Source organism: Oncorhynchus nerka, linkage group LG2, assembly GCF_034236695.1.
Source record: "Oncorhynchus nerka isolate Pitt River linkage group LG2, Oner_Uvic_2.0, whole genome shotgun sequence".
Classification (NCBI taxonomy): Eukaryota; Metazoa; Chordata; class Actinopteri; order Salmoniformes; family Salmonidae; genus Oncorhynchus; species Oncorhynchus nerka.
The window spans coordinates 64,519,795-64,642,551 of NC_088397.1; the positions used below are offsets into that span (position 1 = coordinate 64,519,795).

Here is a 122,757-nt window from a genome sequence, read left to right on the forward strand (position 1 = left end):
GTGTAGATTGATGCGGAATTAAAAAATAGATCTTAGAATAAGGCTGTAAAGTAACAAAATATGCAAAAAGTCAAGGGGTTTGAATCTTTCCGAATGTACTGTATAGTGTCATATAAATGTGTTTGTTGGCATTGTGTATCTCTGAGTCAGTGGTTGACAGCACAACACGATTCCAACCACAATGGGGGTTATTTCATACAACATATTAATTAAAGCCTAAATGCCACATCACATATCTTGATAAAAAAAAAATACAAAGAATGATGACATGCAGAATTGGCAGTTTCTATGTCGATCTTTATTTTGAATGTCTTATCTTTCGCAAGACCGGTCAGAGTTACAGGTTCAATTGTCAATAGTCAAAATGAAATATACATGTACATCACTAGACATGTCACTGATGCTGAACATTTTGATACATATTTTAATATTAATATATAAGGCCCACTAATCTACTATTGTATTTACAAAATACTTTGCTAACTTGTTTTGAGGGTACTTTTACTTAAATTCCAGTTTAGACCTGGCTATTTGAACTCACTGATTGGAATTAGCTAAATATGTTTTTTTACTGTGTTACATCTGGTGTAAAACAGTAGGCATATCCAAACAGAGTTCTAATTTGAGATACTTAGAACTAGATAAAAACATTATAAATCATGGGGCAAGAGCAATGTTACTGGAAAGGACTTCACTCTGACCATGTTGAGTAAGATGGATCACCTCAAAACATATTCTTTCATAAGTTTATCAATAGGAGTCCTGAGCAGCTTTGGACACTTTCCTCAACACAAACCCATCATAAAGAACCAGAAATAATTCAGAATAACAAAGTACCTATATCAAACAAGTGTTAATTCTGCTGTTCTTCTGACTTCTTATCCTTATTTCCATCTGAAGGACATCATCATCCACATGGTCTCCAGGAGGGACATGTTGCCATCTTTGTTCGATTTGTTGGATGTGTGTTAACTCCCTTTGGAGTAAATTGGGTGCTGTTCCCTAGTGTTTGCATTCATTACTCATCATTTAGGGTGTCAGGAGTTAGGAAGGAAGGGATGGGATAGTCTAGAATTGAAGGGTCTGAAGAGTCTTATGCCATTACAAAGCCTTCTGTTGTGCGTTCTGTTCCTACTGCTCAACTTCAACATGAATCCAAGTGAAGGGATGAGGGGGAAAATAACATCTGTGAGGAAGAAAAACAAAACATTTAAGTGAAAAAATAACCACATATAATCATAAAATAACAATAAGATGCTGAATTTCAAATCAACACCTACCCTTGAAACACTTTAAATCTGAAAGAATTGGATGGGTGTATCCAACATGGTGAAAATGTCACCTTGTCTGTCTGAGGCAAGTCTTATCTGAGCCCTCCAAATCTACTAGAAGTGTCAATGTGTACAGCCTAGGTGTCAATTTGGGTTACAAGAACAGACAAGAGATAACTACTGCACCTTTTTTGTGTTTCTGCTTAGAACAGACCGCAAGATTTTAGGTTCTCTTTGATAATGATGTCTGTCACGGCTCCGAACACAATCTCAACATTCTTTGTGTCCGTGGCGCAGGTCAAGTGAGAGTAGATTTCTTTGACACCCTTCTTCATGTTCAGCTCCTCAAACTGCTTCTTGATGTAGTCGCTGGCATCATCATACGTGTTGGGGCCTAGTGGCAGAGTAAGCAGGCAGCTCATGAAGTGGTTCTCAGTTGTTTTCAATTGTAGGTGATGAAGTTGACAGTATCTATTCTGTTGGCTAGTATCTTACCACTGCATCATATTGCAGTAGAAGATAAAACATTTCCATCATTCCTGTCCTTGGGAAATCATGCGGTTTTACTATGCTGTTTTTACTTGTGGTTACTCTTACCATCGTAGTCGGGGAAGCAGATGCTTAGGTGGACCTTCTTGATCTTCTCCTCGAAAAGATCCTTCTTGTTGAGGAAGAGTACGATGGAGGTGGTGGCGAAGAACCTGTGGTTGCAGATACTGTTGAACAGATGAAGAGACTCATGCATACGGTTCTGTGGAGAAAAGGAAAAAGAGGTTTAGGTTAAGTGGCAACAATCTCACAGTTTCTTTCATCAATCCTCACTCAGGCTAGATGAGTATGCTAACTATACTGAACAAAAATATAAACGCAACATGCAACAATTTCAAAGATGTTACTAAGTTACAGTTCATAAGGAAATCAGTCAATTGAAATAAATGCACTAGGCCCTAATCTATGGATTTCACATGACTGGGAATACAGATGTGCATCTGTTGGTCACAGATACCTTAAAAAAAAGGTAGGGGTGTGAATCAGAGAACCAGTCAGTAACTGGTGTGACCACCATTTGCCTCATGCAGTGCGACACATCTCCTTCGCATAGAGTTGATCAGGTTGTTGATTGTGTTCTGTTGAATGTTGTCCCACTCCTCTTCAATGGCTGTTTGAAGTTGCTGGATATTGGTGGGAACTGGAACACTCTGTCGTACACGTCGATCCAGAACATTCCAAACATGCTCAATGGGTGACGTGTCTGGTGAGTATGCAGGCCACAGAAGAATTGGGACATTTTCAGCTTCCAGAAATTTTGTACAGATCCTCGTGACATGGGGCCGTGTATTATCTTGCTGAAATATGAGGTGGTGGTGGCAGATGAATGGCATGAATGACAATGGGCCTCAGGATCTAGCCATGGGTATCTCTACATTTAAATTGCCATTGATAAAAGGCAATTGTGCTCGTTGTCCGTAGCTTATGCCTTCCTATACCATAACCCCACCGCAAGCATGGGGCACTCTGTTCACAACCTTGACCTCAGCAAACCGCTTGCCCACACGACGTCACACACGTGGTCTGCGGCTGTGAGGCCGGTTAGACGTACTGCCAATTCAATGAAAAGACTTTGAACATTCAATTCTCTGGTAACAGCTCTGACTGAAATTCCTCCAGTCAGAACGCAAATTGCACACTTCCTCAAAACTTAAACTTGAGACATCTGTGGCATTGTGTTGTGTGACAAAACTGCACATTTTCGAGTGGCTTTTTATTGTCCTCAGCACAAGGTGCACCTGTGTAATGAGCATGCTGTTAAATCAGGTTCTTGATATGCCACACCTGTTAGGTGGATTGATTATCTTGGCAAAGGAGAAACGTTTACTAACAGGCGTAAACAAATTTGTGCAAAAACATTTGAGAGAAATAAGCTTTTTGTGAGTATGGAACATTTCTGGGATCTTTTATTTCAGCTCATGAAACATGAGACCAACAATTTACATGTGTTTGTATTTTTGTTTAGTGTATACTCTTAACCACATGTGCCAAACTCATTCCACGGAAGGCTGAGTGTCTACGGGTTTTCGTTCTTGGATGATTAATTAAGGTCACTAATTAGAAAGGAACTCCCCTCACCTGGTTGTCTAGGTCTTAATTGAAAGGAAAAAACAAAAACCTGCAGACACTCGCCCTCCATGGAATTAGTTTTACACACCTGCTCAAACCAAAGAGATTATCTAATTTCCTATTTTGGTCCTTTGGCAAGCACACAAACACAACTCTACATGTCTTCTGTGCTTGAACTGGGGTGATGTTATTAGGTACAGGACAGTGAGGCGATTGAGAAATCATATTGTATAGTCATCTGAGCTATGTCCTTGGGGAGTTTAACATGTGATGGCCTGGTAGGGTTCAATAAACTTGTGACTGAATAATCCATTGTTTACTTGATGTCAGACTGGAGAAAATACATCTGATGCTCTTTCAATCTTACCAAATGGATCACAGTACAAAAAAAAAGAGAAATCCAAGTAAACAGTACAAAAGTACAACATTTGGACTAAAAGGGCCACATAGAGGCGTTCTGTCTCGATATGGAAAATCACAACTGTGACAAACTAGTTGAACTATCAGAGGTCAACTGTAAAGCCAAACCCACCACTTCATCGTCCTCTACAAGCACCATGTCATAAGCACTGAGGGCTCCACAGAAGATGATGCAGGTTACACCCTCAAAACAATGGATCCACTTCTTTCTCTCCGACCGCTGGCCACCCACATCGAACATCCTGTCAGGGGGGATGGGTTAAAAAGGGAGATGTTATATATGACTGTAAAGAGATAATCAACGATTGTGCAAAATCACACCCCAAAGGAAATGGAATGAACATGCAAGGATGTATGGAAGACCACTTTAGGCCCTTTGTGTTCTCCCTTGTTTGGCTAATATTCCCTCACCTGAAGTGCAGCTCTTTGCAGGAGAACTGCTCCTCGATGATACCGGTGGTCTTGACTCGAGAACGCAGCACATCCTGCTCGTTGGGCAGGTAATCAGACTTTGTGATTCTGTCCAATTCTCCAAGATAGCTGTTGAGCAAGATTTCAGTTTAGCATACATTCACACCCCCATATAGAACATAATCATGCTCACCAACAAAGATATGACCTGAACTGTCATGAGAATGATATGACTGTCATAACAAACTATAACAGTTGCTGTGACACTCACTAGCCAGCTGAATCGTTGAGCTGGTACTCAGCTGCTCTCTCGAAGGAGGCCTGGACACCACTGTCACTCCAGAGCCTCTTGATGACATCAGCCAGCTCAGGGGGCATTGAGCCCTCTTCAATGGAGTCTGACAGGTTGGACAGCTTCTGCCCGTCTTCCTGCACCATGAAGTCAACTGGTGAGTTTTACTGCTACTAAAATGAAAATGTAATTCCATTGTACAGTAATTAGCTAAGCTAACAATGTAGTGTTGTTATTTCTATTTGAATAACATGTGCAACTACTGAAACTTCTGCTGGTGTCTCAATGTCTATCCGTGTGTGTCATTGAGGGCCTATTTGGTGGACCAGAAGGGTTAGAGATGCAGGGTGGGACTCACAGATCCCTTTGGTGATCCAAAGTCAATTGTCAGCATCTCCATGCCTCTGATAATGGCCAGAGCAGACTGCAAGATGTTACCATAGATGATTGCCCTGAACTCCAATTGTTCTTCTTTGGTATAACCACCTTGATGGAGAATTCTACCCAACACAAGAGGAAGAATACAGTTAGAATTGTAATTACAGTTTAAAATGCAACTGACATACAATGCATGCTACCAACAACCATTATTGGCCAGAAGAACTAGTACTAGTCATTCTGCAGCAAGTTTTTTAGTGTTTTGTTCAGTAGTCATCAGGGTATGTCAATTGTAGCTGCCACAATTTATTCTATCATGGTCCATTTTGTTTTCCCATATGATTATGAGCCATAAACTTATTGAACACCCAATTCACACCTTTTAGAATGATGGTTGCATGTACATTAGGAGGGAGGAGGAATGACATGCAATGTCAAAGGTGTTTGTTTTGTTATACTCACTTCATCTGCTTGACAATTGTGCTCTTCCCAGACTCACCAGCACCTGGTAAAACAAAATAAGAAGTAGATACACCTGTATGTTACAATGGCTTTCCCATGTACAAACACATCATCCTCATTCACCCTGTAGTTGGTTAAAGGGAACCTGAGGGCCAAAACATGACCTATGCAAAGAGATGTATAATGACAGCACATAGTGAAAGAGGAAGCTCAGCAGTTGCCCATCCCCTCCACTGGTACAGATCCAGTCCTCTGAGACACACAACATGACAAGCATTCAGTGGTGTTGCAGAAGTTACAGTTGTAGTTATTTCACAGCTGTTATATTATGACCTTTTGTTTTGTGTTTAGCTTTGTTTCTGCATGTTGTTGTTGCATTTGTACCATGAGTTTGGCTATAGACACATCTTATGGGATACTTCCCATTGTAACAACATACTTAGCGGGGGGGTAACAGAGCAATCGGAAATGAGCAGTGAAGTTGTATGTCATAATACCAGTAAGCTAATTTCCTTCTGGGCTTATATCAAACAAGACTGTCACCACCAGTGGATTTGTTATCCCACACGCCACCTCAACGGGGTCATCTAGGCTTCCTGACTATTTGGAAATGAGCATATGAAAGGGTTTATGGCTAATGTAATGATGGACATCTGTCCCAATGGTTTAGCAGAGGCCAGTGTCCTTATTAGCTAAGGGCTAAATGGATGGGATTTGAGAAGCCATATCGGCCGATATGTAAAGACGTCACTAGGAAGACGTCAGTCCATGAGGAATCGTGAGTTTGTGTCACTCTAAAACGTTCCTGGGATAGTGTGTCCTTCTCTCCGTTGGTTCTTATCCATGAAGGTAGGCGAGAGGGCTACCTAGATAGGCTGGGGAGGCTGGGGTGACTGGGCTGTCTCCATAATAGACCTATTTCACCATCAATATCTCCATGCATAGGTTTATTTTCCTGAAGGCAGGCCTGATATTCCTGAATAAAGCCTTTCCTCCAAATTTAGGCCTATTTCTTCATGCTCTCCACAAGTAGGTTGTTATCTCTTAAGGTAAATGTGCACCAGTACATTGATACCTGATGCAACCAGAAGATGGCATTGGTTGTGGAGCATTGCATTCTGCAAAGTTCAATTGCTTTTTTACTTTTTAAAGCAAGAGGTGAGTAGTTACTGTTCTTGTACCCCAGATACAGTGCCTTCAGAAAGTATACATATCCATTGACTTATTCCACATTTTGTTGTGTTACAGCCTGAATTAAATTAAATTGATGTTTTTTCTCACCCATCTACACACAATACCCCATAATAACAAAGTGAAAATATGTTGTTAGGAATGTTGGCTAATTTATAGAAAATTAAATAGAGAAATACACTTACAGTTGAAGTCGGAAGTTTACATACACTTAGGTTGGAGTCATTAAAACTAATTTTTCAACCACTCCACAAATTTCTTGTTAACAGACTATAGTTTTGTCAAGTCGGTTAGGACATCTACTTTGTGCATGACACAAGTCATTTTTCCAACAATTGTTTACAGACAGATATTTCACTTATAATTCACTGTATCACAATTCCAGTGGGACAGAAGTTTACATACACTAAGTTGACCATGCCTTTAAACAGCTTGGAAAATTCCAGAAAATTATATCAAATCAAATCAAATGTATTTATATAGACCTTCTTACATCAGCTGATCTCAAAGTGCTGTACAGAAACCCAGCCTAACACCCCAAACAGCAAGCAATGCAGGTGTAAAAGCATGGCTTTAGAAACTTCTGATAGGCTAATTGACATCATTTGAGTCATTTGGAGATGTAGCTGTGGATGTATTTCAAGGCCTACCTTCAAACTCAGTGCCTCTTTGCTTGACATCATGGGAAAATCAAAAGAAATCAGCCAAGACCTCAGAAAATAAATTGTTGACCTCCACAAGTCTGGTTCATCCTTGGGAGCAATTTCCAAACGCCTGAAGGTTCCACGTTCATCTGTACAAACAATAGTATGCAAGTATAAACACCATGGGACCACGCAGACGGCATACCGCTCAGGAAGGAGGCACGTTCTGTCTCCTAGAGATTAACGTACTTTGGTGGGAAAAGTCCAAATCAATCCCAGAACAACAGCAAAGGACCTTGTGAAGATGCTGGAGGAAACTGGTATAAAAGTATCTATATCCACAGTAAAACGAGACCTATAATCGACATAACCTGAATGGCCGCTCAGCAAGGAAGAAGCCACAGCTTCAAAACCGCCATAAAAAAGCCAGACTACGGTTTGCAACTGCAAATTGGGACAAAGATCATACCTTTTGGAGAAATGTCCTCTGGTCTGATGAAATAAAAATAGAACTGTTTGGCCATAATGACCATCGATACGTTTGGAAGGAAAAGGGTGAGGCTTGCAAGCCGAAGAACGTCATCCCAACCGTGAAGCACTGGGGTGGGAGCATCATGTTGTGGGGGTGCTTTGCTATAGCAGGGACTGGTGCACTTCACAAAATAGATGGCATCATTAGGTAGGAAAATTAGGTGGATATATTGAAGCAACATCTCAAGACATCAGTCAGGAAGTTAAAGCTTGGTCGCAAATGGGTCTTCCAAATGGACAATGACCCCAAGCATACTTCCAAAGTTGTGGCAAAATGGCTTAAGGACAACAAAGGCAAGGTATTGGAGTGGCCATCACAAAGCCCTGACCTCAATCCTATAGAACATTTGTGGGCAGAACTGAAAAAGTGTGTGCGAGCAAGGAGGCCTACAAACCTGACTCAGTTGCACCAGCTCTGACAGGAGGAATGGGTCAAAATTCACCCCACTTAATGTGAGAAGCTTGTCGAAGGCTACCTGAAACATTTGATCCAAGTTAAACAATGTAAAGGCAATGCTACCAAATACTAATTGAATGCATTTAAACTTTTGACCCACTGGGAATGTGATGAAAGAAATAAAAACTTAAATAAATAATTCTCTCTACTAATTCTTCTGACATTTCACATTCTTAAAATAAAGTGGTGATCCTAACTGACCTAAGTCAGGAATTGTGAAACTGAGTTTAAATGTTTTTGACTAAGGTGTATGTAAACTTCCGACTTCAACTGTATATGGACACCTGCTCGTCAAAAATCTAATTCCAAAATCATTGTCATTAATATGGGATGGTCCCCCCTTTGCTGCTATAACAACCTCCACTCCTGGGAAGGCTTTCCATTAGATGTTCGTCCATTGCTGTGGGGACTTACTTCCATTCAGCCACAAAAGCATTAGTGAGGTCGGGCACTGATGTTGGGCGATGAGGCCTGGCTCGCAGTCGGTGTTCAAATTCATCCCAAAGGTTTCCGATGGGGTTGAGGTCAGGGCCCTGCGCAGGCCAGTCAAGTTCTTCCACACCGATCTCGACAAACCATTTCTGTATGGACCTCGCTTTGTGCATGGGGGCATTATAATGCTGAAACAGGAAATGGCCTTCCCGAAACTGTTGCCACCACGTTGGAAGCAGAGTATCGTCTAGAATGTCATTGTATGCTGTATCGTTGATTTCTCTTCATTGGAACTAAGGAGTCTAGTCAGAACCATGAAAAACAGCCTCAGACCATTATTGCTTCTCCACCAAACTTTACAGATGGCACTATGCTTTCGGGCAGGTAGCGTTCTTCTGGCATCCACCAAACCCATATTTCTCCGTCGGATTGCCAGGTGGTGACGCGTGATTCATCCCTCCAGAGAACGCGTTTCCACTGCTCCAGAGTCCAATGGCGGCGAGCTTTACACCACTCCAGCCGAGGCTTGGCATTGCACATGGTGATCTTAGGCTCGTGTGCGTGCGGCTGTTAGCCATGGAAACCCATTTCATGAAGCTCCTGACGAACAGTTATTGTGCTGACGTTGCTTCAAGAGGAAGTTTGGAACTCAGTAGTCAGTGTTGCAATCAAGGACAGACAATGTTTACGTGTTAAGCACTTCAGCATTTGGCATTCTTGTTCTGTGAGCTTGTGTGGCCTACCACTTTGTGGCTGAGCCGTTGTTGTTCCTAGACGTTTTCACTTCACAATAACAGCACTTACAGTTGACCAGGGCAGCTCTAGCAGGGCCGAAATTTGACGAACTGACTTATTGGAAAGGTGGCATCCTATGATGGTACCACGTTGAAAGTCACTGAGCTCTTCAGTACGGACCATTCTACTGCCAATGTTTGTCTATGGAGATTGCATGGCTTTGTGCTCGATTTTATGCACCTGTCAGCAACGGGTGTGGCTGAAATAGCCGAATCCACTAATTTGAATGGGTGTCCATATACTTTTGTTGTTCATCTCATTTAAATACGTATTCAGACCCCTGAGTCAATACGTTGGAAACCCCTTTGGCAGCGATTACAGCTGTGAGTCTTCCTGGGTAAGTCTCTAAAGGTTTTGGACACTTGGATTGTACAATATTTGCACATTATTATTTGTTTAATTCTTCAAACTCGATCATGTTGGTTGTTGATTTTATTTATTTTATTTCACCTTTATTTAACCAGGCAAGTCAATTAAGAACACATTTTTATTTACAATGACGGCCTACAATGACAGCCTATTGATCATTGCTAGACAGCCATTTTTAAGTCTTTCCATCGATTTTCAAGCCAATTTAATTGAAAACTGTAAGTAGTCCACTCAGGAACATTCAATGCCTGCTTTCTTTTTTTTCTTTTTTATCTACCAATAGGTGCTCTTTGTAAGGCATTGGTAAACCTCCTTGGTCTTTGTGGTTGAATCTGTGTTTGAAATTCAATGCTCGACTGAGGGATATTACAGATCATTGTGTGTGTGGGGTACAGAGATGAGGTAGTCATTAAAAAGTAATGTTAAACACTATTATTGCATACAGAGTGAGTCCATGCAACTTATTATATGACTTGTTAAGCAATTTTTTTTTATCCTGAACTTATTTAGGCTTGCCATAACAAAGGAGTTGAATACTTATTGACTCAAGACTTTCAGGCTCCTGAGTGGCGCAGCGGTGTAGGCACTGCATCACAGAGCTAAAGGCATCACTACAGACCCTGGTTCGATCCCGGGCTGTATCACAACCGGCCGTGATCAGGAGTCCCATAGGGGGACGCACAATTGGCCCAGTGTCGTCCGGGTTAGGGGTGAATCATTTCTGAAGGTATTGTAAATATCATACACTAAGCTCTGACAGCATTTTGTTGACTATGAAAAAATTGATAGGGATGATGTACCTACATTTCATTCAGAATACAGAACAACTTGGTCTTTAGTAGCCTAATTGTTACTCTGCCAGAGAATTGGCTTTGCTGCGTCTGTGTTGTGTTCTGCAGGAGCAGCAGGAGACACAAGGATTAATGGCTCTTAATTGCTGCTCTTCATCCACAAAGCCTCAACTCATTCTTTGGCTGCAATCCTACCAACTGGATTGTGGGTCATTTCACGTCTTCAGTTTTGCAATGTGTCATTATTTGACCAATTCCTTCAGCTGTCACAGCATCTCATTGGTTTAGTTTAAAATATGGACAATAACTACTACAATATGGTTATTTCGTTTAAAATATGGACAATAACGACTATAATATGGTTATCTTAACCACCAAAACCTCATAACAGCAGGGGAAAGTATGCAATATTTGATGCCTTAAACATGACAATTTCTCTCCTCCCAGTTACTGTTAGTGAGCGGTGTAGACAGGGGTTATGGTTTACAAGATGTTACATCTGCACATTTTATCTTTTTTAAATGAAAGTGTCTCCATTAATGTAAATGAATGTTGATAATATGATGATCTATGGCCCAGATAGTCATTTGTTCCTGTCAATTGATCCTAATAAGCTTTTGTTGCTGCTGGCCCTGATTACTCTGATGGTTGACCCTTCTGAGTTTCTCTGGCAGTCTTCTAATGTTGACCCTATATTGTCTGCAAACTTTTAGTGGATTGGTACCTGTTGTATTTGGCTTTTCATAATTGCTGTATTGATCAGCATCTCTATTTGTCCCTTGTTATTTTCCCTGTCAATTAACTTGTGTCATTGGCCCTTGCTTTTTGCCATGTGTGATAACTACTTAGCATTTGATGATGCATGTTGCAGGCCATGATGTAAACCGGTGCTAGGGGAATTATTACAGGGAGTCTAAGTAGCAGGAAAGGAAGCATAATTGGGTTACCATGATCCTATGGGAAAGGCTGACTAAATCCTGCCCCTGAACCCTCACAAAGCTATTTATACCCAGAGCTCATGACACATCTACCGCTCATTGTTTTACATACTGTATTGAGACGCATGCTGCTGATATGTCAACATTCATAACTGTTGCCACTTCTACAGACAGTCATATAACCCTGTTTTCATAACCTACGAAGACAATATAGGGCTCTTCTAAATCCTCCCAGAGCCAAACATTAACACTAATCTGATTCCCTGCTAGGTAGTGTTCCACATTTTCTACTTTACAGACTTTTCTCAGAGTCTAATATCTATTGAAGTAGCTAATATAGAAATAGACTCACAATTTCCCTTCTAGTAGTTATGAATCAACACGTTCCATTTCAGGGGAACTTAAAAAACAATGCTCAGCTATCAACCTTATGGTTGCTGAGAAACATTGAATGACCCCATACTACAGTAACGACTCTCATACAGATTGTCATTATGAGAGAATTTGTTGTTTCAATCAAGGGAAATGGTATTGCCTTTTATTATGGTGTTTTCTAACACCTCTGACCCCACAAATCCTACGATTTCTCATTTCAGCCTTGAGGTAACAGAAGCAGTCACTCTTGGACTTATCTGATTTAATGTAAGCTACTTTCAGCGTGACATGCTTATCTGTTTACATCCAGGCCGTGTTACAGTGACATGCCAATTCCCATTCACGTTGAATGTGCAAAGGCAGAACACCAATGTAATATATAACAGATTACCGTTAAGCTCTTGTCATATATATATATATAACATATATATAACTGAGGCTAGATATCAGGATCAATGCTAGTGTTCTGATTGAGCCTAATAAGTTTAGCCTGTTTTTCAACGCACCATTTCAGCATTGGCAAGTTTCCACAAATCTGGAAGTGTTAAACAATTGGAAAAGTCCATTCCATTGATCACAATTCTGATCATTTAAGACATTTTTATAGGTTTAGCCTGTTTTTGAATGCACCATTTCAGCATTGGCACGTTTCCATAAATCTAGAAGTGTTAAACAATTGGAAAAGGTCATTACATTGATCAAAATTATATTTTTTAGCTACATTGAATGTTCCAGAAGGACCTTGAGCAACAAGCGCCATCGATCAAGGTACCATATCAAAGTGATGAAGAATTCACAACAACTATGCTAACTTCGCCAGGGAATATTCAGTCTCATATCATTCCAACTGTTATCATCAGTGTAACCTACTAAAGTCCATCTTATCTAATACGTAAGCTCATACAGAGGTTGGGTATGGCTGATGCTTAGGGTCATACAGGTTGGCATGACTGCTCATTGCAAAACCAAATGTATTTTCTTCACATGATGTAAAATTCAACTATTTATGCCTTTCATTGCTGTGCAATTTCCAATACAATGCCCCCTAACAAAAACTGTTTTACTCTCAAATCTCTCAAAGATCAGGGCACATAGTTGCATAATATTCAACCAATATCTTTCTTTCAGTTTTTTTAAGAAGATGATGATATCCTGATTGTTTGCATCAGACACTGCTATGGTCTATGCCTGACAGACCATAAGCCAGTTAAGGGTCTCATTCTACTTTTCTGAAGTTTCAGAAGAGGCCCCACAGGCACAACAGCTCCTTACCAAGCAGCAGAAGCTTGACTGTCTTGGCTTCTTTGTCTGCATCCTCCGCCAGCTGCTTTTCCAGCTCCTTGGACTTTGCGGCTAATGCCTTGTCTTCGACACTTCCTCCAGCTCCCATTTTGAACTTTGGGTCTTTCTCACTCCTTCAAGTCAAGATCCTGTGTGGTACGGAAATGCGGCCGTCCGCTCCCGCCGTCTGAGGGGTGCACTGGGAGACAGGCAAAAAGGAGGGCAGAGGTGGGGGCTGGGAACAAGGGGTCCTGGTGGATGGAGGAAGAGGACTCTGGAGATGTATGCTGGCACGCAGTCGGACAATCACTACTTGGGGACTAAGGGAAGCGGTCTTCTCTCTGGTGTTAGCCCTCCCTTATTCCCCTACGTTAAACCTGACATCTTGAAATCAGGTTGGGATTGGGCAGGGCTTTTTCTGACGTTCCCATGGGAACCATTAGATCCAATTAGGATGAAGTAGAGGGCAAAAGTGAAGGTTAAAAAAAGCAAACGCCATAGGGTTTAGAAAGAGATGGGTGGATTAGAAATAGAGAAGGTCTGTTTTTTTATAGCTCAATGGTCTGGGTGTTCAAAGTTGACTTTCTCTACCTCTTGCACAGTTTAGCTCCCCCAGCCTCTGTCAAGTATGGCTCAAAAAGAGATGGTGTCAGGTGTGATAATGTTCTTGTTCTTCTTGTTCTCATTTAGAATAAACTTAGAACCACAGAAATAAAACAATATGATGTGCTCTGTCCTGTTTATGGTGTAGGGATTTGTAAATACTTTTTAGATTTTTACCAGACTTTAAGTGACAATTGGCTTACAAACCTGAGCCATGAAAATAAACTAATTGTCACGAAGGCATTTCTACAGCATAAGACCTTGGCTTTGTGTCTTTACTGGTGAAGGATGGAGAGTTTAACAAGCATCAGGTATTTACATTTTTTAAAAACCTTTATTTAACTAAGCAAGTCAGTTAAGAACAAATTTGATTTACAATGATGGCCTACCAAAAGGCCTCCTGCGGGTACTGGGGCTGGGATTAAAAATATAAATATAGGACAAACACTCATCACGACAAGAGAGACACCACAACACTACATAAAGAGAGACCTAAAGACAACAACACAGCATGGCAGCAGCACATGACAACACAGCATGGGAGCAACACAACATGACAACAATACGGTAGCAACACAACATGGTAGTAGCACAAAACATGGTACAAACATTATTGGGCACAGACAACAGCACAAAGGCAAGAAGGTATAGACAACAATACATCACACGAAGCAGCCACAACTGTCAGTAAGAGTGTCCATGACTGAGTCTTTGAATGAAGAGATGGAGATAAAACTGTCCAGTTTGAGTGATTTGTTTTTTTTTATAGCTCGTTCCAGTCGCTAGCTGCAGCGAACTGAAAAGAGGAGCGACCCAGGGATGTGTGTACTTTGGGGACCTTTAACAGAATGTGACTGGCAGAACGGGTGTTGTATGTGGAGGATGAGGGCTATTGTAGGTATCTCAGATAGGGGGGAGTGAGGCCTAAGAGGGTTTTATAAATACACATCAACCAGTGGGTCTTGCAACAGGTATACAGAGATGACCAGTTTACACAGTATAGAGTGCAGTGATGTGTCCTATAAGGAGCATTGGTGGCAAATCTGATGGCTGAATGGTAAAGAACATCTAGCCACTGGAGAGTACCCTTAGCTGCCGATCTATAAATTACGTCTCTGTAATCTAGCATGGGTAGAATGGTCATCTGAATCAGGGTTTTGCAGCTGGGGTGAAAGAGGAGGGATTACGATAGAGGAAACCAAGTCTAGATTTAACTTTAGCCTGCAGATTTGATATGTGCTGAGAGAAGGACAGTGTACCGTCTAGCCATACTCCCAAGTACTTGTATGAGGTGACTACCTCAAGCTCTAAACCCTAATCACACTGGTGGGGAGAGGAGCATTCTTCTTACCAAACCACATGACCTTTGTTTTAAAGGTGTTCAGAACAAGTTTAATGGCAGAGAAAGCTTGTTGGACACTAAGAAAGCTTTGTTGTAGCATGTTCAACACAAAATCCGGGGAGGGGCCAGCTGAGTATAAGACTATCAACTGCATATAAATGGATGAGAGCGCTTTCTACTGCCTGAGCTATGTTGTTGATGTAAATTGAGAATAACATGGGTCCTAGAATTGAGCCTTCTGGTACTCCCTTGGTGACAGTTCCTGGCACGGCACGGGTGAGGTATCGGTTGAGAATAGAAGCCTTGTGAGTTCTACCACTTACAAAGAAGCATAAGTCAGTGGGTTACCCCACTGGCCTTTTATACTCAGATGAGGAGAGAGACAATGGGAACAGACAGAGATTGCACACATCTCAGACTACTGTGTCATGGATCAGCACAAAGATTTACTGTAATCAGCAGTTTTCTAATAAAAATCAACTTTTTCCCAGATAAGAATGTTGACAGGGTGCCTTCTGTGCACAGTGCCATCTGTGCTTCCATGTGCCTAATTGAAAATATCAGCTATTTATAGATGCATAACCAAGAACTTTGCATGTAGTGAACTCCAAGGTGGACTACATCTGTATCAAAACAATAGAGACATGAACAGCTAGCTACTGTTTGACCAGGCTTAGTTGTAAACAAAGGAACAAAAAGGCAATTCTAATGTAAAAATGCTTCATGCACCTGATATCGCTTTGAATTATATATGTGAATCAAGGTTATTATGGTTTTGTGTTTTTATTTTATTTTGTATTTATTTCTCCTGTTTTATTAAGACAGTATGCATATTTTCCCTGTTTTTTTGTCTGGCCTCCCATTCAATTGAGTTAAGGAGGAAACCAACACATTTGAAGCCTGAATGGAGGATGATTTATGTACGAACAGGTCGCCGAGGGACAAAAATGTATCACCCGCTGGGCTGACTGCATTGACACCATAGACATGAAAACCAGTAGATAGTGATATCGCTGACATCATCCACATATTCCTATTGAAAATAGGCTTTCTTGGGTAGACCAGGGCTTTTGGTTCCGCTAGGTTGCTACACAGTAGACGACCAGCAGAGCTTGTGACTTCACGCTCCAGACAGACACTGGGGGTCTGGTCGGCATCTAGAGGCAATACGACATCAGGAAGAACTACGCCCTCTAGGGGTCTTGGCACTAATTGGGACATTTCCGGGGACAGCTCTAGCTGGGGACCGGCCACCAAAATCAGGGACTGTCCCCGGATATCGACGTCTGATCACCTTAATCTGAATGTGACTTGGATCTAAAAGGAATTGCTCTAAGACTGGTGCAACAATATTTATTTAAAATTAATAGCGCCGAGACTAGTACATGTAAGAAGAATCAAGTTAGCTCCTTAGCCAATTTCTCCTCCTGTGAGCTAGTGATAGCCAGTGATAGTGATGCACAAGCTAGGCCTATTTGAAACATCGCCATCTCCTGGCAGCTTTTACCCGATAGATTCAGTAGCTTGAAATTCCGCAAAAACCTTGAAAACTCCATTGAAAAACCCATTTGATTTTATGCCCAATTATTCAATTTTTTGGTGAAAAATAAATAAATGAACATACTTCATGATTGTTTTTATACTAGTTAGTTTTGGAATTAAATATACTAGTTTCATGATTGTTTTTATACTAGTTAGTTTTGGAATTAAATATACTAGTTTCAGTATAGTTTAGTTTTTCAAACGGATTTGTTAATTATTTTATTTCAGTTTACTAAATCGTTTTAGTTTAACTTTTAGTTTACTATAATAACCGTGATGTGGACAAACTCAAATGGTGTGGCACTAGTTGTGGTTAGCTAGGTAGTGGGCTCTAACTTTGCTGCATGAAGAAAAAGCAAGATATTGGCCCTTCCACCTTCAGATACTATGAGATTGCCCAACCTGCAAAAAAAGAGAGAAAAAGAGAGAAATTTAGAGAGAGATCTTATCTGACGTCTCATGGCAAGAAGTGGGTTGCAGGGAAATTAGGCCCCCACAAATGCTTCAGAGAGTAAAACAGGCAGCTAATTAGGGCATCCTCCAATTCCGTAGTCCCTTTCTAATTCTGACCCTTCAAGCTTTGACTCTGTCCTTCCTGCTGCATCCTGGGATTGGCCTGGTGCAGCTGATCTGTTGATAAGATTATCCAGAGAACCCTGTTAAATCTTGGGCCACAGTTTAGGCCAGCAGATGGCCACTAACTGTGAGAGGGGTGTTGGTTATGAGGTGTAGTGCAGTGTTGGTTGTACAGTAGCAGGGAACAAGGGTAATGATACTAGTTCACCTCTCTTTCAGAATAGTTCCACCCTCTCTGCTCACCTGAGTGACAAGTCAGCCGGTCAGACCTTTGAGTAAGAAGTAAGAGGGTGATTGGATAAATGCACATCCAACTGCCCCTAAGACACTGTTCATTATTAACTACTTTAGTTCATCTGAGGGTGACTGAGGTGGACGCTCTGGACGTTTGAATATGTTGATTCATCTCATCCAACAATCACCAAAAAACAAAAAAAGTTTGTGAATTTGCACATGCACTTACACATGATGAAGGCGCAACAGCTCCTCTTCAACCTCAGGAGGCCGAAGAAATTTGTCTTGGCACCTAAAACCCTCCCACTTTTACAGATGCACAATTGAGAGCATCCTGTTGGGCTGTATCACCGCCTGCTACGGCAACTGCACAGCCAACAACCTTAAGGCTCTCCAGAGGGGGGTGCGGTCTGACCAATGCATCACCCGGAGCAAACTACCTGCCCTCCAGGACACCTACAGCAGCCGATGTCACAGGAAGGCCAAAAAGATCATCAAGGACGACAACAACCACCCGAGCCATTGCCTGTTCACCCCGCTATCATCCAGAAGGCGAGGTCAGAAAAGGTGCATCAAAGCTGGGACCGAGAGACTAAAAAACAGCTATCTCAATGCCATCAGACTGTTAAATAGCCATCGCTAGCACATTAGAGGATGCTGCCTATATACATAGACTTGAAATCCCTGGCCATGTCAATAAATGGAACACTAGTCACTTTAATCATGTTTACATATTTTGCATTACTCATCTCATATGTATATACTGTATTCTATTCTATTGTATCTTAGTCTATGCCGCTCTGACATTGCTCGTCCATATATTTATATAGTCTTAATTACATTATTTTACTTAGATTTGTGTGTATTGGGTATATGTTGTGAAATTGTTAGATATTACTTGTTAGATAATACTGCACTGTCAGAGCTAGAAACACATGCATTTCGCTACACCCGCAATAACATCTGCTAAATAAGTGTATGTTACCAATAACTTTGATTTGATTATATTGACCAGATACTCTAGTGCCTGCTCTGCAATGAAAAATAAATGTCTTCAAAAATGGAAGGCAATCCGGAGGAGCCTAGATCAGGTGGGACCATTCTAGCCAATGCGAGGACAGATACGCGTGTGAACAACAGGCACAACGCTTTCCACTAGTTACTACATCCACAAAGTCAAACGTGGCTATATCATAAAAGTTCACGAAAACAAAAATCATAATCCACCAATGGTGTTAATTTAAGGTTAGTCATAAGGTTAGCAGTGTGGTCAGGGTTTAAAATCAAATTTTAAGAAAATAAATTGTAGAAATTATGCGGGGTGTTTGACTTTGTGGCTGTGGTAACTAGTGACGACCAGGCACAACTCCGATAGTTTTTTTCTCAAAGTTGCCGGGATGTCACACGTGTTCTACTTACGTCAGTACACTCGTAACAACCCAAATACTGCGAAACGTATGTTCGAGCAAATAAGCCATTACATTTACTGTTAACCAAATTCGACACTCGTTGACCTCCTCCACAAAAACTCCTCGCTATGGGGAGCAAAAAAACAAACGAAGAGCGCCACCTGATGGAGAACACATATATACCTCTCGCTTTGAATCTTCCTCTCGGTCAAAAGTCCAGCAAAGCCTGGAATGTCAATGAGTCTCACGAAACGAAGACAGCAATTTAGAAATGATCCAATTGTTTAGCTAACGAGATATATATATTTATACATTCGGTGGAGAAATGCATTTACTCAAGCAAATAGCTATTGCAGCAGTATAGCTACTTAGTTAGACAATAAGTTCACATTTCTGGAATATTTCTAAAGATCTTTGTTTTGAAAAAACGATTAGCTTGCTGGCTAGCGAAGTTACCAGTGAAAACAACTGTTATAAGGCTGTATTCGGGACGTCTGAGAGAAACAAACTGTCAGCTACAGCAAGGTTATCAGTTGTTTCCTGGGCGAGGACAAGACAAGTGCTACAACATTCTGCATCAGCTCTGCGAGCTGAGCCAGGCCTCAACCATGGCAGGTGGTAAGTACACAGACAGAGCAGCTAAACTGAATTCTATGCTGCATTCTTAACAAAGTGGGAAGGTGGTAATTATCAATTGTGACGTCAAATTCAAATTGATTGCATACTTTGAACTCATTGAAAAACGCCGATTGTCTAATGGCTAAGCTGCTTCATCCATAAACCAAAAGTGCGGCTTTCATGCCTGTAAACAAGTTAGTGTTCAAAAACCACATGAATATATTACTTTTTTTGTTGTTAAATTTAACTGCTGAAAATGCTGTTGAGGCTATTTCCTTAGGTCAGCATGTGGGAGAAGTTGGAGCTCAGGGATGATATGAGTTTCTCACTAGTAATATGGCGCGTTTAAAACAACTGGGAACTCTGAAAAAAGAGTGATGTCCGTGATCTTCGGGGCCGGAACTCGGAGCTCTAGAAAGAGAGGCCCGAGTTGGATGACCGTTCAAATAGATTTTTCCCAGCTGGAGCTCGTTTTTTTCAGAGTTTCCAGTTACTGAAACACATTTCATTCTTAGGCCTATCTGTACTGGCAAAAAAATATACTACTCACCGGGAGCCTCTTAGGATCGCTCACCGTTGGCCCATCCTCAACTTGCTTCACAGGTATAGCATAGGACACCTTCTGTTCAACTCTGACCCTGGCAACCTCAACCTGCCTCTCCAGCACAGGACACTTGCGCGGTATACCGGTACTACTGTAATATGGGGATGGGGGGGGGGTCTTCTGTTGTTACATTTTTACATTTATTTTTTTAACATTTAACCTTCATTTAACTAGGCAAGTAAGTTAAGAACAAATTCTTATTTTACAATGACGGTCTTACCGGGGAACAGTGGGTTAACTGCCTTGTTCAGGGGCAGAAGGACAGATTTTTACCTTGTCAGCTTGGGATTCGATCAACAACGCTCTAACCACTAGGCTACCTGCTGCCCCATTTCTACATTGTATATAATTTCATCCCTGGTATAACCAAGAGCACATGGTGTATGGAGCGATTTCATTGACAACAGATTGTATTTGAATTCCATAATTCTGAATTTGTATTATAGGATATTGAATTTGAATGTGTTTTTATTTGTAATACACAAATTGAATCATTTAATTCATAAATTGAACTTGTATTTCATGATTGGAAATTAAATTGAGTGAATATTGCATTCCGTTTTCAAATTAAATTTTAACATTAAAATTCAATATGTATGTATTCAGTTTCAGAATGGTAGATTTTGTATTCATTGTCTTTGTGGCAAGTTTACAAACTATAATTTCAAGTTTATCGAATTTTCATATAATCAACTTCTCAAATGCATTCAGATTAAGTTTTAAAATTCAGTTCTCTTAATTCAGATTCAAAACCAGAGACAAGATCTTTGCCAACCATGAAAGGTAGAGGAGAACAGAGAATCAAAGCTTTCTGTGGTAAACGGAAGCTTCTGGGGCTTTCTGAAGCCAATGTAGCATGTTGAATTTATTTTCTTCTTATGAATTTGGCTTTAGCATTCTAACCGTTTCGGCTATATACGATTATGACCCCATTCCTGAAAGCTAAGACTCTTTCTGTTCCACTATGATGATCACAGGTCGTACTAGAAGGGAGTGTCACAAAAACAATTTGGCCTCCATAGGAATACAGTTGAATAGCAATGTCATAAACCTTCTAAGGGTAGCTTTTCAGCTCCCTATTTAATCTTGCTCTTGTGACTGACTGGGTTCGAACCAGGTTTCCTGCATGTCACAAGACTGTGTTAGCCCACTTAGCTAAAGCCCATAGGGATGAGTCGAGCAAAGTTACTCGTCAAAAGAGCGTGGTTCATCGAACCACTTCAGTTACAGTTCACCCCACTTTGACCTCACACTCAGTGATCATGGCACCAATATACCCTACTGGGTTTGAATATCAGGCCTACTGCATAACAACACTTTCTGAGGCAAATAGAAGCAGAAGGATCTGTGCACCCCATTTAATGAGAGTGCAACAGAGGTGGTTTGGTGATCCATGCTTATGTAATGAGCATCCTTGCCAGAGACCTACAGATTTGTGTTAGATTGACCGATGGGGTTCTAACCCAGGTCTCCTGTGTACCAAACAATGCAACTTTTCAGGTCTCAGACATGTTACTCATCACACAAGCGTGATCACCGAACCACCTGTGTTACACTTCACCCACCTTTGAGACCCATCCAAGTCACAGGACCAATGCCTATGCTTTAGCTCAACAGCTTTGACCTAGTAAGTCACATGCTAACCTTATAATGACTATCCTTGCTGGAGACTTGAAACTAACACGTCTAACACATGTCAAACTAACATGTCTCAGGTCTCAGGCAAGGTTTTCATCACATAAGCATGGATCCCCAAACTACGCTCTTTTGATGAGTAACCTTGTTGGATCTTAGTTATTAGTGTAGCAGATGGACATCTGTGAACCTCACTCATCAGCCTGATGTGTCACCCCTTGCGCAATTAAATAATGCCTTTTTTAATAGCACGATGTGTTGGAATGCTTCTGGAGGGCGGTTAGAAGTCCTGAGTTTGAGTCTCCATATGAGCTGAATCAGGGGGAAGCAGTTTTAGCCAAGCAGGCAGCGTGAAGCCTTTACAGTGGAGCCACTGGACCTGGATCTACAGTTGCACTTGTTCAACCACTGGGGTCTCTGGGGAGTGAGTTTAGGGGGTGAATGTAGCTAATGGGAATCTGTGAAACTCACTCCGTGTCTCCCCTTGCGCAATTGAAGAAGGCCTTTTTCAATAGCATGGTGGGTTGGAACACTTCAGGTGGGTGGTCATGTGTGTTTGTGAGGCAGATGTCCCGAGTTCAAGTCTTGGTATGAGCTGAATCAGGGGGAAGCTGTACTTGTTAAGCATTTACATTTTTGTAATTTAGCAGACACTCTTATCCATAACGACATACAGGAGTAATCAGGGTTAAGTGCATTGTTCAAGGGCTCTTCAACAGATTTTTCACCTAATACGCTTGGGGATTCGAACCAGAAACTTTTCGGTTACTGGCCCAACAATCTTAACTGCTAGGCTACCTGCCTAGCAGCAGCGTGTCGTCATTTAAATGAATGTCCTGAACTTATCCCTATAGCCTTTAGCTAAGTGTGCTAACACGGTCTTGTAAAATTTAGGAGACCTGGTTCGAAGCCAGTCAGTCACAAGAGTAAGATTAAAAATGGAATGAAAAAGCTATCTTTAGAAGGGCTATAACAGGGCTATTCAACTACTTACTGTATATTCTTATGGGGGCCAAACTGTGGTTTTTGTGACACTCCCTTCTAAGTTGGCCTGTGATCATAGAGGGAAACAGAAGGAGTCTCTTGTTCCAGAGTCTTACCAAAACGGTTCAAACGCTCGAGCCAAATTCATGGGAAGAAAATTAATTAAACATGCCACATAGGTTTCAGAAACCACCAGAAGCTCCTGTTTTATCACAGTAACTGTTTGATTCTATCTGTTCTATTCTACTTTTCCTTGCTGGCAAAGTACCAGGATGTAGTCTCTGGTTTTGAATCTGAATTTAGAGAACTGAATTTGAAAACTGAATATGATAAGTTGAATATATGAAATTTTGATACACTTGAAGTTATAGTTTGTAAACTTGATACACAGACATTGAATATCTACCATACTGAATATATAAATATTTAATTTTAGAATTAAAACTGAATGCAATATTCACTCAATTCACTTTCAAATAATGAAATACAAGTTCAATTAATTATTTAAATGATAAAAAATAAGAAAATTATATTCAAATTCAATATCCTAATACAAATGTGAAATTATGGAATTCAAATACTATTAATGTTTACACTGAAATCGCTCCATACACAGGCCAGTCTGATAGGCTTTGCCAGTTCGCTGTCCCACAGCCGTGCCAGAGTGGAAAAACAGCTTTGCAACATTCATGCTTGCAGCTTTACATAAAAATATGACTCCTATTACTGGAGCTACCTTTTTGTCCCCTGTGTGATTTTGCATGCATTTGATATAATTTCACAAACCATGTCTTAGGACGTTTTTAAACTAATCCCAGGCCTCTAATTATTGTTTTGATAACAATGTTGTTCAGTTACCTAGCTATCTAACAACCTGGTAACTTGACAGTAGGTCTAGACAAATTTGATTGGTACAGGAAGGAAAATGATCTGCTATGTGCTTCAAAGGTAGGATTCATATAGGCCTAATGTAAGCCTAAATTATAAAATATCTATCTCTTTCTGGTGCTCCTTACATTCTGTTTGGTGCCTTTTACAGTTGGGAGCAGTGTCAATGATTGGTGGGAGAGAGATGGAGTGGTGTGTGTTTATGAGAGTGATGGAGAGAGTGTGTGTGTGTGTGTGTTAACTGAAGAGTAAAGGTTCCATGCAGTGCTTTCACCATATTGACACAATGACATGCAGGTCATTATGCATGAATATTCCTTACTCTCATTGGGCACTGGGCACACACCGAGCAGGAGGAAACATAAACCCTCACGTCCTTGGCCAAGGTGGACCACCAGTACTTCCCACTAAGACAGCGCACTGTCCGACCAGCGAAGTGTGACTTGTGGGCCCAATAGATCAAACGGTCGCGGACAGCAGACGGAACGTACAGACGCCCAGCTGGACACTGGGGAGGAGTGGGCTCTGTACTTAACGCCCGCTCAATGTCCGCGTCCAGCTCCCACTCCACCGGTGCCACCAGGGAAGAGGCCGGATGTATGGAAGTGTGATCTATGGACCGCTCCTCTGTGTCATACATCCGGGACAGTGCGTCTGCCTCAGCGTTCTGGGAACCTGGTCTGTAGGACAGGGTGAAAACAAAACGGGTAAAGAACATGGCCCACCTTGCCTGGCGAGGGTTCAGTCTCCTCGCCGCCCGGATGTACTCAAGTACTGGTCAGTCCAGATGAGAAAAGGGTGTTTAGCCCCCTCAAGCCAATGTCTCCACGCCTTCAGAGCCTTGACAACAGCCAACAGCTCCCGGTCCCCCACATCATAGTTTCGCTCCACCGGGCTGAGCTTCTTCAGTGAGGTGATGGGAGCCGCTACCTGACCAAAGCCCCGGATAAACCTCCGGTAGTAGTTGGCAAACCCTAGAAACCGCTGCACTTCCTTCACCGTGGTGGGAGTCGGCCAATTACGCACGGCTGAAATGCGCTCACTCTCCATCTCCACCCTTGAAGTGGAAATGCGGTACCCCTAAACACCTCCCGAGCACTTTCATGACCACCCCTTGAGAGCCCTCTGTTGCCACGAAATAGTGGGGTCATGACAGGCCAACCAGGGTAGGCCCAGCACCACGGGAAATGCAGGAGAATCAATAAGGGAAATACTAATTCTGTCCTTGTGACCCTCCTGTCCTCCATGCCCAGTGGAGCGGTGGCCTCCCTAACTAGCCCTGACCCTAATGGTCGACCTATCTAGGGGAAAATGCTCTGTCAATAAAATTCCCAGCTGCGCCTGAATCTACGAGCGCCTTATGCTGGGAATGCGGGGAAAACTCAGGAAAATGTATAAACAAAAACATGTGAGCAACAGGGGGCTCTGAGTGAGCCTGGTGCCGACTCACATGGGGTGACACGAGAGTGCCCTGCCTGCTGCCTCGACTCCCAGAGGAACCTCCCCAGCACCGACCAGCAGTGTGCCGGGTTTCCAGCAGGTTATCCAGCCGGATGGACAGGTCCACCAGCTGGTCAAACCTGAGAGTGGTGTCCATGCAGTCCAACTCCCGATGTATGTCCTCGCGCAGACTGCACCGGTAGTGATCGATCAGGGCCCTGTCGTTCTATCCCGCGCTGGTGGCCAGGGTCCAGGAGTCCTAGGCGAACCCCTGTGCGCTCCTCGTCCTCTGCGTCAAGTGGAACAGACGTTCACCCGCCGCTCTACCCTCAGACGGCAGTCGAAAACTGCTGGCGGATGAACTCTGCTTCCTCCCATACGGCGTTGGCCCACTCCAGGGCTTTCCCTGAGAGACACGAGACGAGGGCGACACGATCTCACGTCCCGAAAGAGCCGGGTGGACGGTCGCCAGGTAGAGTTCCAGCTGGAGCAGGAACCCCTGGCATCCGGCAGCCGTCCCATCATACTCCCTCGGGAGCGCGAGCCGAATCCCACTGGGACCGGGTGAAGAGGGGTGAACAGTGGTGCTTGTTGTAGTGGTGCCGGTGGAGGCGCTGGAAGAAGTCCTCCTCTCTCCCATCTGTCCATCGTCTGCAGCACACGATCCATGGCGGTGCCGAGATGTTGCAACATGGTCGCATGCTGCTGGACGCGCTCCTCGACCGCCAAAGGGGGGTTGTCTGCTCCTGCTGACTCCATTTTTGAGGTGCGTGGTTCTGTAATGGTCTGGGTGTAGCTGGTGCAGAGGAGTCAGGCACCGGACAGCAGAGATGAGTAACACAAGTAACTTTACTCAAATATTCCAATAACATGTCATAATACCGAGCCCACAATAACGGACCGAACATACATAAAACAATCACGCACAAAAACCATGGGGAAAACAGAGGGTTAAATAATGAACATGTAATTGGGGAATTGAAGCCAGGTGGGTAAAACAAAACAAATAGAAAATGAAAAGTGGATCGGCGATGGCTAGAAGGCCGGTGACTATGAACGCCGCCCGAACAAGGAAAGGGACCGACTTCGGCGAAAGTCATGACAGATACCGATTTATTGGAGGACCAAAAAAATCCGATACCGATTAATCGGACGATTTAAATATATATATATATATATAAAAATGTCTATATAATATTTAAAAAATATATAAAATGATCAAAAATATGTTTAAAAAAACAAATATTTATTTATTTGTAATAATGACAATTACAATAATACCGAATGAACACTTTTATTTTAATATAATATATCAATAAAATCAATTTAGCCTCAAATAAAAAATGAAACTTGCTCAATTTGGTTTAAATAATGCAAAAACAAAGTGTTGGAGAAGAAAGCAAAAGTGCAATATGTGCCATGTAAAAAAGCTAACGTTCGATAACCTGTTCGATAAAATACGGAACGGTTCCGTATTTCACTGAAAGAATAAACGTTTTGTTTTTGAAATGATAGTTTCCGGATTTGACCATATTAATGACCTAAGACCTATTTCTGTGTGTTATTATGTTATTATTAAGTCTATGATTTGATATTTGATCGAGCAGTCTGACTGAACGGTGGTAGGCATCAGCAGGCTTGTAAGCGTTCATTCAAACAGCAGCTCTTAGTAATGCTGGGATGCAAAGTGCCTGTAAGAACATCCAATAGTCAATGGTATATGAAATACAAGTGGTATAGAGAGAAATAGTCCTATAATTACTACAACCTAAGACTTCTTAACTGGGAATATTGAAGAACCGGGAATATTGAACCACCGGCTTTCATATGTTCTCATGTTCTGAGGAAGGAAGTTAAACATGAGCTTTTTTACATGGCACATATTGCACTTTTACTTTCTCCTCCAACACTTTTTTGCATTATTTAAACCAAATTGATCATGTTTCATTATTTATTTGGGTCAATTGATTTTATGTATTTTATTAAGTTAAAATAAGTGTTCATTGTTCATTCAATATTGTTTTAATTGTCATTTATTACAAATATATACATTTGAAGTCGGAAGTATATATACACCTTAGCCAAATGCATTTAAACTCAGTTTTCACAATTCCTGACATTTAATCCTAGTACAAATTCCCTGTCTTAGGTCAGTTAGGATCCCCTCTTTATTTAGAAAATGTGAAATAATAGTAGATGGTGATTTATTTCAGCTTTTATTTCTTTCATCACATTCCCAGTGGGTCAGACGTTTACAATACACTCAATTGGTATTTGGTAGCATTGCCTTTAAATTGGGTCAAAAGTTTCGGGTAGCCTTCCACAAGCTTCCCACAATAAGTTGAATTTTGGCCCAGAGCCGGTGTAACTGATTCAGGTTTGTAGGCCTCCTTGCTCGTACACGTTTTTTCAGTTCTGCTCAGAAATCTTCTATAGGATTGAAGTCAGAGCTTTGTGATGGCCACTCCAATACCTTGACTTTGTTGCCCTTAAGCCATTTTTCCACAACTTTGGAAGTATGCTTGGGATCATTGTCCATTTGGAAGACCCATTTGCGACCAAGCTTGAACTTCCTGACTGATGTCTTGATGTTGCTTCAATATATCCACCTAATTTTCTTACCTCATGATGCCATCTATTTTGTGAAGTGCACCAGTCCCTCCTGCAGCAAAGCACCCCAACAACTGGATGCTGCCACCCCTGTGCTCCACGGTTGGGATGGTGTTCTTTGGCTTGCAAGCCTCCCCCTTTTTCCTCCAAACATAACGATGGTCATTATGGCCAAACAGTTCTATTTTTGTTTCATCAGACCAGAGGGCATTTCTCCAAAAAGTACGACCTTTGTCTGTCTTTTTTATTGTGGTTTTGGAACAGTGGCTTCTTCCTTGCTGAGCGGCCATTCAAGTTATGTCGATATAGCTCTTGTTTTACTGTGGATATAGATACTTTTGTACTTTTTCCTCCAGCATCTTCACAGGGTCCTTTGCTGTTGTTCTGGGATTGATTTGCACTTCTCGAACCAAAGTATGTTCATCTGTAGGAGACAGAACGCGTCTCCTTCCTGAGCGGTATGACATCTGTGTGGTCCCATGGTGTTTATACTTGCGTACTATTGTTTGTACAGATTAATGTGGTACCTTCAGGCGTTTGGAAATTGCTCCCAAGGATGAACCAGACTTGTGGAGGTCTACAATTTGTTTTCTGAGGTCTTGGCTGATTTCTTTAGATTTTCCCATGATGTCAAGCAAAGAGAAACTGAGTTTGAACGTAGGCCTTGAAATACATCCAGTTCCAGTTGACTCAAATTATGTCAATTCGCCTATCAGAAGCTTCTAAAGCCATGACATTTTCTGGAATTTTTCAAGCTGTTTAAAGCCAACTTAGTGTATGTAAACTTCTAACCCACTGGAATTGTGATACAGTGAATTATAAGTGGAATAATCTGTAAACAATTGTTGAAAAATGACTTGTGTCATGCACAAAGTAGATGTCCTCACCGACTTGTCAAAGCTATAGTTTGTTAACAAGAAATTTGTGGAGTGGTTGAAAAACGAGTTTTAAACACTGCAACCTAAGTGTATGTAAACTTCCGACTTCAGCTGTATATAAAAATCGGCCAATTAATCGGTATTGGATTGTACCGGCATTGAAAAATCATTCGGTCGACCTCTAGTCTTGATAACCTACCTTGTAAATGATGTTCTTGTATGGACTGAGAGAGAAACTGTTGATTTTATCTGTGTGAATTCCTGTCTTGTTAAAACATGTTTTTATTTAACTAGGCAAGTCAGTTAAGAACAAATTTCTTATTTACAATGACGGCCTACACCGGGCCAAAAGACGCTGGGCCAATTGTGCGCCGCCCTATGGATTCAAACCAGGGTGTCTGTAGTGACACCTCAGTCTTGTTGCTAATAACATTGCTTAGTGTTGACATTATTTTCTGATGTTGACATGCTGTCAACATTCTCTGTATACCACATGACATGAGAACAATTAATAATTATCATAATTTTTTTCTCTGGCACTGGAATGAGTTTACACTTCTCTCATTGCTTGTATGGCTCAGTTTCTTGCAGGGCTGTAGGGTGATTTGGCTCTAGATGACAGTGTATTGACATGGCAGAAAGTTTGGAGCATGTCATGGAGTGCTGAGTTGGCCTGCCTGCCAGGAAAGGTATCTAGCTTTTTCTGCATCATCACAGGGTATTTATAATTCATAATATCAGGCATGCAGAATTTCATCCACCCCTCTGCCCTGGCTGGTCTGCCTGCCTGCCTTCTCTCCCCAGAGAAATCTTCCAGGAAAGGAGCCCGTGAGCCTACTAGTCTGCTTATAAAGCACTCTGTGTTGGATTCTCCCACACCACCTTAAATTCCCTCATTTGGCTTCCAGCTGTGTCATCCATTTTTTGGGGGGTATTATTTAACAACCGATCAACGATATTTGTCATACATTTTTTTTTAGAAGACAAGAAAAACTTTCTGGTGCTCTTGTTGGTGCTGCTGTGCTGTGCTGTACCATGTCTGCTGTGGTGTAGTCGTGTCTCTCTCAGGGCCTACTGCCTGTCACACTGACTGCACTGAAGACTCTAAACTGCAATGCCGCCCTCCTCCGCTGTCTTTCTCCACATTGGCTCTCGTCAGCTTGTTCCATGGTTGCTGGGGCAACCGAGTAGGATGGGGCCCAGTGGGGCAGGGGGAAACCTTGCGCTGCGTTGTGTCCCGCCCCTGTGCTGCCTCACTGCTGACCTGCTGCTGGGGTTGGGGCTAGGTGGGGGGAGGAACCAGCCCTGCAGAGGGACTTCCACAGGCCCGGGATGGGCCCTGCCATCCAGCTGCATTAAAGTCCCGCTAGTGTTAGTGCTAGTGTCACAGCTGCTCCTCCCTGCCGGCTGTTCTGCAGCTCTGTCTCACTCTGCTCCGACTGTCACAGGAGCACAGGCAGCAAGATGTCATTCTCCTCATCCAACGAGGGCCAAGGGAAGCCCAAGCCCAAATCCCCACTGCACAAGAGAGGGAGTCTGCAGAGTACCACCAGCCCTGGTGAGTGGAGAGGTGTGGGTTTAGGGGTTCCCAGAGAGAGGAGTAAAGGAATGCAGTGGTTAAAGGGGGGCACATCTGGAGTCGAATTGACACATTTGCTAGTGTAGTAGTGTGAAGACACTCAATGTTAAAGGAAACAGAAGTGGATATCTTAATGTTCTTTCTCTGATACTCTGTTTTTTGGGGATGAGTTTGTTCTTAGGCCTACGTTCTAATGAGAGTTTTGCAAGCACTTTGACTTGTACTATATTACACTGACTGTGAAGAGGATGTAGTACAAAGTACTGTAAAAAGGGGTTTTCCTTCTGTATTTATTTGAAAAAATACATGCTTGGTAAATGCATGGGTAATCATGGAATGTGGCTTGCCTGATTGTTTCTAATAGCCTAATCAAGGTTGTTATTCTCCAACAGCAGCAGATGGAATCGCCAGACAGATTGATTAAAAGTGTGATGTTTTTATCATTGCTTTAGCATTAAGGTACTGAATCTCCCAGTAATACCCACTGTAGAAACTCAGTGTAGTGACTTGGTTGGCCTGCTGATGATGCTTGACTAGTGTAGGAGAGGCTATGAAGGAGAGAAGTTCAAAGCAGTGTTTAAACCTAAAGGCCCTCCTTGCACACAGTCCTTTTTTTTTTAAATTCAAGAATATACTCATAGTGTCCATGTGCATGACACAAGTCTTCCATCCCCTCCATATCTCCTCCAGTGAGCTTGGACAGGGCACAGTGATAGGGGCCCTTTATCTCCTATCATCACAGCCCTCACCATGGAGTCCAAACAGGAAACAACATAACAAATACCTAATATAAATATACATGCATAGCACTACATTTACATTTAAATTTAGCCATTCAGCAGAAGTTCCTATCCAGAGCGACCCACAGCTAGTGCATTCATATTATGATAGCCAGGCGAGACAACCAAATAGCACAGTCGTATCCCAATCACGTATCACATACATAATACAATGCAAAATACAATACAAAATGTATAAAAATGTCTGTGTGTCTCTTTGCTGTACCAGTCATGCTGTAAGGTGTTATTTTATTTTTACATGATTTTATTGCTAGCTGAGTTACCTGGGGTGGCAGACAGTTCCATGTAATACTGTGTGTTTCCCATCCTCTGTTCTGGACCTGGGGACTGTGAAGAGACCTCTGGTTGCATGTCTTGTGTGATACAGGTGTGTCTGAACTGTGTGCCAACTGCTTGAACAGTCAGTTCGGTACCTTCAACACCTTGCACAAAGACCAACAGTGATGCACTCAATCTCTCTTCAACTTTGAACCAGGAGAGATTGACATGCATGTCATTGACATTCGCTCCTTGTGTACATCAAAGCTCAATACGAACTGCTCTGTTTTGCACCAACTGCAATTTGCTTATGTCCTCCTTTGCTGCACCTGACTTGACCACACAACTGGACAGTGTTCCAAGTGCAAGAAAACTAGGACCTGTAGGACCTGTCTGGTTGACTGAGCTATCAAGAAAGTACAGCAGCGCCTTATCATGGACAGACCTCTTCCCATTTTAGTAACCATTGAGTGAGTCTATGTTTTGACCATGATAGCAGGCTATCTAGGGTGACACCCAGCAATTTAGTCTCTTCAACTTGCTCAATAGGCACATTATTGAAAATTATGCTTTTCTTTTTGTGATATTTAGCACCAGCCTATTGCTAGTTACCCATTCTAAAAATCACTGGAGTGCAATGTTAAGGGTGTCAGTTGTTTATTTTACTGTAGGAGCCGGCGTGTATACTGTTGAGTCGTCAGCGTACATGGACACACAGGCTTTATTCAAGGTCATTGGAAGGTTATTAGTAAACACAGAAAACAATAATGGTCCAAGCTGGCTGCCCTGCGGTACATCACACTCAACCAAATTTGTATTAAAGAAAACCCTCTGTGTTCTATTGGATAGGTAACTGTCCATCCATTGTAAGGCAGAGGATGTTAATCCGTAACACCTAAGTATTTTCATCAATATGTTATGATCAAAGCTAGCACTGGAGTCCAACAAAACAGCTCCCACAATCTTCATCAGTCATTCTATATAATAACATTGCATTTGGTTGAATACAATTTTTTTCAGAAGTTTGCTAAGCACCGGTAACAGGCTGATTTGGTTTGCTGTTTAAACCATTAAAGGGTGCTTTGCTATTTTTGTGCAGCAGAATTACCTTTGCTTCCCTCTAGGCCTGAGGGCACACTGTCTTTTAGGCTTAGATTGAAGATGTGGCTAATAGAAGTCGACATGTATTCCTCTACCAACCTCAGTAATTTACCATCCAGGTTGTCATTCATCATCTATCTATGGGGATTTGGTCGTTTTAACATTCAGTTTCTTTATGGGCGCTGCCTGTCAGTATCCGGAAGAAGCAATTTCATAAATGCAGCGGCAGGATGTTCCTCATTACACACATCGGACCAACAAATATTTTTCACATCTTTAACATACGTATCATTGCAAAACCTCTTGTATGATCACTTATACACTATTTTAGGACCAGTCTTTGGATCTTTGGTTTTCTTAGATATGTCTATCTAGTGGGTGTGGATACTGTTTTAGAACAGATTTCTGCAGCATTCGTATGGATATGGTTAATACTTTTTATTGAGCGGACAGCTTGATGAATGAAGCCAGTCAATATTTAGGTCACCCAGAAAGTATACCTCTCTGTTGATATCACATACATTATCAAGGATTCTACACACATTATCCAGATACTGACTGTTAGCACTTGGTGATCTAGAGCAACTTTCCAAAATAATAGACTGAATCAATCACGAGAGCCTGAAGTAGCTAAGCAGATTCTTTATCAACATGATTTGCTTTAAGTTTCCCAAAAAGTATTGTATGATCCTTCAAATATTGTAGCGGTGTCGGCATGGTGCGGCTATTAAAATAAAAAGATGGTGCCTTCCGGGCTGGGGGCCCCTGATCTCCCTACACCTCTCTCTGTGTGGCCAGGATGGTTTATCAGAGGACAGCCTGGCTGGGAGTGGGACAGCACGTCCTCCAGCCCCTCCATATCTCCCCCAGTGAGCTTGGACAGGGCACAGTGATAGGGGCCCTTTATCTCCTATCATCACAGCCCTCACCATGACAATGGCCCCTCTGGCTGTTTATACAAGCGATGCTATGTCACACAGGGGTTGGTTTGACTCTACTGCGATGCGTTCACTCAAAATACAAATATGTCCAGTCACATTGGGAGAGGAAGAGACCATTGAGAGTGGTTCCTTTTTCATGGACTTCTGCAAACCTTGTATTTCTAGCTGGAGGCCGAGGGGCCCTTTAGTTAGTATTTTGTTAGGATCCCTAATTAGCTGCTGCCGAGGCAGTGGCTACACTTACTGGGCTCCAAACAGGAAACAACACAACAAATAAATACATAATATAAATATACATACATAGCACAACATTTACATTACAATTTAGCCATTCAGCAGAAGTTCCTATCCAGAGCGACCCACAGCTAGTGCATTCATATTATGATAGCCAGGCGAGACAACCAAATAGCACAGTCGTATCCCAATCACGTATCACATACATAATACAATGCAAAATACAATACAAAATGTATAAAAATGTCTGTGTGTCTCTTTGCTGTACCAGTCATGCTGTAAGGTGTTATTTTATTTTTACATGATTTTATTGCTAGCTGAGTTACCTGGGGTGGCAGACAGTTCCATGTAATACTGTGTGTTTCCCATCCTCTGTTCTGGACCTGGGGACTGTGAAGAGACCTCTGGTTGCATGTCTTGTGTGATACAGATGTGTCTGAACTGTGTGCCAACTGCTTGAACAGTCAGTTCGGTACCTTCAACACCTTGCACAAAGACCAACAGTGATGCACTCAATCTCTCTTCAACTTTGAACCAGGAAAGATTGACATGCATGTCATTGACATTCGCTCCTTGTGTACATCAAAGCTCAATACGAACTGCTCTGTTTTGGACCAACTGCAATTTGCTTATGTCCTCCTTTGCTGCACCTGACTTGACCACACAACTGGACAGTGTTTCAAGTGCAAGAAAACTAGGACCTGTAGGACCTGTCTGGTTGACTGAGCTATCAAGAAAGTACAGCAGCGCCTTATCATGGACAGACCTCTTCCCATTTTAGTAACCATTGAGTGAGTCTATGTTTTGACCATGATAGCAGGCTATCTAGGGTGACACCCAGCAATTTAGTCTCTTCAACTTGCTCAATAGGCACATTATTGAAAATTATGCTTTTCTTTTTGTGATATTTAGCACCAGCCTATTGCTAGTTACCCATTCTAAAAATCACTGGAGTGCAATGTTAAGGGTGTCAGTTGTTTATTTTACTGTAGGAGCCGGCGTGTATACTGTTGAGTCGTCAGCGTACATGGACACACAGGCTTTATTCAAGGTCATTGGAAGGTTATTAGTAAACACAGAAAACAATAATGGTCCAAGCTGGCTGCCCTGCGGTACATCACACTCAACCAAATTTGTATTAGAGAAGCTTCCATTAAAGAAGAGGATGTTAATCCATAGCACCATTAAAGGCTGCTCTGCTATTTTTGGGCAGCGGAATTACCTTTGATTCCCTCTAGGCCTGAGGGCACACTGTCTTTTAGGCTTAGATCGAAGATGTGGCTAATAGAAGTCGACATGTATTCCTCTACCAACCTCAGTAATTTACCATCCAGGTTGTCATTCATCATCTATCTATGGGGATTTGGTCGTTTTAACATTCAGTTTCTTTATGGGCGCTGCCTGTCAGTATCCGGAAGAAGCAATTTCATAAATGTAGCGGCAGGATGTTCCTCATTACACACATCGGACCAACAAATATTTTTCACATCTTTAACATACGTATCATTGCAAAACCTCTTGTATGATCACTTATACACTATTTTAGGACCAGTCTTTGGAACTTTGGTTTTCTTAGATATGTCTATCTAGTGGGTGTGGATACTGTTTTAGAACAGATTTCTGCAGCATTCGTATGGATATGGTTAATACAAGTGGATGATTTGGATCCTGTTCTGTTTGTAAATACCCAGGTAGGTTGACTGATAACCTGAACCAGTTTGCAGGCACTGATAACAGTTTGAAGCTTTTTATTGAGTGGACAGCTTGATGAAGCCAGTCAATATTTAGGTCATCCAGAAGGTATACCTCTGTTGATATCACATACATTATCAAGGATTTCACACACGTTATCCAGATACTGACTGTTAGCACTTGGTGGTCTATAGCAACTTCCCACAAGAATATGTTTTAAATGAGGCAGGATCCTGTAGCCATGTTACTTCAACTAGAGGTCGACCAATTAATCGGAATGGCCGATTAATTAGGTCCGATTTCAAGTTTTCATAACAATCGGTAATTTTGGGCGCCGATTTGCCAATTTAAAAAAAAGAAGATATTTGTATACCTTTATTTAACTAGGCAAGTCAGCTAAGAACACATTCATATTTTCAATGACGGCCTAGGAACGGTGGGTTAACTGCCTCGTTCAGGGGCAGAACGACAGATTTTCAAGTTGTCAGGGATCCAATCTTGCAACCTTACAGTTAACTAGTCCAACGCAATAACGACCAGCCTCTCTCTCGTTGCACTCCACAGAGAGACTGCCTGTTACGCGAATGCAGTAAGCCAAGGTAAGTTGCTAGCTAGCATTACATTTATCTTATAAAAATCATCATAATCACTAGTTAACTACACATGGTTGATGATATTACTAGATATTATCTAGCGTGTCCTGCGTTGCATATAATCTGACTGAGCACACAAGTATCTAAGTATGTGACTGAGCGGTGGTAGGCAGAAGCAAGTGCGTAAACATTCATTCAAACAGCACTTTCGTGCATTTTGCCAGCAGCTCTTCGTTGTGCGTCAAGCATTGCGCTGTTTATGACTTCAAGCCTATCAACTCCCGAGATGAGGCTGGTGTAACCGAAGTGAAATGGCTGGCTAGTTAGCGTGCGCTAATAACATTTCAAACGTGACTCGCTCTGAGCCTTCTAGTAGTTGTTCCCCTTTCTCTACATGGGTAACGCTGCTTCGATGGTGGCTGTTGTCGTTGTGTTGCTGGTTCGAGCCCAGGTAGGGGCGAGGAGAGGGACGGAAGCTATACTGTTACACTGGCAATACTAAAGTGCCTATAAGAACATCCAATAGTCAAAGGTTAATGAAATACAAATGGTATAGAGGGAAATAGTCCTATAATTCCTATAATAACTACAACCTAAAACTTCTTACCTGGGAATATTGAAGACTCATGTTAAAAGGAACCACCAGCTTTCATATGTTCTCATGTTCTGAGCAAGGAACTGAAACGTTAGCTTTCTTACATAGCACATATTGCACTTTTACTTTCTTCTCCAACACTTTGTTTTTGCATTATTGAAACCAAATTGAACATGTTTCATTACTTACTTGAGGCTAAATTGATTTTATTGATGTATTATATTAAGTTAAAATAAGTGTTAATTCAGTATTGTTGTAATTGTCATTATTACAAATACAGTTGTAAAAAATCGGCCGATTTTAATCAGTATTGGCTTTTTTGGTTCTCCAATAATCTGTATCGGTATCGGCGTTGAAAAATCATAATTGGTCGACCTCTAACTTCAACAGCATTTGACACGAGATCCTCTCTAAGCTTTACAGGAATATGACTAATGTCTCTTCCGTAGATATTATAACCATATATTGCTACCACCATGTCATCAAAGCGATTATCTAAGTGAGTTTCAGAGATGCAGTGGGGCAAAAAAGTATTTAGTCAGCCACCAATTGTGCAAGTTCTCCCACTTAAAAAGATGAGAGAGGCCTGTAATTTTCATCACAGGTACACTTCAACTATGACAGACAAAATACATTTAAAAAAATCCAGAAAATCACATTGTAGGATTTTTAATGAATTTATTGGCAAATTATGGTGGAAAATAAGTATTTGGTCAATAACAAATGTTTATCTCAATACTTTGTTATATACCCTTTGTTGGCAATGACAGAGGTCAAATGTTTTCTGTAAGTCTTCACAAGGTTTTCACACACTGTTGCTGGTATTTTGGCCCATTCCCCCATGCAGATCTCCTCTAGAGTAGTGATGTTTTGGGGCTGTTGCTGGGCAACACAGACTTTCAACTCCCTCCAAAGATTTTCTATGGGGTTGAGATCTGGAGACTGGCTAGGCCACTCCAGGACCTTGAAATGCTTCATACGAAGCCACTCCTTTGTTGCCCGGGCGGTGTGTTTGGGATCATTGTCATGCTGAAAGACCCAGCCACGTTTCATCTTCAATGCCCTTGCTGATGGAAGGAGGTTTTCACTCAAAATCTCACGATACATGGCCCCATTCATTCTTTCCTTTACACGGATCAGTCGTCCTGGTCCCTTTGCAGAAAAACAGCCCCAAAGCATGATGTTTCCACCCCCATGCTTCACAGTTGGTACGGTGTTCTTTGGATACAACTCAGCATTCTTTGTCCTCCAAACACGACGAGTTGAGTTTTTACCAAAAAGTTATATTTTGGTTTCATCTGACCATATGACATTCTCCTAATCTTCTTCTGGATCATCCAAATGCTCTCTAGCAAACTTCAGACGGGCCTGGACATGTACTGGCTTAAGCAGGGGGACACGTCTGGCACTGCAGGATTTGAGTCCCTGGCGGCGTAGTGTGTTACTGATGGTAGGCTTTGTTACTTTGGTCCCAGCTCTCTGCAGGTCATTCACTAGGTCCCCCCGTGTGGTTCTGGGATTTTTGCTCACCGTTCTTGTGATCATTTTAACCCCACGGGGTGAGATCAGTGGTCTTGTATGTCTTCCATTTCCTAATAATTGCTCCCACAGTTGATTTCTTCAAACCAAGCTGCTTACCTATTGAAGATTCAGTCTTCCCCACCTGGTGCAGGTCTACAATTTTGTTTCTGGTGTCCTTTGACAGCTCTTTGGTCTCGGCCATAGTGGAGTTTGGAGTGTGACTGTTTGAGGTTGTGGACAGGTGTCTTTTATACTGATAACAAGTTCAAGCAGGTGCCATTAATACAGGTAATGAGTGGAGGACAGAGGAGCCTCTTAAAGAAGAAGTTACAGGTCTGTGAGAGCCAGAAATCTTGCTTGTTTGTAGGTGACCAAATACTTATTTTCCACCATAATTTGCAAATAAATTCATAAAAAATCCTACAAAGTGATTTTCTGGATTTTTGTTCTCATTTTGTCTGTCATAGTTGAAGTGTACCTATGATGAAAATTACAGGCCTCTCATCTTTTTAAGTGGGAGAATTTGCACAATTGGTGGCTGACTAAATACTTTTTTGCCCCACTGTATATAGTGTACTTTATAATGATTTGGACATGAATTGTGAAAATGCTAATATCGGTACCATTGACTTGCCTTGGATTTGTGCCACAAATGCAAAAAAACTACATTTTGAAACTGGACAATAAAACCAAAGCATGGATTTCTGTCATACCTTGTCCATAAACTGCTTACAGGGTAAGGAAACCAATGTGTTATTTTGTGATTTGGATTGAACTGTCCCCATCTAGTGGTCAGAGCCTGGTAATATCAGGATGTCAGATAGAACATAAACATAACATAAACAACTTCAATAAACAACTTCAATTACACATATCTGAACGGTGCATTCGGAAAGGATTCAGACCCCTTCCCTTTTCCCACAATTTGTTACAGCCTTATTCTAAAATTGATTAAATACAAATATTTCCTCATCAATCTACACACAATACCCCATAATGACAAAACAAAACGTTTTGGGGACATTTTTGCAAATGTATTAAAAATAAAAAACAGATACCACATTTATATAAGTATTCAGACCCTTTGCTATGAGAATTGAAATTGAGCTCCGGTGCATCCTGTTTCCCATTGTTCATCCTTGATGTTTCTACAACTTGGAATCCACCTGTGGTATATTCATTTGATTGGACATAATTTGGAAAGGCACACACCTGTCTATATAAGGTCCCACAGTTGACAGTGCATGTCAGAGCAAAAACCAAGCCATGAGGTCAAAGGAATTGTCCGTAGAGCTCAGAGACAGGATTGTGTTGAGGCACAGATATGGGGAAGGATACCCAAACATTTCTGCAGCATTGAAGGTCAAGAACATAGGGGCCTCCATCATTCTTAAACAGAAGAAGTTTGGAACCACCAAGACTTCCTAGAGCTGGCCGCCCGGCCATACTGAGCAATCGGGGGAGAAGGGCCTAGGTCAGGGAAGTGACCAAGAATCCGACAGAGCTCCAGAGTTCCTTTGTGGAAGTGGGAGAAACTGCCAGAAGAACAACCATCTCTGCAGCACTCCACCAATCAGGCCTTTATGGTAGTGGCCAGACGGAAACCAGTAAAAGGCACATGACAGCCTGCTTGGAGTTTGCCAAAAGGCCCCTAAAGGGAACTTATATTCCATCAAATAATTCTCATTTAGCAAATTGACAACAAAGGAAATAGTTGGCCAAATCCCCACTTGGTTTGATTCTTGTGTGGACTGATTTTGACAGAAGTGGAGCCTCTTGGTTTGCCTCTTCCACTTTGACTTGCCTGCCTAGTTAAAGGTAAAAAAATAAATAAAAAATAAACTCTGAGCAAACAGATGCTTCTCTCTATTTTAACCACTAGAGGGAGTCTTTGACAAAGTAATGTGTCTTATCTCTAACCATCAATTTCAACTAGGGCCTGAGCAGAAAGTTGCATCTTCTCTGTGTTAAGATGGAAAATTCCAGAGCTCTCTACTTCTAAGAATAGTTCAGAGGTAACAGAGGATTTGGAATAACCAGGAACAAAGCTCCAAGGGTTACCATCATGGCAGGTGGAAATGTTGCCGGGGGTAACCAGATAGGCCCCCTCTTCCACCCCTTCCATACAGTCTGAGTCAACTACTGCACCTAATCCACACCCCACTGGATGGCCATTGGACCCTCTCTACCCAATGGGGTGGTTTGCAGGCTGACGGTCTGTGTTTATGATGGGTTGTATTTCATGGTTGTGGTACAGTTAAGCATGCTGCTCGCCTCGGGCCTAGGGGCTGGGCTGTGGCCACCGCTCCTAACGAGGTTCCAGTTAATCCCATTGATATGAGTGCTGGTATATCTCTGTCAGCTGGTATTGGGCTGATATGCCACCAAAAATATCCCCCCCTGACTCAATCGCTCACTCGCTCAGTTACTCACCCATTCTCTCACTTTTGTGCACTGACTCACACAGGGGTGGGATATCACAGTTTAGTGATCCTCACTCTGCTCACTGAATAAACTGAACATTCCTGCAAGCCCAGGGCAGCTGTAGTCAGGGTCATATATCAGACAGTGCTCTGTGTGGAGAGTCAGAATCTTTATAACACAGGTCTGTGGCTCAGTGTGAATGTGTATATTTACGACGGCTGTCCCCGACTAAAAAACATCTTGTTCGGCAGAAAGTTGTCTGTTCTTTCGACCAATTGATTGGTCAACATTTTTCGTGTATTTTCCCGTATAGACACACCCTATGTGTTTTAATCAAATAAACTATATGCATTGAGCTTGTCTGATGCTTTTAAGTTTACGGTTTGATGAAATAAGACATGCCTTGAGGGCGCCAGAGAACCTGACTGAAATATTCTGCTCCTGCTGGCTTTCACAGATTCTGCCATTACTCTCCTGAAGTTGCCTGTAATAGGTTGCCGACTCGTCGTGTAGTCTTTCTCACGTTGCAGGCCAGTTTCTCTTACCATTTCTACCGATCTGCATGCCAGTTATGGTTTTCATATGTACATTTTCGTGAAACAATTTAATTTATAATAATGTCTTCGTATCTCAAAATCCTTGTCATGTGGTTAAACAACATTCTATCCAAATCTAAATGAAAATGATACAAACCTAAAAAGTAACTTATTTTGCCATTACCAACTATGTAAAAATAGCCTACATAAAGCCAACAAATAATAATAAAATAATAATATTAAATGAAAACATTAATTTGAACTACTTGTGGTACCTTGTTAACATTACAACATGAAATACATGTCTTAAACATTGCTACGTTTTTCGGAAATGGCAAAGAAAACGTGCTTGACACATTAAAGGTACTTACCTTACAGATCACCAAGTCAGCTCATTTCCACTCCTTTCATATGCAAATCCATTTTATAAATACACTGGCTTGTCTGGCTGTCATGTTTTTATTTAACCTGCCCTTCCCTTGTTTCCCTAGTCCTTAATATATATATCATAATCATCTCATGTAGCTCATTAGTACACACTTGTGGTTAAATATATGTATTTATTGTAGGTCCTATTATACAACAATAATGTGTAACAAATACATACCATCAAATGAAACCTTAAAACATACAATAATGAACACCTTGTGAAACAGCTGTGAAAACCAACCTGACAAAATGTAAGATTTTAATACATAAACGTTCTTTTTTGAAACAGTTGTGTCATTTAATATATATATTTATTTATTTATTTTTGAACACACATGGCAATCATAAAATTCTGGTGTGTGGAATATTGACGAGGTGGTTGCTGTGTGGGTGGAGGTTTCTGCCTGTCACTTGTTCTCAACAGGCAGCCAGTTTCAGAAGGTGGACTTGAAGAGGGAGACTGCAAAATCCAAGCACTGCTCTCTTTGTTCTGAGTGTTTGCAGTGCTAATGTGTTTAGTTAATTTGTGTATCTCACATAATTATGTGCCCAGTATGTTAGAGCAAGAAAAGGTTCTTAGCAGATAATGACAATAACAGTAGCTGTAGATGATGTAATGAAACGTTGAAGGGTGATTGGTAATGAGGACAGGTAATGAGTCAGGTGGATCCATGTCTGGATGCTGGGCAGAACCCCTAGGTCCTGGAGAACAGGAGCAGAGTTAAAGGGAACAGGGTAGGAGACAGAGACGTAAACAAGCAAACACTCCAACTGGAGAAGATTGTTTGCTTCCACTGAGGTAACCCTAGGAAGACACAGAGAAAAATATCAATGTTAGGGAAACTAAAACTAGCTTCAGGTTATTTTTTGTGCAAATAGTTATTATCTGAGATTTCTTATATTCACCTTAACAGATGGTGACCCCAGCTAGGAGCGAAAGAGCAGCGAGGTTTCCCAGGCCTCTCCTTCCTTTTGTCCTTCTTCCAAACCAATTGCATTGTTTACCTCAGTCAACAGCTGCGGCTTCCGTCCGTACTCAGTGGAGGCCTGGATGCTGTTGTTGTGTGCAAAAAGAATGACCTTTATAATTACTATCTATTGACGATGTAAGATATTGAAATATGTCTCATTATGTACCGTGGACAAACAAAAACAAATTGTAAAAAATAAATCGAACAAACAATTGGTGACAGAATATAACTTATAACATCCGTACCTTGTTCCAGCTTTCATGACCTCGGTCACTCAAGATGACCTCAGGAGAACCGTGGTTGTTGATGTTCATAGCCTTGGAGGTGGCCTCGCCAGTCTCGTCCTTGATGGGTATCATACAAAACAAAAAATATATTTTTGGTTCCAAGCACCCTTTTTAATGGGTTACAGACGGGAATTTAGAGTTATGCATGTACTCTTCCTTTTACGGACCTTAATGGGTTTTGCCTCCACCCACTTGATAAAGTGATTGGTTCCCGTCAGACAGCAGCTGTTGCCATTCCTGGATTTTGTGAAGGGTCCGATGAGATCCACCTCTAACATTTAAAGTGTTAGAGAGAAGATTACGTTATTCTTACCCGTATCTGTCTTACAGTATGCACATTTTCATATTTGTAAGGATACTGACACACACACACACTTACACAATCTATGATATTGAACTCTGCTGTGGTCAAATAAAGCAACCATTACAAAACAACTTATCAGGGCAAAATTTGAATTGGGACGCTTACCGATCATACACCATGGTGAAACCACTTTGATGGGCTTCAACTCCGATGCCACAGTCTTTGCCCTCTCAAACGTCTGGCAAGCTAGTCAGGGTACTGACCTTTTTAAGCAAAAAGTGACAAATTGAAACATTGTGTGCTCTCTGATATGACATTCATTGAAATCGTAATAATTTCAGATAGAATGTGATTGATAAACAAAAGGTTATTTCACTCGCCCAGCTGTCCACCTTGATAATTCTCTGTCAGAAGAAACTTAGATTTATTTGGCAATCATGCGTTTCGCTCCGACTTGGCCAGCATGCATCTCAGTCAGCACTACCTCTTTCTCTTCCTTAGTAAAAAAAATCACCCTCCTTTGTGGCTGGCCATCCTTCCCCCATAAGTACAAATGATTGCCTAACAAGTTGGAAGAGAAGAGTTGTTGAAATACTCAAGTCTAAGTACATTTGCACTGCTGTCTTTCTCTCTTTGTTTCTCTCTCTCCAGCTCTCTCTATCTGTCTGTCTTCCACTCTCTTCCCACCTCTCTCTCCAGCTCTCTCTGTCTGTCTGTCTTCCACTCTCTTCCCACCTCTCTCTCCAGCTCTCTCTGTCTGTCTTCCACTCTCTTCCCACCTCTCTCTCCAGCTCTCTTTGTCTGTCTTCAACTCTCTTCCCACCTCTCTCTCCAGCTCTCTGTCTGTCTGTCTTCCACTCTCTTCCCACCTCTCTCTCCAGCTCTCTCTGTCTGTCTGTCTTCCACTCTCTTCCCACCTCTCTCTCCAGCTCTCTCTGTCTGTCTGTCTTCCACTCTCTTCCCACCTCTCTCTCCAGCTCTCTCTGTCTGTCTGTCTTCCACTCTCTTCCCACCTCTCTCTCCAGCTCTCTCTGTCTGTCTTCCACTCTCTTCCCACCTCTCTCTCCAGCTCTCTTTGTCTGTCTTCAACTCTCTTCCCACCTCTCTCTCCAGCTCTATCTGTCTGTCTTCAACTCTCTTCCCACCTCTCTCTCCAGCTCTATCTGTCTGTCTTCCACTCTCTTCCCACCTCTCTCTCCAGCTCTCTGTCTGTCTGTCTTCCACTCTCTTCCCACCTCTCTCTCCAGCTCTCTGTCTGTCTGTCTTCCACTCTCTTCCCACCTCTCTCTCCAGCTCTCTGTCTGTCTGTCTTCCACTCTCTTCCCACCTCTCTCCAACTCTATCTGTCTGTCTTCCACTCTCTTCCCACCTCTCTCTCCAGCTCTATCTGTCTGTCTTCCACTCTCTTCCCACCTCTCTCTCCAGCTCTCTCTGTCTGTCTTCCACTCTCTTCCCACCTCTCTCTCCAGCTCTCTCTGTCTGTCTTCCACTCTCTTCCCACCTCTCTCTCCAGCTCTCTCTATCTGTCTGTCTTCCACTCTCTTCCCACCTTTCTCTCCAGCTCTCTCTCTCTGTCTGTCTTCCACTGTCTTCCCACCTCTCTCTCCAGCTCTCTCTGTCTGTCTTCCACTCTCTTCCCACCTCTCTCTCCAGCTCTATCTGTCTGTCTTCCACTCTCTTCCCACCTCTCTAACCAGCTCTCTCTGTCTGTCTTCCACTCTCTTCCCACCTCTCTCTCCAGCTCTATCTGTCTGTCTTCCACTCTCCCACCTCTCTCTCCAGCTCTATCTGTCTGTCTTCCACTCTCTTCCCACCTCTCTCTCCAGCTCTCTCTGTCTGTCTTCCACTCTCTTCCCACCTCTCTCTCCAGCTCTCTCTGTCTGTCTTCCACTCTCTTCCCACCTCTCTCTCCAGCTCTCTCTATCTGTCTGTCTTCCACTCTCTTCCCACCTTTCTCTCCAGCTCTCTCTCTCTGTCTGTCTTCCACTCTCTTCCCACCTTTCTCTCCAGCTCTCTCTCTCTGTCTGTCTTCCACTCTCTTCCCACCTCTCTCTCCAGCTCTATCTGTCTGTCTTCCACTCTCTTCCCACCTCTCTAACCAGCTCTCTCTGTCTGTCTTCCACTCTCTTCCCACCTCTCTCTCCAGCTCTATCTGTCTGTCTTCCACTCTCTTCCCACCTCTCTCTCCAGCTCTATCTGTCTGTCTTCCACTCTCTTCCCACCTCTCTCTCCAGCTCTCTCTGTCTGTCTTCCACTCTCTTCCCACCTCTCTCTCCAGCTCTCTCTGTCTGTCTGTCTTCCACTCTCTTCCCACCTCTCTCTCCCTCTCTCACTTTAAACATTCTTTCTCACTTTCTTCCCCTCCCCCCTCTCTCTGTGTCTGTCTAGCGAAGACACCTAGTTAAGGGCATTTGGGGGGGGGCACATTTTGACACGGGGACACTATTTGGCATGACAGGCCCTCAGAGTTTCCACCCCAGTGAGCTTGGGACAGACACAGCTGTAGGCTATTCGCGCAAAGGATAAGAAGCAGTGTTTGACTTCGGGAGGAACTCACCGGAGCTGAGTACCGGCACCTCAAATGTTCTACTGCTTGAGCTCCTGTTCCTCTTATAGAATAATAGCTACAAATTATTGTGTAGCTCCTGCACATAAATACACTCAGCAAAAAATAAATTCAACAACTGAGACATAAACTGAACAAGTTCCACAGACATGTGACTAACAGAAATGGAATAATGTGTCCCTGAAGAAAGGAGGGGTCAAAATTAAAAGTAACAGTCAGTATCTGGTGTGGGCACCAGCTGCATTAAGTACTGCAGTGCATCTCCTCCTCATGGACTGCACCAGATTTGCCAGTTCTTGCTGTGAGATGTTACCCCACTCTGCCACCAAGGCACCTGCAAGTTCCGGGACATTTCTGGGGGGAATGGCCCTAGCCCTCACTCTCCGATCCAACAGGTCCCAGACATGCTCAATGGGATTGAGGTCCGGGCTCTTCGCTGGCCATGACAGAACACTGACATTCCCGTCTTGCAGGAAATCCCGCGCAGAACGAGCAGTATGGCTGGTGGCATTGTCATGCTGGAGGGTCATGTCAGGATGAGCCTGCAGGAAGGGTACCACATGAAGGAGGAGGATGTCTTCCCTGTAATGCACAGCGTTGAGATTGCCTGCAATGACAACAAGCTCAGTCCGATGATGCTGTGACACACCGCCCCAGACCATGACGGACCCTCCACCTCCAAATCGATCCCGCTCCAGAGTACAGGCCTCGGTGTAACGCTCATTCCTTTGACAATAAACGCGAATACGACCATCGGACTTTGTCAGTGAAGAGCACTTTTTGCCAGTCCTGTCTGGTCCAGCGACGGTGGGTTTGTGCCCATAGGTGACGTTGTTGCCGGTGATGTCTGGTGAGGTCCTACCTTACAACAGGCCTACAACAGCCCTCAGTCCAGCCTCTCTCAGCCTATTGCGGACAGTCTGAGCACTGATGGAGGGATTGTGCGTTCCTGGTGTAACTCGGGCAGTTGTTGTTGGCATCCTGTACCTGTCCCGCAGGTGTGATGTTCGGATGTACTGATCCTGTGCAGGTGTTGCACCATGTGGTCTGCCACAGCGAGGACGATCAGCTGTACGTTCTGTCTCCCTGTAGCGCTTTCTTAGGCGTCTCACAGAACAGACATTGCAATTTATTGCCCTGGCCACATCTGCAGTCCTCATGACTCCTTGCAGCATGCCTAAGGCACGTTCACGCAGTTGAGCAGGGACCCTGGGCATCTTTCTTTTGGTGTTTTTCAGTCAGTAGAAAGGCCTCTTTAGTCTCCTAAGTTTTCATAACTGTGACCTTAATTGCCTACCGTCTGTAAGCTGTTAGTGTCTTAATGGCCATTCCACAGGTGCATATTCATTAATTGTTTATGGGTCATTGAACAAGCATGGGGAACAGTGTTTAAACCCTTTACAAAGATGATCAGTGAAGTTATTTGGATTTTTACAAATTATCTTTGAAAGACAGGGTCCTGAAAAAGGGACAATTCTTTTTTTGCTGAGTTTATAAACAGTACCAATGCCCAAAATGAGTACTGGAACCTAAAAGTCAAGCACTGATAAGAAATAATCAGGTAGGCCTATTTTATGACGTTTCTACTGGATCAGAGCTTTACATTTTTCCCTTTCACATTGAGTGGTTATCAAAAGGGGGAGAGCTGGAAAGCTTTTTCAAATACATTTGAGGAACTATTGTAATTCTCAGTGGATGTAAAAACAGACTTTGTTTGCTCCCTGTTTGAGGTGAAGAAAATCTTAATTTGAGACGCTCCACAAGTCATTAGTGGTGCTGCATTAAGCCAATCAGAAATACTATCAGATCCCCAAATGGGCCCATTTATATTCCTACATTTGCGTGCAGGCCAGGTAGCCTATAGGCCTACTTCTATGTACAATTAGGCCAGGTAGCCTATAGGCCTACTATGTATAATCAGGCCAGGTAGTCTATAGGCCTACTATGTACAATCAGGTCAGGAAGCCTATAGGCCTACTTATATGTACAATCAGGCCACGTAGCCTATAGGCCTACTTCTATGTACAATCAGGCCAGGTAGCCTATAGGCCTACTATGTACAATCAGGCCAGGTAGTCTATAGGCCTACTATGTACAATCAGGTCAGGAAGCCTATAGGCCTACTTATATGTACAATCAGGCCACGTAGCCTATAGGCCTACTTCTATGTATAATCAGGCCAGGTAGCCTATATGCCTACTTATATATACAATCAGGCCAGGTAGTCTATAGGCCTACTTATATGTACAATCAGGCCAGGTAGCCTATAGGCCTACTTCTATGTACAATCAGGCCAGGTAGCCTATAGGCCTAATTCTATGTATAATCAGGCCAGGTAGCCTATAGGCCTACTTATATGTACAATCAGGCCAGGTAGTCTATAGGCCTACTTCTATGTACAATCAGGCCAGGTAGTGTATAGGCCTACTATGTACAATCAGGCCAGGTAGCCTATAGGCCTACTATGTACAATCAGGCCAGGTAGCCTATAGGTCTACTTATATGTACAATCAGGCCAGGTAGCCTATAGAGGCCTTCTATGTACAATCAGGCCAGGTAGCCTATAGGCCTACTTCTATGTACAATCAGGCCAGGTAGCCTATAGGCCTACTTCTATGTATAATCAGGCCAGGTAGCCTATAGGCCTACTTATATGTACAATCAGGCCAGGTAGCCTATAGGCCTACTTATATGTACAATCAGGCCAGGTAGCCTATAGGCCTACTTATATGTACAATCAGGCCAGGTAGCCTATAGGCCTTCTATGTACAATCAGGCCAGGTAGCCTATAGGCCTACTATGTACAATCAGGCCAGGTAGCCTATAGGCCTACTTCTATGTACAATCAGGCCAGGTAGCCTATAGGCCTACTTCTATGTACAATCAGGCCAGGTAGCCTATAGGCCTACTTCTATGTACAATCAGGCCAGGTAGCCTATAGGCCTACTATGTATAATCAGGCCAGGTAGTCTATAGGCCTACTTCTATGTATAATCAGGCCAGGTAGCCTATAGGCCTACTTCTATGCGTGCGCGTCCTTACTCAACATTGACAGAAGCGCTCCAAACAAAAGACAAAGACTACATTTACAAAACTCATAAATGGAGTGAAACAAACCAAAACTTGTTTCTCACAAGTGTAGCATAGGTTGCGGATTCTGAAAACAATGTGTCCACTCAGAGAATGAGAAGAGGAAGACTGGAATAATAATAGTGAATGCATTAACAGAAATTACTGTAACCAAAGTAACAAACATCGTAGATTAGGAATTATAGGAATTAACGGTAAATGTACTACTGGTGATATATGTAATGGGGATAGACACTAACAATCAAAGGCAAATATTTCACACAATGATGTTATGAAATAATGAATGTGCACAAAATTGTCGGGAGAGTGTTCATTCTGGAGAGAGAAATGCATTGTGCATCTGGGTGCCTGGTCAATCCGACATCTGCATTGACCATGCAGCATTTACGGTGATATGGCCTCAGAAGTCGGGACATTCATACTTCTTGTGCTTCACGGAGCAGTGCAGGATTATACAGGATGTACCGCCCCCACCAAGTTTATACAGGATGTACCGCCCCCACCTACCGTCAACTAATCATGTCATTGTGGAACTATACAGAGCCCTCTGCATTGTTTAAAAATTCAGGAGAGGCATGGTGATGTGGTACAGAGCTCGATTTGGCCTCTGCATGCCTCTGGAGGCTCTGCTATTGCATCACACCCTCCATATAGAGCCTCCTACCACATTTTTAGATCAAGCCGAAATGGGCTTTTAGTCTAGGCCTCTGCGATGGATAAATTCACTGAGATGGGCGCAAATATTTGTTACTGCTCAACTAAAACGATCTCGGTCGACCATCAGCCTAATCTCCGAACATTCGACCAGTCGACTAATCGGGGTCAAGCCTAATATTTACAGTACATGAGTGACAATTATAAATATAGGTGTTTCCTGTTTGTCTTTCCTTCCAACGTGTGTGTGTGTGTGTGGTTTTGTACTGCTCTAGTCTGTCTGCCCAACCAGTGCACCCAAGTAGACTGAGCTGCCCCTTAAACACCATCCATCATGGGAGAGCCTCTGAAAGACCCCCCCCCCTGCCCTCCTAGTGGAGGTGAGGAGGAGTTCACACCCCCTCTCAGGAATGATCCTGCCGGCTTCAGGGGAATGGGACGTTGACCTCAAGATAGCCGGCTTAGCTGAATGGTTAAATCCCTGAAGAAATAGCTGTGGCACAGTGTATGTTATGTGTAAAGTGACACTGGTTCTGGGCTCCCTCTTTGCTATATTCAGATACTGTGAGAGCTGTGCTGATAAGCAGAGAGGCTGGTGAGTGGTGAAGTTAGGGCTAGGTTATCAGAGATGGGAGGGAGAAGAGGAGCAGAGACTCTGGTAGCCTTGGGACAGTGAGCGTGGGATTTTAGGGTATGTGTGGACGGAATGTTTTGAGAACCCTTTCAGGGATGAGCTCTCATAGAGATACGGAGCATCATGCTGGGGTGAATGGTGAGATATCAGACCGGAGCTAACAAGATTTGGTTGTTTTTTCATTTGTTTCAATTTCTACTAATTTTTTTTCACATGAGAAAGAAGATTGAACAAGTTCTTGTTAGATTTTTCCCCACTCTGTATTTCATCATACCCATGTCTACTGTCTAAAGTTGAACTCATTCAATCAGCTTACACTAGATGACTGGCTTAAATAAAAATCAGCATCCAAATTAGTCGTCCTGGACCAGGGTTGATAAACAAATGGTGTTCTGCAGCACAGTGTTTCTCTGGTCATCTCTAAGGACAGATCTCTTTATATCTCCAGAGGTCATCATGGTGTCAGGTCCAGCTCATGTATGTTTTCTTTCTCTTTCTGGTAAAAGCAAGAGTGTGAAAACAGTCTGGACAACCCCTTCCTCTCTCTCTTCTCTCTCCAGTTATTGTCACCTCCCAGCTCTTACTACCAACTACCCATGAGCCCCCTCTTTCCATTTACTGAAACCAGCCCTCTTACCCACCGAGCACCGACCGACACGGGACATCCATGGACGTTGAAAAGTAGTTGAAACTTGGTCAGTTCAAATCTGAACCAATCATGGGCGTTTGTTTCACAAGTTTGGAAAGCACAGTACAGTAAAGAAAAGTAGAGTATAGGTCAGTACTATACAGTACATTACTATAGAGTTTAGTACAGTAGAGCACAATAGAGTACAGTCCAATTTAGTGTACTGTACTGAACTCTACTGAACTATACTGTGCTGTACTGAACTCTACTGTGCTGAGCTGTACCGTGCTGTGGTCTACTGTGGTGTACCGTGATTTCCAAAGTTGTGAAACATATACGTCTATGATTGGAACAGGTTTGGTCCGGTCCGACCAACCAAATTGGGTTTTGTTTGGGGCCGGAGCTCATTGGAATAAGTGTGTAGAATAATACCCAAACAAGCAAAGGAGGATATAAGTTGTGTACCTATTCAGGATACGTCACCATGAAGAGAATGACATGTATAATTATGCATTTTTGTATAGTACAGATCAGGGACCCATGATGTCATTTTACATTTACATTTACATTTAAGTCATTTAGCAGACGCTCTTATCCAGAGCGACTTACAAATTGGTGCGTTCACCTTAAGACATCCAGTGGAACAGCCACTTTACAATAGTGCATCTAAATCTTTTAAGGGGGGTGAGAAGGATTACTTTATCCTATCCTAGGTATTCCTGAAAGAGGTGGGGTTTCAGGTGTCTCCGGAAGGTGGTGATTGACTCCGCTGTCCTGGCGTCGTGAGGGAGTTTGTTCCACCATTGGGGGCCAGAGCAGCGAACAGTTTTGACTGGGCTGCGCGGGAACTGTACTTCCTCAGTGGTAGGGAGGCGAGCAGGCCAGAGGTGGATGAACGCAGTGCCCTTGTTTGGGTGTAGGGCCTGATCAGAGCCTGGAGGTACTGAGGTGCCGTTCCCCTCACAGCTCCGTAGGCAAGCACCATGGTCTTGTAGCGGATGCGAGCTTCAACTGGAAGCCAGTGGAGAGAGCGGAGGAGCGGGGTGACGTGAGAGAACTTGGGAAGGTTGAACACCAGACGGGCTGCGGCGTTCTGGATGAGTTGTAGGGGTTTAATGGCACAGGCAGGGAGCCCAGCCAACAGCGAGTTGCAGTAATCCAGACGGGAGATGACAAGTGCCTGGATTAGGACCTGCGCCGCTTCCTGTGTGAGGCAGGGTCGTACTCTGCGGATGTTGTAGAGCATGAACCTACAGGAACGGGCCACCGCCTTGATGTTAGTTGAGAACGACAGGGTGTTGTCCAGGATCACGCCAAGGTTCTTAGCGCTCTGGGAGGAGGACTGACTTGAAAGGGCTGGTAACTGTGACAGCATGGAATTCAAAGGAGGCGATAGACAGATGGGTAAGGGGAGAAAGAGAGAATGACCACTTGGGAGAGATGAGGATCCCGGTGCCACCACCCCGCTGACCAGAAGCTCTCGGGGTGTGCGAGAACACGTGGGCGGACGAAGAGAGAGCAGTAGGAGTAGCAGTGTTATCTGTGGTGATCCATGTTTCCGTCAGTGCCAAGAAGTCGAGGGACTGGAGGGAGGCATAGGCTGAGATGAACTCTGCCTTGTTGGCCGCAGATCGGCAGTTCCAGAGGCTACCGGAGACCTGGAACTCCACGTGGGTCGTGCGCGCTGGGACCACCAGATTAGAGTGGCCGCGGCCACGCGGTGTGGAGCGTTTGTATGGTCTGTGCAGAGAGGAGAGAACAGGGATAGACAGACACATAGTTGACAGGCTACAGAAGAGGCTACGCTAATGCAAAGGAGATTGGAATGACAAGTGGACTACACGTCTCGAATGTTCAGAAAGTTAAGCTTACGTAGCAGGAATCTTATTGACTAAAATAATTCAAATGATACAGTACTGCTGAAGTAGGCTAGCTGGCAGTGGCTGCGTTGTTGTTCTATCTCTCTATAGTGCTGTTTCTTGTATTATGGTCTCTTGTTTCTTTAGAGGTTTCACTTTGTTGTCCTTTTTCTTTTCCTTTTTCTTCTGTCCTTATTTTGTCTTCCTTCTGTTAACTAGATATTTTTTGTTGTTATTATTTGTAAGCTAGCTAGCTTCTTCCAGGAGAGTCCCTAGCAACTGCTTAGCAACAAGTAAACAATTCAGCTAGCAATTCAGCTAGCTAAGATAACTGTACAATTTTATGAAAAATAGTTACTTCTTCAAAAGCCTGTCTTTTTGGTTTGTTCCTTGTTTTGTCTTCTATTGAGTCTGGCAGTTTTCTCTTGATTTTTTCGATGTACTTCACTCTAAAAAAACATTTAAATCTCAATATATACAGGAGCTCATTTTTCAGCAGCATAATAATTATAATATTATTTTGTTACCATCATTCTGTTACCTGGGTATAAATCCACTTCAATTACTGTAGTTCAATAACTCAAATGGATGTTTTGAAGCTGAAGTCGTCATGTCATAGCGGACACCCCAATCTTTCAGCAGACATCTTTGAATATTAATTTGTGGCCACAAAAAAAACAGTCATTCTGTTACCAAACTTTATGCCTGCACTGTTATTTTGAGACGATTTGTTTTTGTAAAATTTTCTGTAGAAATTGTTAAAAGTAGTCCTTGTTCGTAGAGTTGTATGGTTTTTCACTTTGCAATCAATGGTTCAGAGACAAACCGACTGTTTGGCATACTTTTAAAGTGAAGAGTCTCAGCGTTGTTCTGTTACAGTGTAATTGCCTCTTTGCTCTGCTCCTCAGTGTTATTTCTGTCGTTCTCTCTTTGTATTCTCTGTTCCTATCCTCCCAGTTATGTAACATTATCTAGGGCTAATGTCAACAATGACACAAACTTAGTGACTTCCAGCCACTAAAGGCCTGCTCTGTCACTCAACCATCATGTAGCTACCCTCTTTGAGCATCTTTTTTTCTCAGTGGGATGAGATGGGATGCTTTGCTTCCTAGTGCGTACTCTCTTTTTGGGGGTTTAGACTAACGGAAATACTGTGTTTTGTTCTGTTATGGTGCATTTTCTGCACCAAGCATTAAAAAGAATTTATGGAGAAATAAGATGTGGTATCCCTAAACATAGGAACTCATTTTAGTTTTTTAGGACTACAAACTAGCAAGCTCTATTGCATGAGAAGCTCCGCCCGCTAAGTGCACAGCTGGGGGGGGGATGGACTGTATCCCGGTATCCCTTGGGCTCCCAGAATGGACCAGATGTTAACAGAAAACCACACTCCAGAATGTACCAGATGTTAACTGTAGACCAGTACAGTGGGAGAGGCGGCTTTTGCATGTGTGTGTGTGTGTGTGTTTTCAAATGTCTGAAAGTTTGAGTACAGGAATATCTAGTTCAGCTTTCTTCCTTTTTCAGTTAACATCTGGTCCATTCTGGAGTGAGGTTTTCAGTTAACATCTGGTCCATTCTGGAGTGAGGTTTTCAGTTAACATCTGGTCCATTCTGGAGTGAGGTTTACCGTTAACCAGATGTTTTCAGTGGAGGGTTGTAAAGGGGGTTGGGTGAAGTATCATGTTTTAGTTTAGAAAACGGAACATTTCCAGTACTGTCAACTTTGTCAGAGCCCTTAATGTCTTATCTCACAGTGCATCAGAGCTCATAAAAATCTTTCATTGTATCAAGAGTAATAAGATAAAACCGAGTAATCTGTTGATTTAGCAACCAGTATGAAACCAATCTCACAGTAATCAGATTGAAGACTATATTGTATTACATTACACTGCAGAAGTCAAGACAGATTTGGGTCGTCCTACCCTTGTAACGCCCAGAAGAACATGATTTCACTTGGAAAGGCCAGTCACTGCCTTTTAGGGATGTCATTTTATTAGGACATGACTGACCTGGAGGATACAGTGAGTGTTTGGGTTCCGGCCAGACAGAAAATGACTCAACTGCTGTAGCCATTCAGATAGTAGAACAAGCCACTCAGTGAAGGTTAGGTCAACTCCTGTGTAATTATGTCTATTTATGTGTGCTGGTTTTGCAGACAAAACAGGAACCGTCAGGAATCTGACTCTTGTCTAGCTGTGGTGTGTGTCTAGGCTGTGCCTGGGTCTATATCAGGGTTGTCAAATGGCCCGCGAGTCCCATCAATTCGAGCCGCAAGGTGGTTTGAGTAAGCCTTTCTTTAAATATTTTTTCCCCTGGGGAAAAATTCTCAATTGACATGACTAAAACCAAATAGAAATGGTGTAGAAATGACAATGACCTACATTTCTAGTCTCTTTACTCTGTCCAGATTGCTAACAGTCTTCAAAACGGAAACTAGACAGTCAAGGAGCATCGAAAATTCCAAAAGCGATGTATAGAGGACTTTTTATTTTTTGACGGCGAGGAAATATAACCAATTTTAAGTGCGGCCCTCCGGACTTCGCCGAAGACCGCATATGGCCCGCTGAGCAAAATGAGTTTGACACCCCTGGTGTCGGCTATATGCTTATCTGTGGGGGGACTGTGATCCTGTGTCTTCATTCTCTGCTATGAGGGGAATTTCCCTCTTGTCATTTCCACTCCCCCACTTAGTCCTCAGCTTCTCATTCTGAGAAGGTTGCACTACATGCTTTTTCTCTCAGACTTTCCTGAAGAAATAGAGAAGAGTCAAAGAATGAGGGATTGAGAATACAAAGAGATAAGAAACGGTAAGAATAGAGAGGTAAATAATAATAATACAACTACTCCTACGGAGTTCCAGCAGTCTCCTAGGGAGGGACGACCAAGCCTGACTCACTGGAAGAAACAGGCTTCCCTTTAACAGCAGTCATGTGAGGAAGGAAGCAGGAAAACCCCTCTTCCCCCTGCCTGGCCCCTTACATGCTGCATTAGAGCAGAGAGTTGTCTGCTGTCAGGGAGGACTATATGATACTAATTCACACATGCTAATGTAGTGTACTCACTCTCATTACATCATAGAACTGCATTAGTCTACACTTTGTTGAGTAGGCTAAATGCTCAAAGGTGTTCACTGTTCACATTTGCAAAAAACAAACACGCATTAAAACGAACAATAACAGTATAAACTATGTGTATCTTCAGGCACTATAGGCAACTTTCTATTAATGCAGACTAAATGAAATACTCATGATTTTAAAGAACACAAAGAAACAAACCACTTTCATATAATTTAAGCTACATCACACATTAACACACACACAGCATGCAGTAATACTGTGAGGGGGAGGGGGAGAGAGCTGGAGACAGTGGAGGGGGAGTGCTGAGAGAAACCCAGCCTCCTCCATTCTACAGCACATGAAGTGGTGCAGCCCACCTCACACCCCTTAGCACCACGTGGTACACTCCAGACCAGTCATAGGGATTTAAAGGGATTGTTATGTGTACAGAAAACCGGCCTAATCCAGGAAGCAGCACAGGCACAGAGGCAGAGAGAAGGGGGGAAGCAGAGAAAAACAGACTCAGTGCAAAACGGGACTGAGTGGGAAAACTAAAGAGACAGTGATAACAGAGAATCAGAGAGACGGAGAGAGAAGACAGTGTATCCCGCTGCTGCTGCTGAATGTGAGGGTGAGAGCATACTGTCTCTCTCCCTCTCTCTCTTTGTCATCACTCTTTCCACCTCCGTCCGCTGTGTCTGTGGGGGAGGGAGCAGCAGCCGTCCTGTCCCGGGCCCGGTGACATGTCCCAGCATCCCACAGGAGCCCTCACAAGCCCACCGCCACCACGACCGTGAGGTACTGTAACACTGTAACTGGAATGACAGTGATGTAGCCAGTTATCTTCTCCTTCGGGGATAATATAGCCATGTTGTTAGAACGCTAGTTGTGTGGTGGAGACCACTTCTGTATTGTACCCTGCTCTGCTACTTCTGAGACAGGAGCGGGATGTACACATGCACATTGCACACACAACACACACTGACCAACACAGGCACCATCGATCAATGCAGCAGGAAACTGCTGTTGCTGACAGAAATTAAAAGAGGGATGGAAACGGGGATGAGGCTGGGGGTGGGGGGGCGTGATGATGAACGAAAGCATCCTTTGGGAGGAGAAGGAGAGGGCAGATAGAGAAGGCTGCGTCACAGTTGTACCGCCGGGCCGGTCTATTGCTAATCTCACCGATCTCGGTTGTACTTACTGCAGTGTCAGAGTGCAGCCAAAGGGCTGCATGTGTTTGGGTGAGGGGGTAGATCTCTAAGAGAACATATTGCCTGTGTGTGATGACCGCTGAGATCCATGTTGTGAGTTAAAGTACCTGCCGGTGTCCTGTCCTTATTCCTATTTAATGTTAACACCCAGATTATTAGTACAGTCAGTTTGTCTCTAAAATCATAGTCGTTTGAACTTTACATTGTGGAGTACTGTGACATTTGAAGTAGGAATTTCTTCTGTCCCCACCCATAAAAGGTCCTTTCAAAAGTCCTCAATTCAGCACAGTTAAAAATGTTCAGCGTATGTGATACCACAGTCTATTTCTAGCAATGTGGTCCCAAACTTGAATTGCTAGAATTATAAACTACAGAGTATTTCATGTTTTGTTTACCACAATCCTGCTAGTTATAATTGTCCACTTCATTTGGTGAAGTAGGCATTCCTGTGGTGGGCTAGTGGCCTAAGCCACTGCCTCCAGAACACATGTACCAAGCTAGCATGGGTTTGAATCCGGTCCATTGCCTTTTCAGCACACTGTTTTTACCTTTTCGTCTCTCTACCTCTCTCTATCCTATCCAATAAAGTAAAAATACCTAAGGAGTGGGACCTGCTGTCACCTCCGCAAAAAAAAAAGATGTGTGGGGGGGGGGTAATTATGCATTATTGTTGTGTGTGTGTCATTTGTGTGACATGACAGCATGTTGATTGCGTGCAGAAATGTGAGAGGATCAGTAGCAGCTCTCACTCAGGTATTCATCACTGGTCCTTTTCACCTGAACGGCCTTTAGGGTCTTTCCTCAGTTACCTCGACTAACCGGTGCCCCCGAACATTGACTCTGTACCAGTACCCCCTGTATATAGCCTCCACATTGACTCTGTACCAGTACCCCCTGTATATAGCCTCCACATTGACTCTGTACCAGTACCCCCTGTATATAGCCTCCACATTGACTCTGTACCAGTACCCCTGTATATAGCCTCCACATTGACTCTGTACCAGTACCCCTGTATATAGCCTCCACATTGACTCTGTACCAGTACCCCTGTATATAGCCTCCACATTGACTCTGTACCAGTACCCCCTGTATATAGCCTCCACATTGACTCTGTACCAGTACCCCCTGTATATAGCCTCCACATTGACTCTGTACCAGTACCCCCTGTATATAGCCTCCACATTGACTCTGTACCAGTACCCCTGTATATAGCCTCCACATTGACTCTGTACCAGTACCCCCTGTATATAGCCTCCACATTGACTCTGTACCAGTACCCCCTGTATATAGCCTCCACATTGACTCTGTACCAGTACCCCTCCACATGTATATAGCCTCCACATTGACTCTGTACCAGTACCCCCTGTATATAGCCTCCACATTGACTCTGTACCAGTACCCCCTGTATATAGCCTCCACATTGACTCTGTACCAGTACCCCCTGTATATAGCCTCCACATTGACTCTGTACCAGTACCCCCTGTATATAGCCTCCACATTGACTCTGTACCAGTACCCCTGTATATAGCCTCCACATTGACTCTGTACCAGTACCCCCTGTATATAGCCTCCACATTGACTCTGTACCAGTACCCCTGTATATAGCCTCCACATTGACTCTGTACCAGTACCCCCTGTATATAGCCTCCACATTGACTCTGTACCAGTACCCCTGTATATAGTCTCCACATTGACTCTGTACCAGTACCCCTGTATATAGCCTCCACATTGACTCTGTACCAGTACCCCTGTATATAGTCTCCACATTGACTCTGTACCAGTACCCCTGTATATAGTCTCCACATTGACTCTGTACCAGTACCCCCTGTATATAGCCTCCACATTGACTCTGTACCAGTACCCCTGTATATAGCCTCCACATTGACTCTGTACCAGTACCCCTGTATATAGCCTCCACATTGACTCTGTACCAGTACCCCTGTATATAGTCTCCACATTGACTCTGTACCAGTACCCCCTGTATATAGCCTCCACATTGACTCTGTACCAGTACCCCTGTATATAGCCTCCACATTGACTCTGTACCAGTACCCCTGTATATAGTCTCCACATTGACTCTGTACCAGTACCCCCTGTATATAGCCTCCACATTGACTCTGTACCGGTACCCCCTGTATATAGCCTCCACATTGACTCTGTACCAGTACCCCTGTATATAGCCTCCACATTGACTCTGTACCGGTACCCCTGTATATAGCCTCCACATTGACTCTGTACCGGTAACCCCTGTATATAGCCTCCACATTGACTCTGTACCAGTACCCCTGTATATAGCCTCCACATTGACTCTGTACCGGTAACCCCTGTATATAGCCTCCACATTGACTCTGTACCGGTAACCCCTGTATATAGCCTCCACATTGACTCTGTACCAGTACCCCCTGTATATAGCCTCCACATTGACTCTGTACCAGTACCCCCTGTATACAGCCTCCACATTGACTCTGTACCAGTACCCCTGTATATAGCCTCCACATTGACTCTGTACCAGTACCCCCTGTATACAGCCTCCACATTGACTCTGTACCAGTACCCCCTGTATATAGCCTCCACATTGACTCTGTACCAGTACCCCTGTATATAGCCTCCACATTGACTCTGTACCAGTACCCCTGTCTGTACCGGTATAGCCTCCACATTGACTCTGTACCGGTACCCCCTGTATATAGCCTCCACATTGACTCTGTACCGGTACCCCCTGTATATAGCCTCCACATTGACTCTGTACCAGTACCCCCTGTATATAGCCTCCACATTGACTCTGTACCAGTACCCCTGTATATAGCCTCCACATTGACTCTGTACCAGTACCCCCTGTATATAGCCTCCACATTGACTCTGTACCAGTACCCCTGTATATAGCCTCCACATTGACTCTGTACCAGTACCCCCTGTATATAGTCTCCACATTGACTCTGTACCAGTACCCCCTGTATATAGCCTCCACATTGACTCTGTTCCGGTACCCCCTGTATATAGCCTCCACATTGACTCTGTACCACTACCCCCTGTATATAGCCTCCACATTGACTCTGTACCGGTACCCCCTGTATATAGCCTCCACATTGACTCTGTACCAGTACCCCCTGTATATAGCCTCGCTACTGTTATTTTACTGCTGCTGTTGAACTATTTTTAACTTTTATTTTCAGTTTTATACATAAACACTTTATTTTTCTTAACTTCTTAAAGCATTGTTGGTTAAGGGCTTGTAAGTAAGCATTTCACTGTAAGGTCTACACTTGTTGTATTCGGCGCATGGGACAAATCAGATTTGATTTGATTTCCAAGGCTCTGTAGAAAATATTCCATACTGTAGCAAGAAGACTTGAGGAATTCAGGCTACATTTGAGACAATATATTGAGGCAAAAAGGGGTTCAAAGTACAGTTTTATTCTTATCTGTGGTTGCTAAGGAATATTTGCAGAGTATGTCGCCCTCTCAGGGAATAGAGCGAGGGAGGTGTAGTGAGCTGTGAAGCAACAGCTGCCTCACACACTGATGCCATAAACAGTCTACAATACAACATATGATATATACACACACACACACACACACAGATATGGTCAGACACACAATCTGTCTCTCACGAAAACAATCAGGATAGACACATCTCTTTCTTAAACACACACACCACACACTTCTCACACACACACACACACACACAGATATGGTCAGACACACAATCTGTCTCTCACGAAAACAATCAGGATAGACACATCTCTTTCTTAAACACACACACCACACACTTCTCACACACACACACACTCACAGCATCGTCTCCTCACTGTGTCCACTGTCTGAGAGCTCTTGTTATCGTATGTAGGTCACCGCTCTGTGAGGATGTCATCTGTCACTTAGCACTAGGTCAGGATGTCATCTACTGAGATGGCCTGGCCTCTCGCTGATCCATCCCAGGGACAAACACACTGGGACAGCAGACAGACACACACACACGGCAGGTGGCCAAGTGGTTAGAGCGTTGGACCAGTAATCAAAATGTTGCTGGATCACATCCCCGAGCTGATAAGGTAAACATTTGTCGTTCTGCCCCTGAACAAGGCAGGGAACAGTTTTCCCTGGTAGGCCATCATTGTAAATCAGAATTTGTTCTTAACGGACTTGCCTAGTTAAATAAATGTTTGAAAAATAAAGACTCTCAGTCCAGTGTAATGCAGGAGACAGGAGGGTACGAGAAGGAGAGAGGTACAGGCTCAGGCCTTAGAGAGATGATGATGAGGGGAAAACGGAGGTGAGCTCAGCTGACTGACTGCACTGTCATGCTGTGTGTTGAGGAGCTGGGCTTTCATTGCAATGAGGATTAGTGTTAAGTAGGACCTAGGACAGCATACCCCCCCCCATCTACACACAAACACACATATTTTGTAAACAGTAAAAAAACACGCAAGCAGCATCTTACTGGAAATGTGCTACAGGCTCGATGGCACACAAACTGTACAGAGTACTGATGTACCAAGGTACATTCACAGGGAAAGTAGATTATACAGGTGCTCCAAAATAACAAACACTGTCTGGGTTCTTTTAAAACTGGATGAATGCAGTGTGTTACCCTGGAGTGTTTGCATAAAATGGAAATACGCTCACACACGTTTGGTCCTCATTCAAAAACAATTGGTTTTGAATGGATGGATTTTCTCCTCTGCGGTTTTCAGACTGTTGTTAATTGTTACTCTCCAATACCAATCAGTTGTCATGGCGCTGGGCTCCGTCAGTGCACGCTAACATCAAAAGCTTTCCTCTTGCATTGTGAATGAATTAACTAATGATGCCCCTGTACCAGGTAGGCCTAATGCTCAGAGATCTGTCCCTGCACATGATCAGGGTATGTGTATTTACTGTCATATCACTGTCTTTCTGTACTTTGAACTATATATTAGTTTACATGAAGCACAGTAGTCTATTTGTCCTCTTTCCATGATCACTAATAGCTCCAACTCCACTTCAAAACTAGCTAAAACAACCACTAGGCTTTAAGCTGCTGTATTGGGTTGCATGTTTTAAATCAGGGTCACACAATGCAAATCCTAATCCTCTGGGCCACTGTGTCTGCAGTGTGCAGTAGTTTTGTTACGCCATTACTTTGTAGTAGCCCATCACCCAGTCATATAGCCTGCCTAGTGTTGTTAGTATGAGTTCGTTATTGGCAGTGTTTACTGCAGGATATGTCTGTGGTGTTGTTGCCCCCTTCCCTGATGTCACTGAGCTAAATGGGTCTGGGGGGTGCTGGATTAAGAGGCATATGTGGTGGAGGGAGGGGAGGATTATGTGGAGGCTACGCAGGGGAGAATGGAGTATGTGTCCTTGTCTCTGTGTCCTGCTCTGTGCTTTGATTGCCAATGCTGATATCACTGAAGAAATACTGAATAATGTCCCATAAACGGGAAATATAATACTATATCTCATATAGGGGTGTTAATGTGTGCTGGGGAGGCCTAGCACCATCAACTACTGTAGTCATGTCTAAACCTGCCGACATAGACATGCTGCTTTAACCCAGTGGTCTAGCAACAGAGTTGGATGATTCCAGGTGCTCTAGATGTTAGTGGGTTGCTTTAGCCTCCCAGTAATATTAATCTGAATGACAGTGGAATAAGGAATACAAATATTCCAAAACATGCATCCTGTTTGCAATAAGGTACTAAAGTAATACTACAAAAAATGTGGCAAAGAAATGAACTTTTTGTCCTGAGTACAAAGTGTTATGTTTGGGGAAAACGCAACACATCACTGAGTACCACTCTTCATATTTTCAAGCATGGTGGTGGCTGCATCATGTTATGGGTATGCTTGTCATCGGCAAGGACTGGGGAGTTATTTAGGGTAAAAAGAAACGTAATAGAGCTCAACACAGGCAAAATCCTAGTGGAAAACTTGGTTCAGTCTGCTTTCCAGCAGACACTGGGAGATGAATACGCAAGGCCAAATATACACTGCAGTTGCTTACCAAGACGAGGCGGCAGGGTAGCCTAGTGGTTAAAGCGTTGGACTAGTAACTGGAAGGTTGCAAGTTCAAACCCCCGAGCTGACAAGGTACAAATCTGTCGTTCTGCCCCTGAACAGGCAGTCAACCCACTGTTCCTAGGCCGTCATTGAAAATAAGAATTTGTTCTTAACTGACTTGCCTGGTTAAATAAAGGTAAAATAAAAAATTACCAAGACGACACTAAGTGCCCTAGTTACAGTTTTGACTTAACTCAACTTGCAAATCTACGGTAAGACTTGAAAATGGCTGTCTAGCAATGATCAACAACCAATTTGACAGAGCTTGAAGAATTAAAAAAAATAATAATAATGTGCAAATATTGTAGTCCAGGTGTTCTAAGTTCTTAGGGACTTACCCAGAAAGACTCACAACTGTAATCGATACCAAAGTTGATTTGAACATTTATTGACTCAAGATATATTAGAGTATTTGATTTTTGTATTTGATTTTTTGTTTGAATTTTTCTTCCACTTTGATAGTACAGTGTATTTTGTGTATATTGTTGACAGAAAAGGACAATTCAATACATTTGAATCCCACTTTGTAACACAACAAAATGTGAAAAATGTCAAGGGGTGTGAATACTTTTTAAAGGCATTGTAGCTGAATGAATGGACAGTCATTGTCATGGAGCCCAGAGTCTGTCTGTCTGTGTGTGTTTTGATGAGTCCCAGTTGCTCTGGCATCTTTCATTGGGTGATTTGGCCCTGGTCAATGTTCCAGACAGCCATTAGGCCTATCAGAGCATGCTGTTGGACACACACACACACACTAATCTACAGGGCTCGTCTGTCATAAATTAGAACCTTCTGCATCTCAGGGCTCCCATCCAGTCCAAAGGCCTTATGGGTATGCTATGGTAGCATTCTCTGTGCAGGAAAACACACACACACAGTTTAGCAAACTTCCACATAGCTTTTGAGCTCATCCCTCATCTGTTGGTTATTAAGCCTCCATCGCTCTCTCTCGCTCTCTGTGTGTGTATTTTCTATGGGACAGACACAATGGGGTCTTTGTCCTGTGCCTGCCTGCCTGTGTAGTGTGTGTACTTTCTCACCCTGCTTTGTCCGTCTCAGGGGAAGGTGCTGTCATTGTTCTCCCCCCCCACCTCGCCTCGCCTCTCTCTGACCGGCAGGCCAGGTCTCCATGGCAACGGGTGGCTGGCATCTGACTAAATGTATCTCTGTTAATGAGCACTCCACCTGAATGGCTCCCAGTGTGGGCTGTATACCACAGAGACTGCTGCCACACACACACATCACTCCGACGACTCCTGCTGCTGCTGCCTGACACACACTGCAGTGAGAAGGTACCCAGCTCAGAGTCAGCAGTGCTGTGGAGAGACTAACACACCACTGATGCTGTCGTACAGTAGGGAGGCTCCTCTGTGCTGGTTACGAAGCCACAACACCACTGCTGAGAGCAGTTGAGGGTCGGAGGGGAGTCTACTAGTGTAGGCCCATTTTGTAGGTGGTGATGCAAGAGTTCTGGCTGTGAAAATATGTGTTTTAATGTTTGCTCTGAATATAGCAAATCCATGCAACTCACTCTCTCCCTCCCAGTTTTATAACTTTTTTATTTTCTTTGTCTTTTTTGTAATGTTTGTTATTTGTTGTTTAACGCTCTCTCTGTCTCTTTCTCTCCCTCCCTTTGCCTCTCCATCACCCTCCCTCTCTAGATCTGCGTGGTGTAGCAGGGCAGGCCAAGACCCTGAAGCCTCAGCGCTCCCTCCCTGGGACGCCCGTCACTAACCCACTCAAACACTTCCCCATCGACCTGCGTACATCCATGGACGGAAAGTACAAGGAGATTGCAGAGGTGAGATCACAGGGACACAGTGTTATCACTACCCTAGTGTTTGTGTGCGACTGCGTGTGTTTTTAGATGTTTGTGTGTGTAAATGCTCATACCTTTAGCTCTTCCTGTGCGTGTAATGTGTGTTCTAATGTTAATTTGATGGTGTATCTCTCAGGAGCTGTTCACTCGCAGCCTGACGGAGAGTGAGATGCGCACCGCTCCTTATGAGTTCCCTGAGGACAGCCCCATCGAGCAGCTGGAGGAGAGACGCCAACGCCTGGAGAGGCAGATCAGCCAGGACATCAAGTGAGAGATGCAGCAGACACGCACACACACATACACAGCTCCCACATACACACCCAAACAACCCACCTCTACCCACAGGAACTCATACACGCTCAACAGCTTCCATCGTGTTGGTTGCAAGCTACCAGCGAACTAACATAAGCAAACAGCTAATTGAATCAGTCCGTAGCATTCACATCCTAGTGTTCCAGTCTGTTCCACCCACAGGAAAGGGAGGGGGAGGGAGTTCTGTCTGTGTTGCTGGGGTGGTGATGCCCGGTTTCACTAAGCCAATCTCAGGGGGTGGATCTGACACACTAAGGAATCCTTGCTCCATGCAGCAGGGTCATGTGACCAATCAAGGTATACGTACCACTGCTAACTGATCATATTTCTCTGTTTGTCTCATCCCACCTGATCACTCTTCACACTCATTTGTGTGTCATGTGCGTTTCTATGGCTCTTTTGTGTGTTTTGTTTGTGTACCTGTATTTGCATCCTCTTTCTGTGTTTCTGTGTGCACGTGTGCTTGTGTTTCTGTGTGCTTGTGTGGCCCTTTCTCTTTCCTTTTGCTTTGCCTCACCCGTACCCATGGTGCCCCCCTGCCTTCTGACCTCGCCGCACTACGCCCCGCCAGGCTTGAGCCAGAGATCCTGCTCCGCGCCAAGCAGGAGTTCATGAAAATCGACAGTGATGCCGACCTGGAGTGAGTGAGCTGTCCTTTCAGTCTCTCTCTCTCTCTGTCTTTTGCCTTTTCCTAACAATCTTGCTACTGCACAAAGTCATGTTTTTACCTACATCTGCACACCGTATGTACAATCCTTGGCACTCAGTTGCAGAAGAGTTTGATTTTAAATGTATAATATTGTCATATATTGAGAATGTTCCAGTCCAACTCCATTCCAACTCCATTAACTAAATACCATATGAGTTCCCTGTTCCCTGGTGATGTGCGGTATATATTACCACAGGTGATTTTTATTTATTGATTTTTATTTAACCTTTATTTAACTAAGCAAGGTGATGAGTTGTTGATGTTTAGCCTTCAGGGGGGCCTCTGAAGTGCCAGGCTGTTAATGCATTTACATTTGAGTCATTTAGCAGACGTTCTTACCCAGAGAGTCTTACAGTTGGTGTATTCATCTTAAGAAGGCTAGGTGAGACAACCACATACCACAGTCGTAGTAAGTACACTTTTCCTCAACACAGAGGTTATTATCAAAGTCGGTGCTAGTAGGAACAGAAGAGTGCCAAGTTGTTGTTGTTTTTTATTTGGGGGGGGGGGGTGAGACTGAGATGTCTTATTTAATATATTCTTTGAAGAGGTAGTGTTTCAGAGGTTTTGGGAAGATGAGCAGGGACTCTGCTATCCTAGCGTTGGGGGAAGCTCGTTCCATCTTTGGGGTACAAGGCCACCAGTGTCGGGCCCAGGTGCAACCTTTCACTGGACTAATTGGCTCCTATCTCCAAGACGCTTATCACCATGGTTTCCACTACATCAGCAAAACACTTTGATATTCATCTTATTAACAAACCTCTAGATATCTCTTTGTATTCATGACGTCAATAGTCATTCAGTTTTAATGCAGATATGCAACAGCTGAGGCCCAATTCCCAGAGATTTCCAACTTAACCTTCTTCAAAGTGTACTTTACCAATAAAGTATTGATGAATGTGTTTTCATAGCAGAACTATTTACATGAGGTTTCTCTTAACATTCCCTCCACATCATACCTCCACTCGTGCTCTCTCCTACCCTCCTCTACCTCTCTCTTCTCTCTCTAGGTTGATGAATCAGGAGGGTGGTGTGGACAGGACCGATGATGGCTGGATGAAGGAGAGAGTATTACCAATGGAGCGAGAGTACCAGCGTGTGTCAATATCAGGGGAGGAGAAGTGTGGGGTGAGAGCCACTGACTAAACAACTTGATTGAATAAATCCAATCACAGTCCATCCTGATCTGTGTTTTATCAAATCAATCAAATGTTATTTGTCACATCGTTCAAAAGTTTGGGGTCACTTAGAAATGTCCTTGTTTTTGAAAGAAAAGCATATTTTTCATCGAATAAATAACATCAAATTGATCAGAAATACAGTGTAGACATGGTTAATGTTGTAAATGACTATTGTAGCTGGAAACGGCAGATTTTTTATGGAATATCTACATTACATAGGCGTACAGAGGCCCATTATCAGCAACCATCACTCCTGTGTTCCAATGGCACGTTGTATCAGCTAATCCAAGTTTATCATTTTAAAAGACTAATTGATCATTAGAAAACCCTTTTGCAATTCTGTTAGCAGAGCTGAAAACTGTTGTTCTGATTTATAGAAGCAATAAAACGGGCCAATCGTCATTTACAACATTAACAATGTCTACACTGTATTTCTGATCAAGTTGATGTTATTTTAATGGACAAACAATTAGCTTTTCTTTAAAAAAATAATGACATTTCTAGCAGTAAAATAACAATAGCGAGGCTATATACAGAGGGTAATCAAATCAAATCTAATTTTATTGGTCACATACACATGCTTAGCAGATGTTAATGCGAGTGTAGCGAAATGCTTGTGCTCCTAGTTCCGACAATGCAGTAATAACCAACGAGTAATCTAACCTAACAATTTCACAACAAATACCTTATACACACAAGTGTAAAGGGATAAAGAATATGTACATAAAAATATATGAATGAGTGATGGTACAGAATGGCATAGGCAAGATGGTAGATGGTATAGAGTACAGTATGTACATATGAGATGAGTAATGTAGGGTATGTAAACATATAAAAGTGGAATTGTTTAAAGTGGCTAGTGATACATGTATTACATAAAGATAGCAAGATGCAGTAGATGGTATAGAGTACAGTATATACATATGAGATGAGTAATGTAGGGTATGTAAACATTATATTAAGTGGCATTGTTTAAAGTGGCTAGTGATACATTTTTACATACATTTTTACATTATTAAAGTGGCTGGAGTTGAGTCAGTATGTTGGCAGCAGCCACTCAATGGTAGTGGTGGCTGTTTAACAGTCTGATGGCCTTGAAGAAGCTGTTTTTCAGTCTCTCGGTCCCCGCTTTGATGCACCTGTACTGACCTCGCCTTCTGGATGATAGTGGGGTGAACAGGCAGTGGCTCGGGTGGTTGTTGTCCTTGATGACCTGTACAGAGTCAATGTGCAGGGACACCAGTTAGTCAAGGTAATATGTACATGTAGGTAGAGGTAAATTGACTATGCATAGATAATAAACAGAGAGTAGCAGCAGCGTAAAAATGGGGAGTGGGGTGGGGACAATGCAAATAGTCCAGGTAGCCATTTGATGAACTGTTCAGGAGTGTTATGGCTTGGGGGTAGAAGCTGTTAAGAAGCCTTTTGGACCTAGACTTGGCGCTCCGGTACCGCTTGGTTGATCTTTCAGTGTGCCGCATGCTCACTATCGAAGTCAAACCAATTCAGTCAACAAACCTATTGAAGTAAAAGAGGAGTGGGCTAGGAATGGACATGACTTCGACTTGTAATTCTTTCGACAGTTGGATATACAGGGGAGTCAGAGTAGGGAGGAGAGCCTGGTCTGGGTAGTGATCCCTGTTCTTCGGTTTGGGGAGAGCAGGTGGGCTACAGTGTTACCAACTCATCCACTCTCAGGCACGTTGCAATGGCCTCTCGGCAGTGTGTGGATGTCTAATCACTGTAGACTATGTCTGCCTTGCCCAGGTGCCCTTCACAGACCTGGTGGATGCAGCTAAGTGTGTGGTGAAGGCCCTGTTCATCAGGGAGAAGTACATCGCTCTGTCCATGCAGAACTTCTGTAAGACCACTGCCCGTGAGCTGGGGGAGCTGGGAGAGAAACCCTTGGACCTACGCATCTATGAGGAGATCCCTGAGACCCCCGTTGATGCAGGCATGACACACACACACTAACACACACCTGACACGTTGGGTATGACTCACACACACCTGACACGTTGGGTATGACTCACACACACCTGACACGTTGGGTATGACACGCACACACACCTGGCACATTGGGTATGACACACACCTGACACGTTGGGAATGTCACACACACACACACCTGACACGTTGGGAATGTCACACACCCACACACCTGACACGTTGGGTATGACACACACACACACACCTGACACGTTGGGTATAACACACACACTAACACACGCACCTGACACATTGGGTATGACACTAACTGAGACACACAGGCATAGTTATAGTGTTTCTGTCCCAATCTCCTTTAGCAATTGAGTTACTTTGCGATTGTGAATGAAAATGTTGTAATATGAATCATTGAGGTATTATAGTATGGTCAACGTTTCTCCCTTCCCTACTGTCTCCCACAGATGCTCCAGTCCACCCCCCTGTCTCAGAGACTCACCCCTATGAAAACCAGGTCACCAAGAACATGCCTGCAGACACAGAGTACAGCTGTAAGATGGTGGATGGGGTCATGCATGTCTACACCAAGAAGAGCCCCATGGAGAAGTGAGTGTGTTTGTTTGAGTCTGCTTGTTTTCAGTTAGTTTCTAGTTGTGTGTGTGATGGGCTAATCTGGGTCTGTAGTCTGGGTCTGTATGTTTGTGGAAGAGAGAGTGGATAACTGATTGTCCATCATTTCCAGGAGTACAGAGTTGGACCTGCCCTACCCAGACCTGAAGGAGTACATCGCTGACATGAATGTCATGATGGCTCTCATCATCAACGGACCAGTGTGAGTGTTACTGGGTCTTCGCTTTAGAGTCATATCAGTCACATCTGTTGGCTCTGCAGTAAAATAAACTGTCAGTGTGTGTGCGCGTGTTTGTGCGCGTGCAGGAAGTCGTTCTGCTACCGCCGGCTGCAGTACCTCAGTTCTAAGTTCCAGATGCACATTCTGCTGAACGAGATGAAGGAGTTGGCAGCCCAGAAGCAGGTTCCTCACCGCGACTTTTACAACATTCGCAAGGTGAAGGAACACCAGCACAACAGCATCTGCAACACTGGAGCACAGCATCTGCAACACGTCTATAATGCCTGCATAGTGTTCCATATCAGCTAGTCCCCCCACAATGTTGGATAGAAATGTATTTAGAAGTTTACACCAGAGCTAACCATACTCAATGCCTCACTGTCCCTGACCCTCCCCCCTCCCTCTGCCCCCAGGTGGACACCCACATCCACGCTTCATCCTGTATGAACCAGAAGCACCTTCTGCGCTTTATCAAGCGGGCCATGAAGAAGTACCCTGGAGAGATAGTCCACATGGAGCACGGGCGGGGACAGACCCTCATGGAGGTATTTGAGAACATGAACCTGACCGCCTTCGACCTGAGTGTGGACACACTGGACATGCACGCGGTGAGGAGAGGGGAGGGGAGAAGAACATTGTTAAAGAGGGATGGGTAAGAGAATTGGGGAAGACGAGTGGAACAGTAGATGTAGTGTCACCTGTCTGTTCTCAGGACCGCAACACGTTCCATCGCTTCGACAAGTTCAACGCCAAATACAACCCCATCGGAGAATCCATCCTGAGAGAGATCTTCATCAAGACAGACAACCACATCGAGGGCAAATACTTTGGCCACATGATCAAGGTCTGAAACCAGCCCATGTTACCTTAAAACAGCCAAAGAAGCAGTTGTGTTTATGTGTTAGTTCACCCCACATAGTAATGTATATTCATATTAAGTTTTAAATTGGTACGATTGAATAGAATGATATTAATGTATTGATATTGTTGATGTTCCATCAGGAGGTGATGGCTGACCTAGAGGAGAGTAAGTACCAGAACGTGGAGCTGCGTCTGTCCATCTACGGCCGCTCCCGGGACGAGTGGGACAAGCTGGCCCAGTGGGCCGTCAAACACCAAGTCTACTCTGACAACGTGCGCTGGCTCATCCAAGTGCCCCGCCTCTTGTAAGTAGTGTCTGTACCTAATACAGCATCAACAAAGCAGTTACCCACATCCACCTTTAGTCAGCTTGCCTGGATGTAAACCTCTCCTATTTGTGTCAAGTATTATGAATGAAGGTCATGAATCTTTAAATGAGGACTATGCGTGAATGTGAGTCTTCCATATTATGTGCGAGTGACGTTAACCCTCCTCTGACTGCAGTGATGTGTACCGAACCAAGAAGCAGCTGGCTAACTTCCAGGAGATGATGGAGAACATCTTTATGCCTCTGTTTGAGGTCACCATCAACCCCCGCAGCCACCCTGAGCTGCACCTCTTCCTGCAGCACGTGAGGCACTAGCCCAGCACGAGGCACTAGCCCAGCACTAGGCACTAGCCCAGCACTAGCCAAGCACTAGGTACTAGCCCAGCACAGGGGCGGCAGGGTAGCCTAGTGGTTAGAGCATTGGACTAGTAACCGAAAGGTTGCAAGTTCAAACCCCCGAGCTGACAAGGTACAAATCTGTCGTTCTGCCCCTGAACAGGCAGTTAACCCACTGTTCCCAGGCAGTCATTGAAAATAAGAATTTGTTCTTAACTGACTTGCCTAGTAAAATAAAGGTAAAATAAAATAAACTAGGCACTAGCCCAGCACTAGGCACTAGCCCAACACTAGCCCAGCACTAGGCACTAGCCCAACACTAGCCCAGCACTAGGCACTTGCCCAGCAGTCCACACACACCCCAACATATCCTCAAACAGACACTTCAGATGCCATTTTCAGGGCCCTACCTCCTTCATACACTTCAGGCACTGTTTTAAAGGAACTTATCGGTGTGTTGTTAGGTGGTGGGCTTTGACAGCGTGGATGACGAGTCCAAGCCGGAGCACCACATCTTCAACATGGACAGCCCCCTGCCAGCCGACTGGACAGAGGAGGACAACCCTCCCTACTCCTACTACCTCTACTACACCTACGCCAACATGACCGTGCTCAACCATCTGCGCAGGTAGCAGGCTGCTTAACGAACCTCCGCACACAGACCGCTAGATCAATGTTTTAACAACAGAAAGGATGTATGTCACATCCAAACCTTTTAAGGATTGTTTATGAATAGGCTTTATGTTTGTTTGTATCGTGCAGGAGGCATGGTTTCCACACGTTGGTGCTGCGCCCTCATTGCGGGGAGGCGGGGCCTGTCCACCACCTGGTGTCTGGTTTCATTCTGTCAGAGAACATCTCCCATGGGCTGCTGCTCAGGAAGGTCAGTCAGCACACATGCCGTCTCCCATAGCGACAACACACTACTATGGCAACAACACTACTGACAAATAGAGTTCAGTTCATAGGTGACCTCTGAAGGATTTGATTGGGTTTGATTGATTTATTGAATTAAGTTTTGGCTTTTGGAGTTTGTTCATCCGGTTTCTTAAGTTTTAATTTAAGAGAATTCAGGAGAACAATCAAACAGTTCCCTTGAATTCCTGCAGTTGTGCATTCAACAAGATAGACAATTGTCTTTTTCCTCCTCTTGTCCCCAGGCCCCAGTGCTGCAGTACCTCTACTACCTGGCTCAGATTGGCATCGCCATGTCCCCCCTGAGCAACAACAGCCTGTTCCTCAGCTACCACCGCAACCCCCTGCCTGAATATCTGGCCAGAGGCCTCATGATCTCTCTGTCCACTGACGACCCCCTACAGTTCCACTTCACCAAGGTCAGTGCACAGTGGTGCTCTGTCAAGACACACACACACACACACACACACACACACACACAGAGACACACACGGAGACACAGAAGCACACAGAGACACGGAGACACAGACGCACACAGAGACACGGAGACACAGACGCACACAGAGACACGGAGACACAGACGCACACGGAGACACAGACACACACGGAGACACGGAGACACAGACACACACAGAGACACGGAGACACAGACACACACACAGAGACACAGACACACACACGGAGACACAGACACACACGGAGACACAGACACACACACAGAGACACAGACACACACACCGAGACACACACACAGGCAAAACCACCCATGCTACAACTATGTAACTATGGGAGCCGCAATTGTGAGTCAGTACAGTCAATAAGTATAATTCACTTAATGCTTATTTTGTCTTTTGTGCGTGTGTTTGTGTTTGACCTCAGGAGCCCCTGATGGAGGAGTACAGCATCGCCACACAGGTGTGGAAGCTGAGCTCCTGTGACATGTGTGAGCTGGCCAGGAACAGTGTCCTCATGAGTGGCTTCTCCCACAAGGTATCCATCCACTTCCTCTTATCTCATCTCTCTTTTTGCCCTCTTTGGTCTCTGAGCTTCCCTTTTAATTTGTCTCTTATAATGGATTAATTATGGATTTCATTCAATTAAGTTGTGCATAGCAACCATTTTGTGCCAAGTGCTCAGCTCTGACATTCTCTCTTGTCTCCAGGCAAAGAGCTACTGGCTGGGGCCCAAATACAGCAAGGAGGGCCCTGAGAGCAACGACATCCGTCGCACCAACGTCCCGGACATCCGCGTGGCATACCGCAGTGAGACCCTGCTGGAGGAGCTCAACCTCATCACCCACGCTGTGCACACCAAGGAGCTGGACAACATCGACGAGGAAGACACCCTCTCCATGGCCCCCGTTGGGGCAGAAGGACACTAAATCAACAACCCCACCCCGACTTCTAACCCCCCCCGGCCCCTCCCTGCATGACACTGGGGAGGTGCAGTATGAGTGGACTCCAGCTTGTTGTTTAACCTCTACCTCTTACCCCCTTATCCCCCTCCCACTAGGGAATTGGACTGTGCACTCGTCTCTCAGCTCTCTTGTACTAAAGCCAAGGATACAATGCTCCCTGAGTGGCCCCATTTCTCTGTCGGTGATGGGGGTAGTCAGTATGGACTCATGTTCCAGTCCCCCCTTCTCCCTCAACCCAGGTTCCCTCTTCAACTCTCTCTGTCGGTGATGGGGGTGGTCAGTATGGACTCATGTTCCAGTCCCCCCTTCTCCCTCAACCCAGGTTCCCTCTTCAACTCTCTCTGGGTAGCTCCTGTTTTTCCTCTACTTCTTTTGACTCCTCCCTATCTCTCTAATACTCACTGTGAGATTTCAATCAGCACGGCCAAGGTTGGCAGGGGGAACATCCAGTGCTTGGATTATTTTCTAATACACATATGGGAGGAGAGAGACTGTAGCCTGAAGTCTTTTTTTTCACCTCATCTGTTCTTCGATCAGTTCCTGGATCACTTTCTCTGTCACTTTGATCTCCTGACCCTTCAAACCAATACTTCTGCCCTTTGCTTTGTCATGTGACCCTGCATGAGAAAAAGGGTCCCACAGTTCAGCCTGTGATTTGTTGGCATGTTTGTACCCATCACCTATATTTCACACACACACACACACACACACACACTGCACAGTTTAGCCGTCCTGAAAGCTGCTCCTCTTCCATCACACAGTCGTGCTGCCTGAAGCTCATCTAGTTTAATATCTTCACAATGAAGTAGGGAAGCAGATACAACTTAACATAAATATTATGAGGGTGTTTGTTGTCCATGGGTCGCCTAACCTACACAACATGGACACACCTAAACAATGCATAGGTGAATGTTCCACCCCACATTGTTCCAACACCCGTTGCGCACTGATAGGAACAGTCACATGTAACTTAGAGTTTCATGGAAACCGCGGTAACAAACTTCTAATGTATGGACGTACTGAGTTAAGAAAAATGGAGAACGGACCAAATCTGTGTGGCCTAGAAGCAGAAGTCGTGCACAATTCCAGTCTGTCTGCTGCTGGGTATCTGATGGCTTTCATCCTTCTCTGTGCTTCTGGAAGGTTGTAGGGATTTATTGGCTAAATGAGTCCTCTCGGCCGGTCTCCCTGATCTAAGTCAGCTCTGAATGAAATAGCAGGCAGGACATTCAGCAGGGAAACAGCAGCATGGAGCTGTGTACCTGACTGGTCTAGTGCAAACATTCCATTAAATTAATATTAATATCAATGTTATTTTTATTTAACAAGTCACATTAGTTATAGAATATGCAGACAAAAAGAGTAGATTTATACTATTCCATGATATGTACAATATACTAAATATCTAAAAAGGATATAGATACATGTGTGTATATCTAAAGAAGAGGTACATTTCTGTGTATATCTAAAGAAAATATATCAGTCTGGTAGTGGATGCTTAGAGGTGTGTATGATAAGAGATGTTAAACCACAGCTTTGTTTTCCAAGCACAAGTCAAGAAGAATGTCAGGGAGGCTCCCCTGTCCCCTTACAATTACCTCAACACTCAGTGTGTGAGTGTGTGTGTCGCTCCCACACACCCCTTGGAGACCAGGACAGACCCCGGGGACTGACCTCTGGGCCCACTATGTTAGTTATTGCATGCAGTGCCCTGTATGCACCAAACCAGACTTACCGGGTGAAGGCCTTACCACTGCTAGCCTGTCACTCTCCGTTTTCATGCCCTGCTGCAACGCCTCACTCCTCATCAACCATAACACCTGTCCTCTTCAAGCTTAAGCATTGTTGCTGTCCTAACATCAAGGAACTGATACCAGGCTGCGTGCTGTAAGTTAAAGTACTTTATCCTTTATCTACCCAGGCCTTCCAGTGAAGTGGAAGAAGCGTTTTTAGCAATGCTCTGCTTTGCCTGCATTTCCACCGTGCATCTGATGTTGTGCATGTCTGCATGGACCACTGTGTGGCCACGGGAGTGTCTGGGAAGCTGGTTAAAGTGCTCTGTAATGTGAAAAAGCAACACATGACAATCCAAGGAAGCTGAACAACTCATGTATGAAGTATGTGTGCAGTCAATGATTGTTGTTAGTTTGAGTTCTGCAAAACAAACTCAAATCCAGCTCATCACTATGGCAACGCTCAAACCATGGGGAGACAAAGTTGCTTGAACTCTCCCCCATCAGTCATGGTTTTCGTGGTCACCAAAACAGATGTGATCTGTACCATAGAGATCCTATTGTAATTCCTAATTCTATGTTCTGTAAATTCACCCCCATCTCACCCAACGAGCCTTTTCCTCATCGGACCTCTTCTGTGATTCAAACTGTGGGAGTTCTATTTGTACAGTCCTATTATTTGCCAAGACTGTTAACTACTGGGCCCTAGTTGTAAAATGTTCACCACGCATTGCATACCATTACCTACCAGCCCATTTTAAAAACCTAAGTGTGACAAAAGCCACACAAAATATACGAGTAAATGTTTGAGAAACCAGATAATTTAGGACAAGCTGAACATGGGGATGGATTTAATATATAAAGTGTATTTTTTTAAAGGCTATGGAAATAAAAGGTTTATATAAACAGTATATCAATATCTAGATCACAAACTTGAAGTTTCGTTGCTGTAGATCATTTTAAACTGCCCTTGTTTAAGCAGAAAGATGTATTTTGTCATATTATTATTGGCCTTGTCTTTCACTAGATTTACAATGGGACTCAATATTTCCATGTATATTCTTTTATTATTTAGTATTTTAATCGTTTTTCTTGTGTTCTTGTTGTGTTAGGACTGTTGAAGTGTTCCATGTAGCTCTCCCTCAGTAGAGTATTGAGTGATGTTGATCAAGTTAACTAGGGTTATTTGGAGGGGCCTTCATCAATGGTAGGACCCAGAGCCATAATGGGTAAGTGCCTAGAGCCATGGGTAAGTGCCCATGTATGTAATCTGGCTGTACATTCACACCTAAACACCCACTCAAACACTGTAATCCTTCCCACAGACATACAGCCATAGACTGGAACACTGTTTCTCTTTGATTGAAAGAGGGCTTTAAAAAACAAGCAACCGTTTAGTACAACTTTTGATTTGATTCTTTGAAATCGTATTTTGCAGGGAATTAGAGAATGCATGTATGATTTGAAGGGTTTGTGTCTCCTCATGTGGAGTAGGATGCAGGTATGATTTGAAGGGTTTGTGTCTCCTCATGTGGAGTAGGATGCAGGTATGATTTGAAGGGTTTGTGTCTCCTCATGTGGAGTAGGATGCAGGTATGATTTGAAGGGTTTGTGTCTCCTCATGTGGAGTAGGATGCAGGTATGATTTGAAGGGTTTGTGTCTCCTCATGTGGAGTAGGATGTGTGTAGTTACTTGATAAACGATCAGACATCCATGTTTAGATCCAGGTGTGGCTCACTGAGGGACCCAACAACTTCGTTGACCTTTACCTTTTCATTTCAGATTGTCCATCGGAGTTCACAGATGTGTTCTTTCAAAACCTCACTAACTCCTGTTGTTGGTCTCCATCTGTAAAATGAGTTTAGTTTCTTTGCTTGTTTATAAACTACAATGCTAGCGAACCTGTTGGTTCTACTGGTACCATAGACCATACTTTATCAAGCTTCACTAAGGACTGCCATATGTATTTCTGTTCCAATCGAAAGAGCACACAAACAAAGTTGGAAGAAATAAGTCAAATGCTGTTTGTTTTCTTGCACTGTGTTCAGTAGTGCAAAGAGTCTTGGGCAGTAGTGATATACAGTGTGTTGTCATCACAGAACACAAACCAATTAATCAGTCAATTATCACACTTCGAGTTTTGTTTTTTGTTCATTTGATTTTCTCATTGCAAAATCACATAGTATTCTTTTCACTTCATTATGTTTAATACAAAGAGTTTGTTGACTTGTTTTGTGCCTCCATTCATTCATTCATTCATTCATTGTTTTAGACATTTGAATGTTTTTCCATGAAAGGTTCTCTGCACGTGTTTTATTATTGACATGGTTGTCTTTCATTTGTTTAAGTCTATTGTAGTCACTATCATGACTTTAAATGAATGCCAATGTTTTACATTTACTCAAATGCTTCTGATATGGTACATGTGTAACATCTGAAAAATGAAATAAAGCATGTTTATTCATCTAACGTGTTGTGTCCTACATCATTCATTCAGTTGTTGGCTGGTGTCATTCAGCTAATTTACTTAAGTCAAATAATACAAGTGATTTATATGGATAGACAGAGCCAACATTGAGATACATGATTAGTTTACAGAGATACAGACAGACTTACATGTCCATACATATCACTACCAAAATAAAATGTATATCAATTGATTACATTTCAGATACATCAAAAACAAGATACATAAAGTATTATAACACTTAACATACATTTCTACATGTATAAATGGTGACTTGAATAAATTAATCAAGATCAGTCATAGAATCAAGTGGCATCAACACTGGTTTGATACAATACATATGCTAAACATATTTAAGTTAAAACAGTTGATACAGAATATATATAGAGAGAATCTGTCTTTAAGTATTGGATCTGATCAAATGCACAAATCGTATTTTTTACTAAATGTAACTAACACTAGAGCTTTGATACGTCCGTCCTACATACTTCTAACTAAACTCTGCTTACTTTGTTTTCAGTGGATATAATCACTATTTTCTCTACTGCACAGCGGAAATGTGTAGCTTGAAGCTCAAGGGTTGAAACTCGTCTGTGTCCCGACTCGTCTGTGACTCTCTGGTCATCTTGTCTTCTCCCGTCCTAAGGCTCTATGGGCCTTACCTCACTGGCAAGCTGGAATGGAAAGGAAAAACAAATCAGTTTGTTACCTGTCATGTACAAGAATATAAATCAACAGTTTTCGTGCTAAAGACAGAGTGGTGTGGGACTTACAGCCATGGCAGACTTGATGTTCTGGAGCTGGAAGAAGACCCGGCCCCCCTCCTCAGGACACACAATCTTCAGCTCCTCTCTTGTCATCCCCAGGAGCATGGAGCCACTCAGCACACCCAGACAGCGCACCGTGCTGAGAGAGAGGGAGGAATGAACAAATCATGGAAAAGAGATACAATACTTATCCTGTCATTTTCTCATGCTCACTTTATAACTACTGTAGTCAATCACATGTATGCCTACAGAGATCTAATCTAATAATCTATAGTTAATGTGATTGGGAGTTTGAGTGCTCTTACATTTTACTGAAGCCCTTGTGCTCCAGCCAGGCCTTCACTTGATCAGGCTTGGACCTCTTGGTTAGGGAGGGAGGACCACTGGTTTCCTAACAGGGGGGGGGGGGGGGGGGGGGGGGGGGAATAAAGTCTTGATAATTACACACTAATACAGTGCACTAAACACATGGAGCTCGATTCAGACTTAGGAAATCTATTCCTTTTTACGCATTTTGATTGAAGCACTTCTCAGTATTTGGTAAGCAGACTTACACTATATATACAAAAGTATGTGGACACCCCTTCAAATTAGTGGATTTGGGTATTTCAGCCACACACATTGCTAACAGGTGTATAAAGCCAAGCACACAGCCATGCAATCTCCATGGACAAACATTGCCAGTAGAATGGCCTTACTGAAGAGTTCATTGACTTTCAATATGGCACCGTCATAGGATGCCACCTTTCCAACAAGTCAATTCATCACATTTCTTCCCTGATAGTTGTGCCCCGGTCAACTGTAAGTGCTGCTAGTTTGACGTGGAAACGTCTAGGAGCAGCAACGGCTCAACAGCGAAGTGGTAGGCCACACAAGCTCACAGAACACGACCCCCGAGTGCTGAAGCGCGTAGTGCGTAAAAATTGTCTGTCCTATGTTGCAATATTTACTACCGAGTTCCAAACCGCCTCTGGAAGCAACATCAGTACAAGAACTGTTCATCGGGAGCTTCATGAATTGGGTTTCCATGGCCCAGCAGCCACACACAAGCAGAATATCGCCATGCGCAATGCCAAGCGTTTGCTAGAGTGGTGTAGTAAATCTCGCCGCCATTGGACTCTGGAGCAGTGGAAACGTGTTCTCTGGGGTGATGAATCACACTTCACCATCTGGCAGTCTGATGGACAAATCTTGGTTTGGAAGATGCCAGGAAAACTCTACCTGCCCCAATGCATAGTGCAAACTGTAAAGTTTGGTGGAGGAGGAATAATGGTCTGGGGTTGTTTTTCATGGTTTTGGCTCCTTAGTTCCAATGAAGAGAAATCTTAACGCTACAGCATACAATGACATTCTAGACGATTGAGTGCTTCCAACTTTGTGGCAACAGTTTGGTGAAGGCCCTTTCTTATTTCAGCCTGACAATTCCCCCGTGCACAAAGCGAGGTCCATACAGAAATGGTTTGTCAAGATCAGTGTGGAAGAACTTGATTGGCCTGCACAGAGCCCTGACCTCAACCCCATCAAACACCTTTGGGATGAATTGGAACGCAGACTGCGAGCCAGGCCTAATCGCCCAACATTAGTTCCCAACCTCACTAATGCTCTTGTGGTTGTGGTCCCTGTAGCAATGTTCCAACATCTAGCGGAAAACCTTCCCAGAAGAGTGGAGGCTGTTATAGCAGCAGAGGGGGGACCAACTCCATATTAATGCCCATGATTTTAGTATGACTAGCAGGTGTCCACATACTTTTGGTCATGTAGTGTACCTACATGACCAAAACGAGCTTTTTGGGAGTAAAAACTGAGAAACGCCCAGGCATATAATAAAAACATTCTGGAGTGCATAAATCAACTAGGTAGGTTGAGCCAAATTTCATCCCCGTAAATTGTGTAAACATACAATTAAAATTGGGAATAACAGCAGAGCTATTTATAGCCTAATTCACCTTGGAAAAGGGGCCAAAATACATGTCCTGTTGACATGAATTATAGTTTGCTTACATATGACGGGCTTCACAGTCGTCTCCAGCAATAAGGAAAAATCATCTGAAACATTGGTAATTACAATCCCCTTCTCCAAACGTATAACTAATTTACCTAGCTCTTATCAATGTATACTTTACAGTGCATGGAGAATGGCGTTATTTCTTTCTGAAATAGGAGATGTTTTCTCACTTGGAACTGACATGTGCTCAACCTTATTCATGGTTTCCTCGCGAGTAAAGGTGTTGGAATTATGAGGGAATTATGAGGGAATTAAGTCTGTGATCACCTCCCCAAACTAATATCTGGCTGTCACATGCATTTCCTCATGCTTAAGATGAAGGTCAGAATACGCAGAGAGAAAGTGAATAAGGGAAAGGGAAAAGGGAATAAAGTTCCATTTCCACCGTCGTAACACGGGTCTGAGTTCCCCACATGGACCATACACAACATAATAACACACAGCAGGCGTTCCAGTATAAAGTGTTGCTGAGTGTTGGGGGATCTTGCCTGCTTTTCCTGCTCCCTGTCCACTGACTCCAGTATGTTGTTGGGCACAAATCCCTGCTCCCCTCTGTCGCTCCTTACTTTCCACCATTTCTTGGACATGTCCAGTAGCTGTGGAAGCACAGAGCACACAAATGCTTCTGTCAAAACCTCCTCTTAGACAGACAGACAGACAGACAGACAGACAGACAGACAGGCAGGCAGGCAGGCAGGCAGGCAGGCAGGCAGGCAGGCAGGCAGGCAGGCAGGCAGGCAGGCAGGCAGGCAGGCAGGCAAGGCAGGCAGGCAGGCAGGCAGGCAGGCAGGCAGGCAGGCAGGCAGGCAGGCTTCAAAGTGCTCACCTGAACCACTTCTCCCTTGGAGATGCTCAGCTCTCTGTTGTTCCTTGCAGTGAAGTCATACATCACACGCATGTAACTGGAGTTTGGCTCATCTGGACTGAAAACACATACATAGAACTATAGACACACACAGAACAACATGTATCCATAATGCTTCCATGGCTTTTAAATAGTTTATAATTGTTTCTTAATGCATACCGTGATGGTGAAGGCTTCCATTGGGCCGAACTCTACAGGGGAATATTTTGAAAGAACTTATCGAAAGAAACCTTATTGAAACTTCCCAGCCTATAGAGAACTATAATATGCAGCTCACTGGGTATTTACCTTTTCAGGGGTGGAGAATGGACTCTGACTCTGATTCTGACTCTGCTGCCTCCTCTCAGGTTCTCTCTTTTCTGGCTCTCTCCCTGGGGGAGAGTGGGTCACCTCTGGGGGCTGCCAACCATCGTAGAACTCCAGAGTGTAGGTAGGGATGTCCTCATCATCCTCGGGCCATTTTGTACTGATAACCCATCAGGGACATGGGAAGCCATTGTCAAAATGTATGGAAGTACATTTGTATGCACAGAGCACCCCTGACTGACAGTAACTCCCCCAATTCCCTGATAAGCTACTAATCACTGATTCTCACCTGGGGATGTTCCAGGCGTCTCCCAGTGACTGCCACAGCTGGTCCTCCTCAGGGGTGGCTTCCTCACTCAGCAGACGGATACACTCAGGCTCCAGCAGGGGCGCCACGATGGTGGGGGGCAGCTCCTCAGGGCAGTGGGATACCACCTGGAGGAGGGAGGGGGTAGCGGAAGTGGTGGGAAACAAGCGCACGGAACTCATTGATGGGAAGTTATCATATACTGTCAATTCATTTGCTCATATAATCAAATGGGACAGCAGGTAGGCAGATTCAAAACATAACGTTGAAAAATATGATCATGGGTGAAGCCCTGTGTTGAAAACAAAGTTTGAGTAAGCAGTAACTTACAAATGCCAGGGTGGAGAAGAGGCAGTGGACGAATTCCGGAGCGCTGGGATTATTAATCTTTCCATTGAGCTCCCCCTATCACAGTGAACAGACAAAAGGTACTGGATTGAGCTCTCATATTAAATTAATAGCATTTATTAAATCATGAGTCCACAACAAAAAAATAACGGAGATATTTGAATACACACCAGAAGGTTGAACCCGTATTTGATTTTGTGGAGACAGGTTTTAAACTCCTCTGCTGGTGGCATGCCGTCAATGCCTCGGAAATGAAACAAATGGCATCAAAAAACTCAGACCTTAGACCATAGTTTTCCCAATGTCATCTTGCACCTGAATATGGGATATCCCAGGGGTTCAATAATGGGTTGAGGTGGGGGAGCCAAGATTAGGTTTAAGGTTATTCCATGTTTTGGTTACCGAACTAACCCTGACCCTAACTCTAGCTTCATGTCCACATCCCAACTCAACCCTTTCCCTTTCCCTATCCATAACCCTGACCCTAACTCTAGCTTCATGTCCACACCCCAACTCAACTCAACCCTTTCCCTTTCCCTATCCATAACCCTGACCCTAACCCTAGCTTCATGTCCACACCCCAGCTCAACCCCTATCCATTACCCTGACCCTAACCCTAGCTTCATGTCCACACCCCAACTCAACCCTTACCCTATCCATTACCCTGACCATAACCCTAGCTTCATGTCCACACCCCAACTCAACCCTTACCCTATCTATTACCCTGACCCTGACCCTAACCACCATTACCCTAACACTTACTTTGGTTTATCATACCCTTATTCTACTTTTCTCTTTGGACACATACAGTACAGTAGCTCTGGCCCAATTTAACCACTGGTGTAGCCTTTTTGGGAATAAGGGGAAATACATTTCTAAATCACCTTTATCCTTGTTCTTCTTCTTTTTTTTCTTTTTTTTCATCTCGGCTTTGGCTGCTATAGCAGCGACTTGGCCCATAAACATCTCAATATCATTTAAAATATGATTCAAGATGTCCTGTGGGAAAAAAACAAGAAAATGTTGTACAATATTCATATGCAACCCACTAAAAGTACCTTAAGCAATCGTCCACAGTACTGCTAACATTAATAATATATTAATAGAGGCAGAGTACTGACCACATTCCTATCAGTCTCTGCGTATGGGCGTGGATGTGAGACAGGGGCTGTCTCGGGCTTGTCCTCCATAAAGAGGGGTTGGACTGAGGTTTCCTTCCTGTGAGGAGAGGGCTCTTCTCTGGGCATGGGCGGTGTAGGTGTAGGTGTAGGTGTAGGATCTTCATCTATTGAACACACACATTGATAAATACAGAACTGATTTGATGTCAAGATATTTGGCATCACCTTGACTAAAGCTATTCATCTGTCATTAACATTGGAAACAAACCCTTGACCAAATCGTCTCAGGGTTTCTTACAGTGATCGAGACAAGCTCACAACCGTAGTCCTCTTGATCAATGGTTTCCAATGACTACAGAGGTATTTTGGGTTGGAGCATGCCATTGACTTACCATAGTCCGGTGCGCCCCATTGAGCTGAGGGTTCTTCTGGAGGAGTCCATTCTCTCTGCTCAGGGGGTGGGCCAGTTTTCTGATGATTCCTAACAATTTGATGGCCAGACATAACTTCTAGATTGACCCTGCTAGAGAGGAGAAGAGGTTTACCCACAGAAAATGAGCATATACTGTGATAACCTACAGCAAACCACCAATTTATACGCATTTGTAGACTGTTATTACCTGTTGTTGCTGTGATTGCTAAAGTCATCTCTCTGGTGAGGGAGTGCTCTCTAAAGGTCCCGTTTTATGAAATCGGCCTGAAATGAATCACCAACATCCATTTAAAACCATTTTGAAACATGAGAGTAACATAATGATCATAATACAGGTTGGTGACAAGGTCAGGGATGAATAACAGTCTCCTCACCCGGAGGTCCTCACACTGGAACATGAAGACACTGGTGGTCCTCTTACTGCGGTCCTTGACGGTCGCGGTCAGCAGGGAGTTGTACACACAGCTGTCCATCACAGCCTTCAGCTCCACAATGCTGCTCAGAGGCAGGGACTCCAGCTCCTCCTAAACCCCACACAGGGAGAGGGGAGAGGGCGAGAGGGGAAAAGGGAGGATGGGGAGAAGGGAGGAGGGGGAGAGGGGAGGAGGGGGAGGTGATAAGAGAATAGTAGGTCATGAATCAGAACTGATAGAGATTTTTAAGCCATCTGTACATTTGAAAAGGCAAAGATAAATGTCAAATGACAAACAGAAACCATAGCTATTACTGCCTGTATGTTGTGTACAGCCTGTATGTTGTGTTGTGTACAGTATGTATGTTGTGTTGAGTACAGCCTGTGTGTTGTGTTGTGTACAGTATGTATTTTGTGATAGGTACAGTATGTATGTTGTGTTGTGTACAGCCTGTATGTTGTGCTGTGTATAACCTGTATGTTGTGTTGTGTACCGTATGTATGTTGTGTTGTGTACAATATGTATCTTGTGTTGTGTACAGTATGTACACTACCGTTCAAAGGTTTGGGGTCACTTAGAATGTCCTTGTTTTTGAAAGAAAAGCACATTTTTTGTCCATTAAAATAACATCAAATTGATCAGATATACAGTGTAGACATGGTTAATGTTGTAATTGACTATTGTAGCTGGAAACGGCAGATTATTAATGGAATATCTACATAGGCATACAGAGGCCCATTATCAGCAACCATCACTCCTGTGTTCCAATGGCACTTTGTGTCAGCTAATCCAAGTTTATCATTTTAAAATGCTAATTGATCATTAGAAAACCCTTTTGCAATTACATTAGCACAACTGAAAACTGTTGTTCTGATTAAAGAAGCAATAAAACTGTCCGCCTTTAGACTCGTTGAGTATCTGGAGCATCAGCATTCGTGGTTTCGATTACAACTCAAAATGGCCAGAAACAAAGAACCTTCTTCTGAAACTCATGTGTATTCTTGTTCTGAGAAATTAAGGCTATTCCATGTGAGAAATTGCCAAGAAACTAAAGATCAATGTTTAACCATCTAGCGTTCAGCGAAATAACAACACAATGTCAAATACAGGTAGCCTAGTCAAATAATAAACAGCCAATCACATTAACTGTTACTCTCTCGCGGGGAACCTTCACTCTTGCGCAGACATTTAAAAACGAAACATGACAATTTGAAAAATAAGCCAGTTTTTTGAGCGAGAATAAAGACAACTTTTGAGTAGTGAGACATGTATAAAAGCAACAGATACCGTTAATTAGAAGCATCTTATATGGTGAGCAACTGAGTGGCTAGGACAGGCAAGCCCCATACTATTGTGGAGGACTTAATTCTTCCTGCTGCCGCGGATATGGCTGGGACAATGCTGGGAGAAAAGGCCAAAAAAACTATATAGACAATGTCTTCATCAAACAACACTGTTTCACGACGCATCTGAGATGTTTCGAAACAATTACTGCTGGGCTTTTATGCAAAGACGTGACGGACCTGGCACAGCTCCTGGTATATGTCCGTTAGGTTTATGAGGGGTCAATTAAGGAAGACATCCTCTTCTGGAAACCAGGACAACATGATTTTTATATATATTTTTTTTTTTACCCCAATTGGTAGTAGTTACAGTCTTGTCTCATCGCTGCAACTCCCGTAAGAACTCAGGAGAGGCAAAGGTCGAGAGCCATGCGTCCTCCGAAACACAACCGCACTGCTTCTTGACACAATGCACAGCCAACCCGGAAGCCAGCCGCACCAATGTGTTACACCGTACACCTGGCTACCTGGTAAGCATGCACTGTGCCCGGCCCGCCAGCTTTGTGACGTCAAATGGACTTTGGTGGTCAAGCTGTGTTGGTATCTGTACTGATGGCGCAAAAGCCATGACAGGGAGACATAGTGGAATGGTAACGTGCGTGCAAGCAGTTGCTCCCGGCGCCACCTGGGTACACTGCAGCATCCACCGAGAGGCTCTTGCTGCCAAAGGAATGCCTGACAGCTTGAAAGATGTTTTGGACACTACAGTGAAAATGGTTAACTTTGGTTTAAGCAAGGCCCCTGAACTCTTGTGTATTTTCTGCACTATGCAATGATATGGGCAGCGACCATGTAACGCTTTTACAACATACGCTGGTTATCAAGGGGCAAAGTATTGACACGTTTTTTTATAGAAAGACGAGCTTAAAGTTGTCTTTACTGACCATAATTGTCGTCAATTGTCTGACCGCTTGCATGATGACGAGTTTCTCACACGACTGGCCTATCTGGGTGATTTTTCTAGCCTGAATGATCTGAGTCTAGAATTACAGGGACTCTCCTCAACTATATTCAATATGCGGGACAAAATTAAGGCTATGATTAAGAAGTTGGAGCTCTTCTCTGTCTGCATTAACAAGGACAACACTCAGGTCTTTCCATCATTGTATGATTTTTTGTGTGCAGATGAACTCAAGCTTACGGACAATGTCAAATGTGATATAGTGAAGCACCTGAGTGAGTTGGGTGCGCAATTACGCAGGTTCTTTCCCGAAACGGACGACACAAACAACTGGATTCGTTATCCCTTTCACGCCCTGCCTCCACTCCCCTTACCAATATCTGAACACTAGAGCCTCATCGAAATTGCAACAAGCGGTTCTGTGAAAATGTAATTTAATCAGAAGCCACTGACAGATTTCTGGATAGGGCTGCGCTCAGAGCTTCTTGCCTTGGCAAATCGCGCTGTAAGGACACCAATGCCCTTTGCAACCACCTATGTGAGAGTGGATTCTCGGCCTTCACTAGCATGAAAACTAAATACAGGCACAGACTGGGTGTGGAAAATGATTTAAGACACAGACTTTCTCCAATACAACCAAACATTGCAGAGTCATGTACATCCTTTCTAGCACCCCCTTCTCATTAACCTGTGGTGAATTATTCACAATTTTTGATGAACAAATAAGGTTTTATATGTAAGATGGCTCAATAAAGAGAAAAATCATTGATTATTATTATATTATTATTTGTGCCCTGTTCCTACTTCCCAAGAGCTGGGTTGTGACAAAAACTGTATCTTATAGTGTGTGTTATAGTGTGTGTTATAGTGTGTTATACTGTGTGTGTGTGTGTGTGTGTGTGGCAGGTTTACATGACTGCAAAAAAAACAACATTTGAGAGTGCGCTGACCCTGGTGCTTAGAGGGGGTACACAGCTGGAGGTTGAATATTTGAAGGGGTACGGGACTATACAAAGTTTGGGAACTACTGCTCTAGAACACTTCATATCTGCCAGTGAACTATGGGTATAGCTTAGCCCATCCAATGTTTTAGTGTCAAGTGTAAAGTGTGTGCACCAACCTTGGTCTCGATGTCTGTTAGCAGCAGGTTCCCATCCCGCACCTCCAGGACCATGTCCTGTCCCCACACTCTACCCATCCCATCCAGTATATTCAGCCTCTCAACACAGTCATTCACATCACACACCTCCCCACCATCCAGGTCACAGGTGAACAGATGCTGGAGAACAGACACAGGGTTTATATAAGCATATGATATCACAGAAATAGCTGAGTATCTATTGTGATCAAAGGCAGACCATTATCATGGCTAGATGATGAGCATAGTAAAATCATATTGGATCAACCAAAACATTACCTCTACTCTATAATGGAATTTGTCCATAATCTTGGTGATAGAGTCTGCATACTCCTTCCTCTGCACTGATGGGATACATGGAATGATTAACCCGTTATGCATGGTTGCTTTTCACAAAACAATCTATAATAAACAATGCTTTAGGTAATCAGTTTCAATTTCTCAAGGTCAATAGTCAATGTTAATGGTCATGTTTTCTCTTGACTTACTATATATTGACTTGGCACTTGGTCTGGACAGATTTGATATCTGTGATGACCGATCATCCACTGAATAGCCACTGCCAGAAGAAAATTGAGAGAAAAGCATAATATAGATTCAATTTCAGAGGCAGAATATACAAGAGTTAAGAAGAGAAAGAAACATAAACAGGTTATAGCCACAATGCAAACACACAAGAGAACACCTACTTGGACTGGATGGACTGGACAGATCCTGTGTAACTGCTAGAGTCAAAGCCGTAGGGACTGTTAGTCCTGTACATCCTTAAACACCTTGTTCACACAACTGTAACACAAGGAGACATCGAGACAGTAAAGACACGAGAACACCTACTTGGACTGGATGGACTGGACAGATCCTGTGTAACTGCTAGAGTCAAAGCCGTAGGGACTGTTAGTCCTGTACATCCTTAAACAGCTTCACACAACTGTAACACAGGGAGACATTGAGACAGTAAAGACATGAGAACACCAGCACAACCTCAACCACAAGAGCGTAATACAACTACTGCTGCAATTGCAACTGATACTTAATCCCACCTTATTGGCTACTGATAGAGTAACATAAATCACTCACCTGTGATTGTTGTTATTGTCATGACTACGTTCATTTGATTTGATACAGGATGTGCTATGAATGAGTAACATCAGACTCCAGAGCTGAGCTGAACCACGAGGACAAACCTTTAGTCGTCACACCTCATAAACCCTAGTGTTAATCATTCATTATGTTATTACAGGCAGTACAGCGCACTGTATGTATAGCCTAAAGACCATGTTTAGACATTTACAGTATATTAGTTGTGTACTATTGCAATAGATCCCAAAGAAAACAACAACTTGAAACCAGAAACCTCAAAGCTCTGTGAACTTCTGTGATATCTTAATTTATATGATTGAGATGTGCAAACACACATGAACAGTGCAAACAACAAATCTTAATGACATTTTCCATCCACCCTATTAGTTGAAACGAAAGCAACACAAGCGGCTGAAAATGTTGATATTGTTTGAAGTAAAACATTGATCCGTTAAGTATTAATAAATGACAGATGACGGTTTATCATGGTTTATTATGGGTTAGCTATGGATTTGACACCTAGCAACACATCATATTTTTATCATCAAATCCCAAAATAATTATGGCTGGCTGTTGACATAGTTTCAAGATAAGTCAGCTTACAGCAGGTTAAGGGGGCCTATATGTTGTATAATTAAGCATTTGAGATACTCATACACTAACTCAGCTATATTAAAAAATGGTTTAAATCAACACTGGACTCATTAGCTGATCAAACTCTCACCAGGAAAAACACTGAAAACAAACACAGGACAACCTATGGTTTATAGATGTTACAGGTACCTTACCTGTTGTATCCGCCAATGTATTTTCTGTGTTATTTGTTGTGGATAAGTGTATTTGTCTCTTCTACTTCAAAGCCGATACCACTCATATTTCAGGCCTGGGTTTTTATTGCGGAACAAATACTTCCAAGATTTAGTTCCACATAAAAGACAAGGGCAAAGTCCAGAGTCAAGAGCACATTGATCCAATAGAGGGACAGCAGTCAATAAGGTGTTACTGTTGAGACAAATTCCTTATGGGAGAAAATGCCAGAAATGCTCCACGTTGGGAATATCTTTTATGCCTATTGTAAAAATGTCTCTCCCTCTCCCCTACGTAGGACATCGTTCAACTCTCTGAGTATCTACAGGTGTGTAATCCTGCTCTGCTGACTCCTTAGATTGCTGCAAGTGCTTCTATATTGGAATCTGTAATGATAATACATATAATTGAGACATGCCAGTCAGTCAGAAACTTACTTGTATTATGGTGCATCTCTTTCCATAGGAGGCTCTGCGGCGAGAGGATTCTCTGAAACAGAAGCTGTCTCTACTGCAGCACACCACCTCTACTCTACTGCTCTCACATGACAATGTCTGGAAGGTTAGGACCTGGATCTCTTATTCACTGATGTGATTACTCTATTTCTATATCATACTCTGTTTCATGAAGTGACTGCCATGAAGTTGACAGTAGGTTGGTGTAGTGTGTCATAGATGTTGACACAGGAGTGAAAATGAATTCCTGTCCCGTCTTGTATTGTATCTCGTTTAAACTCAGCTCCAGGGCAGTGGTTGTCGGTGTGCCTGGTATTCATGACGGCATCCCTACAGAGCAAAGGTCTGTCAGGGAGGGATCCTTGACTAGCCCATGCAGACTCCTGTAAATCACTCCTGTTGTCAACAAGTTGTGAGTATGATAGCAGTTAACAGACTATTTTAGAGTCAGTTGGGAATAAAATGGAGATATGAAATGTGGTTCAAAGTTTATACATCTTCTAAACATACACCGTGTGGCACACTATAAGCTTTGGCTTATCACTAACCACAGTACCCCTACATCCTGCAGGCCTTCAACTGTCCCACACCACTCTATAGTAGCTCAAAATGTACGTTTCCTGCATGTCACTTCTCTGATGGTTTGCCCATGTGTGACGACAGTGTGAGGATGCAATGTGGGTGTCATGATAGTGGAACAGAAGTGTGAACATGAGCAGTGTGGTTTCTCTCATTTCCTGTTCTGAGAGTGAGTATGTGACAGTTACTGAATTCAAAGACAACAGAGGAGGAGAAACGATAGAGGAGACATCAGGCTGCTGGGTTCTTTGAACATTTTCAGGTTTGTTTTTGCTACTCACACTCACAAGGTTTAATCCGTGGAGAGATGTGTGGTTTTGGTCTTCTCTTGACCTATGGTGTGTTGTGAGTGATCTGTCTCAGCTTTGTGTCAGCAGCCTTCTCATACATTGAGATGGCACACTACAGCTAGTTTTTGCTTAAGGTGAAGCAGAACTCATATACATAAAGTAGAACTTCATACAACAGGTGTTTGAATGTCAGGCTTAATTTCCTTCATTCAATTGATACTGAAAGTCATGCTTGCTGTCCTCATTTCTCTAGAGTCAAAGCTGAATGCACTGCATCCTGTTTTGACACACCCATAACCAATCATGCTTTCTTTAAGAATCTGATGGAAGGATACTGTCTTATTCTGAATCCTGCAGTTGAAGTTCATCCACCAAAATGGAGATCCAAAAAGACCTCAGGATGAGACGACCTCAGATGGAGAGTTACGACCAAAAGCTGGAACAACGGGCAGCAAAACATGAGTTCTTGAGAGATCGCAACAATATGACGACATGTCGCAGCCCAGGACACAAGCTGGAGGCAGACTGGAAGAGTGAGATGCAGCAGAAAAGACAGATAGAGTTCCAGAGAAGGAGACAGATTGTCCAGGCTGCCACTCATCAGGCTGATGAAAAGCAGTCAAACAAGGAGGCCAAAGTCACGATGAGGACCAACAGGCAGAGAGTGCCTCTCATACACAGACAGTCCCTCATATCAGCAGAGGATCTGGGGATCACCTGGCCAGATGTACACTCCATCGGGAAGGTAAGCACATAATACAGGGCGGCAGGTAGCCTAGCAGTTAGGAGCATTTGGCCAGTAACCGAAAGGTTTTAGGTTTGAATCCCAGAGCCGACTAGGTGAAGAATCTGTCGATACGCTCCTTCCTGTGGGTCGCTGTAGATAAGAGCGTCTGCTAAATGACAACATTTTTAAATGTAATACACATTACGTGCGTGACATTATTTTATTATATGTATCTTAATAAACAAATACTGAAATATTCCGTTTGGTCAAACACAAAATGAGTGTCACAGACGCGAAACTGTTTCACCAGGCGACATGGATCACCTCACCACCACTGCATGGGGCAGGAGGGAAAAACAAAATAGGGCAGCTCCACTCTGACCTCTCACAGATATTCCCTCAAACACCACAGCAGCCCTCACTGAGGAAGAGTATGGATATCAGAGATAAAGGTAAAATTGGACTCACTGGACACTCATGGCTGTACTGTCAATCATCAAACTTGAATTTCAACATACTTATTAAGTTTGAACACTGAGTTTGTCGGTGAATTTCATGATCTTCCTCTGTCCTTCTTAGTAGTTAAACAGGACCAGAGTGGCCTAGTAATGTTAACCAGACAGCTCCAACAAAGGAATGCCTGCTGTCAGACAGAGTAAGTACAGTAAGCTACTGACCTCAACATGAAGACACTGATCTGTTTAACTGTTTTATCTCTGTCATGTACTGCATGTATAACACTTTGACCTCCCACTCATTTCCTGTCATTCACAGGCATGGCTATAGCACTGTGAAGGAGGCTGTAAGTAACTCCAATGTACTGCATCTCTGTAATGTTTTGGGTAGATTCTAATTCAAATGTGAGACACAGCAATGAATCACAGTTCTCATCGACACAATCGTTCGTCATTCTGACAAGAGGCCGCATTCCCATAAAGTTATGAAGAAGGCATCACTATCAGTTGTGTTGCATAGAAACATAGATGTTATGATATTTGAACTGTCATGGGTGCGACATACATAGTCAACCACCCATTATAACTACATATATGATGTCCTTCCTTGCTCCACGTTGGGAATATCTTTTATGCCTATTGTGAAAAATCTCTCTCCCTCTCCCCTATGTAGGACATCGTTCAACTCTCTGAGTATCTACAGGTGTGTAATCCTGCTCTGCTGACTCCTTAGATTGCTGCAAGTGCTTCTATATTGGAATCTGTAATGATAATACATATAATTCAGACATGCCAGTCAGTCAGAAACTTACTTGTATTATGGTGCATCTCTTTCCATAGGAGGCTCTGCGGCGAGAGGATTCTCTGAAACAGAAGCTGTCTCTACTGCAGCACACCACCTCTACTCTACTGCTCTCACATGACAATGTCTGGAAGGTTAGGACCTGGATCTCTTATACACTGATGTGATTACTCTATTTCTATATCATACTCTGTTTCATGAAGTGACTGCCATGAAGTTGACAGTAGGTTGGTGTAGTGTGTCATAGATGTTGACACAGGAGTGAAAATGAATTCCTGTCCCGTCTTGTATTTTTCCCCTGTGCTGCACTGATCCTGCAACAGTTCTACAACCCCTGAACTTTGCTGTCCCTTCTCGTTAAAAATCACTCCCATTCTGTGCTCATTTTTGCACCCAGAAATATAGGCTATTGTGTTTGTTTACTAACTATTCAAAATAATGTCAGTAACATGAGACTGTGATATGTTAACTTGCCTATTTTAGTTAAATGCACTGATTGTTGGCCTAAAATGCTCTGGATAAGAACATATTCTAAATTACCTAAATGTTTATCGATTAATAAGGTTGAAGGATGAGGACAGAGACCCCAGCAGGACGGTCTGCACATAACAGCACCGGCATAAATCTGTAGCCTACAGTTGAGCACTGCGCACATATACAACACATTAAAATGTATAACATGAACGTTAAACAAATGATAATAACCCGTGTGGCAGTACTGCATATGTCAATCTATTTTTATTTCCCCTCAGATGGCACGGGATTAGTTAAATATGTGAACAATTGGGCTTGACTGGAAAGTGAGTAGAGCAGCTATGTCGCTTCGGGTCGCTTTTCCCTCTCTCCAGTTGGTAGCCTATTTGATTCAACCGCAGCATTTTTTACAAGCCATGTATACTGAAGCAAGGTGCGAGAGTGAACCGACTGAAGGGGAGGGGGGAATTACATTTTTGTATTGATTTGTACTTTTATTGACACGCTTTACAGCGTGATTGAAATGTAGCGGAGATTGCATTCACGTTAAACGCTGCACATGTCGGCTCAATATGAAATGACCTTTACATTTCTATCGCGGAAGCGTTACAGATTGAATAGAGCCCTAAATGAGGTAATAGGCTACCGTGTTCGTCTCAGTGATCTGGTTGAAGACTGACTGTGGTGAAAGACTGACTGTGGTTTCATTGTCGAGTTCACAGCGTTTCCACCCTCATTCTACTGGATACTACTCTGCATCCTGTCACTGAGAAGTTGAAAAAGAAACATACAGAGAAAAAAGAAAGGGCCTAATAGCCATTTGACATCTACCATTTCCTATCCCCATTACATCTCATATTTCTCTACCCTCACAGGTCTGTTGCAAAGAGGACAAGATGAAGGGAAAGATTGGGGCACTAGAGTCACAGCTGAAGATCTGTGTGCAGGTGTGTTCAGGCACAATGTCTGTACCTACACTACCATTCAACATTTTGGAGTCACTTAGAAATGTCCTTGTTTTTAAAATAAAACAATTTGTCCATTAAAATACCATACAATTGATCAGAAATACAGTGTAGACATTGTTAATGTTCTAAATGACTATTGTAGCTGGAAATGGATTATCTACATAGGCGTACAGAGGCCCATTATCAGCAATCATCACTCCTATGTTCCAATGGCACGTTGTGTTAGCTAATCCAAGTTTATCATTTTAAATCGTTAATTGATCATTAGAAAACCCCTTTTGCAATTATGTTATGTACTTGTCCTCTTGCTCAGTTGTGCACCGGGGCCTCCCACTCCTCTTTCTATTCTGGTTAGAGCAGTTTGCACTGTTCTGTGAAGGGAGTAGAACACAGCGTTGTACGAGATCTTTAGTTTGTTGGCATTGTCTCACATGGAATAGCGTTCATTTCTCAGAACAAGAATAGACGGCAACTTTCATAAGAAAGTGATTTGTTTCTGGCCATTTTGAGCCTGTAATCAAACCCACAATTGCTGATACTCCAAATACTCAACCAGTCTAAAGAAGGCCAGTTTTATTGCTTCTTTAATCAGAACAACAGTTTTCAGCTGTGCTAACATAATTGCAAAAATGGTTTTCTAATGATCAATTAGCCCTTTAAAATGATACACTTGGATTAGCTGATACAATGTGCCATTGGAACACAGGAGTGATGGTTACTGATATTGGGCCTCTGTACGCCTATGTAGATATTCCATTAAACATCAGCCGTCTCAAGATACAATGGTCATTTACAACATTAACAATGTCTACACTGCATTTCTGATCAATTTGATGTTATTTTAATGGACATTTCTTTTTAAAAAAAAGGACATTTCTAAGTGACCCCAAACTTTTGAACGGTAGTGTACGTAACTTACAGTATGAATGTACAAACAAAATCACCACCAGGCTGAAACACCAAAGAGCAATTATTATTCTTCTCTTCCTCAGAGGCTGTCCAGGGATGGAGCCAAGAAGCTGCTGCTACAGTCGGAGCAGCAGAGGCAGGAGCTGGAGGAGATGGCCGTGGCCTCACTCCAGAGGGTCACTGACCAAAAAAACAAGGCCCAGGACAGAGCTCACAGCCTGGAAGTAAGGGGTCAGACAGGGCTGCACTCTGGATAATGCATAATAGCACTGTGTTCAATTGGTATTTTCCTATTACAGTCAATTAATTTAATTAATGTAATTGATTTGCGAAATATGAGATTATTTCGTTTCAAATGAATATGAAGGGATGTCACAGGAGTGTCACTGTGTGTGTGTACTTTGTGCGTCCAACAGATGGCACTGCAGACTGCCCAGGTTGAGTCATCACAGTGCCGAGAGCGCTATGAAGAGGAGAGGAGGAAATGCACCCAGCTGAGGACGTCTCTGGTGCAGAACATAGACCATATAAACCTATTACAGAGCCAACTAGAGGTATGCACGCATGCACACTCACTCTATATTTTACAAGAGTGAAATAATATATGCTTTAAATAGCATCATGTATCCCCCTGTGCATCCAGAAAGTGATGGGACAGGATGCAACTCTGGAGAGTCAGCTGCTGCAGCACCGACACACTGAGGCTGAGCTCCACCTCAAGATCAACCTCCTAGAGGACAACCTCCACACCTGCAGGACACAACTAGTGACATGGAGACAGCAAGACACCATGAAACAGCAGGAGATTGTCAGAGGACAGCAACAGGACTCCATAGGTATAGTACCGTTGTGGTTAAAAGTTGAGAATGACACAAATATTAATTTTCACAGTCTGCTGCCTCAGTTTGTATGATGGCAATTTGAATATACTCCAGAATGTTATGAAGAGTGATCAGATGAATTGCAATTAATTGCAAAGTCCCTTTTTGCCATGCAAATGAACTGAATCCCCCAAAAACATTTCCACTGCATTTCAGCCCTGCCACAAAAGGACCAGCTGACATCATGTCAGTGATTCTCTCGTTAACACATGTGTGAGTGTTGACGAGGACAAGGCTGGAGATCACTCTGTCATGCTGATTGAGTTCGAATAACAGACTGGAAGCTTCAAAAGGAGGGTGGTGCTTGGAATCATTGTTCTTCCTCTGTCAACCATGGTTACCTGCAAGGAAACACCTGCTGTCATCATTGCTTTGCACAAAAAGGGCTTCACAGGCAAGGATATTGCTGCCATTAAGATTGCACCTAAATCAACCATTTAACGGATCATCAAGAACATCAAGGAGAGCGGTTCAATTGTTGTGAAGAAGGCTTCAAGACACCCAAGAAAGTCCAGTAAGCGCCAGGACCATCTCCTAAAGTTGATTCAGCTGCGGGATCGAGGCACCACCAGTGCAGAGCTTGCTCAGGAATGGCAGCAGGCAGGTGTGAGTGCAGCTGCACGCACAGTGAGGTGAGGACTTTGAGGATGGCCTGGTGTCAAGAAGGGCAGCAAAGAAGCCACTTCTCTCCAGGAATAACAGACTGATATTCTGCAAAGGGTACAGGGATTGGACCTCTGAGGACTGGGGTAAAGTCATTTTCTCTGATAAATCCCCACTCCAATTGTTTGGGGCCTCTGGGGAAAAAAGCTTGTCCGGTGAAGACAAGGTGACTGCTACCATCAGTCCTGTGTCATTCCAACAGTAAAGCATCCTGAGACCATTCATGTGAGGAGTAGCTTCTCAGCCAAGGGATTGGGCTCACTCACAATTTTGCTTAAGAACATAGCCATGAATAAAGAATGGTACCAACACATCCTCCGAGAGCAACTTCTCCCAACCATCCAGGAACAGTTTGGTGACAAACAATGCTTTTTCCAGCATGATGGAGCACCTTGCCATAAGGCAAAAGTGATAACTAAGTGACTCGGCGAACAAAACATCGATATTTTGGATCCATGGCCAGGAAACTCCCCAAACCTTAATCCCATTGAGAACTTCTGGTCAATCCTCAAGAGGCAGGCAGACAAACAAAACCCACAAATTCTGACAAACTCCAAGCATTGATTATGCAAGAATGGGCTGCCATAAGTCAGGATGTGGCCCAGACAGCATGACAGGGCAGATTGCAGAGGTCTTGAAAAGGGTCAACACTGCAAACATTGACTCTTTGCATCAACTTCATGTAATTGTCAATAAAAGCCTTTGACACTTATGAAATACTTGTAATTATACTTCAGTATTCCATAGTAACATCTGACAAAAATATCTAAAGACACTGAGGCAGCAGACTTTGTGAAAATTGTCATTCTCAAAACTTTTGGCCACAACTGTACATTATATATCCACTAGCAGATTTAAATAAAAGTTGGATTGCGTAAATTACTGTAGTGGGTCAAAGTTGTTTTAACTGCTATTTTGACCATGATATTTATTAGTCTGTAAATGTGTTGACATCAATAGAGCATTCATTGGATGAGCAGTTTCAGTCAGCCATGTCACACCCCAGCAACAAGAAACAAAGCATGATGGAAGCCAATGTCAAAAGGAGAGAGGTCAGAATTAGTCTACAATTCCCTTTCATCTTAGTCATGTCAAACCCAGAGCACAATCAATCACTTTCTGTCGCCAATGTCTTAATCCTGTATTGTCTCCAACATTTTTATTGGCTCTGCTCGATTTTAATCCTATATTAAACTTGATACTGACAGAATCTTTCTTTTTCCACCAAGAGACGTTGTCGTCCCTGGTTCATCCTGACCCTGTTCGTGGTAGTCATGGTGGTGGCCATTTTGACATTGTTACTGGCCAATATCCCCACGACAAGAAATCAGCTGTGGGACCTTTACGAAGTACTACAGGAACACACAGAGAAGTACCTCTATGACATGACATTACCACAGCATTGCTATAAGCCCATATGACAAGACCTGGGAACTGATCAAACCTCTGAAGAACTTGCTCTAAAGGATTTGGGAAATACAGTATGTTCTATGTATTTTTACATCACACTGGATACAATTTTTTTTTGCCATCGTAAATATCTTTGCATATTGAAGTCAATTTGTATTCATAACCATGCGTTATGGTTACTGCCTCTTGTTCATGCTTACTTGTGGTATTCGCTCAGTCAAATACATGTCCTCAGTATAGTTGACACATTTGCCACTTATAACTGGACAGTAAAACAGATATTTTAAATAATTGACCGCTTTGCTAATTTTGGACATTTTTATTTAAAAAAAAGGAAAATACAAATCATTAGAGGGAAAAAGAGTTGAGATCCTTTCTAACATTAAGTGCACAACCCTTATACTATTTTCATAGGCCAAAACAAATAGAATTAAATTCCATACAATGATAAGTGTAGGATATACATCTGGAAAATCATCAACATTTAAATGATTTTCTCTACTAGTATCTTTAAATGATCTTCACAAAAAACTAAGTTATAGTAAACTGTTCACATACCTAGCAAGACCAGTTAGAATCACATGAAGGAATGGATCTCAACAGTCATGGGCGGTAGGTAGTCTAGCAGTTAAGAGCGGGGAGCCAGTAACTGAAAGGTCGCTGGTTCAAATCCCGAGCCGAGTAGGTGAAAAATCTGTTGATGTGCCCTTGAGAAAGGAGCTTATCCCTAACTGCTCCTGTAAGTCACTCTGGATAAGTGTCTGCTAAATGACTTAAAATGCAAATGTCACAATGCTACTTTTTCTTTATATTGTTTATAATAAACTGATAACTTAAAGTACAGTATATGTATATCACTTATTGATGAAAGTTCAACTAAATCTACTAAAATGCATTAGCACTCAAACAGGTAGCAAACATGAGATTGAGATCGTGTTTTATGAACAACAAGGACCAGGACAAAGCTGGATGATTATTCAGAAGTCACTGACTGTATTGTGTAACTGGCGACCAGGGTCATGTCTGTAACTCATTGACGATGTTCAATGTTGACTTGCAGCCTACAGGACTTTGACCCACAATGCTGCTCTAGTTCAAGGCCCTGGAGCTTACAACTGCAGACAGACACGATCACCACACCATGTTTTACTGACTGCCACAGTAACAGTATAATTACAATGCCTGGTAGCAGCATTTCCCACAATATATACACATGGACCAATGAACCCTATAATAGACCATAATAACAAAAGGGGGAAAAGAAGCTAAAGCAATGTGATTCCTCTCCCTATTCTGATGAACATGCCTCTATAAACATAAGTACTAGTTTGCTGATTATAGATCCCCTCTTGGACCAGCAGTAGAGAGGCAGCAGTGTCCAAACAGAGCTGTGTGTGAGAGAGACTGACTGGTCTGGTAGGGCCGTGGTGGACTAGGCTACTTCACTGGGCATGCAGGGCCGGGGACAGGTGCATGCCGGCTCCTGGGGCCAGAGCCTGAGGCCAGCCTTCCTGGCCCTGGTGGGTCTGCAGCAGGCGGTACAGCTGCTTCAGGTGGGTCACGATGTTGTCCTTGATGTCTGGGATGGAGATCTGCAGGCGCACGCTGCCGCTGTCGAAGGAGCGCATGCAGTCGCCTGAGAACATCTCAGTGATCATACGTGCTACCACTGGAATAATCTGGAGGGGAGCAGAGGGCCAAAAGACGTGGCAGTTACAGCTAAGGGACTCAACAAAACACATGCTTGAGGGTCAATTCAACATTTTAAAATAATGAAAAACAAATATTTGAATGAGTTTTCATTGCATATCATTTCATTGCATTTCATTGCATCCTGATACAAAGACAGTCTCGCACCTGCACCATGATGAGCTTCTTCTCTTTGGGTCTGCTGTCAGGCCACTCCTCTCCGAAGCACAGGTTGATGTCAAACTGAGGAGGGCTGGCCGACTGGCCCCTCTGATGGGCTATCACATCTGCACACAAACCCATCACAATCATATCACATAGCAATTTAGTCTCACAGCACACATGCAATAACAGCTACAGTACATGCCACACTATCACAATACGGCATAAGGGCCCTGCCTAAAACACAAGAAAGATGTGTGAAGAGTCTATGCTAAGAGGATCGGAGTCACTGCTTACCACTGAGAAAGGACTCCAGACAGAACAGCTTGATCTTCCTCTGCCTCTCTATGAGGTTGGGTGCTTTGGGGTTGGGGGCGCAAGGGCCTGACCAGTACACCTTGCATTGGCAGAGGCGGATGGCATAGATGTCATGGCCGCTGATCTCCAGGACGAGGCCTCGGTCCATGACATCCAGCAGGCGGTTGGTGAAGACCCTCTGCGTGTCGTTGGCGATGTGCTCAGTAGAGGGGAACCTCAGCTGCTCCAGGCTGATAGGACCAAACAGCTCCTCCTGGTTGACCATGGGACCTAGGTCCCCGTAGAAAAGCCTACAGCCCTGGGGGTTACTGACCGTCATGGCTGGACACACCTCCTTACCACGGTACTGGAACTGCACCTCCAGGTCTGTCACTGAGGGAGAGACAACAAAACACATGAAGATAAAGGGAGTCACTCATTGGTTGTCTGTATGGACAAGATGCTGAAATACTGTATGCAGTCCTATATTTATCTAATGGAGGAGTTTGTTTGTGTAGTTGTGTTAGTGTTCTCACTAGGCAAGGAGCTGATCCACATCTCCGGGGAGGCAAACATCACGTCAGGCATGGGAGGGGGAGGCATGTCCAGTGGGGGGGGGGGTGCCATCTCCAGGGGCGAAGGCTGCATCTCCATATCCAAAGGCTCCTCTTTGGGCCACAGCTTAACTTCCTCTTTGGGCCACACTTCAACTGATGGGGGGCAGCTGGGGGGTTGGAGGGGCGATACAGACCCCGGTGGAGACCACATAAGAGCGGGGCTGGTGCCTGATTGGTTACAGAGAAACAAAGCATGATTAGTTGACATACCAAAAACCATACTGGGATATTGGAATCAAAACTGGGAGTAAGCCAAACAAAAGGGGGGCAGGGGGTTGTTCTTGGACCAGGCAAGTTGGAAAACATTATCTAGAGGCTAGATCTGGACTGTTATGTGGTCTAGGATAAATGTGGTAAAAATTAAGAATTAGTATTAGAGGGGGTCTCAAATAAATAAAGAGAGATATTTGACATGACTAACCGTTGGATTTTGGATAAGGAGGAGGGGCTCTGAGCCATCTGATTCATCTTCATCCCCATCATTTGGTGTCCAAGACCCAGGGTCTGAAGATCCTGAGGAGAGAGAGAGAAAAATGAGGAGGAGAGCAAGGGATGGCAAAAGTTTAAATACGTTTCAGAGCCGCTACCAAACCCAACAAGTGACTGTAAATAATCATATATCTACTATGGTTGTATAATTATTATATTTTTATGTCATCGATGGCCAGTTACCTGGGTTACTGAGGGGCTGTGGGATGTCACAGATGTCGTAGATCTTCAGGGGGTTCATGGGGACTTCTTTGGTGCCATCGTAGACAAGGTTGAACTCTCTGCTCTTGTTGAGGGCGCAGCGGAGCTGAGCTTTCCACTTGGCAGGGTCAGGATCATCAATACCCTCCTGGAACTTTCCGGTCTCTAACGCCCAGGCCTGGTACAAGGGAGAGAGGAAGCAGATGAAGAATACATTCAGAGAATATAGTTAACATCAACCTTACTTCACTCACCGTTGATGCAGCCACAACCAATTCACCTGCCAACACATTAGCCCACATGTATCGTTTCACAAACTGTTACAGAGATGTGCTTTACTCACCTTAAAAATAGTGTTTTCTTCCTCGTGCTGGGTGGTGTGCCGTGTAGCGTGTTTCCAGGGGATCCTGAAGCGCTTATTGTCTCGGTCAATCCACACCAGGCCTGGGTAGAACCCACTGTCCACCTGGTCCACTAGCCAGGGCTTGAGCCGGACACGCCGCGGGGTCAACGCCATGCTTATTGTCCGGGGAGGGGGCCACAATGGGCAGGTTAGATATTTACTATCCATATGGTACACTTATGTGGACATCCTGACCAATATATCTCAAAACAGTTCTACTAGAAGCACTGTATCAGAAAAACCGTGCTGTAAGGGCATGACATAACACAACTTGTCTGAGGCGGGCACAAGATGACCAACATTACATGGCTACCAAGATTTCAAACATAGACTTGGGCCACTTTGAGAGGCAAACATTCAAATGTAGTGGCTTCGGGTCAGCCTACAGGTCAGTTTATTTCATTACTCTACTCAGACCTCAAAAAGCCGGGAATAACATGCAATTTCACTGATTTACAGCTATTACTTAAAAGGTCCTCCCAAAAGTGCATATGGTTGGTCTTATGATGGTACTGCAGGACATGGTTGTTACACAGGTCAGTTGAGCATGGAACATAAATAAAGCAATGTCCAACGTTAATACATTAATTCAAATGAATGAACCATACGGTGGACTTCTTCCCAGCAAACAATCCATTAGGATAGGCTACAGACTGTTGTAACATGTTATGTATGTTATGCCTCCAACCACTTGCTCGCACTGTAAATTCGAGCAACATACGAAAGACCAGTGGCTACTTTTTTTCACAAAGAAATTGTTAGTAATGATTTCAATTATTATTATTTTTTAATCAAGTTACGAACTTAAAACTATTTTATGGTTGCAAACAAACCAAATCTAGGAAACTGCTGTGAAACGTACCTGCTGTTGAACGTGACCAGGAAGTAGGATACTTAAGATCTGGGAGAAGGTAGAATCCCAAGCTTCAGGAAAATATTATTCTCCAAAACGTTGGAACTTCTATGTCCTTTGCAATCCAGGTAAACGTATAGATGACCCACGGATACTTCTTATCACGGGAGAACAATTCTGATAATGTCCGGAGCAGGCCGAGCAGTTTATGCCTTTTCCGCTTCCCTTAACGAAACTCAGGTAGAGCCTTGACGTCACATACATTTCATTCTGGCACACCGTTCCAGATTATGTCGCGTTCAAGTGCTAGTCAGAACAGAGAAACGTGGACATTTCCGACTTGATAACTGGTTGAACGTGGCACGTGTATAACTATAACCAGTTAGCAAATTGGACATGTCAGAGTTCGTAGATCCGTTTAGGACTTGAATGTGGCACCACTTTCAGTGGGGCCTTATTGTGACCATGATGACTAAATGACTTTGTCAGAATTGTGTTACCATATGATCTGTAAATCGCTATATGTGTTTGTTGTTTTCAAAAGTTCAAAAGCCATTTGAAATAAGCAGTTTGGAGTTTGTTGTTATTTATTTAAGCAATAAAGCCCGATTAGGTGTGATATATGGCCAATGGTTTTCTTAAGCACCAAGCAACGGCAACGTGGAGTGCCTGTATACAGCCATTAGTCGTGGTATATTGGTCATATACCACAAGCCCCCGAGGTGCCTTATTGCTATTATAAACTGGTTACAAACGTAATTAGAACAGTACAAATATTTTTGGGGGTCATACCCATGATATACATTCTGATATACCACAGCTTTCACTCAATCAGCATTCAGGGCTCAAACCAACCAGTTTATAATTAAGCAATAAGGTACGAGGGGTGTGGCATATGGACAATATAACATGGCTAAGGGCTGATTTGGGGGGTGGGGGGGGGTCATACTGGTGGTATATGGTCTGATATACCACCGCAATCAGCATTCAGGGCTGGATCCACCAGGATTATAATTTAATTTAGCACACACCATGTGCCTTTTACGCATTTACACTGACAGTGAGGGGGTTCGATACATCTCGCCTGGGCACCAATGTAGGTGTGTTTTGCAAAGGCTGTAGTTGATTGCATTCAATTCGGAACTGGGCTGTGAGCCAGGTACCCTGTTCAAAGCCCACGGCGAAGTCGTCTCAAAACAAAAGTGAGATAATTAAGCATTTACATTACATTACATTTAAGTCATTTAGCAGACGCTCTTATCCAGAGCGACTTACAAATTGGTGCATTCACTAGCACATGCAAAAGTGATTGCTTTGGATGAAAACACTATCTACATTACATTTACATTTACATAATGTTATTTTATGGAAAAGATATGTTGTAAATGTCTGGATGATGCACCATGCTGCCTTGTTGACAAATTGACTGAGCAGCACAGATTACTGTTTGATTTAAGAATGCCTCCCTCCCTGCATTAACCTGAAGATATGACAGGCCTTTTCCCGGTTCCCCGCAGCTCAGCATAATCTAAATCTGCATGTTGTTACTCATCCATTACCAGTTTTACTGTATACAGGTTGTTACTCATCCATTACCAGTTTTACTGTATACAGGTTGTTACTCATCCATTACAAGTTTTACTGTATACAGGTTGTTACTCATCCATTACAAGTTTTACTGTATACATTTTGTTACTCATCCGTTACAAGTTTTACTGTATACACGTTGTTACTCATCCATTACAAGTTTTACTGTATACACGTTGTTACTCGTCCATTACAAGTTTTACTGTATTAACGTTGTTACTCGTCCATTGCAAGTTTTACTGTATACACGTTGTTACTCATCCATTACAAGTTTTACTGTATACACGTGGTGGTACAGTCACACCCAGAAACTAGCCACTGGCAAGAGGTCCCCACCGTAGTTTCGGCAGGGACTTTGTGCGTGTGAATTTATTTTTAGGCCAGTAAAATCAGCCTAATTTCTTGTGTGTGTGTGTGTGTGTGTTAGGATGTAAAGCTGTTGTTGGTCAGTTAAAATTGGAAAGGCATTAATAGCAGAGAAAACACGTTACTGGACCAGTTTGCCATTCACTTCTGTACTTTAATAAAATCTGAGTAGGTCTAGTCTACAATAAAACAATGTTGTCTGTATTTAACTGTTTTGCTTGATCTGTTTAGTTGACTTTACATAAAGGTTTCCAATCAACTATTGATGCATCACCAAATCTTCAATATTTTTTTCGGCAATCATGTGTGGTAGGGAGGCAGGTGAGGGACATCCCTCCATTCTTCATGTATTAGTTTTTGCTCAGCAGAGTGCCTCGAAGCATCTGTCTTTCTATAATGCATTGAAAAGACCAAACAAGCAAAGGATTGTTCAGAACCAGGTCATTTCACTGACGTCATAGGCAAATGAGGTGGGCCTCTAAACCATGTCTATTGTGCACTTTTGACTTTGAGATGGTGATACAGAATGGAAAAACAATAGGACAGTGTAATGTCACCAAATTGTACAACTAGATGCATCATACACACATATGTGTATACACATATATACACACATATGATATGCTTTTTCGTAGCAAATGTAATGTGAGATATTTACTTCTGATTGGTAAAGCAGTACTACGCATACTAATCATATTCAACCAAGTGCTGTACACTTCAATTGGACATGATGAGTAAAGTATCCTGTTTTTGCAAAAGTTGTGCAGGGCCTACTGTACATGGTGGAATGACTGAACTGAGTCAGCCATTACTGTATGAAAACATTTCAATATGCCTTGAAGGATAACCAGTTCATCTCATCAAACATACAAGAATATAAAAATATACTAATACGTTTGTGTATACATTTTGGGTATCCCTGAGTGTTCTCCGTGGGCAGTCTGTCCTGCGCACTGGCGCTCTCTCTCTCGCTTGCACTCTGGCACTCTCGTACTCCTCATAAAATCTTCTTGTGCTGCAACAATAGAGGTTCATCTCGACCTGGATCTTGCTGATGATGTATGAGGTCCAGACTCTCGGTCAGTGTCTCCAGCAGCTTCTCATCGTTCTGGATGCCCTCCATGAACTCCTCCAGGCCCAGCTTACCTGGCACACACACAAACGCACATGAACATCAAACCCTGTGGCACAAATACAATGATGTGGAACCTGTACACTGAGACAAGGAATCTTAGTATCTTCAAATCAAATGTTATTGGTCACTTACATGTGTTAAGCAGATGTTATTGCAGGTGTAGCGAAATGCTTGTATCTTATTACCTACCATCACCATTGATATCGATCTTGTCAAACATCATGTTGGTAAAGTCCTCGGATGACATCTCATAGTTTACTTCATTGATGACATGGATAGACTAGTATGGAAGCAGGAGAGGAAAGAGAGTTTAGAAACATGACTTTATGACTTGACTTGTCATCGAAATATAATTCTCAAATATAACCAGTAGGTGTCAGGCAAGACTACCAAATTGCCTGCTAAACACAACAGTGCCTTCAGAAAGTATTCACGTGTTAATTTAAAATGGATTACATTAGATTTAATGTCACTGGCCTACACGCAATACCCTATAATATCAAAGTGGAATTATGTTTGTATAATATTTTATAAATGAATGAAACATGTAAAGCTGAAATGTCTTGAGTCAACAAGAATTCAACCCCTTTGCTATGGCAACCATAATAAGTGCAGTAGTAAAAATGTGCTTAGCAAGTCACATAATAAATTGCATAGACTCACTCTGTGTGCAATCATCTCATATCTGTCAGGTCCCTCAGTCAAGTGGTGAATTTCAAACAGAGATTCCACCACAAACACCAGGGAAGTTTTCAAATGCCTCAAAAAGAACAGCAGCTATTGGTAGATGGGTAAAAATAAAAAAAGCAGACATTGAATATCCCTTTGAGCATGGTGAAGTTATTAATTATGCTTTGGATGGTGTATCAATAAACCCAGTCGCTACAAAGATACAGGTGTCATTCCTAACTCAGTTGGCGAAGAATATGGAAACCGTTTAGGGATTTCACCATGAGGCCTTTGGTGACTTTAAAACCGTTACAGAGTTTAATCCTCAGTGATAGGAGAAAACTGAGGACGGAGCAACAACATTTCAGTTACTCCACAATACTAACCTAAATGACAGAGTGAAAAGAAGGAAGCCTGTACAGAATATAAATATTCCAAAATATGCATCCTCTTTGCAATAAGGCACTAGTAAAACTACAAAACATGTGTCAAAGAAACTTTATGTCCTGAATACAAAGCATTATGTTTGTGGCAAATCCAACACATCACATCACTGAGTAACACTCTTCATATTTTCAAGCATGGTGGTGGCTGCATCATGTTATCGGTATGCTTGTCATCGGAAAGAAAAAAACAACTAGGGAGTTGTTTTTAGCATAAAATAAATGTAATAGAGCTAAGTACAGGCAAAATCCTAGAGAAAAACCTTCTTGAATCTGCTTTCCAAAAGACTCTGGGAAACAAATTCATCTTTCAGCAGGAAGAATAAACTAAAACACAAGGCCAAATATACACTGGAGTTGCTTACCAAGATGACATTGAATATTCCAGAGTGGCTTAGTTACAGTTTTGACTTTAATTGGCCTGAAAATCTATGGCAAGACTTGAAAATGGCTGTCTAGCAATGGTCAACAACCAACTTGACAGAGCTTGAAGAATTATGAAAAGAATACTGTGCAAATATTGTACAATCCAGATGTGCAAAGATCTTAGAGACTTCCCAAAAAGATTCACAGATGTAATTGCTGCTAAAAGTGATTCTAACGTGTATTGACTCTAACGTGTATTGACTGAGTAAAATGAGCTATTTCTGTATTTCATTAACAAAAAATTAGCAAACATTTCTAAAAATATGTCTTTATTTTGTCATAATGGGGTAATGTGTGTTGATGGGTGAAAAAAAAGAAAAGAATCCATTTTCAATTCAGGCTGCAACACAACAAAATGTGGAATAAGTCAAGGGGTATGAACACTTTCTGAAGGCACTATACATAAACTATCTAACATAATACTGGTTATATTAGAGAATATTATCATCAGACAATATTATATTATCATCACATCAATGTGTCTTCACACATCTGATGACTCTACTGAGCCATCAAACAGACAGGACCCTTTATTGCTGACACGGAGCCCCGCCGATCCATCATGACTGGTCTGCCGGCGTAATTGTCCGACGTGATTTCAACAGGCTTTTCCATTGCGTTGTCACTGAATACCCATCTGCTAGCCCCGGCCCGCTAGCTTTCTGAACGCCATGCCTCCCGCTCGCCTAGCATAGTAGCGACTACCGAACTGCTCCCGGACTCACCTATTGCTGCTCATTGGACCCTATGATCACTCGGCTACACATGCCTCTCCCTAATATCAATATGCATTGTCTTCTGTTTTTTCGGTTAGTTATTGTTTCATTTCACTGTGGAGCCCCTAGTCCAGCTCAACATGCCTTAGATAGCTCTTTTGTCACACACCCCACACATGGAGAGACCTCACCTGGCTTAGCTGGTGTCTCCAGAGATGCAATCTCTCTAATTGTCATTCAATGCCTAGGTTTACCCCCACTACACTCACATCCTACCATACCCATGTTTGTACATTATGCCCTGAATCTATTCTACCACGCCCCGAAATGGCGACCATCCCTCATCACTGTCAAACGCTCCCTAAAACAGTTCTGCGAGCAGGCCTTTCTAAATGACCTGGCCCAGGTATCCTGGAAGGATATTAACCTCATCCCGTCAGTAGAGGATGCCTGGTTGTTCTTTAAAAGTGCTTTCCTCAACATCTTAAATAAGCATTCAAAAAATGTAGAACTAAGAACAGATATAGCCCTTGGTTCACTCTAGACATGACTGCCCTTGACCAGCACAAGAACATCCTGTGGCGTACTGCATTAGTTTCGAATAGCCCCTGCAAAATGCAACTTTTCAGGGAAGTCAGGAACCAATATACCCAGTCAGTTAGGAAAGCCAGGGCTAGCTTTTTCAAACAGAAATTTGCATCCTGTACCACTATTTCCAAAAAGTTCTGGGACACTAATGTCCATGGAGAATAAGAGCACCTCCTCCCAGCTGCCCACTGCACTGAGGCTAGGAAATACTGTCACCACCGATAGATCTACGATAATCGCTTTTCCTTTACCCAAATCCAGACAGCTGATGTTCTGAAAGAGCTGCAAAAACTGGATCCCTACAAATTAGCTGGGCTAGACTATCTGGACCCTCTCTTTCTGAAATTATCTGCCAGAATTTTTGCAACTCATATTACTAACCTGTTCAACCTCTCTTTCGTATCATCTGAGATCCCTAAAGATTGGAAGAGGGAGACACTCAAGACCCAAACTGTTACAGACCTATAACCATCCTGCCCTGCCTGGAGGAATGGGCCAAAATACCAGCAACAGTGTGTGAAAACCTTGTGAAGACTTACAGAAAACGTTTGACCTCTGTCATTGCCAACAAAGGGTATATAACAGATAAACTTTTGTTATTGACCAAATACTTATTTTCCACCATCATTTGCAAATAAATTCATTAAAAATCCTACAATGTGATTTTCTGGATTTTTTTTCTCATTTTGTCTGTCATAGTTGAAGTGTACCTATGATGAAAATTACAGGCCTCTCTCATCTTTTTAAGTGGGAGAACTTGCACAATTGGTGGCTGACTAAATACTTTTTTGCCCCACTGTATATATACCTTTTCATGTGACAACACTGAAGAAATGACACTTTACTACAATGTAAAGTAGTGAGTGTACAGCTTGTATAACAGTGTAAATTTGCTGTCCCCTTAAAATAACTCAACACACAGCCATTAATGTCTAAACCGCTGGCAACAAAAGTGAGTACACCCCTAAGTGAAAATGTCCAAATTGGGCCTAATTAGCCATTTTTCCTCCCCGGTGTCATGTGACTCGTTAGTGTTACAAGATCTCAGGTGTGAATGGGGAGCAGGTGTGTTGAATTTGGTGTCATCGCTCTCACACTCCCTCATACTGACTGGTCACTGGAAGTTCAACATGGCACCTCATGGCAAAGAACTCTCTGAGGATCTGAAAAAAAGAATTGTTGCTCTAAATAAATATGGCCTGGTCTATAAGAAGATTGCCAAGACCCTGAAACTGAGCTGCAGCATGGTGGCCAAGACCATACAGCGGTTTAACTGGACAGGTTCCACAGAACAGGCCTCGCCATGGTCGACCAAAGAAGTTGAGTGCACGTGCTCAGCGTCATATCCAGAGGTTGTCTTTGGGAAATAGACGTATGAGTGCTGCCAGCATTGCTGCAGAGGTTGAAGGGGTGGAGGGTCAGCCTGTCAGTGCTTAGACCATACGCCGTACACTGCATCAAATTGGTCTGCATGGCTGTCTTCCCAGAAGGAAGCCTCTTCTAAAGATGATGCACAAGAAAGCCTGCAAACAGTTTGCTGAAGACAAGCAGACTAAGGACATGGATTACTGGAACCATGTCCTGTGGTCTGATGAGACCAAGATAAACTTATTTGGTTCAGATGGTGTCAAGCGTGTGTGGCGGCAACCAGGTGAGGAGTACAAAGACAAGTGTGTCTTGCCTACTGTCAAGCATGGTGGTGGGAGTGTCATGTTCTGGGGCTGCATGAGTGCTGCCGGCACTGGGGAGCTACAGTTCATTGAGGGAACCATGAATGCCAACATGTGCTGTGAGATACTGAAGCAGAGCATGATCCCCTCCCTTCAGAGACTGGGCCTCAGGGCAGTATTCCAACATGATAACGACCTCGAACACACCTCCAAGACGACCACTGCCTTGCTAAAGAAGCCGAGGGTAAAGGTGACGGACTGGCCAAGCATGTCTCCAGACCTAAACCCTATTGAGCATCTGTGGGGCATCCTCAAACGGAAGGTGGAGGAGTGCAAGGTCTCTAACATCCACCAGCTCCGTGATGTCGTCATGGAGGAGTGGAAGAGGACTCCAGTGGCAACCTGTGAAGCTCTGGTGAACTCCATGCCCAAGAGGGTTAAGGCAGTGCTGGAAAATGATGGTGGCCACACAAAATATTGACACTTTGGGTCCAATTTGGACATTTTCACTTAGGGGTGTACTCACTTTTGTTGCCAGCGGTTTAGACATTAACGGCTGTGTGTTGAGTTATTTTACGGGGACAGCAAATTTACACTGTTATACAAGCTGTACACTCACTACTTTACATTGTAGCAAAGTGTAATTTCTTCAGTGTTGTCACATGAAAAGGTATACTCAAATATTTACAAAAATGTGAGGGGTGTACTCACTTTTGTGATATACTGTATATATATATATACAGTACCAGTCTAAAGTTTGGACACACCTACTCATTCAAAGGTTTTTCTTTATTTTTACTATTTTCTACATTGTAGAATAATTCAAGAATATTTTGGTTACTACATGATTCCAAATGTGTTATTTCATAGTTTTGATGTCCTCCCCAATTATTCCACAATGTACAAAATATTAAAAATAAAGAAAAACCCTTGAATGAGTAGATGTCCAAACTTTTGAATGATACTGTATAAATATAGTATATTTTCTGTGCCACGAACCAGGTTTCCGTGCATGTCGGATAATATTTTTTAAATCACAGGCCTGATGGAAAAATAACATTTTTCAGTAAACTTTCCAAATGCCGACAAAACAAAATACGCTTGACAAGGTGGGATGTTTTTGTGTCGGTACAATTAATTATGCAAGAAATGGCGGTGGAAACGTTGTTATGCACAAATATTGATATAATAACCATCATATCGAAGAACTTGGGAGTCACGCGATGACATATAGTGTGGTCCTCCCACTACGACTCCTTGGGAAAGCATGCAGTTTACTGTGTTGTTTATTAGGCTACAGATGAAATACATGATGATGAACTACACAGGCTGGTGAAAGTGGAAGGTGATGAGCTTTGCTCCTTTCCAATTAATATCAAGGGTATTTTATTTGTATGTTCACCGATGCTTGGCTGCCATCATCACGCACAGATTTGATCTGCAACAAGTAATGTTGATGGAAACATCTCTGGTGGGAAAAATACCATATTGTTTTTAATGCGGAATGTAGAATATTCACATGAAAATCTGTTGGATGGAAATCTAGTTCATATCATGATACCCTATGTTCTAGATATAATACAAATAGCCTAATATCTGAATGGCCACTGTAACGGAAACACATTTTTTTAAACTATTAAACCAACACAATTTGAGTGCAATTTCCTTTATACAGAGCTATAGCATAGTTTTCACACGAGTTATCAATTCACATAAAGCCAGTTTAAGATTTTAGGGGAGATCCAATTAGGCCAAATCTCTTATTGAGGTACTGTTGCCTCTGGGTACCTCAGTTGACCACAAACCACTGATCTTTGAGTCTTTTTGAGTGTGATGTTATGTTGATGATACAAAAATCCAGACCCCTCAGTCTATATGAAAAAATACATGATGCAAAAACAGGTAGAGTATCTATAGAACGTCTACACGCCCTTGAACATTTTCACATTTTGTTGCTTTACAAAGTGGAATTGAAATATACTGAACAAAAATATAAAGGCAACACAGAGTGTTGGTCCCATGTTTCATGAGCTGAAATAAAAGATCCCAAAATGTTTTCATACACATCAGAAGCTTATTTCTCTCAAATGTTGTGCACAAATTTGTTTACATCCCTGTTAGTGAGCATTTCTTCTTTGCCAATATAATCCATCCACCTGACAGGTGTGGCATATCAAGAAGCTGATTAAACAGTATGATCATTACACAGGTGCACTTTGGGCTGGGGACAATAAAAGTCCACTCTAAAATGTGCAGTTTTGTCACACAACACAATGCCAGATGTCTCAAGTTTTGAGGCAGTGTACAATTGGCATGCTGACTGCACCCGACCGCCACAGGAGTCCCTGGTGCACGATGGGAAAAGCCCTCCCCTAACCTAGATGACGCTGGGCCAATTGTGCGCCTCCCCATGGGTCTCCCGGTCACAACCTGGACTCGAACCCAGAATCTCTAGTGGCACAGCTAGCACTGTGATGCAGTGCCTTAGACTACTGCACCACTCGGGAGGCCCCATGGTATGGGTATGCTTGACATCGGCAAAGAAAAAGGAACAGGATGGAGCTAAGCACAGGAAAAATTCTAGAGGAAAACCTGCTTCAATCTGCTTTGTACCAGGCACTGTGAGAGCAATTCACCTTCCAGCAGGACAATAACCTACAACACAAAGCCAAATCTGCACTGGAGTTGTTTACCAAGAAGACAGCTAATGTTCCGGAGTGGCCAAGTTACAGTTTTTACTTAAATCTGCTTGAAAATCTATGGCAAAACTAGAAAATTGCTGTCTTGCCATGATCCCTAACCCCTTGACAAAGCTTGAACATTTTTTTTAAAGAATAATGGCCAAATATTGCTCAATACAGTTGTTTGAGTAAAGGTGCCGGTTTTAGCCAGCCAGCTAATTTTCAACCTCAGTCCCTGGGCAGGTTATTTTTTTAAATTACAATAACAATACAGACGAACAATGAGCAGTGAGCACATGCAGAGCAACATAGGACAAGCAACATGTCACACGCAGACAGAGCAATAGCACAAAGCAACAAAATGAAATACATAAAAGCGACAAAGTGTTTCCACACCTCACAAGCTACAGACAACAGACAACATGGAAAGCGGCAATACACAGCTAGGGATTATGTTCACAAGTCTGATTAGCCTTTAGCCATGTCTTCATGTTTTGTGTGAAGGTTTTAATGTTGTAGAGCAAGCTTGGGCCCAACTGCATGCTATGTGTGGGATAATCATAGTATTGAAGTACAGTTTTGCTACCTCTGTAGTCAAAGCTCTTATGACACTTACCCAAGGAGACACAGCTGTAATCTCTGCCAGAGGTGATTCTAACATGTATTGACTCAGGGGGTTGAATAATGATCTAATTGAGGTATATTAGTGTTTTGTTATTTATTAATAACAAATAAAATAATAAAAAGTCTTCCACTTTGACATTACAGAGTATTGACAAAAAATGAAATGAAATCCATTTGAATCCCACTTTGTAACAATAAAATGTGAAGAAATCCAAGGGCGGTGTAGACGTTCTATAAGCACTGTATAAACTATGAACCTTAGTGATCGAGATAAAAGTCATACATATCAAACATTTCAAACATGCGCATGACGTGGGCCTTAGAAGCTTCAGATAGGTTTTTCAGGCGGAATAACTGTTTGAATTCGCAAAAGGTGAGCAGATAGGCATTCCGTTGTGAATTTCCTGTACCACTGATGATTCTCACAGGTTCCAAGTCCTTCAATAGAGACACCACTGTTATTCCGCATAATTTTACTGCCTGCAAACGATTTACTAAACAATTATCTAAATAAAAGATGAGAAAAGAAAAACACTGCAAATAAAATAATTCCACAATACAGAACTTCTGTGTGTGAACCCATCCAGCGAAAGTTTACAGTCAAACAATGTTTTGTAATGAGAGGGATGCTGAGAGCCCCTTATCAGCCAATCAGAACTTTGTGTGTCTTTGACAAAGTAACTAACCCTTCGCAAATCCACTTGCTTATCAATCAATGAGCAATAAACAGACACAAAATAGAGACCTCAGGACTAGGTGATGCGGTCTGCTAGTGTTTTGGTCTCAGTGTTAGTACTAAGCCTTTAGGTCTTTATAGATACCCTTTGGGAAGGGGCATGTGGGAACTGCTAAGGAGATCTGTTTACACACACTGTCCAATATGACAGAGCATCAAGGGGTTGTATAAGGTCTTGTGTGCTACATTTTAATGTCAGTCACAAGTAACAATACATATTCTTATCACTCATGATACAAACTTTGAATTTCAGTAGGTTTTGATTTAAATACTAATTTTGCAAGCTGGGAAAAGTTCTGACATACAATTCAGTCAATTCAGGGCAGCTTTAGGCTACTTCATGTTTATTGTGAGACCATGCCTAGCAGCTCCTCCACATGACTGGGTTGCTGGCAGGGATGCCGATGTGCCGGCGCTTGTGGTCTGCCTCCCTGGAGAAGCGGTAGCCGCAGGTGGGCTTCACCACTGTGAAGAAGGGCATCAGGGAATTGGAGCCCACGTTGAGCCAAGGCAGGGGCTCTGAGCTGCAGGGAGGACCACTGGATGGTTTGGTGGCATGGCCTGGGTGGGTCATGGGGGGCAGCAGGGCCCTCCCATTCTGTCGTCGCCTCCAGGAGAAGACAAGGAGCTCCATCTGCTTGTCCACCACTCTGTTCCTGCTGGCATTGACAGGCACCAGGGTTTTCAGGGGGTTCCTCAGGACCTGAGGGGGTCAAAGACACACATATTTTTAAAATAGCTACATATCCCGTATGGATTCATATTGTTCAGATTAGGGGGAGGGTATGGATGGCCCAAAATATTTCAGGATATGATTAATTATTGCAGTGAAATACTGATAAGTACACTACATGACCAAAAGTATGTGGACACCTGCTTGTCGAACGTCCAAAATCATGGGCATTAATCATGGGCATTTGGGGCTCCCGAGTGGCACAGTGGTCTAAAGCATTGTATCTCAGTGCTAGAGGCATCACTACAGACCCTGGTTCGATTCCAGGCTGGAACACAACTGGCCGTGATTGGGAGTCCCATAGGGCTGCTCACAATTGGCCCAGCGTCGTTAGGGTCTGGCCGGGGTAGGCTATCATTGTAAATAAGAATTTGTTCTTAACTGACTTGCCTAGATAAATAAAGGATACAAAAATAAAATATGGAGTTGGTCCCCCTTTGCTGCTATAACAGCCTCCACTTTTCTGGGAAGGCTTTCCACTAGAAATTGGAACATTGCTGTGGGGACTTGCTTCCATTCAGCCACAAGAGCATTAGTGAGGTCGGGCACTGATGTTGGGCGATTAGGCCTGGTTCACAGTTGGCATTCCAATTCATCCCACAGGTGTTCGATGGGGTTGAAGTCAGGACTCTGTGCAGGCCAGTCAAGTTCTTACACACAGATCTAAAAGAAAAAAACACAAACAGTTCTGTATGGACCTCGCTTTGTGCACGGGGGGCATTGTCATGCTAAAAAAGAAAGGGCCTTCCCCAAACTGTAGCCACAAAGTTGGAAGCACAGAATCGCGTAGAATGTATGTATGTATGTATGTTGTATCGTTAAGACTTCCTTTCACTGGAACTAAGAGGCCTAGCCCGAAACAAAACACAGCCCGAGACTATTATTCCTCCTCCACCAAAATTTACAGTTGGCACTATGCATTCAAGCAGGTAGCGTTCTCCTGGCATCCGCCAAACCCAGATTCGTCCGTCGGACTGCCAGATGGTGAAACGTGATTCATCACTCCAGGGAACGCGTTTCCACTGCTCCAGAGTCCAATGGCATTGAGCTTTACACCACTCCAGCTGACTGTGAGCTTGTGTGGCCTACCACTTTGCGGCTGAGCCTTTGTTGCTTCTAGACGTTTCCACTTCACAATAACAGCACTTACAGTTGAACAGGGCAGCTCTAGCAGGGCAGAAATTTGACAGACTGACTTGTTGGAAAGGTGGCATTCTATGACAGTGCCATGTTGAAAGTCACTGAGTTCTTCCATAAGGCCATTCTACTGCCAAGGTTTGTTTATAAAGATTGCATGGCTTGTGTGTTTGATTTGATCTAATTTGAAGGGGTGTCCACATACTTTTGTACTGTATATACAGTACCAGCCAAAAGTTTGGACACACCTACTCATTCAAGGGTTTTACTTTATTTTTACTATTTTCTACATTGTAGAATAATAGTGAAAACATCAAAACTTTGAAATAACAGATATGGAATCATGCAGTAACCAAAAAAACAAACAAATCAAAATAGATTTTAGATTTTAGATTCCTTAAATTAGCCACCCTTTGCCTTGATGACAGGTTTGCACACTCTTGGCATTCTCTCAACCAGCTTCATGAGGTAGTCACATGGAATGCATTTCAATTAACAATTCTGTATGGATTGTTAAAAGTTCATTTGTGGAATTTCTTTCCTTAATGTGTTTGAGCCAATCCGTTGTGTTGTGACAAGATAGGAGTGGAACACAGAAGATAGACCGAGTCCATAAAATGTCAAGAACAGCTCAAATAAGCTGTTCTTGCTCCCAGCCCCCGACCCCGCAGGAGGCCTTTTGCCTTTTGGTAGGCCGTCATTGTAGATAAGAATTTGTTCTTAACTGACTTGCCAAGTTAAATAAAGGTTCAATCAAAAAAGAAAACAAATAAAAAAGCAATGAGAAATGACAGTCCATCATTAATTTAAGACGTGAAGGTCAGTCAATCCGGCAAATTTCAAGAACTTTGAAAGTTTCTTCAAGGGCAGTCGCAAAAACCAAGCGCTATGATGAAACTGGCTCCATGAAAGGAAGACCCAGAGTTACCTCTGCTGCAGAGGATAAGTTCATTAAAGTTACCAACCTCACAAATTATAGCCTAAATGAATGCTACACAGAGTTCAAGTAAACACATTTCAACATCAACTGTTCAGAGGAGACTGCGTGAATCAGCCATTCATGGTTGAATTGCTGCAAAGAAACCACTACTAAAGGACACCAATAATAAGAAGAGATGCTTGGGCCAAGAAACACGAGCAGTGAACATTAGACCGGTGGAAATCTGTGCTTTGGTCTGATGAGTCCAAATTTGAGATTTTTGGTTCCAACCACTGTGTCTTTCTGAGACGCAGAGTAGGTGAACGGATGATCTCCTCATGTGTGGTTCCCACCGTGAAGCATGGAGGAGGAGGTGTGATGGTTTGGCGGTGTTTTGCTGGTGACATTGTCAGTGATTTATTTAGAATTCAAGGCACACTTAACCAGCATGGCTACCATGGCATTCTGCAATGATACCATCTCTGGTTTGCGGTTAGTGGGACTATCATTTGTTTTTCAACAGGACAATGACCCAACACACCTCCAGGCTGTGCAAGGGCTATTTGACCAAGAAGGAGAGTGATGGAGTGCTGCATCAGATGACCTGGCCTCCACAATCAACCGACCTCAACCCAATTGAGATGGTTTGGGATGAGTTGGACCGAAGAGTGAAGGAAAAGCAGCCAACAAGTGCTCAGCATATAGCTCCTTCAAGACTGTTGGAAAAGTATTCCAGATGAAGCTGGTTGAGAGAATGCCAAGAGTGTGCAGTAAAGAAAAACCCTTGAATGAGTAGATGTCCACATTTTTGACTGGTACTGTATATATAGTGTATGTAGCTAAGATACATTTGGTGTTTTCGATAGCAGTGTCCAACTGTAGAAGACCACTGCCAGACAAGTCTTCTACATAAACAGAATACTTCAGTGAGACCACTGATCAGCCCAGTATTTTAGGAGGCCTTGAAGTGCTTGTGTTATTTGTCTGTCTCTCCCACAAAACCCTTCCCTCAAGCACCTTTTACTCAGCGCAAAGTGATCCATTCAGCTTGCCCTAGTTTACTCTTAAGACTGTAAGTCTACAACAGTTGTGGAGCTACCTGAGACATTTTTAAGGCTCCTCCATCTGGTGTCATCTCCATCACAGTGAGAGAATGGGCTGAACGGTGTGACTGGACTGAGCAGAGACAGCAATAGGCGTCTAGCCTCAAATTCCCCTTCTTCTTCCCCCTACAAACAGAGACTGCCTCCTGGTGGCCCTGCCTAGAGCTACTGAGGCCTCATAGTGAAACCAGAAAACGAGTTGTTGATGTTGGGCCTATGACATCACAAAGCAGTTTGGTGGCATCATCAATGACAGAACCCTTGGGGGGAATCCAAATCCCTTTGTGTGTCACAATCACAGAATTTGAATGACTATAATAAACAAATTACTCTATTTCTATGGTAACAATATCTCATACATTGAGTCAAAACACAATCAACTCTATGTGGCTCAGTTTAAACTTCCCTGCTGTGATTGTGCTTTGTTTAATCACTGCAGATATTTTCAGGCTAGTCAAATCAATGTCGGTCAGACTTTTAATGTTTTAGCCATCAGATGACCCGATACTCATTTACTCATGAGTAATCAGCGGAGGTGGGACCAAGTCATTGTTTTACAAGTCATAAGTAAGTCTCAAGTCTTAGCACTCAAGTCCCAAGTCATGTCCCAAGTTAAGACAGGCAAGTCCAAGTCAAGTCTCAAGTCAAGACCGTCAAGTATCACATCAAGTCTCAATTCCTAAACTTTGAGTTTCAAGTCCTAAACAAGTCATAATGTGCTCTTCACCAAATGTAACACCATTTCATATTTTTTACAAGAGTAATAGTATATGACATTTACACAAATCATGAATGCATTTAAAAATATCTAAATATTTATTACTTTCCAAATAAACGTTATATTTCCATGGAAATACAGGGGTGGCCATGAGAAAGACACCCCCCTCAATAGTGATCGACAATCGCTATAGGGCGCAATCGGGCGATGTAGGCTTGTACACAATCGCCCAACCTTAACACACACACACACTCTCTCTCTGTGTGGTTACAGTAGGCTAACCTATGTCAATGGTTTTAGGAACAGCAGTAAAATCGGGCAGGATTTAGGCTACCAACTAGTCCCTCAATCTCGGGTGCAATGATCACGTTCCCGCACTGACTGGAGGATGATTGATTAGCCTACATGATACACCAGTAAAGTAATAAAACATATAGCTGTCGGCTATATTAGCCACGACTTACCGAGTTGCAAGTCATCATATTTGTGACTCGAGTCTGACTCGAGGCCAAGTCATGTGACTCGAGTCCACACCTCTGGTAATCAGTAAGCTCATTCACTGATTTTACATGTCAGGAGGACACTTATAAAACAATCAGGGAATAAGTCATCAGTAAGATTGCAGAAGTTATGCAGAAGTCACTCTCTATTATCCACTGCTGTCGTCACAGATCGGGATCTAATGTTTTATGAGCTATAGAAACAGGGTTTAAAGGTGCAGCAAATTGCAGTCATAACACAGAGCTTTGAATCATGTCTCTGGTGCTCACACAATTATATTCTTACATATGAATTCCAATTAACTGTATCCAGAAGACTTCTTCACCTCTAAGATCTTATGTGCATAAAGAACATCACTCACAATTGTCAAACTATACTGTTACTCACAATTGTCAAAATATACTGTACTACAATCGGTCAAAATCAGATTTATAGAATTTTACTTCATCATAGTCATCATAGTATGTCCAGAAACATCCAAGGCACTCTTGACATGCACTACTGCTGGCACTGCAGCTGATCCACTGGATAGACTACAGGTAGCTGTGCTCTCAGAGCCATGGGGAGGGAGTCTGAGAAGAGCCTGCCAGCATATTTTAAACATCTCTCAGCATCGGTCGCCGGTCAACATGATGACTTCCCACTGGTGAAATAGAAACAGGGTTAGTACCTGTCTCCAAGAAAATCATAAGAAGGTGCTGAAGACGGTCTCTACTAATTGAATTCACGGTCTAAGTTTACATAGATGGCAAAATAGAGATAGAAGTGTGTGTTTCTGCACATTTCTGAGATTCATTTCACAAGGCTACATGTCATCAGGTAACATCATTTTGGTTGTGAACTCCGGAATTCAAATCAAATCCAACTTTATTTGTCACATGCGCCGAATACAGCAAGTGTTGTGAAAAGCTTACTTACAAGCCCTTAACCCAACAGTGCAATTCAAGAAGAGTTAAGAAAATATTTATTTCTATAGGATTGAGGTCAGGGCTTTGTGATGGCCACTCCAATAACTTGACTTTGTTGTCCTTAAGCCATTTTGCCACAACTTTGCTTGCAAGTACGCTTGGGGCCAATGTCCATTTGGAAGACCCATTTACGACCAAACTTGAACTTCCTGACTGATGTCTTGAGATGTTGCTTCAATATATCCACATAATTCTCCCTCCTCATGATGCCATATTTTGTGAAGTGCAACCAGTCCCTCCTGCAGCAAAGCACCCCCACAACATGATGCTGCCATCCCCGTGCTTCACAGTTGGGATGGTGTTCTTCGGCTTGCAAGCATCCCCCCTTTTCCTCCAAACATAACGATGGTCATTATGGCCAAACAGTTATATCATTGTTTCATCAGACCAGAGGACATTTCTCCAAAAAGTATGATCTTTGTCCCCATGTGCAGTTGCAAACTGTAGTCTGGCTTTTTTTGATGGCGGTTTTGGAGCAGTGGCTTCTTCCTTGCTGAGCGGCCTTTCAGGTTATGTCAATATAGGACTTGCTTTACTGTGGATATAGATACTTTTGTACCTGTTTCCTCATTCATCTTCACAAAGTCCTTTGCTGTTATTCTGGGATTGATTTGCACTTTTCGCACCAAAGTACGCTCATCTCTAGGAGACAGAACGTGTCTCCTTCCTGAGAGGTATGACGGCTGCGTGGTCCCATGGTGTTTATACTTGCTTACTATTTTTTGTACAAATGAACGTGGAACCTTCAGGCGTTTGGAAATTTCTCCCAAGGATGAACCAGACTTGTGGAGGTCTACAATTTTTTCTGAGATCTTGGCTGATTTCTTTTGTATTTCCCATGATCTCAAGCAAAGAGGCACTGAGTTTGAAGGTAGGCCTTGAAATACATCCACAGGTACACCTCCAATTGACTCAAATGATGTCAATTAGCCTATCAGAAGCTTCTAAAGCCATGACAACATTTTCTGGAATTGTCCAAGCTGTTTAAAGGCACAGTCAACTTCTAACCCACTGAAATTGTGATACAGTGAATTATAAATGAAACAATCTGTCTGTAAACAGTTGTTGGAAAAATTACTGGCCTAACCGACTAGCCAAAACCATAGTTTGTTACAAGAAATTTGTGGAGTGGTAGAAAAACGGGTTTTAATGACTCCAACCTAAGTGTATGTAAACTTCCGACTTCAACTGTACCTTAAATACCTAGTACCTCTGCACATTGATCTGGTACTGGTACTGCCTGTATATATCTCCATTCTTGTGTATTTTATTTTATTATTTGTGTTAGTTACTATTTTATTTTGTTTTATTATTTTTAAACTCTGAATCATTGGGAAATGTTTGTGAGCAGGCTTGTCACTGTAAAGTCTACACGAGTTGTATTCAGCGCATGTAATAAATACAATTTGATTTGATTTGTGTTGTGACTGTTTTCAAGATACCAAACCATGACCAATGTCTTACCAATGGCCATGTGCTACTCTGATTCAGCAATCTGCCAAGGGAGGTAAATCAAATCATGGACAAAAAAACAAAACAATTCTTAGCAACTGACAGAACTGGTTTAACGGAGTAAAGCAGGAAAACAAAAAGATCAGGTCAACAAAAAAACTCAAATTCGGGCCCTCAATTCACACACTCACATCTCAACATTGTAAAATACTTGTGTTTTGGCTGCTATCAGCTATCATACAGTGCCTTTTTCCACATTTTGTTGTGTTACAGGCTGAATTTAAAATGGATCAAATTGAGATGTTGGGTCACTGGCCTACACACAATACCCCATAAGTGGAACTATGTGTTTAGACATTTTTACAAATGACTTACAAATTAAAAGCTGAAATGACTTGAGTCAATAAGTATTCTACCTCTTTGTTACAGCAATCGTAAATAAGTTCAGGAGTACAAATGGGCTCAACAAGTCACATAATAAGTTGAATGGACTGTGTGTAATAATAGTGTTAAAATGATTTCTTAATGACTACCTAATCTCTGTACCCCACACATACAGTACAATTATCTGTAAGGTCCCTCAGTTGAGCAGTGGATTTCAAACACTGAATCAACCACAAAGACCAAGGAGGTTTTCCAATGCATCGCAAAGAAGGGCACCTATTGGTAGATGGGTAAAAAAGAAGAAGCAGATACTGAATATCCCTTTGAGCATGGTGAAGTTAATAATTACACTTGGATGGAGTATCAATACACCCAGTCCCTACAAAGGTACAGGCATCCTTCCTAATTCAGTTGCCGGAGAGGAAGGAAACTGCTCAGGAATTTCACCATGAGGCCAATGGTGACTTTAATAAAACAGTTACAGAGTTTAATGGCTCTGATAGGAGAAAACTGAGGATGGATCAATAACATTGTAGTTACTCCACAATACTAACCTAATAGACAGAATAAACTGCCTTGCTCAGGGGCAGAACAACAGATTTTTACCTATGCGTCTGTCTTTCATTTTCAATCAATTTGC

The 122,757-nt window shown here is 43.0% G+C and overlaps 4 protein-coding genes and 2 pseudogenes across 14 annotated transcripts; 2 read left to right on the plus strand and 4 right to left on the minus strand.

Annotated features, from left to right (window-relative positions):
- Positions 1 to 276: 276 nt before the first annotated feature.
- On the minus strand, positions 277 to 20,145 carry LOC115139702 (guanine nucleotide-binding protein G(t) subunit alpha-2-like). Of its 2 annotated transcripts, none has more exons than XM_029677394.2 (9): positions 20,031 to 20,145; positions 5,353 to 5,395; positions 4,871 to 5,012; positions 4,492 to 4,649; positions 4,221 to 4,349; positions 3,922 to 4,051; positions 1,869 to 2,022; positions 1,458 to 1,665; positions 277 to 1,186 (listed from the first exon to the last, which is right to left on the minus strand). In XM_029677394.2, exons 2-8 carry the CDS (start codon positions 5,355 to 5,357, stop codon positions 1,475 to 1,477), a joined length of 909 nt encoding a protein of 302 aa, XP_029533254.1. In that variant the 5' UTR covers positions 5,358 to 5,395; positions 20,031 to 20,145; the 3' UTR covers positions 277 to 1,186; positions 1,458 to 1,474. The 2 variants fall into 2 exon arrangements, with proteins under 2 accessions (XP_029533254.1, XP_029533245.1); XM_029677385.2 differs by lacking the exon at positions 20,031 to 20,145 and adding an exon at positions 13,148 to 13,527.
- On the plus strand, positions 18,964 to 77,405 carry LOC115139620 (AMP deaminase 2-like). 4 transcript variants are annotated; one of them, XM_029677221.2, is made up of 19 exons: positions 18,964 to 19,480; positions 29,968 to 30,077; positions 64,192 to 64,331; positions 64,486 to 64,616; positions 65,233 to 65,301; positions 66,381 to 66,498; positions 68,319 to 68,505; positions 68,960 to 69,101; positions 69,238 to 69,327; positions 69,432 to 69,561; positions 69,759 to 69,953; positions 70,058 to 70,189; positions 70,348 to 70,511; positions 70,711 to 70,837; positions 71,335 to 71,498; positions 71,633 to 71,753; positions 72,031 to 72,204; positions 72,665 to 72,775; positions 72,948 to 77,405. In XM_029677221.2, exons 2-19 carry the CDS (start codon positions 29,984 to 29,986, stop codon positions 73,164 to 73,166), a joined length of 2,508 nt encoding a protein of 835 aa, XP_029533081.1. In that variant the 5' UTR covers positions 18,964 to 19,480; positions 29,968 to 29,983; the 3' UTR covers positions 73,167 to 77,405. The 4 variants fall into 4 exon arrangements, with proteins under 4 accessions (XP_029533081.1, XP_029533103.1, XP_029533093.1 ...); XM_029677243.2 differs by lacking the exon at positions 29,968 to 30,077 and having other exon boundaries at positions 18,965 to 19,480; XM_029677250.2 differs by lacking the exons at positions 18,964 to 19,480; positions 29,968 to 30,077 and adding an exon at positions 55,728 to 56,072.
- Positions 77,406 to 77,468: 63 nt separating this feature from the next.
- LOC115139647 (epidermal growth factor receptor kinase substrate 8-like protein 3) lies at positions 77,469 to 90,103 on the minus strand (annotated as a pseudogene).
- Positions 89,459 to 98,688, plus strand: LOC115139682 (TRAF3-interacting JNK-activating modulator-like). 7 transcript variants are annotated; one of them, XM_065001526.1, is made up of 15 exons: positions 89,459 to 89,565; positions 89,703 to 89,798; positions 89,976 to 90,104; positions 90,919 to 91,306; positions 91,599 to 91,740; positions 91,868 to 91,943; positions 92,063 to 92,090; positions 92,417 to 92,446; positions 92,584 to 92,679; positions 93,895 to 93,966; positions 94,980 to 95,120; positions 95,313 to 95,450; positions 95,540 to 95,732; positions 97,401 to 97,492; positions 97,670 to 98,688. In XM_065001526.1, the coding sequence occupies exons 4-15, from the start codon at positions 90,938 to 90,940 to the stop codon at positions 97,859 to 97,861; spliced, it is 1,569 nt and encodes a 522-aa protein (XP_064857598.1). In that variant the 5' UTR covers positions 89,459 to 89,565; positions 89,703 to 89,798; positions 89,976 to 90,104; positions 90,919 to 90,937; the 3' UTR covers positions 97,862 to 98,688. The 7 variants fall into 7 exon arrangements, with proteins under 7 accessions (XP_064857598.1, XP_064857600.1, XP_064857608.1 ...); XM_065001528.1 differs by lacking the exon at positions 89,459 to 89,565 and having other exon boundaries at positions 89,684 to 89,798; XM_029677347.2 differs by lacking the exons at positions 89,459 to 89,565; positions 89,703 to 89,798; positions 89,976 to 90,104 and adding an exon at positions 90,201 to 90,533 and having other exon boundaries at positions 91,871 to 91,943.
- On the minus strand, positions 98,150 to 102,823 carry LOC115139697 (interferon regulatory factor 6-like). The gene is given in 9 exon segments (XM_029677371.2): positions 98,150 to 99,529; positions 99,708 to 99,826; positions 99,999 to 100,391; positions 100,535 to 100,783; positions 101,037 to 101,060; positions 101,063 to 101,128; positions 101,288 to 101,483; positions 101,649 to 101,823; positions 102,571 to 102,823. Coding segments are annotated over 8 exon segments (1,458 nt in total). The 5' UTR covers position 101,823; positions 102,571 to 102,823; the 3' UTR covers positions 98,150 to 99,292.
- A 2,659-nt stretch (positions 102,824 to 105,482) lies between these two features.
- Positions 105,483 to 114,927, minus strand: LOC115131427 (guanylyl cyclase-activating protein 1-like; annotated as a pseudogene).
- Between the last annotated feature and the right edge of the window lie 7,830 nt (positions 114,928 to 122,757).

What these genes read in the sequence shown, in the direction of transcription:
- LOC115139682 (XM_065001526.1), top strand. Translation starts at nt 90,938, where the DNA reads ATGGAGATCCAAAAAGACCTCAGGATGAGACGACCTCAGATGGAGAGT. An exon ending in AGCTGAAGATCTGTGTGCAG is followed by an intron (nt 93,967 to 94,979) that starts GTGTGTTCAGGC and finishes TCTCTTCCTCAG; the next exon opens with AGGCTGTCCAGGGATGGAGC. An exon ending in ACAGCAACAGGACTCCATAG is followed by an intron (nt 95,733 to 97,400) that starts GTATAGTACCGT and finishes TGACATCAATAG; the next exon opens with AGCATTCATTGGATGAGCAG.
- LOC115139620 (XM_029677221.2), top strand. Translation starts at nt 29,984, where the DNA reads ATGTCATTCTCCTCATCCAACGAGGGCCAAGGGAAGCCCAAGCCCAAA. An exon ending in ACTTTTACAACATTCGCAAG is followed by an intron (nt 69,562 to 69,758) that starts GTGAAGGAACAC and finishes CTCTGCCCCCAG; the next exon opens with GTGGACACCCACATCCACGC. An exon ending in TGAGTGGCTTCTCCCACAAG is followed by an intron (nt 72,776 to 72,947) that starts GTATCCATCCAC and finishes TCTTGTCTCCAG; the next exon opens with GCAAAGAGCTACTGGCTGGG.
- LOC115139702 (XM_029677385.2), bottom strand. Translation starts at nt 13,265, where the DNA reads ATGGGAGCTGGAGGAAGTGTCGAAGACAAGGCATTAGCCGCAAAGTCC. An exon ending in TTGTAGAGGACGATGAAGTG is followed by an intron (nt 2,023 to 3,921) that starts GTGGGTTTGGCT and finishes TTTTCTCCACAG; the next exon opens with AACCGTATGCATGAGTCTCT. An exon ending in CTGCTTCCCCGACTACGATG is followed by an intron (nt 1,666 to 1,868) that starts GTAAGAGTAACC and finishes CTCTGCCACTAG; the next exon opens with GCCCCAACACGTATGATGAT.